General features: G+C 39.2%; 11 protein-coding genes across 20 annotated transcripts in view; 7 read left to right on the forward strand and 4 right to left on the reverse strand.

Annotated features, from left to right (window-relative positions):
* Window positions 1-2,804: 2,804 nt before the first annotated feature.
* Window positions 2,805-13,366, reverse strand: frs3 (fibroblast growth factor receptor substrate 3). 2 transcript variants are annotated; one of them, XM_004548534.3, is made up of 7 exons: window positions 13,011-13,366; window positions 11,634-11,759; window positions 11,470-11,558; window positions 11,132-11,318; window positions 9,909-10,070; window positions 8,397-8,518; window positions 2,805-8,314 (listed from the first exon to the last, which is right to left on the reverse strand). In XM_004548534.3, exons 3-7 carry the CDS (start codon window positions 11,533-11,535, stop codon window positions 7,010-7,012), a joined length of 1,842 nt encoding a protein of 613 aa, XP_004548591.1. In that variant the 5' UTR covers window positions 11,536-11,558; window positions 11,634-11,759; window positions 13,011-13,366; the 3' UTR covers window positions 2,805-7,009. The 2 variants fall into 2 exon arrangements, with proteins under 2 accessions (XP_004548591.1, XP_014268372.1); XM_014412886.3 differs by lacking the exon at window positions 13,011-13,366 and adding an exon at window positions 12,586-12,997.
* Window positions 13,367-25,730: 12,364 nt separating this feature from the next.
* Window positions 25,731-29,655, forward strand: tspo (translocator protein). 3 transcript variants are annotated; one of them, XM_004548537.6, is made up of 4 exons: window positions 25,731-25,860; window positions 27,519-27,694; window positions 27,788-27,926; window positions 28,066-29,655. In XM_004548537.6, the coding sequence occupies exons 2-4, from the start codon at window positions 27,522-27,524 to the stop codon at window positions 28,237-28,239; spliced, it is 486 nt and encodes a 161-aa protein (XP_004548594.1). In that variant the 5' UTR covers window positions 25,731-25,860; window positions 27,519-27,521; the 3' UTR covers window positions 28,240-29,655. The 3 variants fall into 3 exon arrangements, with proteins under 3 accessions (XP_004548594.1, XP_004548593.1, XP_004548592.1); XM_004548536.3 differs by having other exon boundaries at window positions 25,840-25,953; XM_004548535.6 differs by lacking the exon at window positions 25,731-25,860 and adding an exon at window positions 26,069-26,309.
* A 34-nt stretch (window positions 29,656-29,689) lies between these two features.
* Window positions 29,690-32,427, reverse strand: uqcc2 (ubiquinol-cytochrome c reductase complex assembly factor 2). The gene is made up of 4 exons (XM_004548539.6): window positions 32,283-32,427; window positions 30,605-30,679; window positions 29,963-30,029; window positions 29,690-29,855 (listed from the first exon to the last, which is right to left on the reverse strand). The coding sequence occupies exons 1-4, from the start codon at window positions 32,418-32,420 to the stop codon at window positions 29,746-29,748; spliced, it is 390 nt and encodes a 129-aa protein (XP_004548596.1). The 5' UTR covers window positions 32,421-32,427; the 3' UTR covers window positions 29,690-29,745.
* A 120-nt stretch (window positions 32,428-32,547) lies between these two features.
* tomm6 (translocase of outer mitochondrial membrane 6 homolog (yeast)) lies at window positions 32,548-33,929 on the forward strand. Its single transcript, XM_012918503.4, has 3 exons — window positions 32,548-32,682; window positions 33,606-33,734; window positions 33,874-33,929. The coding sequence occupies exons 1-2, from the start codon at window positions 32,585-32,587 to the stop codon at window positions 33,700-33,702; spliced, it is 195 nt and encodes a 64-aa protein (XP_012773957.1). The 5' UTR covers window positions 32,548-32,584; the 3' UTR covers window positions 33,703-33,734; window positions 33,874-33,929.
* A 155-nt stretch (window positions 33,930-34,084) lies between these two features.
* Window positions 34,085-35,019, forward strand: lg5h1orf74 (linkage group 5 C1orf74 homolog). Its single transcript, XM_076884071.1, has one exon. The coding sequence runs from the start codon at window positions 34,163-34,165 to the stop codon at window positions 34,946-34,948; it is 786 nt and encodes a 261-aa protein (XP_076740186.1). The 5' UTR covers window positions 34,085-34,162; the 3' UTR covers window positions 34,949-35,019.
* Window positions 35,020-37,307: 2,288 nt separating this feature from the next.
* Window positions 37,308-43,290, reverse strand: sirt4 (sirtuin 4). 4 transcript variants are annotated; one of them, XM_012918447.5, is made up of 5 exons: window positions 43,195-43,259; window positions 40,107-40,171; window positions 39,370-39,857; window positions 38,588-38,882; window positions 37,308-38,495 (listed from the first exon to the last, which is right to left on the reverse strand). In XM_012918447.5, the coding sequence occupies exons 3-5, from the start codon at window positions 39,855-39,857 to the stop codon at window positions 38,343-38,345; spliced, it is 936 nt and encodes a 311-aa protein (XP_012773901.1). In that variant the 5' UTR covers window positions 40,107-40,171; window positions 43,195-43,259; the 3' UTR covers window positions 37,308-38,342. The 4 variants fall into 4 exon arrangements, with proteins under 4 accessions (XP_012773901.1, XP_004548599.1, XP_004548597.1 ...); XM_004548542.3 differs by lacking the exon at window positions 40,107-40,171 and having other exon boundaries at window positions 43,195-43,290; XM_004548540.5 differs by lacking the exon at window positions 43,195-43,259 and having other exon boundaries at window positions 40,107-40,217.
* LOC143418696 (uncharacterized) lies at window positions 42,723-47,852 on the forward strand. The gene is made up of 3 exons (XM_076884413.1): window positions 42,723-42,882; window positions 46,570-46,785; window positions 47,031-47,852. The coding sequence occupies exons 1-3, from the start codon at window positions 42,723-42,725 to the stop codon at window positions 47,186-47,188; spliced, it is 534 nt and encodes a 177-aa protein (XP_076740528.1). The 3' UTR covers window positions 47,189-47,852.
* A 5,658-nt stretch (window positions 47,853-53,510) lies between these two features.
* LOC101480181 (uncharacterized) lies at window positions 53,511-64,878 on the forward strand. 3 transcript variants are annotated; one of them, XM_076884072.1, is made up of 5 exons: window positions 53,516-53,620; window positions 54,191-54,281; window positions 59,536-59,681; window positions 63,923-64,150; window positions 64,457-64,878. In XM_076884072.1, exons 3-5 carry the CDS (start codon window positions 59,582-59,584, stop codon window positions 64,624-64,626), a joined length of 498 nt encoding a protein of 165 aa, XP_076740187.1. In that variant the 5' UTR covers window positions 53,516-53,620; window positions 54,191-54,281; window positions 59,536-59,581; the 3' UTR covers window positions 64,627-64,878. The 3 variants fall into 3 exon arrangements, with proteins under 3 accessions (XP_012773925.2, XP_076740187.1, XP_014268363.2); XM_012918471.4 differs by lacking the exon at window positions 54,191-54,281 and having other exon boundaries at window positions 53,511-53,620; XM_014412877.4 differs by lacking the exons at window positions 53,516-53,620; window positions 54,191-54,281 and adding an exon at window positions 58,780-58,962.
* A 10,199-nt stretch (window positions 64,879-75,077) lies between these two features.
* On the forward strand, window positions 75,078-80,470 carry alas1 (aminolevulinate, delta-, synthase 1). Its single transcript, XM_004548545.5, has 11 exons — window positions 75,078-75,246; window positions 76,514-76,754; window positions 76,886-77,068; window positions 77,179-77,313; window positions 77,538-77,757; window positions 78,094-78,278; window positions 78,379-78,558; window positions 78,765-78,929; window positions 79,392-79,660; window positions 79,758-79,920; window positions 80,144-80,470. Exons 2-11 carry the CDS (start codon window positions 76,550-76,552, stop codon window positions 80,302-80,304), a joined length of 1,866 nt encoding a protein of 621 aa, XP_004548602.1. The 5' UTR covers window positions 75,078-75,246; window positions 76,514-76,549; the 3' UTR covers window positions 80,305-80,470.
* A 14,823-nt stretch (window positions 80,471-95,293) lies between these two features.
* The window catches only part of poc1a (POC1 centriolar protein A), a 51,161-nt gene continuing 39,455 nt past the window's right edge, over window positions 95,294-106,999 (forward strand). Inside the window, exons 1-6 of one of the 2 annotated variants that reach the window (XM_004548549.5) lie at window positions 95,294-95,648; window positions 100,265-100,349; window positions 100,458-100,629; window positions 100,842-101,021; window positions 102,156-102,263; window positions 103,452-103,567. In XM_004548549.5, the coding sequence (XP_004548606.1) occupies window positions 95,634-95,648; window positions 100,265-100,349; window positions 100,458-100,629; window positions 100,842-101,021; window positions 102,156-102,263; window positions 103,452-103,567 (676 nt within the window). In that variant the 5' untranslated portion in view covers window positions 95,294-95,633. Of the gene's footprint in view, window positions 95,649-97,892; window positions 97,973-100,264; window positions 100,350-100,457; window positions 100,630-100,841; window positions 101,022-102,155; window positions 102,264-103,451; window positions 103,568-106,999 lie in introns of those variants that run through there. The other variant, XM_076884073.1, reaches the window with a different exon arrangement.
* Window positions 97,117-97,797, reverse strand: b9d2 (B9 domain containing 2). The gene has a single exon (XM_004548547.4). It carries the CDS (start codon window positions 97,795-97,797, stop codon window positions 97,270-97,272), a length of 528 nt encoding a protein of 175 aa, XP_004548604.1. The 3' UTR covers window positions 97,117-97,269.

The following is a 106,999-nucleotide window of genomic DNA, read 5'->3' on the forward strand; positions in this document are numbered from 1 at the left end:
GATATGTCGACATGAAGAAAAAACAGACGCCATTTAGTGCACAGCGGAGTTTTTTTTGTTTGTTTGTTTTTTTCCATAGCTTCATTTTATTATTAGAATTACATTTACTTTTACATTTTGGACAAATCCACACTCTATATTTGATAAAATTCAGGGTAAAATTCACCAGATGTCAGGCTCACCTTATTTTTGGGATGAAGAGGAGTTTAGATAACATACAACGCGTCTCTGTGTGGAATGATTTAAGAATGAAAATGACCCAAAATGACTTTTTTGACATCTCAACAAATGAAGCTTTTTATAATCACCTCTAATGGCAGCATGATAAGACCATCACTGCATACTCATTAATAAGCCATGATTGGACACAGAAACGTACAACAAATATCTGAAGAAAGTTTTTCAAACTGAGACCAAAACATAAAGAAGTCCCCCCCCCCTCATTTTCATAAAAAATATTAAGCATGATTAAACCTTCAGCTGTGCATTCAAAACTCAAGGAGAGTCTACAACAGCAGTGAGTCACTCAGGCATCACTCTGATGAGTCAGAGTGCCTGCAGCTCCTTGCAGGTCCCAGATTTTGTCATGCTCAAGCATATTTGGCACTCATTCAATTCATAAATTCATATAATAGTCACAAAGTTAGCCCAAACTGTATGTAAATACACAAATCAGTCACAAAAAAAATGTACAGCTCAGACCCGTACATGTACATCACCCCCGGTGGCAATTACACCCGGACGAAAACAAACCAGATTTAAAATAAAAATACACAATAATAATAATAACAATAATGATATTACAGTTTTCTGATGCTTTTCTATATTTTTGACAAAGATCTTGTAGCATGAACGAGAAGTTGAGGTGTTACAATATGCCATTTTTATGAATATTCATGGAAAGCACTGATGAAGACGATGTGATGTATAACTGCTGGCCTTTCTGTTCCCACTGTATTCTTTAAACCCAACACATGATTCATATACAACCCCCCCCCCCCCAAAAAAAAAAAATTAAAAAAATTAAAAAACAAACAAACAACAAAAATGATGTTTTATTTCCTCATTCAGCTATACCTACAGAAGCTGCAGCTGATGGGAAATCAGTCACCTGATGGTTAGATGACAAAGACAATAATCTTTACTTATAATCGACGATGCATGCTGCACAACACACTAGTCATGATTCACACCTTTCCAGTCATACTGAGTTTGGCTTTTTCACTGCTCAGACTTTTACAAATCACTGTGCGTCTCAAGTTGGCTCAAATAAAAACTCTGAAATATTCAGATTCAATTTCAACAACTTAAAAGAATGGTCCCACATTTTTAGGAAAAATGCTTTATCTGCCTTCAAGAGTTGGATGAGAACACCACCAATCTCATGTCTTTACAGTAAATATAAAGCTGCCACTTGCAGACTGCTAGTTCAGCGTGAAGATTGTCAGCTACTTGAAGCAGCTGCCCTGTTTAAGTCCAAAGGTAGTGGAATCTGCCAAGCAACACCTCTGAGCCTCGGCAATTTCTATTTTAACTACAGTGCTTAACAAATAAAATAATCAAATTAAAATAAAATAAAAAAATTTAACAATGCTGTTAATAATGTGAATTCACATTTTAATACCCAAACTTGAGCTGGCAAACTGGATTTCTCCGAGAAGTCTCAGAAATTAATCAAGCGTATGTCTCTTTTCTTCAACTATAATGACACCTTCAGAAAAGATTAAAAATAGACATTTTATCCACGTGTTTCAAACTTAAACATTTTGTCAGACAGAAACGATTCATAATACTACCACAGTATGCTTCTTATGTACAGTCGTCATTCTAGATAGCTTAACTTCACTGACAGTACTCCTCTTTGCTCCTGAACGTCCATTTTTATATTCATTTGGCTTTAAAAACACAAAATCAGCTGAGCAGGACTTTGACAAGCAGAGCGCCTGCAAATAAAGATAGGATGCTTTTCAGTCTCTAAGTCAAGTTGAGCTAAGCTAGGTGGGAGCATGATAAACCTTATCATTTTAACACATATAAAGCTGCTGAACTGGCAAGTCATTCAGGATAAATAAGCATTTTTAAACCGTGTAAACTAAAATAAAATAAAAATGAATCAATTTATCACTTCATAACAACTCTAAAGTGGTGAGTTATGAATATTTTTATAACAGCATTTTAAAAGGTAGTTAGCCTACCAACACAAGTGGCTGCTAGCATTAGCTGTCTACTAGCCTTCCCCTATGCTTTTTCAAATAATTAAACAGTAAAATAGTATTTAAAAAAAACAAAAACAAAATGAAATTCTATTTTTTTTTTATTTTCTTTTAGTATTTTAGTGTTATGTTACTTAACACCAATGTGCTCTCCAAGTTACCCAAGATTGCCAGCGTTAGCTGATAAATTAGCAAGTCACCCTCTGTTCAAAATGTGCCAAATAAAAAAACCCATCATGGCAGCAGATGACATGCTAAAATTGAGGCTTCAAACCAGGGCTTCACAAACCTATGTCTACATCTTTCACATCACATAAGTGTCTGTGGCATCAATCTAACTCTTAGTAAGAAAGCAAATATTCATTTTTCCGAAAATGCCAAACTTCTCTTTTAACAAACTTCATTTAAGAAAAATAAAGAGGGGGAAAAAAAATACAGTGATTGACCATCAGGATTGACTACAAAGTACAACACAAAAGACTAAAAGGCTATTTTGCTTTCTGTCTCCAAACCTTCAAGAGGTGCTGACTTTCTTTTCTCCATCAGGATGCTACAATCAATGGCAGTAAAGATATTTCTTCAGCTTGAAAATGCAAGGCACAACAAGATTTTATTTTTTTATTTTTTAATGGATAAGGTATGCAATTACGCTTTCACAGTAAACACAAAGAATATATATTATTTTTATTTTGACTTTTATTTTAAAACAACCCCTTCAAATAAATGCTGTTTTGGGGAACCTAATGGGAGGACTCGTTGCCACTTGCCCTGCAGATTGCACAAGCAGAAACAACCACACCACACTGACAACCTCATAGACACCTGTGTGAATCATGCCTTAGGCATAAATACTAAAGTTTATGAAAAGTAAATGCTTGAGATAGCATCGGCACCAGGCCAATCACAGTGAGTAATGAGGTGGGTGCCGTTATCTTATGGCCCCCGAGTTCGTTTGACCTCAGCAGCGAGTATTTTGAAGCTGAATGATTTGAAAAACAATTACTTAAACGTCATTGATTATTAATCAATAAACAGTGGCAATCACGGTAATGGTGCAGAATTTTATAACACCTATAAAACCACACGTAACATTATTCTGAGAAAATGAATGATTGACTTACGGAGTCGTTTATGATACATCACCACAGCTTTGAAAAATGTAATGCAATAAACTCTGAAGTATTGGCAATGGTAACATAATATATGGCACTGTTCATGTTGAGCTAACTGACAGTCAAGAAAACATTTTTCTTTTTAAAGTTAAATTCACTCTACTGAGGCTGACAAATGAACATTGTATCTCAAATAATAAGATTCATAGACAAACATGATTAAATACATTAAGACCACACTTCTTTAGACTATACATTTCAATAATCTTCAAATATTGGTCCAATTTGGATTGGCAAAACAATGAATTACATATTATTGCAAAAAATGTAAACATCCCTCTGATGTATCACAACAATGTCCTCACAAATCTAGCAAAAACGGCAGCTACAAGTTGGTCTTTTTTTTTTTCCCCCTTTATAAATAGGAGAGTTAACGTGTTTTTTTTGTCAAAGAACAAAATCAAAAACAACAAGCAACTTTTATGTAAAGTTAGGAAGCTAAGTTACACTTATTTTACTACAATGAAAGCTGATTAACTGCTTTGTCAATCATTTGAGTTTCACAGTTTCAGGTTTAATGTTTGTAGTTTTAAATGGATTGTTAAAAAATGATAGATAACATTTGTTGTTGTAAAATCCTTTTGATCACTTAAAATAAAACATTAGTAGCAGATTTTTTTATATTGGTAGCCATCTTTTAGCTAATTATCTGAAGATTTTAAATAAGTAATTAGGGCAAAAATATTTTTATAAAAAAAAAAAAAAAAAACTTGCTGGTTACATATTATCAAATTTTAGAAAATCTGAACATTTACTACTTTATCTTGAAAGTAACAGTAGTACAACAATATTTGAGCAATAATTCAAAATTTTACATCTATAATGGTTCACACAAGTTTTTATTTCTGTTTTGTTTTTCTATTTGAGGAAAATATCTGAAGTGGGAATTGAAATATGATAATATATAGTTTAAGGGAACAGAAGAATTTAGGTTTTAGGTTTCAGCTTCACGTAAGCACATAAGAGTCCTTACAAATTTTTAAGATACTAATATCCAATACTGCAATATAAACATTTATTTTGTTTTCTCTCTTTCAGGCACATTAAACAAAAAGAATTACCCAGCATTTTTTTTTCTTGTTATTTATTTATGACTTTACACTCTGGCCAACTCTGTTTGGATCAGCTGGTTGTTTTGTTGCTGTTGAGTGCCCTCTGTTGGACAAACCATGCAACATCAACAGCATGGTTGAAGGGTGGTTTTTTTTGTCTCTTCTCTACCTTTTTAATTTTTATTTATTGAAAATTATAAACCCTAACACTAATATATCAGCAAACAGCTAATATCGTCCAATAACATCTGCACACCAATAAATTGGTTGGGCTCTGTTTATTCTTAACACATTTTAAAAGGTTGTTTCCACTCAGCTTGAATACTTCAATTCATGCACAGATGTTAAAAAATACATTTTTGTCTCATTTAATGGAAATGCTTAGAAAAATGCGTGAAAAAAAAAAAAAAAAAAAAAAAAAAAAAAAAAAAGACCAACTTCAGCTTAATGCCACAATACATCTGCATCTGAAGGCCCGCACATGTGTAAACATAGAACATCTGGCCTTCCTTTATAGGCTGAAAACATCACCCTGATGTGAACGCTCATTTAAAAAAAAAAAAAAAAAAAGCAGAACAAAGAAAGAGATCTGTGTGCTTCCATTAACTCTCCCCATACCAGACAGTTAGTTAATCAGAAAACAATCTCGATTACATGAAATATTGGTCAAATAAAACATTCAATTAAATGGTACGTGACATTTCTACAGCTCTGAGAAAACAAAACAAAACAAAAAATCTCAGGAGAACACAACAATGCTACTTCTATCAACGATATGATAAGGATCTGACATCACATTTTTTTTCATGTAGCTTACATGGGCTACTGTCAGTATGTACAAGTAGCAGCATAAAAACCACCCTAACAGTGATTATCAGACCACAAGATTACCATTCTTATATGCCCCTTCGAAATGGCTGTCGATGTGGATGAGGTGGAATGTGCAGATTTTATTATTTTAGCTTGTGTTATCCTTAAAAAGCAGGATTTTCTTTTTTCCTTTTTGTCTTCTGACTGTTCTCCTCTTATGCCTTTCTGTCCTATAGATTTCTACCAACCCAAATGGCACATTTGATTTTATTCATCGTACAGTTTGGAATTAAGTTTTGGCACTTAAAATATAAATACAGTCTTTCTTTTGTTTAAAATATAATTAAGCACAGTTATAACAGTAATACATCAGTGTCCAGTGGTAATCTGAGGTGAAACTTTGGTCTCCATATTACCAACTGGACTACAAAACGCTGGTCGTCACGTGGAAAACAAAACAAAACAAAAAAAGAGAGAGAGAGAGAATAAATTAAAGTGAAATAAATAAATAAATAAATAAATATCTGTTAATTGGTTGACAATTTCTCTCACAAAAATCTTCAGTGGATGATTTTGCGACAACCCTTTTCAAACAGAACATCCGTACCTGATAACTGACAACATTTTGTGTGAGGTTATAGCTTAATGCCACGATTTGAGGTTATCAGCATCTCTTTCAAGAACATTTAAATAAACTATCTACATTATTATCTCCGGGAAATATTTGAACCCCTGTTTTTGGTAAAAGGACACAACCTGTGGCTCCAGTGGCGCGGGAGTGGTGACAAAGAGCGTTTCAGCGGCCCAGGGTCAAAAGTGCAACGTGACAAGCGTGAACCTCCTGCAGGTTTGAGATGATAAGCAGGAGGTGTGATCAAAGTTGATATGCTACTTTTTCAATTGCTGCATGTTGACAGGAGGGAGCTAAAGCTCATTTAATGCATGTGTGCTACTTTCACCATCATTTAGTTTAGTATATTTCTTCAAATATCACATTCTCTTCGATTTGTTTAAGCCATCATTTTTTTTAAGCTAGGACTGAACTAAATAACTCCTTAAAAAAGGAAAAAAAAAAAAGATGAAATACAATTCCATAGGATTGTGTGCAAAATGCTCTATAGGCATACAGTAACAAATAATGGTCTCTTCTACTAGCCACAACATTAGATTTAAGTGCTTTTGATGAGGTATGAACATTGACCAGTATCTGGGAGGAACCATTACCATCCTTCATGCTAACAACATAATTTCGGAGATGAGGTTCATAACTCTGACACTCAAAGTGTTTGGCAAACTATATGATAGGAGCAACAACATTTATGAGTGTGGATGGTTTTAAAAGATTTGCACTAAAACATTATGGCAACGACTGCTTCTACGTATAACTCTCTGCTAAACTCTCGGCCAAACTAAGCCAAAAGTCAAATATACATATATTTTACATACACATATGTGACTTTATGGTTAGATATAATAATATTCAAATATCCAGCAATTATCTGCAACAAAAAAAATGCAGATTTCTCCAGAGAGCTTTACACCAAATATCTGACAACACAAAATAAAATGGCAAATTCTCCTCAGAGATTTCTCTTTTGCTTGTATATGCACAGTTAGGTTTCAGTAAGTTTCTAATTAGGTACCTGTACTGTACTGATCAGCCCGACAGTTGAATGGATGGATGACAGTGAAGGGTCCAGTGTGCTAAGATGAGGATAAGCCTTCATCTGTCTTCATTGCTCCTTCTCAGTTCGAACACCATTTACAGAGGCAGGTCTGTGCTGTTGTGGCGAGTCTTTCTGGAAGTCCCATCATCCCTGGGCAGAGCTTTCTGCAGGTTGGACATGGCAGCGGTCTTCTTTAGGTCAATGACTGCGTAGCATTCGCTGCGCCGGGGTGCCTGCGGACCACATTTTTTGGGTGGTAGGCGCTGGTGCTGTGGCTGGGTCTGGGCACCCCCGCTGCTGAGGGCTTGGCAGGGAGGCTCTCCTTCCAGGTCCACCTGGATGTAATTCAGCTGCCGCGAAGGAGGCATGTGGCTGTGCTCACAACCTCCAACCCCTGACCTCGATCGTCTGCGGAAATCAAAGCTAAATATTCGCCCCCCTCTGTCTGGGTGACACGGCCGTGGATGCGGGGGGCAGGCGTGTCGAAGCCGGGGAGGCTGAACCTGCTCTGTGTTGACATAGTTCTGCAGGGCGTCTCTGTGTATGCCCCGGCCGTCTTGATGGTAACCATTGGGTGTCCCGGGGCCTTCTGAGAATTCGTACTCATCAAAATCTTCCTCTTCTTCTTCATATTCCTCATCATCCTGGTCATCGTCTTCCTCTTCCTGCTCATCATCCCGCTGGAGAGCGCTGTACTCCCACACCGGCGGCAGAGAGGGTAAGTTCTCGTAGTTAAGCAGAGCTGTCCGACGATGAGCTCCACCCATGCCCCTCTCACAGGAGTACCCCTGCGGGGGTAGCGATGTCGGCCCGTGACCGTGTAAGAGGGAGTGAGAATGACTGTCCCCGGTGCTGCTACTGCTGCTTGAACCTACGGATTGCGACACGCTGCTGGGACTCAGACGCTGCTTACGGCCACTTCGCAGGCCGTTGATATTCTCGTACGTGAGCTCGCCACTCTGGCAGCCCTCCTGGTGCTCATGGCCCAGGTGCCGGTGCATGTGATGATGGAAATGGTGGTAGGAGTGAGAGTTGCACAGGTGCATAGAGGGCTCGTCTCCTTCCGTCTCTGAGCTTGCTGCGCCCTCTACTGGCTGAAGGTTGTGAGGATTGTGCCCGTGCCTCTCCCTCTCTCTCTCCAGCAGATGCCGTTGCGCTGGAGTGGGACCCAGCATGAATTTGACCTCCTGCGAGGACGTCTGTAGGAACACCTGAGGATCTTTATGCTCCTCGAGGGGACAGCACCGCAGGTTGGACTGCGGATTTCCTTGGCCCCCTACAGGCATGGCTCCCCGTGTTGTTTCAGGAAAAGTGCTAGGCCGTACCTCAGGTAGAGAGTGCACACAATGACGCATGGAAAGATCCCCCTCCATGCTCACAGTATTTACATAGGTGTGGGTCTGTAAGAGAAAATAAAGACTTTGTTACATTGGCGAAACAGCACAGCTAAAGTCCAGTTAAAAGCGCACTCAGAGGTCTCACCTGGTCTTCCAAACCCATGAGGCTATGTCCATGATCATCAGCAATCGATGGTTGAGAGGAATCTCCTCTGATTGGATAACCAGGGTATCCATTGGGAAAAGCCTGGATAGGAAATGCTGGAGCTGGTACAGGTAAAGAAAAATAAATAAATAAATCAAGTGAGGCTGTCACGTAAAGTATTAAATGTTAAAGTGTTATTTAAAATCCTTTTTGCAGTAAATCAGTGGATACATAAAAAAACAAACAAACAAAAAACAAAAAAAACCCACAACATTAAAAAGGGATTATATCAACAAGAATAACAAATCACCAAAGAAGAAGGAACTTCACCAAAGCAAACCTTTTAAGACCAGCAGCACTTTCACAATCAAAAATAAAATATGACAATGTTTTGATTTTTCATGTTTTGTTTTTTTTGTTTTATCCTCCAGCCAAAGAGGATAACAGTGATATCCATTTTTAGGACCATTTGAAGTGCTTGAAGGAATGCTTGAAGTGCATTTACAGAGGTTCAGTTAGCTGACATGGTAGTGTCTTTTCCTAATACAGTAATGTAAATGTAATAATGAAAGCAAGTCTTTCTGGCTGTGTTACGCTTCAAAGTGTGAAATGAGATGAGATGTCACTACGCATTTGTTGGTTAAACCTGAAGCAATTGATGTTGTCGCCACTTGGGGGCAGTAGAAACTATTTTACCTTCAAATAGTGAACCTGTTGCCAAACTGTTGTCTTCTTTAACACATGCAACCGTTAATGAGCAACATGACTGCTCAACACTGACTCTCTTCTGGCTCTGTTTTGGTGTTCACTGATTTTGAATGGAAATCTTGGGCTCTTTAACCTAAAGGCTCCTCAGTAAGCGTTCCACTTTGCTATTAGGCCCTGGACAGGCTACCTGCCTCTCACTAAAGTAGCAGAGACTGTAAACAAATATGACAAAACTGGGGCAAACTTCATAACCTGAAAGGCGTCTCATAAAACTCCTAATGGGGAAAAGAGGCTCATTTGTTTTTCCTCCAGAAACTGACAACTTTTCTTCAATTATGAGTTCAAGATTAAGCATTTCAAGAATGAAAAGGTCTAATATGTCATTTAGAAGAATGTGACATGGAAACCTCCATTTCTCACACACTGATTAGGCATTTAACTTATCAGGCAGCCGTTTCATCTCATTTTGATGCCAGGAACTGTTTAAACAGTGGCAACCAAAGACTCAAAGAAACCGTTTAATAGGTTAACTGGCAACAGCTCGGTAGCATGACTTGGTATAAAAAGAGTTTCCTAAAGAGGCTGAGTCATTCAGAAGTAAAGATGGTGATAGACTCATCACTCTGAGAAAGTGTGTGGGAAAATAGTTCATCAGCTTAAGAAAAACACTCCAAAATAAAGTTGCAAAGCCTTTTTTGTAGAAGTTCTGCTAAATTTAGCGACGGATTACTGCATCTAACATCTGCAATTAGTCTCAAAGTGCATCCTTTTGTTTGTGTGCGCGTTTGGCGTTGTGTGACTCACTGTTGGGTGTCTGTGGTGTGCGAGACATGTCCATCTCTGGTGTGTGACCGCTCCGACTCATCATCATCGACTCTTCCACCACGTTGATGCTGTTGCACTGCATCAGCTCCTGGAGCAGATTAAAGATCTCTTCTGCCCGAGAACACTTGAATGCAAAGATTCCTATTTTTAAAAAAAAAAAAAAAAAAAAAAAAAAAAAAAAACCCAGAGCACAATGACAACACGTTTAGGACGTACAAAGGTCTCTTCTTACTTGAAAGAGACATCGGCCATATTACAGAGGTGGTCGGTTCCTTTTTTCTCGATCACTGAGAGAGAAGTCTGGTTTGTTTTGGGACTTGAACAACTGCATTAAAGTCAGGTTCAGTGCCTCAGGTGGAAATGGCCACAGAGAGGTTCTGTATATGGATTTGTTTAACTTCCTCACTGAGAATGTTTGTTCACATATGAAGGTAGATCCAAAGAGAGCCAACATCTTCTGAGCATGTTTCATCATCTTTGAGAGGAGAATAAAAAAAATCCAGCAGGGACTTGAAGTGCTCGACCAGCAGTGAAGCCAAAGTCCGACCAAGTTAATTATTTTAGTTACATCAACTACAGTTAATATTTAGCACCGACTTACATGACACCACATGATTTGTGGTGCAATGCAAAAATACCAGTTTCACTTCTGGATTAATTTCGGTCACTTCATCTATCACTTGCTTCAAAAGACTGACATTTTTTTCCTGTCGGGTGGACATCGACGGATAGCCGTCGGTTAACAGTTTATGTCCCATTTGAGTTCCTGTGTCGCAGATCATCACAGCTCTTGTCCAGAGCTGAGGAGAAAAAGTCAAAACTCCCTGCTTTGTTTTTCACCTGAAGCTCCAGATTTTCTTCAAACTAATTCTTGAACACAGTAATCTGCTCTCCACAAATGTAAGCACGCAAGCTCACCTCTGACTGCCTTTAAAATAAGAGTTGTATTTAATTTCACAAACACCCCCCCCCACACACACACACACACACACCAAGTCATCCTTTGATGAGTGTTCAATGAATTGGAGCAGATTGCATGACTTACATTTGAATCCTTTCAAATTACCCAAAGTGGCCCACACCTAAAGATACTACAAGGACAACCTAGGTTAGTACAAAAAGACGTACAAAACAACAACAACTCCCACAGCGACTCTACAGGCGTGTAACCAAAGCAGAAAATCAGAGAAAATGTTACTCACCCTGCCCGGTCTGACAGCGGCGGCCGCTCTCAAAAGAAAACAGGTTGGAGTCATAGCCGTAGCGACGCAGGCAGAGATATGGCCACCGGATGGCGTCCCTCTTACGTGTGTGAAGAATGAGCTCAGTTTGGGTGAGCTCCATGATCCCAGAGCCCAGCTCGTTGCCCTCATCGTCTACATTTGTGACCTAGCAGAGGCGGAAACAGCATGACGTGAAGTGAAGGGGAAGGCACGTCAGTTTACTACAGTTTAAATGGACACAAATGGACAGTTGTTATGTAAGGAGGGAAAAAAAAAAAAAAAAAAAAACATATACAAGATTTTGGGGGATTCCTGACCTTAAATTTGGTGAGATGGTTGTCTCGGATGGGGTCTCTGTATAGACAGCTCCAACAGCTCCCCATAGCTTCAGCAGGCCAGCTGAAACCTGTCACGGATGAAGCAAACACTATCACACACAGCGCTCATATAAAAATAAATAAACAAACACTGAATGACTTACTCAGTCCAGGCCATCAGTGTAAAGGGATCCGCGTCTCAGTCCCAGGATCTTCTGCTGGGCATTGGCATCACAAGCCAGTTAGTCTGCTGGATTGACATCTTCCAAAGAGGATTAATGTTCTTCCCCCTGAAACCATGAGGGACGGAGGAGTAGAAGAGTTGGAAATCATTGCAGGAACCTTGTCTTCAACCATATGGAAAGCATGAGTTTGGTCATTGTGAACATCCCAGAGTTTTAAAACTCTGAACCTGTTGCATGTCATCTCCTCCTCCGCACGTTTCCCATCACCTTTCAATTACATGCTGACAAATTTAATTACAAAAAGCAATAAATTCAGAACTTCATGTAGCTATTTTATAATCTTTGAGGACCAAAAACTGTAATAAGACTATTTATTCTTAAGGTTATTTAAAAATAATAATAATAACATGACTGTTTAGAGATGACGGTGTAATGGCTGGATGTCAGTAGTGTTTCTAGATATATAATGGAGTAAATACCCTAATTAGTCAAATTATAGCCTAAGAATGCAACACAGTATCTTGCAGTTATATTTCTACTCATCATGCCAGCTTTCTAGAACCAAAGCATCCAATCAAATGCGGGAAATAGAGGAATTGAGGAAATAGACAGCTCCGGTAATGCCAATGTGGAAGTTTGGGATTTAAAGAAAAAAGGGGGGCGTTTAAAGGAAGTAAGTACACCAATGAATCGTTGCAATAATCCAAACAAACCCCGCAGAACACTTAAGAATACTACAGTCAGTCAAAAGAAAGTACAGGGAGTTCCTTGCACTGAAGTACATCCCAGATCACAAGCGAATAACGAGACCTCCTGCATGATCCCCGTGCACGCATCTGCATCAGCTTTGTAGTTCCAGCTCAGTTTGTGCTCCTCAGAGGGGCCAAAAACACATTTCACATCAACACCGCCGCATTATGTGCGCTCTAACCTGGGCCTCCGCATCTGACTGGAAACACCAGGCTGGTTTTGTCTCCACACCAAATCCACGGCTACCTTGGAAGGGGGGGGGGATGAGTGCAAGCGGGCTAAAGAGCTAATAGCTACATCACACACACTTATCACACGGCCACTGAATGAATGGGTCTCCCTCCCACGGAGCTATTTACAGCCGAAAAATCACAGCCTCGTTGCTCAATTAGCCAAGCCGACGCAGAGCCCAAAACAAGCCGCCAGCGAGGCTGCCGCCTGCCCCGCAAACGCGATCGTGCAGCCACGAAAACAGCACAGTGACACCAAAAGCACAACGACACAGTTCAATGACCATCTGTTCTCGTTGGTGTGAGGATACAATAGCGAGAGCGCACAGCAATCACCGGGTAAGTGGAGAGCGACAAGCGATGGTTTGCTACTCACATGTCTGGCACGGATTTTTTCTTTTCTTTTCTTTTTTTTTTTTTAAATATCAGTCCTAATGCGAGGTGAGCATTGAGACTGCGGTTAGTTATCGGCGGCTGCTGCTGCTGGTGGTGGTGTTGGTAGCGGGGATGTGGCACTTGCACCTCAGAGACGCGAATAAAAAAAGATGCAGTGAGAGCAGTGAAAATGTTATTTTTTCCTCCTATTACGCCCCCCTACTGCAGCACGGGCCTCTGCCTGTATGACATTTCCCAAGCAGCTGGGGTGAGAGTTCACAGCCAGACAACGAGGCTCAAAGCAGCGACAAGAAGGTAAGAAACGCTGGAGGACCACGGAGGGAAAGGTGTGCCTGCTTTGGCCGAAGGAGAGGAGGGGCAAGGGAAAAAAGAGGGGGGGGACCTTTTAAATGAGGGCCACGTAAGAAAAAAAACATAATTTAGTGTATCAAAGTTTTATTGTCATATGCAGAGTAAAGATATTTGTTTCCCTGTGCAATGACATTCTTCCTTTGCTGTGAAAAAATCCACTTAAAATGCATAAATAGGATAAATGATTATTTAAAAGCAATAGAAACAACTATAAAGAACTACAATGGGTACAATAGAAGAAATACAATAGAGATATAAGATGTTCAAAATATCTACAGATGAAATAGAAAGAATGTAAGCAGCAGAAGGCTGTGTATGTATACAGTTTACAAATATATGTGTACTTAAAATTGTTGAAAAGGAGAGTCACACCTGTTTCTTCAAGTTGTTTTATTTAAGCATTTACAATCACAAAGGATGAAGTGCTGAAGTCTGCTTTAATTAAAAAAAAAGACAGGACGTCTAAGCGAGATGACAAAAAGGTAAAGAAACTACAAAGCACCACAGAGCAGAAGAATTTAGCAGCCTGGATGAATGTGAGAAGAAAGCATGTTTTCAAGGCATGACTGTTTCAGCTGCATGTGGGGAAAACTTTAATTTCTTTATAATCATCCATCAGACTTTTAAGACAATATATGAGGGAAAGTTGAAATATAAAACAATTAGACTGTAGCCATCAAAAATCATCAATGTGCAACTGATTTTGAGAATAAAGTCATAATTACGAGATTTAACTCTAAATTATTTTGACAATAAAGTTGAAACATGGAGATTGAAGTTGTCAGTTCAAGTCAGCTCCCATGGCTGCGATACAAAATGTCTTGTGTAGATGAGTTAGTGAAACAACTCGATCAGCTGGCTTATTGTATCTTGTAATACAACATCCTCTTTACTGCACAAGGTTGTAACCATCGAAACCTTGAATCTGTCCATTGGCAGCTATACTATATGGCAGGGGTCTCAAACTCCAGTCCTCGGGGGCCGCTGTCCTGCAACTTTTCCATGTGTCCCTGTTGCAACACACCTAGTAGGTCATTAGCAAGACTATAGAACAGGGGTCCCCAATCCCAGTCCACGAGGGCCGCTGTCCCTGCAGGTTTTAGATCTCACCCTGGGTCAACACACCTGAATCACATGATTAGTTCATTACCAGGCCTCTGGAGAACTTCAAGACATGTTGAGAAGGTAATTTATCCATTTAAATCAGCTGTGATGGATCAAGGACACATCTAAAACCTGCAGGGACACCGGCCCACATGGACTGGGATTGGGGACCCCTGCTTTAAGTGGACAGAAACCAGATTTGGATATCTGTGGGTTTTTATTTCTTCTTCTATACCTAAAATGATGAGGGAGAATTTTCTATCCCTATTAGAAAACGTTGGGAAAGACTGTGACCATTGGACTTCACTACCATTGTCAGAGTTAATCTGATAAAGATGAATGTCCTCCCCAAATTCTTGTATCTTTTTCAACATGTCCCTTCTTCTTACTAAAGCATTCTTCAATAAGTTAGAAAAGATTCTGTCACATTTCATGTGGGGTGGGAAACAAGCTAGAGTTTGTAAATCTATTCAATGACGGTGGTCTTCGCCTGCCCAATTTTAGACACTACTATTGGGCAGCTAACATACAAAAACTCTTACATTGGGTTCACAATGACCTCCCCGTACCGGCCCGGGTACAAATGGAAACAGCATCTAGCTGTTACTTACTATCATCAATACTCAGCTCCAGTGTTGGGCAAGTTACTTTGAAAAAGTAATTAATTATAGTTACTAGTTACTTCTTCAAAAAAGTAACTGAGTTAGTAACTGAGTTACAATATTCTAAAAGTAATTAATTACTCGAAAACTAACTAATCTGTTATTTAAAAAAAAAAATAATTTAACCCTCCAGGGTATAATTGGCCATTTTTAACTACTTTTGATTTTCCCTCCACATTTTACCTTTAAAAACGATTTACTTTGCCTTGTTTGGTATCATTCTTTTCAACACAACCTCACGTGTCTGAATTTACAGTTACATTTTCATTTTGACATACTGTATTAACCCAATTGATCTAAAATCACACAAACAACATAAAATCAGAGTAGAAAAAGTTATATTTTTTACTGTAACAACCACAAACATGTTTAATGAATCATATTTCAGAACTTTAAATGCAAATATAACTTGTCAATTTTAAAATCCTATGCACAAGTTTTGCAAACAACAAAGTTATTTGCATCCATTTACCTTTTACCTTGATTTTTTTAAATAACCATTTCAAACTATTTACAGAACAATCAGCTGTTCTGCATTCAATAAGATGCCACACAAATTATTTGTGCCACTCCAAAACAATAATTTCTGTCCACTATAAAGGAGAACATCACAGCCTGATACCTGCAGGTCTGACAGCAGCAGGTGTATCACTCCTTTTTCCTACCTGGAGACAGCAGTCGCCTCATTGTTCTGACACACGACACAAAACTATCCACAACACTACACACTACAGTAACTACACAAAACAACACATTAATTACACAGCCCAAACACGCTAAACGTCACAAATCTCTCACATCTCAAAACTCGCTCTCTCTCTTTTTCTGCTTTCTCGCTCTCTCTCTCTGTCACTCCTAAAACTTCCCAGTTTTTTTTTTTTGTTTTTTGGCTCATAAGCAGAGAGTGCTTGCTAGCGCTGTCCTTAGACAGTAAACGTGACAAAACTATTGATGAAAAAATGCTGCGTATATATTGTTTATCATGACTCTGGTTTTACGTGGCCTATAAACACAATTTAAAAACTGGTATATATCACCTTGTTGCTTTGTCTTTAAGTGGTCATGTGATTGGCTTACCACGACTACTTTATTCTTCCTGAGTGAAACAGCAGCACTCATGCCATTGTTTTGCCCCCTTAGCTCCAGGTGTTGTGCTAGACTAGCTTTCCCAAACTTTTTTTGCTGGGCCCTCCTTTGTTTTACAAGAAAAATGTTCGCGTCCCCCCATCCCCTCCCGCGCGTGCGCGCGCGCACCACACGCACGCACGCACACATACTCCAACCACACACACCCTTATTTTGCTCCATTGCGGTTTATTTCACACCTCAAACATTTAGTAAACAATTAAGCAAATACAAGTAATCTGCAATAAATTACAGGTAGTAAGAAAATAAACTACTAATACGCAGCTGTTTCGTCCACACGTAAATGGTGTTTCGAATCACCGAAAACTGAGATTTTTTAAAACTCCTTTTTTGCGTTTTCCTGTGGACAAGGAATACAGAGTTCGTCACACAACGTCAAAGGTGAGTGCCTTTTTTCACGTCACGCTGTGCGCCACGTTATTCTTTCCATGAGATGAATTGCAGAATAGCAGATAGAGACGAAATGCTGTTAATCTGACTTTCTGCAGGTATTACACGCTTACATATACACATGGAGTTACTGTCCCTCCATTTACAAAGGCAAAGGCGTCACGGTGTGATTATTTTACCTGTATGCTTTGTGTTTCTGTGGCCGCCCTGTGCTAGCGTTTTGTTCCCCCCCCCCCTGCAATGGCTCTGCGCCCCCCCTAGGCGGGCCCCACACTTTGGGAAGGTATGTGCTAGACGGTGATTGTGATTACCGTCCGCGGGAGTGCGCGTAGCTGCTTAAAGCTGTCCGGTTGTTCAGTGATGACGCGACGAATCCTACTTCCGGGTCTAAAGTAGTCTGCGTTTAATATGGCTTTTGTGTTGTTAACATGTTTAATGTTATGTATTTTCTTCTATTTAATCTCAAAAAGCTCCTAAAACAGTCAGTAATCCCTGTTGACCTCCCTCGGCTTTTATTACCGCTAATCATTTATTTAAGCTTCGTTTTTAAAACCTTAGGATGTAACTACAGCCCAGCCATGCAGCAGTATATGAATGACTAACCTCATATTGTGGATGGATTATCTCAGTTGTTCTCCTGGCTGAAGTTTGGTCCTTTTACAGCATCCTGCCATGCGATTACATTTGTTCCTGACCACCGAGAACACTCACGTTAACTTTTATCGAGTGGAAAAAAAGTTAGCTTGTTTATATTATGCTAACATAGCTGTGTCGCTAGCGGTCACGTAGCACATCATTATATACCAGTTAGCCCAACTTCAGTAACCCTACAACCGTCACTGCTGTTTAGTTTTCTGTCTTCATTTATGCTGGAAGTGATAACAGAGCTGTACGTTTTAATTTGTTTCCAAAACCCCGCAGTCAGGACATGCTATATTGTATTTAGATAGAAGCTAGCGAGCTAACTCCCTGCTAACTTCTAACTTCGTTAAATGTCATAAATTCCGTTTTCATGGATGCCTGGATGTTAAACTCAATTGTTACACCTGGTAGAGCAGAACGCTGATCATTTTATTAAAGATGAAAGACTTTAGACAGTTTTTCAACTCTCAGTAATGCCATAGTGATCGTTTGATATATGGACCTGCAGCGGAGTTTAGGCCCAGACATGGCTAGTGACGTCAGACTGAACAACCGGGTAGTGTCCAGATTACTTACGTAGTCAGCTACTTCTGTGCAACTGATATAAGATGTGGTAAGCTGAACACAGCTTCAACCGTCTGTTTGTTGAACGGACCGCGTTTTCTTGTTAGTAACTGTAACGGCGTTGTAACGATAGGAATAGTAATTAGTTAGATTACTCGTTACTGAAAAAAGTAACGCTGTTATTCCCATCACTGCTCAGCTCACCACTCCCCATCTCTCCAACCCTTGTTTGGGAGAATCAAATAGCTAAGGAACGGCAACTATTGGCAACAGTTCAGAAAATACTTTGGGCTACTTGGGCCGTCTTTGCTAACACCTTTACTAAAGAATTGCAATCTTGTACCTTCAAACACTGACGCGGCCTTTAGAATTTGGAAAGATAAAGGACTTAGGACTGTTAAGGACTTGTACAGTCATGACACCTTTCTATCCTTTTCTGACCTATCATCTAAATACGACCTGCCTAATTCCAATTTTTTCGTTATCTTCAGGCTAGAGATTTTGTAAAAGAACAGTTCCCTGATTTTCCCAATCGGCCTCCAGAAAAAAATCTGGATATCATCCTGCAGACGAACCCTCATGAAAACAGACTTATATCAGCCTTGTATAAAATACATTTGTTTCCAAATCTATTTCTCCTACTAAGCTGAGATGGGAGGAAGAGTTACAGACAACCCTGCCAGAACAGCAGTGGGATTCTGCTTTAAAATTGATTCACTCGTCCTTAATTTGTGCCCATCATGCTTTGATTCAGTGCAAGGTGGTCTATAAAGTACATTATACAAACGCAAAATTATCTAAAATCTATGGAACCATTAGTGATGCCTGTAACAGATGTGGACTATCACCTGCAAACCATGTCCACATGTTTTGGTCTTGTTCTAAACTAAGTGCATTTTGGAGGGATATTTTCGACACACTTAGTCAAGCATATGGCCAGACTGTCCCTCCTAACCAACTCTCTGCAATTTTTGGCATTCCCCCCCAATTTAAACGTATTTAGCCCCATCAAACAGGCCTTAGCCTTTACCACTCTACTAGCTCGGAGGCTTATTCTGTTGAAGTGGAAGCTTCCCCACCCCCCAACTGATGACCATTGGGTGAAGGAAGTACTCTTTAACTAACTTAAAGTTAGAAAAACTTAGATTCTCACTAAAAGGTTCTATTAGGAAATTTAACAAAACCTGGAAATCATTTCTCGTATTGGTTGACACCACTACTTTACTTCCTGAGAGTGAAGTGAACTGAGAGAGGCAACATTATAAAGTTGTTTTTTTGTTTTTGTTATGCTTGTTACTCATTTTCTTTTGTGTGTGCGGTATGTGTGTACGGGTGTGTGACTGGATGATGTGGCTTAGATATTTTTATGTGCGGCGACTGGATCTTCGCGGTGTCTTGTCTAGTGTGGACCTGGAAGAGGGAGAATTCGGGATGGGGGGGGTTGGAGGGTGTGATGGACATACAATTGTTCTGAAATCAAAATTGACTTTGCTGTTGCTAACTTTGTATGTCATGGTTGAAATCAACAAAACAAAGTTGGAAAAAAAAATAAAGAAAGTGAGATAGATCTATTCTTTTTGAAAGACTGGATCGCTCCCAGGAGCTCAGTGAATTCCAGCATGATACTGTGATAAGATGCCACCTCTGCAACAAGTCCAGTCATGGAATTTCCTCACAACTGAATATTCCACACTGTTAGTAGTATTATAACAAAGTAGAAGTGATTGGGAACATCAAGCATGAAGTGGTAGGCCATCTAAAATTACAGAGTGGGGTCAGGGAATGCTGAGACACATAGTGCACAGAGGTCGCCAACTTTCCACAATCAGTCATCCAAACTTCATGTGGCCTTCCGATTAACTCAAGAACAGTGCGTAGAGAGCTTCATGGAATGGGTTTCCACAGATGAAAATCATCAAGTGCATTGCAAACTGCAGGATGTAGTGGTGTATCCCCAACAGTGTCACCAGCAAAGCACCCTTACACCATCACACCTCCTCTTCCATGCTTCACGCTGGCAACCATACGTGTAGAGACCATCCGTTCAAGCACAAAGACACGGTGGGTGGAAGCAAAGATCTCAAATTTGGACTCATCAGACCAAAGCACAGGTCTCCAAGAAGGCAAGAAATTCCACAAATAAACTCTGACAAGGCACACCTGTGAAGTGAAAACCATTTCAGGTGACAATAACATGAAGCTCATTGAGAGATGGCCAAGGGTTTGTAGCACGTTATTTATCAAATTTGTCTTTGCTACACATTTCCATATATCTTGCTTCATATATTTGATGTCTTCTGTATGTGTGTAGAAAGTTGGAAAAATAAAGAAAAACCATCAAATGAGAAGGTGTCCAAACTTTTGACTGTTAGTATGTACGTGTGTGTTTGTGTTTGGTTTTTTTTTCTTTCTCTCCTCCTCCATAAGAAAAAAAATTCTTAACCTATGCTGACGACTAAGCGGCTGTTTTAGTCTCTAAATTTGCTGTTATTTTAAGGAATAATTCAACAGCAACAAAAATGTTTTAAAAAATCTATTAGAATAGTTAAAACTTTCATGCAGCAGGTTGTAGTTGCTTATAAAACTGGTTGACCACTGCTCTCTGTTCAAAGATGACAAAATCAACTTATCAGCATCTCTGAAGTAGTTTTCTGAAGGTCTTCAAAGTTTTTGGGGGGTTTTGTCTGCTTTTTCACTCCTATGCAGTCCAGTCCTTTTACCTCACCACTTTAATAATAATGGTAACAATAATAATCATAACTTTGGTTTGTATAGCACTTTTTAAAAACACACAGTAACAAAGTGATTGACAGTTTGAATAAAACCACACATTAACAATAAATATAGACGTTACGTTTATGTATAGAATACAGAAAGTCAAACATTTATTCATGCATTAGGTCGAACTCAGGCCACAAGTAATTAGACAATGTTGCTTCTTTGTCTTATCTGTGCCAAATTACACAAGAACTTGGCTCTGTGACCTCAGTAAATTCTTTTCTGATGAATGTATTGGCTCAGTCACCAGTTTCAACTCATTTTGCATGAATGGGGAGTGCGAGTCAGAATTTCGGAGTATCCAGGACAGTCACAGACTAATGACTTTTCAGTCAAGCCATCTATATCATAAGCCATGGAAAAACAGATTTTCAGAAATAATTACTTTACATGTTTACACATCTACAACTTACAGCACACAATCTCACGTCTGCTTTGCTCACAGGAAACTACATGCCAATTTTTGAAATGTATTAATAATCAAACTCACTCAAATGCCAAAATAAAAATACCCAGGGGTGTACAACTCATGATTTCTGCTCATTAAGTTCCCTTTTCATAAAAATCAGATTTATGTGTATCTTCTTACCCAAAGAATGCGGTCTGAGTCATTTTAACAGTACAACTTTTTAAAGACAGTGTGCTAAACTGGGCTATAAATACCAGAGAATGAAGCTTTGAGCCACGAGCCAAACATGAAATAAATAATCATGCAGATGCATTTGTACACACTGTAAGTTTTAAGTTACTATTGCACACACTTTGTCTGTGAAAACACTGTTTATGCATGCAGTTAGTGTATGCACAGTTAACTTGTTGGGTTGTGTCTTGAAGATGGTGTGTGCAGTGATGCAGTACTCTTCTACTGTTTCTATAGTTGAAGCCCTGTTTAAGTCATTATTGGTATGATTATGATGTGTGCGGTTTTCATGTAAAGAAATTCAGGCATTCTTTTTAAATACAACCTCAATTTCAGAGAAGCTGGGATATCTGTATTTATAAATGACACACTAAGGAGTAATTATAATACGCTAATGATATGATAATTAGCTAATACCTTACCTTACTAATGCTTAATAGTGTGACATTATTATGAAGTGCTACCTAGTCCAATAAGGCCTTTAGAGGAGGTATTTAAGTTTAAAAAAAAATGAGTGGGCCAAGAATGGACCCCTGAAGGACTCCACCTGAGAGTGCAGTATGTCAGGATGATGTGTCTCCCAGCTTAATTGTAAAGTGTCTATTGATTAAATAAGATTTAAATGGATATGAGCTACAACATCAAAGCAGTACTGATGTCTAAAAGGACTAAAACTGAAAAAAGTCCGTAAAAGGTTTATTTGATTGGATGATTTAAGTCTTAAGAAACAAGACATGTTGGCAATTTAACGATTTATTTATTTAACAATCAGGGTAGCATGTGGAACAACCATACACAGACACAGACAGCCAGACCCCTTTCCTCATGCTGGTCAACAGCTCGGTCACACACTGCTGTGGGATGATATCCCATTCTTCCACCAGTATTTATTGCAAGTCAGCTTCTATTCTCTCCACTCCCAAATTCTGGCGATAGTCTCTCAGATTGTGGTAATATGGGTTTACCACTGGTTGCAGAATCTTATCTTGATATCTCTGTATCAAGATTGCCTCCAATAATTTTCCAGTAGAGGAGATCAAAAGCTGCTACCTTATCGGGGGAGCAACCAGCATAGTGTTTTTTGCATCTTCCTCACACTTTGACCATACAATCCAGCTGCCGTAGGCAGAATCTGGACTCATCACTGAACGTAATGTTCCTCTACTTGTTTAGGTTCTACTGCACATGTTGCAAGACCAATGCAAACAGGCCTGAGGATGAAGAGCAGTCATGACAGGCCTCCTGGCAGCCCTTTGAGAATGGCGATTGGCTGTGTGCAGTTCAGTCCAAATAATGCAGCAACTTGGTTTCTTCAACTTCAAGTTGCCCCATGGCACAGGCCCTATCCAGATCAGTCAAACGTGGCATGCTTGAAGCTACTTTACTTTATTGATTTATATAGCACTCTTCACAGGATAAAAACCACAAAGTGCTTCACAATAATATAAAACAGATAAACATAAAACAGTACAATTAAACACGCAGCACACATCTAATTAAAAGCTAGTCTAAATAAATTAGTCTTAAGATGATGTTTAAAAGAATAAATACAACCCAAGCAACGTAAGCAGATGCCAACTGAGTGATGTAGCACATATTCAGATCTGCTGCTCAACCCACAAATATAGTTATTTACAAATAAATAAACTCCTTACATCTGGAACCATTTAAGGGGAAATAAACAGGCTTTCCAAAAATATGGAATTTATTGCCAAGAACCATTGTTACAACTAAGAAATAATCAACTAAACAAATGTACTTTTTTTTTTAATTTGATGGCAGCAACGTGTCCCAAAAAAGTTGACAAAGGGGCAATAAGGGCCTGAAAAGTAAGTGGTTCTTTTTATTTTGGTTTATTTTACAAATAATTAGGTTAGTTGACAACAGTTTAGTAATATAAAACAGGCATCTTAGAGATTCAGAGCTTCTTAGTCAATTGCAAAAGGTTTAAATAGCTCATCACCACACAACATAATTTCCTCACAAGATTCAGAGAATCTGGAGAATTCTCTTTGTGCAAAATCAATATTGGATGGCTGTGATCTTCAGACAGCACTGCATTTAAACAAATCATGATTGTGTCATGGAAATCACTGCATTGGCTCAAGAACACTTTAAGAAATCACTGACTGAACACAGTTCACCGTGCTTCAACGTGCCATCCACAAACTGTATTTTAAAGCCATATGATGCAATGAAAAAGCCATGTGTGAGCATAATCCAGAAATGCTTCTGTCTTCTGTGAGGCAACATTTTATGTTTGTTTGTTTGTTTGTTTGTTTGTTTGTTTGTTTGTTTTAATAACTGAAGCATTAAAGTGGAGAACTGTTCTGTTGGGAGACAAATTGAAATGTGAAATGTTTTGACAAAAATGGGCAAAAATTGCCTCTGGACCATCCAGCCTGTTATCAACACTCAGTTCAAAAGCCTGCATCTCTTTTGGTTCCTATAGAATTAGCAGCTTGCACATCTGGAAAGGCAGCTTAAATGCTGAAGGGTATATAGAGTTTTGAGAGCAATATATGCTCCCATGCAGAGGACATTTTTTTAGCAAGGCTTCACAGTAGAAGAATCTGGGTGCTGTACTGGTCTGACTGCAGTCCAGACCTTTCACCAACTTTGGCACATCATGAAAGTAAAAGCTACAACAAAGAAGACCCAGGACTGCTGAGCAGCTAAAATCCTCTATCAGAAAAGAACAAGACAACATTCCTCTCCCAAAAGTCCAGCAGCTGGTTTCCTCTGTTCCCAGATGTTTACAGACTGTTGTCACCGCAGTGTAAACATGGCCCAGTCCCAAGTTTTTTCAGATGTGTTGCTACCATCAGATGCAAAATGACCATTTTGTCTTAGAATTGTACATGTTCTCAGTTTAAAAATGTTTTGTGTTTTCTATGTTCTATTGTGAATAAGATATGGATTTATGAAGTTTTCAAATCATTGCATTCTGTTTACATTTTACACAGCCTTCCAGCTTGTCTGAAACTGGGATAGTTAAAGAGAATGACTGAGTTTCTTTAAATGAAATAGCAAACATCACAATCATACTAATGATCACATAAATAGGACTTTCAATATAGGGACAGTTTTACACCTTCCACTATAAAGTAGAAGAGTACTCAATCACTGCACACTCCACCCTCAAGACTATTTGACACAAACCAACAAGTTAACTGTGCATATGTTGCAACTGTGTTTAACAGTGTTTTTGACTGACAAAGTATGTGCAGACGCAAGTGTGTCCGGGAAAAGTGAGGTAACAAGTGAAAATGTTTGAATGAGTCTCACAGGCCTGAATATGCACTTGAAGCCATTTATAATCCTAAACTTTTTTGATCTGCTGCTCACCACAAACAAGCATAAGTAGAAATGTTGGACTTTTAACTGTATCTACACAAGTTTCACAGCTTTTCATTATGTTTTCTACAGTCATTGCTTCAAACATAAAGAGGAAGTTCTCTGCACTCTCTCAGAAATCTGCTCATGCAACTGGATCTCAACACTGGCATCTGTTTCCTTACCTGACACACGCGGTTTGAAGACAGACAAGTAGTGTTGCAAGAACTGCACAGATAAAGAAATAACTGTATTTGGCTACTGAACAGTATTGTGATGTGAATAAGGGCGCTGGTAGAGGTATTCCCTCAACCCCACTCTTGTTATTTCTCATGCATACTCCACCAGTAAGTATTAGAAATATAAAGTCTGCTCTGTATTGCTGTGTGACAGGTGGACAAATTCAAGCTTAAATAGATAAAAAAATAAAAATAAATAGACTGACTGTAGTGTGCATGGTAACTTGAATCTATGAGTTAGGCCTGGCTCTAACCTGTGACAGCTGGAACAGGCTATGACTATCCTCCAAGCCTAAACTGTACAAAAAAAAGGTAAGAAAATTAATAGAAATAAGTTTGTATAGTTCATAAAGCAGGGATGTAAAACTCATTTTACACTGTGCCACATCCAGCTCACTTTGATCTTATATGGGCAGGATTGGTGAAATTCCTATTTCTGTCAGTGTAAAATAGTTTAACTACATAATTAATCTCTGCAACATTTTAACATAAAACAAAGAAGCACCATTTTAACGGTATTTTTCGTTTTTTCTACATTACAAAGAAATTATGCCATAGTAAATGAAACAAGTCTGTCATGTCAGCACGACTGGGCTTAAATTGTAAATAAAGTAAATGTGTAAAATTACAGAAATCTATAATTGATTACTTCAGTGCAATGTGAATTGCCATCGGGCAGAACACGAGGGAAAACAGTAAAATGTTTCAAATGTTTCCAAAGCCATTCAGTGGGCTGGATTGGATCCTGGCTGATTCTAGCCCCCGGGCCGTATGTTTGACACCCCTGCAAATAGATGACATTTTAAGTTGTCTAAACATTTTCACTTAATAACTAGAAATGTGAACTTATTTTCCCATTATGACTTACCCATAAGTCATAATTTTGGGGAAGTTTTTTCGGTGGCGGAAACAATTGTTAGCTTAAGCTGTTGGAACAGGAAAGGAAAGCACTGTAACGCCTGCCAGACGACACGGAGGGTAACTATCTTGACGTTTTTGTAATCTTTGCTGTCACATAACAAGCTTCGTGCGCTTCCTCTGCAAAAAGGACACGAGACAACAAACAAAGCAGTGAGCGAATACGTTTTTCGCGTTTTTTTTAACATTTGTGTCACCGAGGTCTTGTGCAACACATTTATTTAGCTAACAACCGGTTTTTTCGACCGTTAAGTAACTCCTGATGTTATCCTCGTGACCAATCGTTGGTAACCACGCTCCGACGTGACATTGTTTGGCTCAGTAGCGCAAGTAGCACTCGTTATCCAGGGAGTGTCAGGGGAGTGTTTCTGACTGCTCCGATAAAGTGGCCCTGCCCACTCAACAAACAATATCACAGCACAACAGTGTGCTTAAAGATTTGGCTGTAAGTTTGTAGGTTCAGTCCTCGATACGACATTCATACTGTACGCTGCTGTTAACTGAGTGAGGTAAGAAGTTAAGCTATGTCTGCTAGTGACCTGACATCAATATTAGCTTTAATGCAACTTTGCGCCGCCAAACCTTGACCTAGAGTCACTGAAGTGCGGCGTGACTTCAGAAAGTCAGCGCACGTAATGTTTGGGAGCATGAACACGTAAAAGAAAAATTAATTAGCGTTAACTTAGCATGTTTCACTGCTGCGCTAGAACAACAGCAAACGTGCTCAAATTTATTGTAAAAGTATAGTTTTTGTAACGTTGCTGTAAGAAAGAAAATGAAAGCGACATTAGACTCATGCGGGTATTGTTCTTTTCCTGCTTATTAAAATAAAAAGGGTTTGGGATTATGTTAAGGGAAAGGAATACGTTTACTTGTATATTTAAGCTTGAGTACATTTTTAATTCTTAAATGATGGTTAAAAATAGCAGTAAAGGTAACACAGACTATTAACCTTAACTGTATCAAGGTAAATCTTGTTTACATGTATCCCCCTGTTATTTCTGGCCAGCAAGTACTCTGTAACAGTGCACAAACTGTTTGAGCCATTTCCATGCATTGATAACTGATTAAAAACTGGAATGCTACTTAAAAAAACAAACAAACCCACAGCTTGTATTTCTGAGGCTAATGAGTGCAAAGAGGCCAATCAGTGTGAATATGGAGTATGTTTGGTTAACTCTCTGGGGTGTAATTAAGCTGAAATGGTTCAACCTTGTAATGTTAGCTGATAGTTGCTTTGGCTAAGGATTTAAAGTGGTCTTTACAGGAGTGATATTTTAATTTAACGTCGGTTGTGTAATGAGGTATTGAGCATGCCTTTAATGTGTTTTAGCCATTCTGGTTGGTTATGAAGTATAAGCTTTTATTTATGTGGTGTGAGTTTTTATTATTGTGCTGAACTGTAACAGGGCTGGCCATTTGGTCTGCACAAATTGAATGATGCCATGCTTCTGTTAGTTGTTAAATGTAATTTTTAACAGAGAAATTGACATATGCCCGATGCCTGCCTTGAAATGTAAAAAAATGGTTTAAAAAGAAGTCTAAAACTAAACTGATTGGGGATGTCCGCATAGCAAAATCCTCACGTTTTCTGTTACTGCGAATTCTGTTTAGTCAGTCATGGGACAGCAGACGCATTAGGCAGAAAAATTTGCTACTTATACCTATGAATATCCACCCTTAGTGGAAGTTAAACGGCTGTCTTTTTCTTATCTCAGAAAATGTGGCTGCAAATAGCTGGGTTCACTGCCCTGCCACACCTGGGAGGGCTCTACGGTGGTTACCTCACACGCAAAGAGGTAGATACCTGGTACCCAACCCTGAAGAAACCATCATGGCGCCCACCAAACAAAGCATTCCCCGTAGTGTGGACGTGTCTGTACACAGGCATGGGGTAAGCACATTGTGACTGATTTCTGCATTATCTGTGAAGCAGCCTCCTTATCTTAATGATCTCGTGTGAATTGTTTTTGTCGTTCACTTCCAGCTATGGTTCATACCTGGTGTGGAAGGAGCTTGGAGGTTTCACTGACGATGCACTAGTTCCACTCGGGCTTTATGGGACACAGCTAGCTCTGAATTGGGCCTGGACTCCCATTTTCTTTGGTGCACACAAGCTGAAATGGGTAAATTTAACTTAAAACTGTACTTTTTTTTTTTTTTTTTTTTTTTTTTTTGGACACCAATAATTAGGGGTGTGGTAAGTGTGGCAGCATAGTTGTATACATCGCTGTCACTGACATGCCCTCTTTCTGTTCTTTTTAGTCCCTCGTTGAGATTGTGCTTCTCACGGGGACTGTCGGAGCCACCATGATGTCCTGGTATCCCATCAGCCGCACCGCCACGATGCTCTTGGCACCCTATCTGGGCTGGCTGTGCCTTGCAACCAGCCTCAACTACTGCATATGGAGAGACAACCCAGAGGAAAAAGAAGAGTAGGGATCATGACTGTGTGTTTTGAGGAACATACTTACATTCTGAATCACGTACACAATGTTATTAAAAAAAAAAAATACTAATAAAAAAACCGGTCAGTCTCACTTTTGACTTTACCAGCTGCTTTATGATCTTGTTGGCTGGTCACAGACTTACTAATACTTGCGTATATGTTGCCCAAAATAAAAAGAAGAAAAATAAATAAAGACGACATTTCTAAATAGTGGTATCCTCTTTAACATCTGCAGTACTTTAGATCTGAGCAGGCATTATTTTATCTGCTTAGATACTGTATAACAGCCTGCTTCTAATACATTTACTTTGTTCCTTTAAAAAAAAAATCCCTTAAGAATTTTAGAAATGTCATTACTAATAGGAAAAACTGTAATATGAACAGAATATGTGATTACATTGAAATTAGTTAAGTCACCCCATCACGTGGAGTTTTGGTTGTTCAGTTTAAAACTGAAAGTTTTTGCCTTTTTTTTTTTTTTCTTAAATAAGAAAACTGTGTAAACTAGTCCATGAAACATTTTTGCTTTGCAAGTAAATAATTTGAATTAATGGTCAGGTGCATTTCTCAAACAGACACAAGCTTAACTGATTAAATCCTGCCTGGTAAGCCAACTCACGGCCGTGATGTAGACCAAAATGTTTTTCAACATTGTTTCTATAGACTTGTTTAAATGTAAAATTTCTTATATGTAAAAAATTCAAGTCTGACCAAATAGAAAAACTCCAGGAAATTGAGTTCTGTAATCTGTTAAGACTGTAAAATAACACTAGTGTTACAAACTGATGACTGTGGGTTATTTCCACCACACAGCCAGTGAAGGCTTATAAAAATATTTAGTTTGATTCAACAACATCCAACCAGCGAATATTCACAAAACTTGCAGCAGCTGACCTACAACAGCAGAAGACCACATTGCTTGCTGCTTCTGTCAACTAAGAACAGCAAACTGAGGCTACAGTTCACTAAAACTGAACAAGACTGGAAAAATGTTGCCTCTCTGATAGGCCTCAATTTCTGCTGCAATATTCAGATGATGGTCAGACTTTGGTGTGAATGGCATGAAAGCATGTCTCCATCCTGCCTTGTATCAACAGTTCAGGCTGGTCTCAGGAGGATGATGTATCTCATCGCAAATGAAAATCATCTCAAACTGGATTCTTGGATATGGAAGTGAGTTCACTGAACTCAAATGGCCTCCATAGTCACCAGATCTCAGTCTAATATGGCATCTTTGGGATGTGATGGAACAGGAGACTCAAAGATGTGCAGTCAACAAATTTGTGATGCTTTCATGTCAATATGGACCAAAATATATCCAAAAATATTTCTAAAGCTAAAATTTAAAAAAAAAAAAAAAAAATTATATATATATATATATATATATATATATATATATATATATATATATATATATATATATGAAAAATGAGTCCAAAATGGTAACAATAAGATTTATTTCTATACATATAGGAAAAGAAGATTGGGAGAAAAAGTTATTTTTCTGCAGGTTTCTCTGGGACGTCTTCTGGTGATTTCGAAGAGAATCTCTGCATTAGCGACTTCCACAGACCCTTTTTTTCCTCGTCCGTATTTTGCATAGTTCCTGTAAAATTTAAAAGTCGGGTCTAAGTTACAGCAAGTTCCCGGGGCCTCATAACAACATTATGTTTATTAAATAACCGAGAATTGACAGCACATGCGAGTCCATACCTGACAAAAGCAATCTACACTCTTCCACTGTGACTCCAGTGAAGCTCGTGTCTCTCACACGAGGAAACTGAAGAGAGAAAGAAAAAATTCTTGTAGCCTTCGACAAGTTTCACAGAAATTTCTTTCCAAATGAAAAAAGTCAAATATTATATACAAGTTCATTTATGTACTCAAATAATTTGGAGTGTGCACAGTATTTGAAGAAGTCAGCTTCCATTTTCTGCATTTCACATGCACAAGGAAAATATCCCCTTACAGCAATGTGACAAATTAATAGTCTTCCTACTAAAATCTTTTTTTATATTAAGTAAAACTTCCCTATTTACAGTTGAGTAATTCAGAGGAGCAAAACAGACATCTGCTGATCTCTGGATCTTTATGGTTCAAATTTAAAGCTTAACAATTTTTAACCATTAACCTCGTGTGTTTGTTTAGACCTTTGTACTAACTGTAAACACACTTTATCTCCACACAGGTAAAAAAAAAAAGTAACTAACTACACCTTTGCAATCTTAAAGAATGGAGAAGTCATTCGCTAGGTGACAGACCTCAGGTTAACGACAGCAGTGGAGGGCAATGTGTTTTTTGTATGATGATATAATGAAGTTGAAATGCACCTCACATATGCGCATGTGTACTTACCCGCTGTCTGTATATGTTGCCGTTAATCTGTGCCAGACTTTCGTACATCTGATCACATTTCTCAGGATCTGAGATCTAATGGGGAAACATTGAAGTGGTTAAGATTTGATTTTACTCACTTAACATGTTTTAACCCTTGTGTGGTGTTCGTATTTTTGTTACTCAGCCAGTGTTCATGGGTCTGGTGGACCCGCTAGAGTTTTGGCTTTCCAAATTAACACTATCAAACAATTTTATGTTAAATTACTCAACAGATGTTTACTTCATCCCAATTACAAGACATATGAACAGCAAACATGGTTAATTTTTTCCCTTTACCTTTGTTAGATCATATTTATGAATTAATGTGCTTCTCGTTTTTCTTTTATATAAAATGTTATAAATAAATCAGTTATAATCAAGTGGAGTGAGTGGAAAGACACCACATTTACACGTGAAAAAATAATTGTTTAATTTTTCTTTTGAAAAAAACTGAACACGGGTCTCACAGACCCGAACACCATACAAGGGTTAAATGGAAAAAAAATAATCTTCTCATTATTTTAATTATTAACTTTAAATTCCAAACAGGTCATTTTGGTTTCCGTGAAAAAGACACGAGGATGTGCGATGCACTGCCATGCTATGTGCACTTGTGCTCTACTATGCCATCATAAAAATAAATAATCACTATGCCACCGTATCTCTGGTGTCTGTGGGTTACATTTTTTAAATCTGATTCTTACTGGTCAGATAACACACAGTACAGAATCAATAGGCAAAATAATGCTTGTACTGTGTTTAAGAGATGGCAGGTGAAATTCAACTAGAGCCAGGGTAAAACGTCAGTGTAATGCCAATTTGTACCACAAGATGGGGCAGCGAGTCAGTGTAACCTTTATTTATAAACTAGTGTTTTATTGGCACCTCAGATTCTGCTGGCATCAAACACCTATGATTATCAAAAACCATCTTTTTCCATTCCTTTTCGTTACTACTTATCCAGTTCAGAGTTGGTAGTGGGCTGGAGCCTATCCCAGCTGTTTTGGCAAGATATTTTTTACATGTTATGGTTTACAGTGCTCAAATGGTTGGCTTCTCAGAAACTTCATGTTTTAGAAACAGATTAAAGGCTGTTTACTTGGTTGCAAACGCTGATAGTTATTTTATTTTCAAGATTTATTAAAAAAGCGCATCAAAGCTGGGTCGTTCCATCTCAAATCATTGTGGATCTTCTGTTCGACCATCACTCATTTACCCCAAATATTTTTACGGCTTGAAGTCTCGGCCATTTATGACTGCTGTGAAATTTTAGCTTTATACATCAAATACCTTTCAAGATATATTTGTGAAAGGTGTTCCACTGACCCCATTCCAGCAAGTTTATATATCTGTTGATATATGAAGCTAAAATTTCACAGCAATGATTATAAATGTCCAAATTGTAAATCAGAGGCGGATGAGTAGAAAATTTTCTAAACATTGGATGATTTCAGATAGACCCAGCTGCAAAAACCAGCGGTGGACTGATGGACATTAGTGCCTCAAACATCTCAATACTAGTCTTGAAGTTCGCAGAAATCTGCTTTGGATTAGGTTGTCAGCTGCTTGCTCTTCTAACTAAGCTGTCCTCTTAGCTTCTTTCGGTTGTTTACAGCAGACAGGAGTCCGTGTGTTGCTACCAGCTAAAATTCATTACCTGAGTATTTTCACCCTCTCGGAAGGCAGAGGCGACTCTCTGCCGCAGAAAGGTCCCCAAGTCGCGGCCTTTCTTGGTCTCGTCTCTGGGCCATTCCTCACACAGCTTCAGAAACCGACGGTACCTGGTCGCCGACATCTTTGGTCATGTAACAGCACGTCCTGAGTGGAGCGAGGAGGACGTATGTTTGGGTTTGAGCTTTATCGCACGCCGTAGTTGTGTAACATCTAAAAACCTTCCCCCTTGACTCTTCGCCCTCGTTGCCGTTGTCTTTTTCTACCCCCAGCACACACGTTAGCAACATGAGTGGGGCAAACGCTAAAAAGGGCTCTTCCTCCGGTGTGGTGGAGTGGATCAGCTCGGCCTGTCGGTTTGCAACAGATAGAAACGACTTCAGAAGGTAAGACAGAGCAGACAGCAGTGATAGTAAGAGGGTTTTTGGGGCGGTTAGCTGTGTTGCTAGCGTTAGCACTGGTGTGCCAGTGAAGGAATCTGTCCTTGTCCTCTCACTCACTAGGCTACACTGTAAGTACAGAAACAGACAATAAAATTACAATTATGATCATCAGTTTAATGGAGTTGTATGATAATATTACCAGCGTAATAGTTGTTTTTAGTTTGTTTATCAATGAACAGAAGAAATGGGCTAATCTCATCGATTAACCACTTTGTCAAACTTTAGGGAGAGTCTAGTCTCTACTCTAAAGGCCCTCAGAAAGCTTAATGTATACAGTATGACGGGTAGCTAGTTAATCAATGTTTAATGGCCAATATGTTCAGACAGTTGGCTCCCAGCAGCACATTGTAAGCTATGTAGGATTACCTGGACACCAGAATTCTCAACAACTGTGTACCAAATATGCCAAAATACTGGCTCCCCAAGGATTAAGGTAAATGTCACGCACCGGATATACTAGGTATGATGTTAAGCCTATAAGATATATTTATATATTCATATATTTATTTAAAAAAAATAGCCAGCCTCTGTAGCTGTGGGGTAGACCCAAGACATGCTGGAGAGGTTATATTGCTCAGCTGACCTGGGAAAGCCTTGGCATCTCACCCGGAGCAGGTGGCTGGGAAGGGAGCTCTGAGGGAAGGCTGAGCTTCTCTGCTTAGGCTGTTCTCTCCAGGACCTAGCTCTGGATAAAGAGAAGAATATAAATTAATAGATGGGTGAGGTTATAGATACCTGTTGTCTTATAAATTTATGTTTGATCAGTTTCCCCGCACAGCACAACCTGTAGCCACAGGTTGAACAGGGTATTGTTGCTGTTGATGGCATCACTGATTGTTTAAACCTTTTTTCTTTTCTTTTTTAAGGAATCTTCTGGTGAATTTGGGCTTGTTTGCAGCTGGTGTTTGGGTTGCAAGAAATCTCTCCGATTTTGACCTGATGTCTCCTCAGCCAGTGACATAGCGTGACCCAAATACATCACAACCAGGATGATGGTGAGGTCATCTTCTTTACTAGAGCTGGAGAGAGGTGTGATCTGTTTGCACACCTCTAATGAACAAAAGCAGAATTTATCACGGAATAACTGCTGTTTTTCTACAGATTATTCTGACTGACACGTTTCTTCTCCTTTAGGCATCTTGGACCAACAAAGAAGAAACAGTGGACACAAATAAACTCATGAAACAGTTTTTATGACGTGTTTTAGTTTGAAAGCTTTTGTCTTGTTTACTTGTGTTAGATCCATTGACCTTTTGACCATTTGTTAGTTTTTTTTAAACCTTTCTTGTAAGTGTAGATTACCTTTAAAAAAAACATTTAATTTTTGTGCTTGATTCCCAGCTAAGCAGTTACTTTAAATAGAAATATCTCTAGTCCTGCTGCTTGACTCCTCAGTCTCGTGTGACGTGATTTTTATGCAGTCATGTCTGTTTCAGAGCTCTTTGTTGCTGCTGCTCGTAAATATCTGTCTGCTGGTAGAAAGTCCCTCTCTGCTCCTCAGAGTCTGGACCTGGCTTCACAGGTGTCAGCTGTAGATTTGGGGTTGAAGCCTGCTGTTCTGTACGATATTAATGGTGCCTGTGCAGAGCAAGTGAAGCACTATCTGAGCTCTTTACAGTCTCTCCAGCTTGTGTCTAAATCGCTTCTCACGCTGGATTTAAATGGAAATGGTCTCATTGTTAATCCGGTCACAGTCAAGTCAAATCTAGAGCAGGTTCTTCATGACGGGAGCAGCGTCGCTGTGATTGATGTCTGCCACTCACAGGAAACTCCCACCGTCGCTGACCCACTGAGGGGAGACCTGAAGCGCATGATACAAGATTTACTACTTCTACTGGGAGGGGTGCAGCAGCTTGAAGGGCTTCTCAGTGGCGGAGAGAAATGTGAGGAGTGGAACCTGTGCACTGTGTTTGGGCTCTTACTGGGTTACCCCGTCACTTACTGGTTTGATCACACTAAGAGTTTCGACAACTGTCTGTCCATGACTCCCCTCACGGTGCTTACGGCTTCAGCAACATGGCAGCCGGATACTGCAGCTCACAGATGTTGTCTGTATTCCTTCAGTGTCCCGGCTGCTCTCCAAGAGGAGATAAAGTCTGACCTGGAAACCTGGAAGCTCCGTCTGCAGCAGAGATTTGAGCAGCAAAACCTCCTAAAAGATCTCACGATTAATCAATCTATAGTCACACTGCCCTCAGTTTGTCTGTGAACATGATGTAAGTTTGTCTTTAAAGCAAATGCTGTGGATTATTTATGACCGTAATAAACACTGTCAAAACAGCTGTTGGGTCATTGATGTGGGCGACAGGTTCCACAAGATGGATCAGAGTTAACACCTGGTTTTCAGAACACGTGCATTAATGTCGTTCTTCAGCGTGTGTGTTTGTGTCCTTGTATAGATAATGCTGTTTCAAGTGTTTAAATTCATGAGGAAAAATGTTCTCATCAGAACGTTTTAACTGATAAACTATATTGTCATTGACCTCACTCATGAAAATAGCGACTATAATGCAACATGACCTGACAATATATAACTCAGGTTAAGACTAGTGTGAGAGAAAGCTGTTTTGTTAGAGTGGGATGTCAAACTACAGTGGGGCAAAAAAGTATTTAGTCAGCCACCGATTGTGCAAGTTCCCCCACTTAAAATGATGACAGAGGTCAGTAATTTGCACCAGATGTACACTTCAACTGTGAGAGACAGAATGTGAAAAAAAAATCCATGAATTCACATGGTAGGATTTGTAAAGAATTTATTCGTAAATCAGGGTGGAAAATAAGTATTTGGTCACCTCAAACATGGAAAATCTCTGGCTCTCACAGACCTGTAACGTCTTTTGTAAGAAGCTTTTCTGTCCCCCACTCGTTACCTGTATGAATGGCACCTGTTTGAACTCATCATCTGTATAAAAGACACCTGTCCACAGCCTCAAACAGTCAAACTCCGCCATGGCCAAGACCAAAGAGCTTTCGAAGGACACCAGGAAAAGTATTGTAGACCTGCACCAGGCTGGGAAGAGTGAATCTACAATAGGCAAGCAGCTTGGTGTGAAAAAATCAACTGTGGGAGCAATCATCAGAAAATGGAAGACATACAAGACCACTGATAATCTCCCTCGATCTGAGGCTCCACGCAAGATCTCATCCCGTGGGGTCAAAATGATCATGAGAACGGTGAGCAAAGATCCCAGAACCACACGGGGGGACCTGGTGAATGACCTGCAGAGAGCTGGGACCAAAGTAACAAAGGTCACCATCAGTAACACACTACAACGGCAGGGAATCAAATCCCGCAGTGCCAGACGTGTTCCGCTGCTGAAGCCAGTGCATGTCCAGGCCCGTCTGAAGTTTGCCAGAGAGCACATGGATGATGCAGCAGAGGATTGGGAGAATGTCATGTGGTCAGATGAAACCAAAGTAGAACTTTTTGGTATAAACTCAACTCGTCGTGTTTGGAGGAAGAAGAATACTGAGTTGCATCCCAAGAACACCATACCTACTGTGAAGCATGGGGGTGGAAACATCATGCTATGGGGCTGTTTTTCTGCCAAGGGGACAGGACGACTGATCCGTGTTAAGGACAGAATGAATGGGGCCATGTATCGTGAGATTTTGAGCCAAAACCTCCTTCCATCAGTGAGAACTTTGAAGATGAAACGAGGCTGGGTCTTCCAACATGACAATGATCCAAAACACACCGCCCGGGCAACAAAGGAGTGGCTCCGTAAGAAGCATTTGAAAGTCCTGGAGTGGCCTAGCCAGTCTCCAGACCTCAACCCCATAGAAAATCTGTGGCGGGAGTTGAAAGTCCGTGTTGCTCGGCGACAGCCCCAAAACATCACTGCTCTCGAGAAGATCTGCATGGAGGAATGGGCCAAAATACCAGCTACTGTGTGTGCAAACCTGGTAAAGACCTATAGTAAACGTTTGACCTCTGTTATTGCCAACAAAGGTTATGTTACAAAGTATTGAGTTGTATTTTTGTTATTGACCAAATACTTATTTTCCACCCTGATTTACGAATAAATTCTTTACAAATCCTACCATGTGGATTCATGGATTTTTTTTTCACATTCTGTCTCTCACAGTTGAAGTGTACCTCTGGTGCAAATTACTGACCTCTGTCATCATTTTAAGTGAGTTAACTTGCACAATCGGTGGCTGACTAAATACTTTTTTGCCCCACTGTACATGCATCACCCTCTGAGCTTCAGCAGACCGCAACAGTGAAACTCCGCTTTCTGTCAAGTGTAAAGTTTAACTACACATTTAATCTCTGAGACATGTTAATATCAGAAAAAGCAGTGCGAGTTCTACAGCATATCTCGGTTTTTCCACAGATACAGAAATGCTGCTGTAGTTAATGGAAGAATCTGTCAGCACATCTCTTCAGGCTTAATTTGAGAGAGAAATGTTACAGAAAAAGCTCTAGTAGCCCATTACTCAGACTACCTTGTAATTAGAAAAGAGTGTTTTTTTAAATTCAGATGTTTTTTTTCTTACTATGCACACATAAAATAGACATTTCTGTAATTTCATTGTTATCTACGACTTAATTACTTTGGTGTAGTATGAATAGCCATGAGGGAGCTCTTTATTAGCATGAAAACTTATGAAAATACATTCAGTCCAAAATTTTACACCCTTTGTGTTTTCAAAAGTCATGCAGTGGGCCGGATCGGAATCTTTGTTATCTGATTCTGGCCCTCATGTTTGATACACCAAGGTTCGAAACTTCTTTAATGATGAATATTTCCGGCTTGCAAGTGTGATAATAAATTCCAAAACCTCTTATTTTCTGAATATTTTATTACAGAAAGTTTCCACTGCATAACTTTAAAACGACAGCATAATGCCACTTTAAAATCCAGCCTGAAAAAGTTTAATTCAACCTACTTTAAGCGGTTTAATTCACAAAAAATGGAAATGCTGCCAAATTGAATACGGCAGCATTTAAAATCAATCAAAATACTAACCATCTGAGTATTGCGTAATAAAAAAAAGGAAGAACAAATTGCACCTTTTAAAACAGATCTGGTGGCAGAACATGAAAATAAACATTTATATTGCATCTTCCCATCTACATCAGAGCAGCCACCCTGTGTCTTTTTGTCTTAGCAGAATAAGAGCGTTTGAATCCAAAGGTGTCGTCAGTATATAGTGATGGTGCTTTGTGTGTTTGATAAGACTTGAAAAGACATTGTACATGAATGCAGTCCATCTATAAAGTGAAAAGAGCTTGAGGAAGGAAACGGGGTACCTCTGTTTTCCTTCAAGCCTGCAAATTATTATTTCACTTCACACATTTGACCTGCACACCATTATTGTGCCAACCTAAAACCAGCAATCACACAACAAAGCACAGCCTTTCTGTTTTCCTGGTAGGTTGACATTTGATTGCAGAGACAGGATTTCAGCTCCCTGACACCAACCTGCTGTATGAAGATCAGCTGGATTCAAGTCTTACACATTTATAGCTCACAATTATTAACATTCATTCACCTGCATACAGCGTGTAACAACAAAGAGCAACTGTTTCCATAAATCTGAGGTAGTTTTAACCTAACCAGCAGAGCACTTCAAGCTATTTAGGCTGCGGTCAGTCAGAGCGGCTGAATGACTGACAGCACTTCCCCGCAGCGGCCGCTGACTTTCAGCTCTGCCAGGTGGTCTGCTCGGGTGGGCCCTATGTTCAGGATGGCGACCGGCATCTCCCTGTCCCTTGCTGCCAGTAAAAACCTGTATCCTGAGTACACCTGAGAAACATCAACGAGGAACAACGTATTCAGTTAAGGAACAGTGTTGCTGAAAGCTAACAAACTGGTTTACTAGTTAATCCAAGACCTACCTGTAAAGATGACCCCATGACGAGCACCGCGTCCGACTCTGCCAGCCTTTCGTGCACAAACTGCACAGTTGCTTTGTTCACGGAGTCTCCAAAAAACGTGACCTCAGGCTTCAGTATCCCACCACAGTCATCACAGGAGGGAACTCTGAAATGGAGGACCTGCTCATCCTCCAAGAAGACGTCTCCGTCTGGGGCCACAGTGCCTGCCTGAGCTTGCCACTCTGGGTTTAAAGATATAAATCGCCTCTGGAGCTCCTCCCGTGCTGAGATGGCACCACAGCCAAGGCACGTGACCCTGAGGACGCCCAGATTTCATCCTCAAAATGTCTTCTAGTCAGTTAACATGCAAACAGACAGAATTTCCTAATAACTCCTGGTGATGCAGAGGGTGTGTGTTTTAATTACTGTCACCAAACCAATGTCTTTACAGACTGATGGATGTCAGTGACTGTTTCTCAGCTGTTCTTGAGTTTCTTTGGATCGTGGCATGATATATTGACTCGATTAGTGGCAGTGAAGTCCATTTTTCAGGAAGGGGGTAAATGCTTTCACAGAACTGTAGAATATAGTGGTGATTGCACATGAAAACATCACTAAAGTAATCAACATTTTGCCAATGAAACCTGGAAACTTTTACCTACGTGGCATTCTCAGTGCATGGCTTTTACTCATAAATAAGTAGTGTTTATACAGTACATTGTATTGTATTGTTGTAAGACTGCCATAACTTCTTAATTGACGCATATTGTCTATGATGCATATGTGAGTTTATGCGTTCTCACCTGTGGGCACAGCCGTGGAGCTCTGTGAGTCTCTTCTGACCTGCCTTTGAGTGAAGAGCATCTACATTCTGCGTAACCAGCCAGTGCAGCTTGCCCCTCTCCTCCCACCGCTGCAGGGCCTTGTGTGCAGAGTTCGGCCAGTGGGAGGAAAACTGCGGCCATCCGACGAAGTTTCTGGCCCAGTAGCGCTGACGGGACTTTGCGCTGCGGACAAACTCTGCGTACTGCATGGGTCGTCTGTCAGTGCGGGCGTACAGCCCGACGCCCTCCGATCGGTAATCGGGGATGCCCGACTCCGTGGACAGACCCGCTCCGGTGATGACAAACAGGCGTCTGGCTCGGGTCACAAAGTCCTGCAGCAGCTCCAGTGAGTGGGCGTCGGTGGTGCTGCAGGCGGGGACAAAGTTCATCAGCCCTGCAGGGACTGAGGAGGCTCTCCTTACAGGTGCTGTGTGTGGAGCCAGGACTCGCCATGGCAGCCTCATCATCTGCAAGCAGACGTTAAATAAACACACTTTTTGACACGATGGTTTTTTGTTTGTTTGTTTGTTTGTTTTTCCACGACAAATAAAAGATAGCGAGAAAACTACCCGCTTACTATCTTATAATACACTTGTTATACTTTTATTATACAGTTTTTAAGTTTTAATTTCGAAAGAAACCTCGAATATGTAAGAAGCATTAACAACACTTTCTTTTTACACACGTTTAAACATTTAGCTTGACAGTTAGTTTACCTTATTAGGGACTTACAGCGGTAGTTACAGTCAGTGAAGTCAGCAGCAGCAGAAAGTGACAGCAGCTAAAACGAGTTGTTGAATAACACAGCAAATCACTTATGAGATAACATTGGCAGTAACAGGAAATACCTATTTGATGGTAGCACCAAACACAGCCGCCTTGTAGTCTGGGAGTTGTAGTCTTAGTTGTATCTTAAGCTCAAGACATTTTTATTTGATGACACAGTCACATTGAATCATTTTTAGTTTTTGTGACAATCTCAAATAAGTAAATAATAATAACAATAATCATTATTTTCCCTCCACTGTCCTGGACTGTTTCATTTATCTTGTGGTTTGGCCTAATTTACACTTTTGCCTAGTGGAGCACTGACTGTTGCTGATTCTAGGATGTTTTCGCTTTCATTTGCAGTATCATTTGTTTATCTGTTTGTTAGGTGAATTTTGCATAACTGTCATTCTGTCCTTTTTGTTTCTAGTCCTGCAGCGAGTGCATGGCTGGCCTCTGGCCACAGGTTTGGTGGATATACTGGGAGTTCTCTCAATATTTGCATTAACATAATTTGTTAGTATGTTCATTTAGTGCGGTATTTGTGGTAGCTTTCATAGTTTGTTTGCTAACAGAATACTCCTAGTGTCCCAGGAGAGGTTGGTTTGCTGCCAGCAGCTGAAGTTATGACTTCTTCCTTTTTTTCATAGTTTCAGTAAATCTTAATCAAGTTGTGGAGCCTGACCTACACTGACTCTTGTGGTCTCTTAACTGAAGCCTCTATATCCTTTTACTTAAACAGTAACATAAAGTCAGCTATGATGTCTACAAAACGGGAACAAAAGAGAGAAGTCTGTTAAACACACATCCTCACAAACTGACTAAAATCCATCCATTTATCCATTCTCTTCTTTGTGACTAATTCAGGGTAGCCGGGGGAGGCTGGAGCCTGTCCCAGATGACTAAAATCCCATTTAATATGCTGCTGCACCAACAAACTACTTGCAAGGCAACAAGATTTATTGCAAAGAAGCATTGTTACAACAAAGAAATAATCAAACAAACCCAAGCTATGTGTAGTAAAAAATGTACGGGACCTTAGGACCTGCTGCTCAACGTCAGCGAGACACATTGGACTGTCCGGCCTGGGTATTTTAGGTGTGCAAATTTTGTGAGTTCTTTCAAATTTCTTCTTCTCTACATATTTGAATTGTTTGCCTTTTTATCACTGCTAATGCCTTTTTCAGTTTGAGTGGTTTTTAATTTTCAATGTACTTATTTTGACCTACATCAGTTTTAGTTAAAATAATATATCTAAACAGAATAATATCAGTTTTATGTTTTTAAAAAACGTTTTACATTTGCTTTAAAAAAGTGCTTCAGAAATAAAGCAGATAAAGCAAAGTCAGTCCTGTTGGACTGTCACACACACTGTCCCAGGAGTCCAGATCATCTAAAATGTATTATTTTTATTATATGACTGAGCATCCCCAAATCACACAAAAGTGTGTGGGAGGAATAATCATGGAAACAAAAAGATTTCGCGCTCTCTCTCTGACTGTGATGATGAACAGCAAGCAAAGGAATACGTCTTCAGACAAGAAAATGATTAATGTAGGTATCTGCCTTACAATATAAAGCCTAAAGGCGACTGCTGTTGTGATTTTGCGCAAAATAAATTGAATTGATTTCCTGGTTTCTAGGTAGTTTCGTAAAAGCAAGTCACCATCACTGCTTACTTTGAAACACCGGAGACTTTTTTTTAATAAGCTGCTTTGTTTTGTTGAAACTCACTTGATCCTGTTCTTTGCATTCGTAAAAGTTAATTAACACAAAACACTAGCACCAAATTTATTAACGGTCGCCAGCGCAAAATCCTTTCTTCGCGTCAAAAAGCTACCTGGATTTATTAAAAAGGGTCAGAGTTGGTTATACAACTAAAAGACTTGAATACATGTATTGTAACAGCTGGACATTTAAATGAATCATACAAACGCGACTGCCTCCTGAAATTTATGAGAAAACGCAAAAACAAAAAATAAAAAACAAAAATCAAATAAAAAAGCTTCTGAATTTGTTTGTGGGATTTGTGATAGTTGGGAATTTCTTGGGAATGAGATTATGCTTTTTCTTTTCAGAGTGAGTGCGTAACTGTGAGTGAATGGCTCAAAATTGTGAGCACAGTGCTGAAAGTTTGGCTCTGTCCTGTATCTTCCCTGAGTCATCATCCTGCATGTGTTATGTGTCAAATGACTTACTTACTTACTCTGTATTATTATAATAATAAATTTGGCGTTAAATATTATCATGACAGGCATGTCCACTCAGCTCGTCTTATTTGGTTTTCTTGCATGGCAAATTCTAAAAGTGCTGATGAACTGAAACCGATTAACTTACTGTTAATATTTTAGTTCCTCACTTGAAAACGAAAATGCATGCCGCTCCTGCGTGGTCCCATAAGGTCTTTTCAAAGTAAAAGTCATCTAGAGCGTCACACATGCATCCGAGTCTCGTTTTTAATCACATAAATAAATAAAATACCTGGTTGACCTCGTAGCTGTGATACAAAGCTCGTATAATGACGTACTTATACAGTTATGATCACAAACAGTGAATGGAAAGGGATGAAAAATTCTGGCAGTGGGCTGCAACATGAACTGAGTGAGGTGTCGTCGTGTATAGACGATCTTCGCAGCAGTAGTTTCGCGTTTAGGGGTTCAGGTCAGACCCCTTCCTCTAAAACGCGTTGGCTCTATGAACAGATCCTGTCCATTTGTGTATCCGGTAAGTTTGATTATTTAAACATATAAACTGCCGTTGTTCTTGTCAGCATCAGCTATCTGACCGTCTGCGATGTTGGCTTCAAACCGAAAATAAAACAGACCCCTGAGTGCGATGTCAGTGAGGTTATTTTTTAAGCTACGGTTTTGTGTTTTTAGCCTTTAAGTGACACTGTAACATTAGTTTGTTTTAGCGTCCTTTTTCTCTACTAATAAAGTTCACGAGTACCCAGAGCCACAGCCGCTGAACAATGATTTTTTTAACTAATAATATTTTATCAGAAACATTTTCCTGTAACTAGAAGTAACGTCTTACCAATATAATGGCTGAAGTGTAATCCAATATTTCAAAGTATCCTGTAGTACAGGGGTGGGCAATTCCAGGCCCCGAGGGCCGGTGTCCTGCAGGTTTTAGATCTCACCTTGGGTCAACGCACCTGAATCACATGATTAGTTTGTTACCAGACCTCTGGAGAACTTCAGGACATGTTGAGGTGCTAATTTAGCCATTTAAATCAGCTGTGTTGGTTCAAGGACACATCTAAAACCTGCAGGGACACCGGCCCTCGGGGCCTGGAGTTGCCCACCCCTGCTGTAGTAGTTGAGAGAAACCTATGCCAAAAACAGCCAGACATGCAGGTGAAGAATCAAAACAAAAGTAAAGAAGTGCAGCAAAAGACAACATTCTGGACATTAATCAGATACATCATTGGAATGAAGACACACAGCACATAATTCTATAACCCATAATTGTGATTCTAATCAGATATTACAAGGTCCTGAATTTAATTCAACAATAAAGCGAACATTTTTTGTTTAATGTTTTTTTTTTTAAATAATTACTTCTTTGTTTCTTTCCCAGGTTGAAAGCTGTTTACATACATTTTAAGCTGCCATGGCTGTCATGAATGACATAAAAATCCCCCTATATGTAATCGGATTTATCTTGTCAGTCCTTTTCTGTATATGTAAATACATGTGCAAAAGCCCTGACAATGAAAATTGTAAGTACTCCACAGCTGCTACTTTCATTTGTTTGTGTGTGTGTGTGTGTGTGTGTGTGTGTGTGTGGGTGGAGTGGGTGGGTCGATGGGTGTGGGAGGAGTGGGAGGAGGGTGTGGCAGGGAGGGATCAGTTAAGACTTGATGATATACTTTGGTGCTCACTATTGTGGACATTTACACATCAATTTTTATATTTTCTAATTAGTTTTTTATTTTGTTTTGACTTTTTGTTTTTAATTCAGTTAAGCTTCTGCTATTCTGAGTGTATTTTCTTTTTTCAAAAAGCATGTTGATTAATGTCTCATAGTGTGCCTGTAGGTGTAACTAGACGGCAGAGTGCGAATGTACTGTTTATAAGATTGGGGAAACCTGCAGTCAGCTGAGACTGAAGAAGTCACTTGGATGAGTGATAAAACGTTTCTCCCAATGAAAACACTACGTCCAGATGAACAGAATCAACCTTTGGAGATTACACAACATTGAAAACTGTGAACACTAGACTACTAACAAACAGACAGGCAGACAGAACTGATTACATACTCTCTCTCTTTGGGGGAACAAAATTAAAACCTTGGATTACATAATTAATAATGCCAGTTACAATGAAATGTAACATTGCTGAGATGCTGTTTCAATTAGAAAAACACAATTTTCTGTGCATCTTCTCCTAGAGGTCAAAAAGACTACTAAGACAATGACATGATAATCATCAGTCACTGATACCAAGTTTGATATGTATGAATGTGTAAAAACAAGCATACATGTTAAAAAAAATTATACCCCCTAAAACATTTGCATCTGAGTTTTTACGTTTTGTTTTTTGTATCTTTGTTCCAGATGAATACTAACTTAACAACATATCCATATCTCCTGCACGTGGTAGTATTGTGATTTGATCACTACTTTGCACACCTGCTACTTAATGATCAACTGAATGTTAGATGAGTTTAGGTCAACCAGGTAGTTCATCTGGACAGGGAATATCTGGCAGATCAGGGATATCTTTGAGTTCTAACAACAGCATTCCAGTTGAGGTTCTCCTGACAAGTGCAGGCAGGTTAAGGGGAGTGCAGTTCTGGCAGCAGCTGAAGCAAAAACCCAGGTCATGCTCCACGGTCTTTGACCCAGTTTTTGAGTTTATTATGGTCTTGTGAATCATTCGTTTGGATAAGAGATTTTCTAGTTCTGTATTGGTTTAGTAGTAGTAGTTTTATATCAGTTAGTCTTGAGTTTTGTTTCTCTAGTGCATCTGAGTTTTTTATTTCTAGTTCATGGTTCTTTGTTTTGTTATGTTAGTTCCCATTAGTGTCTAGTCTGTTCCTGGTCTCATATCTATATTGTCATCAGTGACTCCTGTTCTAGTCTGTTTAGTCTCCATGTTTCGTTATCCTTTGTTTTCCCGATCATGTTCCCATGTCTATCTGGTCTCTCTGTCCTTCCATATTAATTCATCTGTGGTCCAGTCCAGTGTCAAGTTCACGTGTCTCAGTCTAGAGCTGAGTGTGTGCTGTTTGCTTTATTTTGATAGTCTCCTGCCTCGTGTGTATTGTTTTTTACTTCCCTTGTCTCCTTAGCGAGTGATTAGCGTCAGCTGCGTACCCACCTGGGGCCTGTCCCGTCACGATCCTCTGTGTGTATATTGTCTGAGTCTTCCTCTGTTCCTTATCATGTTCCCCCTCATTGTGTCCAAGTTTGTGATACATACTTCAGTAACATTTAAGAATCTTCTAAGAACTGATGGAATTAAACTTGTTTAAATACCTGTTGAAGTAACTTTTTTTTTGTTGCCCTCACTACTCGTTTTACATTCCTAGAAAAGGGACCAACCTCACAGGTGTAAACATACTGTGGGGTGTGTTTGCTCATCGTTTCTGCTGTTTCCTTTCTGAATTTTCCTGCAAATGACTTGTGAGTACAAAGAAAGTGCAGATCTGCCTCTGAGCAGCAGACATTTAGGATTGTGTTCTTGTTTCCTGACTGTGACCGGCTGCACTGTTAAGCTGTTGCTTTGCATTTTTCAAGACAACATGTGAGAATCAATTTCAGTCTACATTTATGTGTAAATGTTCTCCATCAGTGGATACGTCTATTCAAAAATCTTCTAAAATAAACCTCAGATAGTAGAGTGTGCAATAAATCTCAGATCCAGAGCTTAACTACATGTAATCAGTTTGTCTTTGTATTGTGTGAAATGTTAGGTTCATAAGTAACTAATAGGCCTCACACGTTACTGTTGTTGGTACCTTGAACCTGTTTGTTAACTAGACAATGCCACATAAATGTTCTTCACGGGAAGTGGTTTTGTTGACTACCACTCTGTTCACACCTTGTCTTCCCACAGTTCTTTTTCTTCCGTTCCATTTTCAACTGTACTCACACAGTGAAGTCTAAGTACAGTGGAAAAACAACGTAAACCTCTATATTTAACAGAGGAAATTACATCATATTTATTAAATTGAGAGAATGACAGTGTGTGAAAATCAGTTTAGAACTAAATAAAAAAGTAGTTTAACATTCATGACATGGTAAACAGTCTTCTATTATCACTGTTTGTACACGTGTTGGATATAAGTGAAACTAATTAAACACTTTTTCCCACACTTGAATAACTCAGCTGCTTCATGTAAAACAACCAAAGCTATAGATACCTCATGAATACAACATTTTTGTTGCTTCTTTGCTTACAGCTGTGATGGCTACCGCTGGCCACACCATAAATGTCAACAGCACTTCTCAGCAGTACACTCAGCAACCGACTGCAGCACCTGGGCCCTCTCAGTCCCACCAGAGAGCGTCCTACCAGCCAGCACCAGCTCAGCCTGATGACCCAGCTGAGCTCATGACCACATCACCCAGCCATGAACAGCCATTCCTAAGACCACCACCATCATACGAGGAAACAAGTTAGTTTGGATTTTGATCAACCCTGTATTTTACAAAAACTATGAAAACAATATATTTTTTAGACTAAACAGGTCAAAACAGGCCTTGAAAACCAAAACCGTGGCTCTCTGGAAATCCTCTGCTGTTAAGGTTCCAATTGCAGCTGTATAATATTTATTTTTACACTACAGAACTGCATTTGTTGGTAATATTAAGTTTTTTGGTATGATCGTGGTCTCATGCTAAGTTGTCTTTCTGTTTCCAGCTGGTCCTGCCTACCCTCTACAACTGATGCCTTCCAGTGAGACAGTGTTCATCCCACTGTACCTATCAGAGGGTACTGTGCATGAGCACAACGGTCTACAGGACAGCACAGACTTCCTAACCAGCACTGCATGCGACCCTGAATTTGTTATACGCTAGGCTTAATAGTCATAGCGCCCCAAGCAGACACAAACATGATGCAAAATATTTGGCTCAAATGGAAGTATGTACTTTGAATGAAGATGAGACACAGCAGTGTAACTTGATGTATTTTCAATTTTATTCTTTAAACCAGTTTTTAGTGGCTCAAGTTATTTAGAAAAATTGAAACATAAGGTCACTGTTTCTCACTAATTGTCTTTGGCCTTATTCCTCAAGATCTCTCCCTCTTGTCTTTACTCTCTATCGGGGAAAGTACTTGACAGTCAGATTCAGTTGTCAGCAGTTAGAAGGTGTTTCAGTGTTCATTAGAAATGCATCGATGGATGCACATGCAAGATAAATATGAACACGTTAAAGAAGCTGACGTTAAAGTCAGGCGGTTGTACAGAAAATCATTGTGAAGTTAATAACTTTTGTTATTATTTTATTATAGTCTCTTATTATATTTTTTTACATTGGATACGGTTTGAGTTATAGATTTTAGAAAAACAATCAGTTGTTAAACAGTGCGTCTCTAGTATCTGTGGATATCGTCTCATCGCTATCTATGAATTTACTGCAGACCTGCAAAGTGCTGTTAACCCTTTTTCTCTGTGTATTTGTGTGCATTGCCTTGTAAGTCATGCCCCATGTGAATGAATTCAAAGAGTGCAAACATTTATTACTGAGGGTTTTTTCTCCATTCATGTCAGGTCAGCTGATCACTCACACTTCCTGAACACATACAGTTCCACTTTTTTAATGCATGTTGTTTTCAGTGTGTAAAAGATGCGTTTACACTGTATTATTTTTGTTAGGACATCACACGCTCCCCCATTGAGTGAGCTGAATTCTGGATCTGTAATTTATGCTCTAGGTAATTATTGAAATGAACTGACTGCTCCTTTGTATATACATTTTCTCACGGATAGATCGATGTGCAGCGGCCCTTCGGTCTCCCTTTACAGGGAGTGCAGAATTATTAGGCAAATGAGTATTTTGTCCACATCATCCTCTTCATGCATATTGTCTTACTCCAAGCTGTATAGGCTCGAAAGCCTACTACCAATTAAGCATATTAGGTGATGTGCATCTCTGTAATGAGAAGGGGTGTGGTCTAATGACATCAACACCCTATATCAGGTGTGCATAATTATTAGGCAACTTCCTTTCCTTTGGCAAAATGGGTCAAAAGAAGGACTTGACAGGCACAGAAAAGTCAAAAATAGTGAGATATCTTGCAGAGGGATGCAGCAGTCTCAAAATTGCAAAGCTCCTGAAGCGTGATCATCGAACAATCAAGCGTTTCATTCAAAATAGTCAACAGGGTCGCAAGAAGCGTGTGGAAAAACCAAGACGCCAAATAACTGCCCATGCACTGAGAAAAGTCAAGCGTGCAGCTGCCAAGATGCCACTTGCCACCAGTTTGGCCATATTTCAGAGCTGCAACATCACTGGAGTGGCCAAAAGCACAAGGTGTGCAATACTCAGAGACATGGCCAAGGTAAGAAAGGCTGAAAGACGACCACCACTGAACAAGAAACACAAGCTGAAACGTCAAGACTGGGCCAAGAAATATCTCAAGACTGGTTTTACTAAGGTTTTATGGACTGATGAAATGAGAGTGAGTCTTGATGGGCCAGATGGATGGGCCCGTGGCTGGATTGGTAAAGGGCAGAGAGCTCCAGTCCGACTCAGACGCCAGCAAGGTGGAGGTGGAGTACTGGTTTGGGCTGGTATCATCAAAGATGAGCTTGTGGGGCCTTTTCGGGTTGAGGATGGAGTCAAGCTCAACTCCCAGTCCTACTGCCAGTTCCTGGAAGACACCTTCTTCAAGCAGTGGTACAGGAAGAAGTCTGCATCCTTCAAGAAAAACATGATTTTCATGCAGGACAATGCTCCATCACACACGTCCAAGTACTCCACAGCGTGGCTGGCAAGAAAGGGTATAAAAGAAGAAAAACTAATGACATGGCCACCTTGTTCACCTGATCTGAACCCCATTGAGAACCTGTGGTCCATCATCAAATGTGAGAGTTACAAGGAGGGAAAACAGTACACCTCTCTGAACAGTGTCTGGGAGGCTGTGGTTGCTGCTGCACGCAATGTTGATGGTGAACAGATCAAAACACTGACAGAATCCATGGATGGCAGGCTTTTGAGTGTCCTTGCAAAGAAAGGTGGCTATATTGGTCGCTGATTTGTTTTTGTTTTGTTTTTGAATGTCAGAAATGTATATTTGTGAATGTGGAGATGTTATATTGGTTTCACTGGTAAAAATAAATTATTGAAATGGGTATATATTTGTTTTTGTTAAGTTGCCTAATAATTATGCACAGTAATAGTCACCTGCACACACAGATATCCCCCTAAAATAGCTAAAACTAAAAACAAACTGAAAACTACTTCCAAAAACATTCAGCTTTGATATTAATGAGTTTTTTGGGTTCATTGAGAACATGGTTGTTGTTCAATAATAAAATTATTCCTCAAAAATACAACTTGCCTAATAATTCTGCACTCCCTGTACTGTACATCCTGTACCTTAGCCTGTGTAGTGATATTGACAACAAAAATAATTAAAAATACACTTACCCATCGGGGCGCCGGAAACTGGTAGATTGCAGGTATGCCAGTTTGCCAGTCCAGCTCTGGCTGGTAAACCAAACCAGATTAATTAATCTGGCCTAAATATTGTTATGAGAGTTGTGAAAACTCATTTTGTCGTTATTGATTTTCTGGCACGGAATACCTTTGAAGTAGCAAATAAATTACGATCGATTAAACTTACTATCAATATGTTTTTTTCCTCTTATGAAATAAAAGTGTCGGAGTTTCGAGCCTGTGCGGTTTCGCCAAACTTGCAGTCGAGAATTTTCAAAGTAAAAGCCATCTAAAGCGTCAAAAATTAATTGTTAACATGCCAATTTTTACTGTCTTGATTTTAATTCGACAATAAATAAACAAACAGACTTCTGTGACCTCACTGTTATGGCCATGTTCATAAGAAAAGATGTGCTTATAGATCATGATTGTAAATTGTCTGTGAATGGAAGAAGGCTGTCAGTGGGCTGGAATATGCATTCAGTGTGGAGGCCACGTGTGTGGAAGATCTACAGCAAGTAGTTTCGCGTTAAGGGGTTCAGATCAGACCCCTTCCTCTAAGACGTGTTGGCTCTGGGTGTGCTCCCGTCCCATCGTGTATCCGGTGAGTTTAAATATTTAACTCTGTGTAGGTGTTCTTATCAGCATCACATATCGGACTGCGTGTTTCGGCATGCAGTCTGTGATTTTGGCTTCAAACCGAAAATAAAATTTAATTAAAAAAAAAAAAAAAAAAACCCTGACGGCTATAGGACGATATCAATAAGGTTACTTAAAAAAACAAAAACCTTCCATTAACTCTCTAACATTAGTTTGTTTCAGTCACCCTTTACGTACAGTTAAACAGCACCCAGAACCACAGCCTCTGAAACGAAACTCGAGCTTAATTAACAACTCCATAAAGCCAACGTGCTTCTGCTCTGATCTGATCTGAATTAAACAACTGCTTATTATTTTATCTGAAATAATCTGAAATTTCGAGGGTGGAAAAATGCGCCTTGTAGGAGTCAAAATCGAAAGTGAGAAAAACTATGCTACAGTCAGCGAGGCAGGTGAAGATCAGAACAAAAGGAGTAGGCTACAGCAAAGGACTTCAACAATTGGGACATTAAGCAGATGCTGTCAGAACTGCCTAAAGGATTACGCACACCCCTATATAAACTGTTACTTGATTTAAATATGACTGCTGAATTTTTGTGTATTCTCTTACTGGTTTTTAATCATACTCTGGTCGCTATGCTTTGCCTCAATTTGATTTGGTGAACAATAAATCCCAACATTTTCTTCAGTTTTGTTTTTGCATTAGATAATTATTTCTTTGTTGTCTATTCAGACTGAACACTGTTCCTACACATCCATTTCCTGCTACCACTGCTGTCATGAGTGAAATGTACTACGTCTTTCTCGTTGGTATCTTGTCATTCTTTATCAGCTTCTGCAGCTACTTGTGCAAGATTGCTGCCAATGAAGAAGAGTGTAAGTACTCCATCACCACTAACAGGTGATACTTATAGCTGCACTCCTTCATTTCATATACAACGGCCAAAGCTGTAACATTTCTTATCTCTTGTTACTTGTATGCTTACAGCTGAGGTGGCTACCGCTACTCATACCTCTCATTCCCACCAGAGAGCCTCCTACCAGCCAACACCAGCAGAGCTCATGACCACATCACCAAACCATGAACAACCATTCCCACAAAAACCACCACCATCGTATGAGGAAACAAGTTAGTGTGTCCAAAATATATTAGTATGGATAAGTGAAATATTGATGTCAGCTTTTCTACAGGCATCCAGACTCTGTTGACTCATGCAGAGCAGAGAAACTTGGGTGCAACGCAGTGTAATCAGTGTCCTGCCGAACACCAGAGACACAGAAATGATGAAAAAGAAACATGACACAAATTAGAGCAAAATTCAACATGTTTTTGAATTTGACTGAATCTAAATTAGGACAACTTTTCTTTCAATTAAAGATAATAACTTTTAAAATGAATGCATAATCTGATATTGAAGCTAATTTGTTACTTTAAGAGTGGTGCATTCTCAAATAGATCTGCAAATTATTGAACAAAGATTAAGAGTTGCACAAAAGCACACTGACCTACAGTGACAACACATTATATTAAGTTTGCAGATTAAGACACAATATTGTAGTTTCTTTCTCTTCAGAATATTTGTCATCTAATGCTAAGGTTCAAATTGCTGCTGTATAATATTTTACTTATTCTTGCTGTTAAATTTATTTTTAGTGTGACTGTGGTCTCACGCTAAGTTCTCTTTCTTTTTCCAGTTAGTACATGCCACCTGATGCCTTCCAGCCAGACTGTGTTCATCCCCAGCGATCCACTGTACCCTTCAGAGGGTATTGTGCATGAGTACAACGGTCTACTGGATAGCACCGACTTCCTAACGAGCTCTGCATGCGACCCTGAGTTTGTTCTACCCTAGACTTAATAGTCACAGTGCCACAACCAGACACATAAATGATTCAACATATTTGGCACAAATGGCAGAATTGGAATGAAGATGAGAAACTGCAGAGTAACTTGGTTCATGTATTTTAGTGGCTAAAGGTAGAAATGCTGGGACAGTAAAGCTGCATCAGTGAGAACAATAACACTTGTTTTTGTTTGTTAAGGTAAAGTATCTCAGTTGGTTTTACAGGAACTTCTTTTCAATCTCTTTCTAGTAGCAGAGCACTTTATTTTCAGTTGTTTAAGTGAGAAAAAAAGAACTTACTGCAGTTTGGGCATGATTGTGAAGTTTAATAACTTCTTTTATTATTTTGTTATATTCTTTTATTATGAAAATTATTTTTTTCATTGAAGAAAAGTTTATTTGTTTTCTTGTGGTGTCACCTATAGTTCCTAGAAAAACCTTTTCCCCTCTGTATTTGTGTGGATTACCTTCTAAGTCTGTTGGAAACAAAGAGTGAAACATTCATCACTGAGGGTTTATTCTGGATTCATTTTCCTTAAAACCTCAAGTTGTTTTTCGCCTACCAGCACATATAAAAACAGTTTGACAAAATAAGCCTCCTCTCGTTTATCTTAAATTGGGTGCTGATTACACTGTATTATTGCTGTTAGGACACCACTCGCTCCCTTATTGGATGTGTTCAATTCTGTAATTTACCCCCTGTTGTGTGTTGTGTGATAATTATTGAAATCAACTGACTGCGTCTTTCACTTACACCCCCCCCCAAATAAATAAATAAATAAATAATTCTCCCCCAAATATTTTCCGCTCACGTTTAGCATTTTTGAGAATTTACCCTGAGGCTCTTTGGTTAACCCAGAGGGCTTTGCACTAATAAATCGGCTGTGACAACTCATTTTGTGTTTGTCTTGACTTTCTTTCGTGGAATATCCTTAAAGTGAAAATTTAATCGACCTGTTAAGCTTACTATGATTTCTTTCTTTCTTTCTTTCTTTCCTCACTTGAAATAAAAGTGGCCCGGTTCCGCAAACCGCGCTGAAGAGTATTTTCAAAATAAAAGCCGATTAGTAATCGATTAGCAGCCTACCAATTCTTACTGTCTTGTTTTCAGTAATAATAATAATAATCTTTATTATTACTAATATTATTATATTAAAGATGAAAATGAAATAAATACCGACGTCCGGTCCCCAGTGACCTCATTGTTGTTCATAAAGACCGTGTATAAAAACGTACTTATAGATCATGAATATAAATAGTCTGTGAATGAAAAAAGTGGGTTGGGACATGAACTGAGCAAGGTGGCACATTTAGAAGATCTTTGCAGCAGTAGTTCCTGACCAGACTTCCCTAAAACTGTCATTGCTGGCTTTGTGTGTGATCCTGTCCCCTTGTGTATCCGGTAAGTTTGATCATTTAAATTTGTAAACACTTGTTGTTCTTGTCAGCATCAGCTCATCTGTCTCATGCAGTCTGTGATGTTGGCTTCAAACCGAAAATAAAAGCAGTCCGTTATTGGTGCGATGCCAGTGAGGTTATTTTTTTTTAACGTTACCGTTTGTGTTTTAAACCTTTCACTAACACTATAACATTGGGGGGGGGGGGTTTCCACCTTATTTTTCTGTACGTGCAGTTCAGCAGCGCTCAGAACCACAGCCTCTGAAACGGAACTCAAGTTTAATCAACAACCTCTTACAACCAACGCTGAGCAGTGAATCGTCATAACTAATAACTAATTCTTTTATATGATATTTCCATCTCCTGTCCTTTAAATGTATGTTTTTTTTGTTTTTGTTTTTTTTAAACGAGGAGCACTTTGTCAAGTCGAACAAGAAAAAAAATAGCAACTTTGTTTATTTTTCTATTTTATCCTGCAATCTATAATAAATCACCCTTAAGACAGTCGTGTAAGGTAAATCATTTCTCTTTTAAATGGTTCCCTTTTCCCCTTTTTCTCTATGTGCAATTACAGCAGAGGAACAGAGAGGTGTGTGTGTGCATGCGTGTTGTAAACTCCGATTGGTGTTGAGAAACAGGACGTGAAACCTGAAGTCCACCTAAAGGTTGAGCCACAGTTGTTGTTTTTGTTGTTGGTGGTGGGGGTTTGTTGTTTGTTCGATTGTTTCCCACATTATCGCTAACTTTCCTAAACTATGTGTCTCTACATGCCTGCTGGAGGATTGACAGTGTTAGCAGAGCTGCTCTGGGCAGCGTTATGGCACGATAATCTTAAGGGAGAATAAAAAGTCGACACACATATCTCATTCCTGACGGAGGACTCTACCACTACACTTCTCCAGTGCATTCACAGAGTCGTTGCATGGTAAGACCTGGATGGGAAGTGGGCGGAGCCTTTTACCGTCATTTTATTACGGCGCAAAGTACAAACACCTGTGGACACACAATCCAACACCCCCACTTGTACACAGGTTGGGGAAAAACAATCCTCCGGAAAAAACATCTTACATTCCAAACACAAATACAGAGAATTTTTCTAACTTAGACTTTGAAACTGGTTTCGTCATCATATCTGCTACCATTGACTCAGTTGGACAGTAATCAATGAGCACTTTCCTTTCATGTACAGCTGACCTTATAAAATGATATTTCACATCAATGTGTTTACATCTTTGTCTGTTCACTGGATTTTTTGACAAAGCGATTGTTCCCTGATTGTCCTCCAATATCATAGGTATTTCATACTCAAACTCATCAAGATCTTGAATCAAATAAGTCAAATACATACATTCCTGAACTGTTGCTGCTAATGCCATGTATTCGGCTTCACAAGTTGATAGTGCTGTAGTTGACTGCTTTTTGGTTTTCCATGATATCAAAGGACCATTTTCATTTAGGCTTACACAATAACCTGTCATACTGCGTCTATCAGAAACATCGGATGCCCAATCTGCATCACTGTATGCTTGTAGACCTAGTTTTCCACTTGAACATTTCCTAAAGCACAGTTCTTTATCTCGACTACCTTTTAGATACCTCAGAACATGTTTCACTGCTGTCCAATCATCAACAGTTGGCGCATTGAAATGTTGTGACAGTTTGCTGACAACATAGCTTAAATCAGGTCGCGTACAATAGCTCAGATAAATAAGACATCCTACCGCTTCACGATATCTCCTCACATCTGGTAATGTCTCGAATTTATCAGAATGAGTCCATTTCTGTTCACAGGGTGTTAACCTTGGCTTACAGTTTTGCATGTTAAATCTCTTTAAAATGTTCTCAATATATATTTTCTGTGACATTTTGACACATTCTTTTTCTTGAAGAAAATCTATTCCTAGAAAATGGTTAAGTTTCCCCAGATCTTTCATTTGGAATTTAGAAGAGAGCATTTCTTTCACGCCTGAAAGCACATTTTCATTGTTAGCTGCAATGAGTAAATCATCCACTCACACTATGATGATTACTTTTTCACTTTCAGTTTCTTTTGAATACACAATGATCAGCAATATTTTGTCTAAATCCACAACTGCTTAAATAGTCATGTAAGGTTTGGTTCCAGTTACGACCCGATTGCTTCAGCCCATAAAGTGATTTCTTTAGTCTGTACACCAGTTTATTAGTCTCACTTGATTCTGTCTCAAAACCTTCTGGTTGTTGTATATATATTTCTTCATTTATTGGTGCGTGTAGATAGGCGGTTTTTACATCCATCTGGTGAACCAACATATCATCCTGAACCACTTTCTGCATCAAAACTCTCACACTCGATAAGTTAGCAGTCGGTGAAAAAGTCTCCTCATAATCAACTCCTTTTGTTTGACTAAAACCTTTAGCCACAAATCGAGCTTTATATCTGTCTGATCCGTCTGAGTTCTTTTTAACGGCATAAACCCATTTACCCCCCACTGCTTTCTTACCCTCTGGTAAAGTGGTTAAAGTAAATGTGTCATTCTCCTTAAGGGATTGGATTTCTTCATTCATCGCTCTTTCCCATTCTTTTGACTCACTTGACACAATAGCTTCGCTAAATGATGTGGGTATTTCACACAACAATCTGTAGCAATAATCAACACTGGTTTGCATCTGTTCATTTTCACACTCTTTCACATCCGTGATATAATCACTCAAATAATCAGGTCTCTTTCTGATTCTGGATGGATAACGTGTAGCTCCAGCATCTACTTTATCATCAGTTTTAACCTCGGACTCAGTTTGACTGCGTTCACTACCATCTGGAATATCCTCATCCTTCGTCTGTTTGGGTTCACCATCTTTTCTGGATTCATAAACCTCATCTTCATACATCTGATCACTCTGTGTTTGTTGATCCATTGTCGCGGGATTTAGTATTTTTATCAATCTGTGCTTTTCAACTTTCCCGGTTTTTGGGAAATAGATCAAATATGCTGGACTATTTTTGTCATATCCCAAGAAAACACCTTTGTCGCATCTTGGATCCAGCTTTCCCCTATTTTGTTTATAAGCATAGCACAATGATCCGAATTTTTTCATTCTAGAAAGATCAGGTCTTTTTCCAGTTAACATCTTATACGCTGTCTGACCTGTGCGTTTGTTAAAACATCGGTTCCGAATCACTCCCGCGGTTTGTACTGCATATGGCCATAAAGACTTTGGCAATTCGCTCTCAACTAACATGCATCTCGCCATGTCAAAAAGTGTACGCCAGTTCCTCTCTGCTGTTCCGTTTTGATGAGGCGAATATGGCGCCGAAGTTTCCTGCCTAATGCCGTGTCTACTTAATAAATCTCTGAACTGTCTGCTTGTAAATTCAGTTCCATTATCAGAACGAATGCACTTGATTTTCCCATATGACGCCACCTCTGCAATAAATCTTTCAGTTGCTTGAGTTGTATCACTTTTGTGTTTCAGATTATATACAAATGTTGCACCTGAATAATCATCAACAAACGACAAAACATACTTAAACCCTTCTTTCGAGTTCGGCGTAATCGGACCAGCTAAATCCGTATGTACCAACTCTAATGCTGCCCTGGCCTTTTCATCTGGTTCTCGGTTCCTAGTTTGAGTAAACTTCCCTTGTATACAGGCTTCACATTGCATGTCTTTGTTGATTTTACCCTTAATTTCCATTCCATCAACGACATTTTGCAGATTTTGAACATCCTCATAATTACAGTGTCCTAGAATTTCATGCCAGGTTTGCATATCAAAACATCCATTACATTTCTCTTCAAACTCTTGCACAGTGTTTATAAAGAACAGTCTCTCGTGTTCATATATAGGGAATTTTGTTCCATCAACATGTTTAAGAAAACTGTCCCCGTGTTTGAAAACCACAGTGGCTCCGTTACTAGTAGCTGCTTTTACTGACAAAATGTCCTGTGGAAACGATGGAATGTAGAGTGCTTGTTTCAATGTTACCTTGTGACTGCGTCCTTTACTGTCAATCATACTTATCTCAGCATCTCCTCGCCGCTTTGCAGCTCCTCTGCTCCGCCTTCCGTCAGCCAACTCTACACAATGAGCCTCGGGTCGAAATGTGTCATCAAAAGTCTTAAAACTCTCGATCTTCGTAAAGATATGTGACGTCGCTCCCGTATCCACCAGTAGCTGGTTATTCAGCATCTCTTGGCCGCCGTCCGGGACCCTCTGGGGTTCGGAGCCCGTCCTGAACGCGTAGTCCTTCTCCACAACCCCTCTCGCTTCATCCCGTCTTAGCTTCCTTCTACAGGTCGCATCTTTGTGTGTACTACTCCGGCAAAAACTGCACCATACTCTGGATCGGCACGTTCTTGCAGTGTGTCCCTTTAGTCCACATTTAAAACACACAATCTCATTATTCTTTGATCTTCGGTCATCTGCTCGCCATGAAGTAGAATCCTGGTCTAATTGCACTTTTGTCCTCATTACGTTGTCATCAGTTACAGCCGCACGCATTCTCTCGGTTTCTTCATAACTTCTGAGTTTTACTTTAAACTCTGAGAATGTGATTTTTGCTTCGCTCTGTGTAACGTGCACAATCAGGGGTTTAAACCTCTCTGGTAGACCTTTCATTATCATTGCGATCAGAAGTCCATCAGTTAATGACTCACCCGCATTTTTTAACGCTGTGATAATTGCTTCTGCTCGGATAATATAGTCCGTCACACTTTCATTCTTTTCATTTGTGAGAGAAGTAAGTTCGGTGTACAGACTTATGATCCTTGGCTTGCCCACTCCTGCATCATGACCTCTCAAAATTTTTAGGGCTTTCCGTCCGTCATCAACTGCATCTCTCATAACTAACGATAAACTTTTGTCATCCAGAAATTGTATCAACTCTGCATATGCTTCTGCATTTTTGTCATCATCTTCACCATCGGCTTCTTCATCACCCTCAGCCTTTAAGATGACATCTTTCAAACCTTGTAGTCTGAGATGACCAAGGAACTTCGTTTCCCATATCTCATATTTCCTTTCATCTCCATCAAACTGCAAACGGGAATATCGACTGCCCGACTCTGCCGTGCATCTGCTCATGATGCACAAAAACGCTTACTCACTCAATCGTGCCAAACTTTTAACACCTGCCGGTAACCTGCGGCTTTCCAGGAAACGCTGCCCTTCCTTTGGCAGTTACAGGATCTCTAGGATCTCTTTCCTGCTGCTCTGGGCCCATAACCTGTTAGCAGAGCTGCTCTGGGCAGCGTTATGGCACGATAATCTTAAGGGAGAATAAAAAGTCGACACACATATCTCATTCCTGACGGAGGACTCTACCACTACACTTCTCCAGTGCATTCACAGAGTCGTTGCATGGTAAGACCTGGATGCCTTTTACCGTCATTTTATTACGGCGCAAAGTACAAACACCTGTGGACACACAATCCAACAGACAGGGTTCCTCCTGGCCTTGATATGACTTAAAATACATTGAATTTAGTTTTTTGTTTGCATGTAGCAACCTCTATCTAGTGCAGGTTGTGCTATTTCAACTATTGTCATTTCATTGTGCTTGGAAGTACTGAAAATTGCACACTGTTATTCTCCAGGCTACTAAAGAGGGCCTCCATAAAAGTCAGGGGGGGAAAGTGCCTTTCCCAGTAATATTTAAAGGTATCTTGTAGGAGTCAAAATGAAAAGTGAGAACAAACTATGCGACAGTCAGCCAGGCAAGAATCAAAACAAAAGTATAAGGAGTACAAGACTTCAACTTTCAGGATATTAAGCAGCTCTTGTCAGAAGATCATACAGGACTGGACTGAGGAAGGAGCACACACTGACACCACCCCTATACAAACTGTTAGCTGGTTAAAATATGACTCTTTTCAATGTAACAATTTCTTCTTCTGTTTAATGTTTTGCACAATAATTTCTTTGTTCTCTTTTCAGGTTGAACTCCCATCATACACTTCCACTTCTCCCTGTTATTGCTGTCATGAATGACTTTAACTTACTCTATGTTATACTCGGCATTGTCTTCTGGTGCTGTGTCTTCACCTGCAGCTGTCTGTGCAGGAGCGCTGCCAATCCAAACTGTAAGTACTCCATGGCCAACAGCTGATACTTTCTTTTGTGTGGACGTGTATGTGTGGTAGGGAATTTGTTAAGCATTGATTACGCTCTGCTGTGGATGTTAACATGGATGGCTGGAGATGCATTGAGCATTGTGATGTAAAGTCTCTGCGAACAGGTCTGCGCTGTCATAAAAACAAAGGTAGGCATGCCAGTGTACGCATGAACCATCGCACCCAATTGCATCAGAGAGCAACTTGGGGTCTTTCCAAACCCCCCCCCCCAACCATCCATAAGGTTGAGTCCCTCAAATTTTCCTTTAGGAAATCTGCTCATATAATTCAGGACCAGACTAAGTCGAGAACTATTTCAAACCACGTCAGTTATGATCTGAAACATGTAAGGAGTCACTCAATTTTATGTTAAAGAACAGTATTTAAGCACAACAAGTGACAAGTAGTAAAGAAACCAGTACTAGTTGTATAAAAATGGCAGCCCAGTTCCTTTGAATGGAGGAATGTTCTCAGTTAGTGAATAGCACCATGTCAGAAAAAACGAGTCAAACACTGAAAAATAAAAGAGATACTGGATTTTACATCCTGTCTGCATGATAAAATATACACAAAACTGAAATATCAGTCACACTCAAACAGATGAAGTATGTCTGCAAACTCTGAGAACAAGCTCACCCTGACCCACATCACTCCTAATAGTTATCGACAGCTTGTACGCAGGTGAAGATGTTGAGCAACGTGCTGTTGCACATTTGTAGGTCACCTGCATGAGAACAGGGTTGAAACGCTACCCTTGAAGTCTGTTGGCTCACCCACCACATGACTTTCATTACTGCAGAGGTTTGCTCTGACAAGAAACACAAGAACTGAGACACAGAGCACAAACTGATCTAACGTGTCAAAATCACAGCATCATACAGAGGGTAATAACATACATACAGAGGATTTGCTAACTTTGCTGAGCTGTGAAGTTCCTCATTTGACATTAAGGTTCTTTTTGACTAAACCTTTGCTTTTTCAGTGACCTCTTATGGTGCTTCAAAACAGCTGTGTGGGTGCAGCAGTCGTTTGTTGTGCGTGTCTATTTTTTTCCCTTCTTCTGTTAAATGTCATCAAAATACCACAACCAATAATTCAGTTCATCATACACTTATTCTATACCTATGGGAAATATGGAAACTGCCGTTTATATCTGTTCATCCTGTATTCACCACACTCAGTAATTACTGAAAGTCATCCTGAAAAATTCACTATTTTCTTTCAAATTCTGAAAAATTCTGAATAAAATTCAGATGTGAACTAACAGATGAAATTTAAAAAAAAAAAAAAGAAATGGAAATTTGTGATTTGTGGCTGTTTTTTTTTTTTAAGGAAGTAAATTGCCAGAGACTGTGTGGGGAAATTGGAACCAATGTTGACTTCAGTATTTCCACTGAAAGCAACAAAACGATAGAACATTTTCACTTTGGTTTATTAAAACACCCACTGAGCTAGCATTGATGCTGCATTCACTATAAACCCTCCATAGTGAGCTTTATTTATTTTTCCCAGAATATAAATAGAAATGACAGGTGTGAACATACTGTGTGCTATGCTTAGTTGTGGTTTCTGCTGTTTCTTTTTTAATGCTCCTGCAAATGAATTGTGGTCAGTGCAAAGGATGAACAGCTCTGCCTCTGAGCAGCAGACGTTCCAGTTTGTCTTGAGCATCTTGTTTCTTCTGCCCCGCTGTTAAACCTTTGCTGTTCATTCTTTAAGATAACACATAAGAGTTGATCTTAGTCGATATTTATGTGTAGATGTCCATCAGCAAACAAGGCTATTTAAAAATCTTCACAGCTTTAGAACATAACAAAATGTGATGAATTCTTCTTTGTTATGAGCTTTTCGAAATGTTTGCCTCATACATTAATATATTTGTAACCTTGAAACTCTTAACTTTCTTAACTAGGCAATATCAGATAAATGTTATTTACAGGAAGTGGTTGTGATGACTGATGTTGTGTTGAAAACAACCTCTTTTCCCACCAGTTTTGTTTTCTTGGTTCATGCTTTCATTTTCACTGTACTTAAACACAGATGAATTCATATTTTGAGTATGATAATAAAGAATCCCCAGTGTTTCTCTGATTCTCTACACACTTAACCCTTACATGATGTTCTTATTGTATGTCTTCATAATATGAATTCCCTCCTAATAAGAGTATACAATACATTTTGAACTGTAGATCAATTCATAAGGTCTAAATAGCCTATTTGATGTGAATATATAAATGATAAATCCTTAATTTATGTTTCAGAGAGCTTATTTAGATTGTGAAAATTCAAATGGGTTTGTTTTGTCTGTAAGCGTCAGGAACTGATATTCCATGTTAACTAACATATTCTTCTTTCTATTAATCAAACAATCGGCTTTAAATTTAAATATGCAATCCTATACCAGTCTACATACTTCAAAACTACATAATCATAAAGACAAAAACACGTTTGGTTGTGCAGGATCTCAGTCATCCTGGTCACAGTAGTCCAAGGGGCTTGGAAAGAAAGTTTTCCAAACTGTTTTGTGAAGATGTTTCCGCTCTCATCCAAGAGGATTCTTCAGTTCTAAAACCAAAAGGTGGAGCAGGTAACTCTGGTGGGGGTGCCCCTCAGGACGGTTGTTGACCCACTATTAATCATGTGCATCATCACATGAGCAAAGGTGTAAAAAAGGTTTCCGTCGTTATCACCAGAGGTTTCGGGTGAAAGCAGTATGAGACCTTGCCTCATCCTGTCATGTGGTTTACTGAGGTCACCTGATGCAAGATGTCAGGGTTGAAGCGCGTTGAAGGGATGTCAAAACTGCATTGCGAGTGGCAGAGTTTGGTTTTGTAAGCCACCCACTCTGTTCAAAGATGGTCGCTCACAGTGGACGTAGATGGCCTCTTTCACTCATCTTTCAAACCATCTGTCTTCTCTGTGCAGCATGTCAACACTGGCATCCTCAAAAGAGTGACCTTTGACCTTTAGATGCAGAGTCTTGTACTGTTGAGGTGTCTCTTTGATTTTGTGCCATGCATTTATGCAGTGGCTGTTTGGTTTCTCCACTCCTCGCTGCACTGCACAGCATACACTATGTTGTTTAGCTTGTGTTTTGGAGTCTTGCCCTTGGGATCAATCTGTTTTTTTCTGAGGGTGAGGCTTGATTTGAAGTGCACTGGGATGTCATGCTTGCAGTTTCTCTGATAAACCTGCTACATAAGGAATGACAGTGTTGTTCCGTATGTAATGTGATTATTTCTGTTGTTATAACCACATGTTTTAAGAACTTTCTGTACCCATGTGTTTCTTTTCTTTCCCTTCTGGCTCAGAGGGAATCTTTTCTGCCCGGTGTTGCAGGGTCCTGATTACCCTGAGTTTGTGTTTCAGAAGGTGGTGCGAATCAAAAAAGAAGGTTCTGAGTTGGTTTAGAACATATAACAAAGTAAATACTGCCGGGTCATTAAACATCTATCCATAAGTTATCTCTTTCACTTCCAAGTTTTTTAGGAAGTCCAAAAAGATTCCCAGGCCTTTTTAAAGTTATTTACTCCAGTGGGAGAAGTGGTATCATTTGTCTCATTAAGTGCATAACACTTGATCTGTGAGTGCTTTTTCCTAAACAATGCTGTTGTCTTTCTGACATTAAACAACTGGAGTTTCTTTATGTTTGTTGATTTTTCATATATTTGTGTACAAAAAGAAAGAATAGCGGAATTTCTTTTGAGATAATTTTGACCCATTACAGCAGCCTTTTCCCCAAATTTTTCAATCTTTGACGCTGCCAAACATAGTAAAGCTAGCATGTATTTGCTGTGTATGTCTGATATTATTATATTATGAGGATTTAACCTGACATGAGTTGCATATGTTTACATTAATCATTTATAATTTATTAATTTGAGGTCTGTATTCATAGTCAGAACAAAAGCTGAGATTTCTGTTTCCTTGACCTTTGTTCCATGCATTTAACTCCTAATGTGTACAAGAAGAACTGGATATAAACAGATTTTAAAAACATAAACAGGATATAAAATTAGTAGAATTTTAAACAGTCTTTCATCATCTTTATTTCTGTGAGTGTTGAAGAATGTTTATGGAAGCAATTTTTCCCCCTCACACCTGAATAATTCAGATCATAGCTGTATTATTCAATACACATAAAACAACCCAAGCTATAAATAACTTAGAAGTACCACATTTCTCATGTATTGTTATTTGTTTGCTTACAGCTGAGGTGGCTGCTGCTACCCACACCTTGGTCACTGCCACACCTCTGCAGTATCCACAGCAGTACCCTCAGTACCCAGTACCCCCTCAGTCCTATCAGAGAGTGCCCTACCAGCCAGTACCAGGGCACCCTGGTTACCCAGCTATGCCTGGCAATCAAGCTGTGCTCATGACCATACCACTCAGCTATGAACAGCCATTTACGCCACCACCATCGTATCAGGATGCAAGTGAGTGTGGATTTGAACACTATCGATCGATCGATCGATCGAAAATATATTTTTTAATGATTTATTATTATTCTAAGCAATCAGTTTGTTGAATGCTGCAAGGCTTACACAGAGTTCTTGCAGAAATGCACTGCACACCAACCTTGAGTAAATGGTGTCAAAGGTCTGCAGAGTTATTTTGCATTTTCTGCTCTTCTGAGTAACTGTAATCAGACACTAGAGTGGACATTGCTGCTAGATAATGTTGATTCTTACATTACAGATCTTATGGCATTTTCAATCTCATGCCAACTTCTCTTTTTCCAGTTGGTCCCACCTATCCTCTGCAACCAATCAACCAATCTTCCAGCCAGCCAGAGTGCCCTTCAAAGCCTCCAGCCCAGCCACAGTCCAATGCTCTAACTGACAGCTCAGACTTCCTCGCCAGCTCGGCAAACAACCAGGAATTTGTTCTGCCATATAGGCTGGATACTTAGTGTATCAATCAGACAGAAAAATTTTACCACCTGTTGTTAATTCATTATTTAATTCAATTTGACAAACTAAGCCTTGTACACAGGGAAAGTTGTTGTTTGTTATGTTTTTTGTGTTCACATGGACAGAAGACTTCCCTGCTAAGGCGTTTATTTTTTTCCCCATCTTATAGCCTCATTTCCAAAATGGTTGGAAACGCTGTACAAAATGTAAACAATTACTGAATGCAGTGATGTGCAAATAACATAAAGATCACATTTAAAACAATACAAAGACTTTGAGACTTTTTTCAAGAGAAATATCAAAGTGCTAACAAAAAAATAATTTGTAGTGATTACACAGGACACAGTCTCTGTATCATTGAAGCTTGATTTTTTTTAACCTAAATTTAATTTTTAGTCATAGAAGTGCTTCACTAAACACGTGACGTGGCTATAGAGCCAGCTACAAATAAAGACAGGTCATTTTCAAACTCCCAAAATATATTGAGGTTGAACATGCAGTTTGGGGGTCCTCTAGTGGCTGTGGCAGCTCTATTCATCTGCATAGTCCCCATATAAAGACAAGAATGATCCTGGAGTTTTGTGTATTTATATGGTCTCCACAGTCACCAGATCTCCACCCAACAGAAGACCTTTGGGATGAATTTGTAGCAACTGTGTGACGCCATTGTGTTAATATGGGCCAAAGTCTCAGAGGAATGCAGCACCTTGCCAAGTCTGTTCAAAAATGGGCGGTGAGTGTGTGATCACCAGTTTCTGTTTGTGTTTCTGTGATGTTACTGAACACAGATTTAACAGATGTTGTACTGTAGCCTAACAGTCTTGGGGATATTCTACAGTACCTAAGTGATACATGAAAACATTTTAGAGAAAGTGCATGGTGTGCTGTCTGGTAAATGGCCTGTATTTGTATAGCGCTTTACTAGTCCCTAAGGACCCCAAAGCGCTTTACACAACCAGTCATCCACACACTGGTGATGGTAAGCTACGTCGTAGCCACAGCCATCCTGGGGCGCACTAACAGAGGTGAGGCTGCCGGACACTGGCGGCACGGGCCCTCTGACCACCACCAGTAGGTAACGGGTGAAGTGTCTTGCCCAAGGATACAACGACCGAGACTGTCCAAGCCAGGGCTCGAACCGGCAACCTTCCGATTACAAGGCGAACTCCCAACTCTTGAGCCACGATCGCCCCGGATGGTGTTTCATCTGAAATTGTAAAAGCAAAATCTATGCAAAATAAAGGCATTCTTATAAATGACTACCTACAAACGCTTTTTCTCAGTAAGAAGCGTGACCGAGCTATTTTGTGCTAATGATTTTTCAAGTCATTTTCTTTTTTTCCCCTCTTTTTACACAAAATTAGAAATGAAACAGCACATAAACAAAAGTCCACTTGTATACATTTTAATAAGTTCAAACAACATCAAAGATAAAAGAGTTCGTGTTGTGAGAATGTCAAAAATAAGGTTCAATGGCAGCATTTATTTTTTTTAAAAAGGCACCCCAAACCATTTTGGATCATTTGAGTCAACAGCATTCACGATGACAGTTATTTACAGTTAGAAAGCAGAAACGTATATTTGGAGGCAATGTAAATTACACACATGCTTTCGCAGGTAATGTGCCTGGAAGGCACAATGGTTTCTTCTATTTAATGTGTGCAACATACTTGTATTATTATAAAAAACAATATTGTTGATGTTAATTAAGTTGATTTTGATTTTTTTTAAACTATGAGTGGTTGACTTTCCAGCATAAATCCTCCAGTGATAAAACTCACACACTTTCATTTTGTTCCCATGAACTTACACAGTACAGTAAAAAACTCATTTTAATTCTTTTACTTAGAAACTATTAAAATGCACCATAACATTCCTACAAATACACAAACCAAGTTAGTCTAGATCTTGATTCGAAGTACATACTTCCAATTCAGCCGAGTTCACAAACGCTGATTGAGGCACTTATATGTGCACTATCCAGCCTAGGGTGGTGGTGCAGTCTGAGGTTGGAAGGCTGTGCTAGCAGGTGGTGCATCAGGCTGCTGCTGGTCCAGAGGTTTCAGAGGGTATGTCGGCTGTGCATGGGTGAATTCAACCTGGCCGTAAGGCATCAGCTGTGAACTGTAGGCAGAACCAACTGGAAACAGAAAGTGAACTAAGCATGAGAACAAACATACTGAAAATGATTTGACACACCTGCACAAACAACAACTGCAATTCTGCAACACAACAATAAATATGACGCAGCAGCATTTCCACCCTATTATCTTATTACAAATATTTTGAAAAAAAATAAAATATACAAAATGTATTTGTGATATCTGCAAATAAAATGTTTTTTTGTTTCTAGAGAGTGGCATGTGTAATAAGTTATCTTATCCTAAAACCCCTGTTTCCTAAAGAAATCTACAACCCTAAAATATCTTTTTATTTTGGACATTTATGCTAAGACATTTATGAGATCTTTGAATTCAAAATCTGATTGTTTTTCTTTTTTCTTCATTTTTGGTGTTTGTCAGGGTGTTTCCATTAGTATTTACACAGATGCAAAGTTTTCTCACTTGCTTCCAGGTGGTCCCAGTGGGAATGGCTGTCCATGATAGGGCGATGTGGACATGGCTCTGAGCTGGGTAATCATACTGAGCTGCAAAGCAAGGGCTGAAGAGTTGCTGACTGGTAGGGCACTCCCTGGGAGGGTCCAGGTAATGCAATCGGCTGCTAGGGGTACTGCTGAGGAGTGGTGGTGACCACTGTAGTGTGGGTATTGTCGGCTACCACAAGTACAAGAAAACAGAAAATGTAGAAACATGTCACCTGTTGTCCAAAAAGCTTTCAATGTGGATTATTATTTATAAGTAATTTTCTCAGGAAGAAAGACTGAATACCAATGAAAGAAAATACAGCAGCAAATGGTGCGATTTTGACTGATTGCATCAGTTGAGTCATTTATCATCATCTCCTTGAGGTTTGCATCAAAGAAACTAACAATGACATGATTTGTTCATGAGATACACAGAGATTCATACTTTTTGAAGAAAATCATCCATTAACCATCATTATAATCAGAGTGTAAACCCATCTCTGTGAAAGTACAGTGCAAATTATCAACCCAACCACACTAGATTTGAAATAACAGTAACAATCGTCTGGGAAGACAGACAGTACTCAACAGGATCAGTTTATTGCTGGCTGTGGTCTTGAGATTTGAGAGAAGAAGAAAAAAAAAATACATAAGCACACTGTTGTGGTTTAATAGAAAAACTGATAACAACCAAAAACACCCACACAGCTGTTTCGAAGCACCTTGAAGCACTGAAAGCAGACCCAGATGTCAAGTAACGACATGGCCCTTAAAGTGAAACGAACAAAGCAGCATCAGCGTGCGTATCCCACAGGCTGATGGCACGCTCAGTCGTCAACCTGTGGGTTACGCTCTCACAAAAAGAAAATTACTGAAAATCAAAATGTTGTTTAATAAGCCAAACCAGGAAAAATGTCAAATGAGCTTGACAACTCACTGTATATTGTAGTTTGAAACATTAGAACAGGTTGTGTTCGGTGTCTCAATTCCTTTATTACAAAATCATTGGTAAAACATTGCTGTTGCTTCATGTTGGCAGTCATTGCTGAAATGTTTCAAACAATGCAACTTGTCACCATAAAATTAGAAGTTTCTCCCAATGCTGTGATAAGGTTTATGAGTAGTAATGAATGTATGAAATAATGAATGTAGCAGAGATGAGTTTAGATGCTGTTATGGATCTGTAGCTCAGGGTATCTACTAACTGGAAGGTTGGGGGATCAATCCATGGATGCTGCATGGCAAAGTATCCTTAGCAAAGATACTCAACTCCACTTGCTTATTTTTATATGAACCAGCAGCAGTTCAAGTTGATTCAGGAGGTAAACAAAACAGTGTGCTGAAATGTCTCCTGATAAATGAACATGAAACTTTCTATCAGTGAATGATGATTATAATGCTGTTGTCTTAGTTGTCTTTTTAATCTCTGATAGACGATGGACAGAATATTAAGTTTTGTTAATTAAAGCAATTCTTAAAAAGTCAAATGTTGTCATGTAAGCACTTTTTTTTTAGGTTTTATCTGATCTTTTAGCCACTAAATATTAATAAAATGAGGAGCCGCGCCAATAAATCGATATCTGAAAATCAATAAATCTCAGAAAAAAGTCAAATTTGAGACCCTGAAACATTTTAAACAACAAGGCAGTCAAACTTGCACAAAATAACAGCCCGCAACTCTATATTTAAGGCCTTGATTATCCTTCCCATGTCTGCAAGGCCCTTTGGATCTGACGTACACAATCTGATGTAAATTCCATCATAGGACAGTGAGCATGAGGGTCCATGTGGACATCCGTGTGCCTGCCAGTTTTCTATGACTGCACAGACTTGTCTGCAGAGACTTTAAACTCAACTAACACTTGGGTGACCATTCAGTCTGAGTCCACATAAGAGTCCAATACTCAGGATTTAAAGGATCACTCTAAAATAAGGAAGTATCAGTTGTTAGTGGTGGAGTACTTACGCCGTGGCTGTCGGAACCTCTTGTACAGGCAGCAGGAGGGAAAGACAGCAGCTGATGAGGTTGAAGATTAACGTAAAGGGAAAGAAAGCGAACACTACAGCAATGGCAGTGGGTAAAGTGAGTGTGTGAACATTGTTCAAACTTAAAAGGAATCAAAGAAGCGATTATGCAAAATCTTACACAGAAAAAAAAACAGTTTTGAGTCATTTGTTCACCAGTTTCTGCACTTTTAAGATCTTTCCAGAATTATAATAATAATAATAATAATAATGGATTGGATTTATATAGCACTTTTCAAGGCACCCAAAGCGCTTTACAATACCACTATTCATTCACTCTCACATTCACACACTGGAGGCAGCTACAAACAATCCAAACAACCAAAGTGCGATAAAAACATATTGAAAACACTGAAGTTACAAAGGATCCAGTTACAAATGTGACGAATATGAACAATTAATTCAAACAGAGGATACATGCATATTCAACAGAGTCATATTTTAACCAAGTAACAACTTGTATAGGGCAGTACGTGCGCTCCCTCTGACCATCAGTCCAGTCTTGACTGATCACACACACACACACACACTTTATATTTTTTTCCTCACTGAGTGTGGTTTTTGTTGTTTTGTGTTGTTATGTTATGTTAGTTTAAATGTTCAAAAATAATAAAACTTTGATTGTTTAAAAATAGTTATATTCATTATATTTATACAAAATTAAACTTCCAAATGATGATTATTATAACCTTTAAAGATTTGTATTTCTTTATGCCTGCTGCTTTACATCGTATATAATGGGTTTGCCTGTACTTAATCACCTGGCAACTTGAGTTACCATAGCTTATTGTCACGGTTCGGGGCAGCGGCCGTGTGAAGAGTGGAAGGAGGACTCAAACGCAGCACTATTTCAGACGTGAAGGGTGATTTATTGACAATACTGAACATAAAGTGGAGATGGCAAACAGAACTAAGGACGAACTAAACTGGGAGAAACTACACAAAGGAGTGGCAAACCTGAACATGAAGGGAGAACAGCAGGGAGAGCACGCAGGGAAATTCACCGGGTATGAACACAGACGACGCGACGAGGAGCAGAGGAAAACACACACTATAAGTACACAAAGAGACACTGGGAAATCACACACAGGTGGGGGAAACAGCTGGACCTGATTAACCTGACGAGACAGGGGAACACTAACACCAGGGACCAACAGAGGGAGCACAAACCCAGAACCCAGTGTCTAAAATCCCAAACACAAACCATCCCAAAACAGCCCAAGAATAATAATGAAAGTAATAACAATAAAGAACATAAACACAAAGTCACTGAGTCATGGCCGCAGGACCATGACACTTATAGCATTAGAAAATACCCAGACATTGACACTGGTTAACATTCAGTGTGTCCGTGTGAGTATTATGTTTAAATGACTGCATTAAACAAACTATTTATTATAAGATTTAAAGCACAAAACTGCAACTTAAAACAATAATAATAACACGGTAGCGGCCTGTTTAGTATTGGTATGAAGATGACATCACACACTGATTGTCTGTGATTTATCTAATGCAATGTACAGATTAAAATAATCAAACTTACTGGATACACGAGGGGACAGGATCACATAGAGAGTGAACACAACAATATGGGACACCACCGGTGGCATGGTTACTCCCGCATTCCCCAAACCAGTAAAGGAACTGGGAATCTACTGCGATACTCTTAGAGGAAAGGTTTGATTTGATGTTCGGTCTGATCGTTAACTCGGTTCATGTTCCAGCCCACTGGCAGACTTTCTTCATTCACAAGTTATCATACATCATTCACCCGTAACTGAAGTGCAAAGGTGATCAAATGTCACACTGCGGCTCTTATATTGTTTTCAGCTTTCCTTTCTTTTTAAAGCGCAACATTTTGGGAAGAGAACATTTAAATGAATCATGCATAAACTAAAAGTTTGTGGCGCGCATTTGAATGCAAAAAAAGTATGTCTTATGTTGACTGCGAGATTTGTGATAGAGTGATTTGTTAAAATCGCACTCCTGGGTGGACTGCTTATTAAATATGTTTACGGTGGCTCAGGATTCAGAGTGGGTTGTCTACTACTCCAAAGGTTGGAGTTTTTACATCTATAAGATGAAACGTCCCTAAACAAGACATGAACCCCAAGTACGAATCCATCCGTCCGGGTTTGCGTGTGAGCCTAAAATGTGTCTGTGGATACAGTTTGAAGTTTTAAGAGTGCTAGGTCAGAGTAAGAAAACATAAGCTTCAGTTCATTTACAATTAAATGAATAAGTCCAATTAAACTAAGAGAATTAAACTAACTAACCTTAAAAACTGGTAGAGTAGGTAGAAGATTAGTTACCTGAGTTAGCTAATGTAGCAAACCAGGGGACGTCGTGCGGACGTGATATTGGGCTGGATTTTGAAATTATTTTAGCTGGGATGTTTGTCCGCTTGCGCTGAATTGTCAGCTAAATTAGCATTAATATAATATGTTTATTGGTGATGTGTTCATTAAACCTGTCCAGGGATTGCAGATAGAAATCAGCTATCAGCTAAATCAGGTACAATTTTCTTTTAGAAGGTTAATGTTTGTTGTACATGATCCCTGACGAATAAAGAGGAAAATAAAATTAAATGAAAAGTATTTTTGATAGCTATCATGTGGATGATGAATGGATGGATGAATGTCATTACATCTGGCACTGACTCGCTGCTGATAGCGAAAACATTCTTAACCTGTTAGTTGAGCTCTAATCACGCTGAGAGTTGTCAGGTCCACATGCAGCATGCATGCAGTTTACATTACCTGCATTCAGGTGAACTGTAGTGGAGTCCAGTCCACTATTGCCACCTATAGTGCCATAGCTTACAACCAGATTAAAACTCGGTCTATGACGGCGTTTTAATACCCATTTAATACTCATCTGCAACTTTCAATAATTTTCTGTTTCTACTTCTTATATATTTCTGGCTTACATCAGTCAGAAAACACGTAGGTATAATTATGACCACAGAGTTTTATAAATCACTCATCCTATTATTCTTATTATGATTTTCAAATCAAAGTTATTTCATAACAAAGAATACATGTTTCAGGTTGTAATATTGTGCTTGTGTTAACAACATCACATAACTTTCCAGTGTTTTTGCTTTGAAAATAAATGTGAATCTTAAATGTTAAACATTGGGGGCATGGCATTTTTATGTTGCATTAGTGAACCTGCAGTCAGCTGGGACAATCATCCAGTGTTTGTAAAGAACACCTGAGGAAAAAATGGATGACTGAGATTTCATGTTTACTGCCTGGCTCAGAGCGCAGACTGCTCAGTGTCATTGTACATGTTGGTACAAATAAAAGCTTTGAACTGTACTGATTTGCATGGATGGATGGCATTCATTTTATCGGTCATTCCCAGGGAAGGCGAGTTTAAGTAACTGTTTTGGTACATTTAAATAAGACAGTTTGACATAAGTACAGGTATGAGGGTAAAACTTTAGGAAACACTGCTAAAGTCAAAATAGATCAGCAGAGGGCAGCAAAACATCGCAACCATAAATCTGAAGTGAAGATGAAAAACCTCACAGATCCAGAGGGCAGAGACAAGTGTAAATTCTTTAGAGTAAGAAATTTGAAATTGTTTTTGCTATTATTGTTGTTCTGAGTAAAGCGTTTTTTTTCTCCACATACACTTGTAGTCTGTCTGTGAAGGTTCTCAGTCATCCAGGTCATCGTAGTCAAAGGAGCTTGCAAAGAAAAGCGTCTGGACTTCTTTAAGTTACTTGAAGACGTTTCACCTCTCATCCGAGAAGCTTCTTCAGTTCTAAGGTCAAATGGTGGAGAGTCCCAGATATAAACCTAGTGGGAGTAACCCCCCACAGAGGGACAAAAGGACCCCCTGATGATCCTCTAGTCGCCTGAGCCAAGGTGTGAAACTGGGTGTGGGGGAGTCCAGACGCTTTTCTTTGCAAGCTCCTTTGACTACACTTGTAGTCAGCACCAGTACAGCCACAATAGGTGATTATAAACAATGGGAATTACAGTTCCTATAAAAAATAAAGCTCATTTAAGTCTTAAAGTCTTTTTGATCACTATTTCTTTGCCAGTACTTGATGCTGAAATACTATGTGAAACTGAGATTCTGAGTTTTTCACTTACAGTGTATGAGAAAGAATGGCTCAGATATATAAAATTTGTGGTAGATTTCATAAAGATGGTGACTTCCAATGGGGTTAAAGCTTTTCTAAATCTTACTTTTGTGCAAAATCAGTCAACTTTTTAAGTATTTTTAATACATTTTGACCCATAATTATGTGCAGGCAGTCTTTATGCCTTAATTACAATTACAATTAAAGTAAATTTAAGTAATTCTTCAAAATCACTGCCCAACTAAGGTCCAACTGAATACATTTAAATATAACTCTCATGCTTCTAGTAGGGCTTTGCAGGTAATATGAAGAGGAACCCTACGGCTCCCTCTTCCCCCAGCACACCAACCTGATCTCATGGCATTTCATTAAAGATTCAAAAAAATGTATTGACTCATGCTCATGGACACAAATTTTCATTTACGTTTGTACTAACTGAAAGCCCCATAAATACTTTCAGTTCAGGCCACTGCAACAAAATAAGGAGACACATGACAAAGAGCTGACAACTCGCAAAGCACATGATAAATGTCACAAAAGAATCATAATGTACCTTCAGGGCCTTCATCATACAACTTTTAAAACATCATCCACCAACTCATGTGAGTGTCTCTTATATCATCTGAGATTAATTTGTGTGTAGCCCACATTAATCAGCCACAGATTTTTGCTGTAGCTTTGGGTGTGGCATTGCAAAAATCAAAAGATAAACAAAAAAAGTAAAGCAACAAAAGAAGCAGAATGATAATTGAATTAAATCCCTCCAAACTCCAGATTAAGTGATAGGCTGTTACTACAAGAGAAGCAAACATAAAACATTTTCAGCCATAGTTTCAGGCATAACATAAGCTGTGGCATAGACCCAAATATCCTTTAGAAAAGCAAAGTGGAGAAATACTCCCACGTTTCAGTTACAACAGCTCTTTTCCATGAGCTGCTTTCTTTCTGAAGCTCTTTGTGGTTGTGGGTCTTTTATGAGCATGAGAACAAAGGAATCCTTTTACTCTGCAAGGTCCCTTAGCCCCGTCCGACACCTTTGGGCCCCTGAGCCTCGTTGGGTATGTTATTTTTCCCTTTTACAAAAAAAGCATAACACAAAAATAATAGCAAGGAAATCAATTAAATCATAACGGAACAAAACAATGAGGTGAAAGAGTTACGGGGTCATGAGAGACATTAAAAATCACAGATATCAATATCTTTTTCTTATGGGAAGAATAGAATAAATTGGGCCACATAAAGTTCCATTTCCTTCATGAAAAAAAGGAAGCGTGGCTTCTCTTTTGAGAGCTTACATTTATGGATGTGGCATCTGACAAGGAGTAAAAGCCAACAGATGAGGTACTGCTCTCGTATTTCTTACAACCAAATAAGATGACAAATACAAATATATAGAAATATAAATTAAAATAAAAATTTCTGAGACCATCTTGTTAGAGGTAAAACCAGAATGCTTTTACCAAAATGCTTTTCCATGACACCTGCGTAAAAGTACAAAACCAAAATAAATGGCATCTAAATCGCTTTTATAGTTTTATTGGAAGTTTGGTGATTAAATCTATGGATTCATGTAAAGGAAACCACCACCTTGTTTGTAAGGACCAAATCCTTTCCACTCAGTGTCCTTAACAAAACCTTGCTGGGTCCGCTGCCAGATAGGCGAGAGTGTTTGATGACGCAGAACGTCAGAATTAAGATCTCGCGATACTTCGTCTGGGCATTGCTTTATAAGAACTGGCTCGCCCTTGTCCCCTCCGTTCGTCCTCAGTGCAGGATAACGAAGCATCGATTTTCTCTGCTTCCGTTAACTACAAGCCGTGTTTTCTTTTATTTCTCTGAGCAGCACCTAAGATCGCTTATTGTCACTATAACACGACGAGGGTTACACCGGAAGCTGTGAAGTTTTAAGAGGTAGGTGTTCTTATTTGACCTAATCGCGATCGTCACCCCTATTTCTAGTAGCCTCTTAGCTAACGTTAGCCGTCCTGCTAAGATCAGTCAACCGGCAAGGATCACGATGGGCCCGGCTAACGATAGGAAAGCCTGGCTTACACTTTTTATGTCTCAGAACGATCTCATCGCGAAATTTATTACCATCGGAGATACATAAGGTATGATTGTTGCGCAACTTTTGCGCAAAAAATGGTGAGTCAAAACAGGGAAATACCCGTTAAACCAGTGAATTTATTTAAAGTGTTGAGGGTTTAATAAATAAATAAATTTTTATTGTAACACCGGTTGAGTAGAGATGGGTAGACCTTATGAATAAACATAAATCATGTCCATAATTATCCTAAAGTAGCGTTGTTTAGGTAGAGCGCTACTGTTTTTAGTGTAGCCCGGAGACGCCCATGAGTTCAGTCAAAGTAAGGACTGTAGGACAACTCGGGTATAAGCAGGGGTATTTAATCAGACAGAAGACAGAAGTTTCATTATTAATAACAATAACAATAATAATAATAATAATCTTCATCTTTCGGCAGTAGTACTTTGAGTAGCTTTAAGTAAGTTTTAGAAGTGCTCGACAAATAATGTGGGAAACATTTTTAAAGGCATATAAATAAACACAGAAACAAAGACTAGCTTTTCTTTTCTTTGTTTGGAACATCGGCATTACTTTTATGTTATGTACATACTGATCTCTATCTGGTGGGTATATAAGGGAAAGAGCAGCTTCAATGCACCACATTAGTCACTGTTAGATTTCTCTGGAACTTCATAGGGAGCAAAGTTCAGGTGTGGGTGTCCTACCTGGGAACTGGTTTCTGTTGGGGAAAGGTTACGACCCAGCTATGAGCAAACACTGCAGGCTTCTTAAAGTAACACTTGACTATTGTGAGTGTAGCCAAACGTGTGGGCTCGTACGAGTCTTTCAGCTTTCACCTATTATATCAGTGGCTCAGTGAACTCATCTCACCTGCCTTTGAAAGTCTCAGGTAATCAGATCTCATTCTCATTTGTTTTTGTTTTTCAAAATCTAGATTTAGCTGAACCATGTAGGAGTGTTTGACCATAAACGGCATTTTCTCACTTTCTTGACCTATGTTGTTAAACAGGTTTTTGCAACAGACAGGCTTTTTCTTCTGAAAAGCCTTCTTTCCTTTCTTTTATGGGACAAAGACATTATCTACACTGTCTGCAGGACATGTTTCACATAAGTTTTCTCTTTCTCCTTTAGAACTCAAGACAATCATCGTCATCACCGCTGCTGATTATGGATGTAATAGTGCGCCGCTGTCCTTTCTTGGCTCGCATGCCCCAGGCCTTTCTCCAGCAGTCCAAAAAGACGCTGGTGACGTATGCCCAGCGATGTCCCATCATGATGGAGCTGGCTGCAAAACCTATGGCCCCTTCAATGGCACGTGCCCTCTGTTCCTCCTCATCCTCCTACCAGAAGCCTGAGAACACTGTGTCTGCCGGTGAGGGTGATAAAGATGGTGGTCATACTGGCTATTCTAATCAACACTACAGCTGTGTTATATTTAGTCAGATAAATCATGTAATTATAGAATTATTGATAAATGTGAAATTTACTTTTTTCCCTTTGCAGCCCCCAAAAAGGAGGTGGAGTCCAAGCTGCCAGCTGGCCACCCTATGCCACCTCCGGGACAGATGAAGGCCTCCAAATGCCCTTTCCTGGCTGCTGAGATGAGCCAGAAGAACAGTGGCGTAGTCCGTCAGATTGGCATAGAGTTCCAAGAGGATGTACAGGAAGTCCGCACTGTGAAGAAAGGTGAGGTTTTTTTTTTTGTTGTTGTTGTTTTTTTCTTTTTCTTTGAGAACTAAATCAGTTTTGCATAGTTTCGTACAATATTTAATAGCAGTTTGTTTTTGTCCTGACAGAAGTGCCTGCTGACCAACTAAAGCAGCCAAACCTGGCCAGCACTACTGAAGGAGAAACCACATTAATGAAAACCCTCCTGAAACAGCGACCTAAGAAAGTCAGCCACCTGCTTCAAGACAACTTACCAGCAAGAAGTAGGTTTTATTTTGATAGTTTAACCACACTGTCCTACAAGCCTGTGATTAACCTAGCTACTGTCTACCTTACTATGACAATCTTCTTTTTTATTTGCGAGTATGTTTTGGTGTTTTTGCACACGGGTGTAGTCTTTCCTCACATTAAAGTTACTCCATCAGTTGCAGTACTGTAGCAACACTAAGCCACATTAAGCAACTTTTACCTTCCTTGTCTCTTCCAGCGGCCCGCTTCCAGTACGATGCGTTTTTTGAGAAGAAGATCGAAGAGAAGAAGAACGATCACACGTACCGCGTGTTTAAGACCGTGAATCGTCGGGCCACCGAGTTCCCGATGGCTGACGACTTCACAAGCTCTTTACAAGAAAAGCGTGACGTGTCGGTTTGGTGCAGCAACGACTACCTGGGCATGAGTCGACACCCTCGAGTCGTGCAGTCCATCATGTGAGTAACTGAGTAGTTAATCCAGTTTCATGGGTCAAGGTGTGTTGACGTGTACGGCCCGTCTACCTTCCCTGATTGCTTTTTACCTTTTGTCCCTCTGTGAGAGCTAAGTTCGGAGAGAAACCAGCTCAGAGCATAATTACATGATGCAACCTGGAACCCTTTGGTGATACTGGCCATTATTTGTGTGGGTGTTGAGTTGGACATGGATCACACCTAAACCTCATGTGTCACAATGATGGTGTTGTTTTTCCTTCTCCTCCCCCCGCCCCAGCTTGTTTGAGCTTGCATACAAGTCTGCAGCATTTTAATGAGCAACTGTTTGTCTCTTTCCAGGGATACTTTACAAAAACATGGTTCGGGGGCAGGAGGTACCAGGAATATCTCTGGGACCAGTAAATTCCATGTGGAGCTAGAACAAGAGCTGGCTGACCTTCACAAGAAGGATGCGGCGCTGCTGTTCACCTCCTGCTTTGTTGCCAATGACTCCACCCTCTTCACCCTTGCGAAGATGCTGCCTGGTATGCAGAAGGAAAAACTTGGTGTATTTAACAGTAATTCGAACCTCCTGTAAGCGTGTTTGGTCTCATTGACGGTTTCCTCTCCTCTGAACACTTTTAGGTTGTGAAATCTACTCTGACGCAGGTAACCACGCCTCAATGATTCAAGGTATCAGGAACAGCGGCGCTAAGAAATTCATTTTCCGCCACAATGATGTGGCCCATCTTCGAGAGCTCCTGGAGAAAGGAGATCCCACAAAACCAAAGATCGTGGCTTTTGAGACCGTCCATTCCATGGATGGTCAGTTTCTAATTACTGCTTCACTGCTGTTGGATAAATGTTAATATTTCTATTTTTTTTTTTAACTTTCTCTTACTGCGTGTGTCCTGGAAAATATTACTGTTCTTGCAAAATCAATAATTCATTCAAACTAAGTCATGAAGTGCTCTTTAAGAAGCAAAAAACAAGTCTGACCAGGTTTGTGTGCCTTTCTTTCTGTAACACAGGTGCCGTGTGTCCGCTGGAGGAAATGTGCGACGTGGCCCACGAGTTTGGCGCCATCACCTTCGTGGACGAGGTTCACGCTGTGGGCCTCTACGGCTCCAGAGGGGGGGGCATCGGCGACAGGGATGGCGTCATGGACAAGATGGATATCATCTCGGGAACTCTAGGTAAGTGCGCAATCTCTACTAAAAAAAAAAAAAAAAAATGTAGAGCTTGCTGCTGCTGTACTGTTTCATTTCTTTTTTTCGAACCAAATAACTGCCACTGGTTAGTGGAACTCGTCTAGCTTGATTGTTTGAATTAGACTGAGGATCAGGCCTCAGCCGTGTCATCCAATATACCAGAGGGCTGAAAAGAATCTGGAGCAGCTCTGTTGTTGCTAGGAGACTACAGGCTCTTGTTGTGCTCCTATGGAATTACTCAGATTGCGTGTCACTGTCAGACTGAGGGGACAATTATTTCCAACTCAAGAGCACTACAGCTCCTGCACAGCTGACATTTCAGGCGGTTCTAGTTTGAGATTACAATGGCTGTAAATTTTTTTTTATTTATTTATTTATTTTAAGACCACTGGCTCCGTAATGTTGAACGAGAGGAGTTGTAATAATCAGCGTTATGTTCTTTTCTAGGGAAGGCCTTTGGCTGTGTGGGTGGCTACATTGCGAGTACCACCGCCCTGGTGGACACAGTGCGTTCCTACGCCGCTGGTTTTATCTTCACCACCTCTCTGCCCCCGATGCTTCTAGCCGGAGCCAGGGAATCGATCCAGATCCTTAAAGGGGAAGAGGGGCGCTCGCTGAGACTTAAACACCAGCGCAACGTCAAGCTCCTCCGGCAGATGCTGATGGACTCTGGGTTGCCTGTTGTGCACTGCCCCAGCCACATCATCCCTGTCCGGGTAATCTACGATTGAATTGATTGTGTGGAACTTGAAAAGCAGATGAAGTCACAACGGCTCGATTCTCATGGCGCGTGTGTCTCTTTGGTATAATTAGGTTTCGAATGCTGAGAAAAACACGGAGGTGTGTGACATCATGATGCGTCGCCATAACATCTATGTGCAGGCCATCAACTATCCCACCGTTGCCAGGGGAGATGAGCTGCTGCGCATTGCCCCAACCCCTCACCACACCCCCGAGATGATGAAATACTTTGTTGGTAAGCTGACAAAGTAACACGTTTCACTTGAAATACTTGATAGTGTATAAGAAGGCTACAACAAGTTAAACAGTATTTATGTCTTAATTTGATCGAACTGAACTGTGTAGCTGTTTATGCAAAAGTTACATTACATGAGTAACTTCATCCAACCTGTAACAAACTGTACTTTTCTATCATTGAAGTAAAACTGACCTCTCTTTATCGGTTTTCCCCCTTTCAGAGAGGCTGGAGCAAACATGGAAGGAGGTGGGCCTGGAGCTGAAGCCCCACTCATCAGCAGAGTGCACCTTCTGCCAGCAGCCACTACACTTCGAGGTGATGAGCGAGCGAGAGAAGTCTTACTTCAATGGGCTCAGCCACCTCATCTCAGCCTGCGCATAACACTAATCACCCACTGCAGTCTGAAGACAGCGCGTCCACGCTTAAGCCCCATTCCTCTGTCACTATCGTAGAATGTATTAATTATCTTTAATAATTTGTCCTGCACATATTTAAAATTATCTATGTTCAGATGGTCTATATACTGCAAATAAAATATGGGAAAGAATCTCTGTGTGTGTTTGGTTTTTGAAAGTGTTTATAAAGATGTGAGGAGTGGCAAGAAATGAGTGGGATGCACTCAGTTTTCTTTTTACTGCCCTAGGATTCAAGGCCACTGTTAAGTTAATTTCTTCATTGGGCTGTTGTATAAACTGATTAAATGTGGCTCCGATGACACTGTGCTATCATGCTCAGTCACATGGGTTTTTTACTGATGGGTAAAATGATAACTGAATAAAGCTACAAAAATGGGTCACATTAACTGGACATGCTTGGCAGATGCCAGGTTTTTGATTTTTATTTTTTTTAAACTGTTGCTGATAATTTGATCCAATTATGTCTAGTCCACTGGCCTGCTTGTGCTTGTGAGGAAAGTGGAACACTGAAAAATGTCTTGTTGCAGTTTTGTTTTTTTGTTTTTCTTTACTTTTTTTTTTTAAAAACACTTTAGTTAAAGTATACAAAATTAGATAGACATAAAATTTACATACACTTACGTATACAAAATCATGATCATATACCATACATTAAGAAAAAAAAAAAGGAAAACAAAGGAGGAAAGTCAAGCATCTGAGTCAACTAAAAACTTAAATTTACAATTTCAATACATCCCAAGGGAAAACTTTTGCAAGTTTCAGATCGATTGTTCTCCTTCTCCATAGATCTGTAATGATATGTTTACTCACCACATCACTACTTATCTTTTGTTCTATCACTCCTTTGGCACGGGTTTTCCAAATATGGGTGTTTATTACACACATTATCAACCAAAAGAGTCTCCTTTTGTCTTCACCCATTTTTTCTTTAAACAAACCATATTTAACTGCTTTAATATTAACATCAACGTCATAACCAATTTCTGTCATCTTCTGCCTTATCTCAGTTGTCCTATAATTTGTTTTCCTATAAAACGTTTTGCTTTACCATAGCACACAATCCTGTCATGACACTTTGTAACGAGCAAGACATTTGGTACTTCATTAGTTTTATCAGGTACTGCAGTATAATAATGCACTGATTTTGTTGTTGGTTATGTGTACGCTGCTTTAGGCGTGTTGGTTTGAATGTGTGAGCCTCCTTATGAGCAATCAGATATATTATAAATGAAGTCCTGTTTTTATAATCGCTCTTAGAAATATCTATTTAGTGACTTAAGACCACAATAAAATAATTTCTCTTTCTCTATCTGGTGAAATCTTACTGTGTGTAGAGAACCTACTAACCTACTTTCCCATGGATTCACATGGAGATGACATAGATAACGCTGTAAGACCTAGATTCACAGAATAAAGGAGGTCACAATGACAATGATACACTCAAAATTGGCACACATACCCATTTTCTTTGGGTCCACATAAGCCTCGGACTATGCATCAAAACAGGCAATGTGACCGACACAGGCACAAACAGGAAAACGTATTTATTGTCATATTTTTCTAACAGATTCTGATAAAAATCAGGATATGAAGGTTTAATCTCAGTCTTGAAAAGGTCAATTATAATAGCTTTTCTAACATAGCTGTCTCATCAAAACCAGAGATACACTGAAAATGGAAGTGGGAACCACTACTTTTAGTTGTTACAAGAAATTGTAGCCGTCACTGCTTTACACAAATGGCTCACTTCCACTTTTGAGCTGACTTTTTGTTACAATTCGGACAAGAGCTGATGGAAAGTTACAAAAACCAAAACCTGTATGTACTGAGCAAGAAGTCTTCCAGACCTCGGGGAGGTGCAGTGCTATACCTATCAAAAAAGATTTATGTGAAAGTGTTCGAACTCTTCTTCACATCTGTGAACCTACAGTGGCGCAAAAAAAAAAAAAAAAATGGCACAAAATCAAAAGGCCATTAGCTGAGGCAGTAAGAGCTAACTGGTTTTAGATGAAAAATATGTCAAATATATCAAAATATTAAGAAAATCATAGACTACAAAGTACTGTATATATATCTAATAATGTGTGGACCTCCTAGGTTCAGTCTTTTTCTACTTGTACTGTAATAAACTTTAATGTTTAAATCATTACTTGCTAACTGAGGCCGGTAGGCCCATTGCATAATCTAACCTTAGGTTAAGACTGGTGGGTTGTCCACCTGTCCTGAGAAGATTGTGACATTGTGTTTGCACAGACCTGAATACTCCAGACCAGCGCACTACCAAAAGACTTGCTTACGATAGCTAATAATAAGTTATCAAGTTCACCTGAGGCTGCTTACCTATGGAAGCAGTAAGGGTGGCTTAATTTTTCACACGACTGCATTTCTCTACCATAGGAGGAAATACTGGTTCACTAAGTGATCATTTGTTGAATAATAAGTGTAACATATTTTAACAATACAAGGCTAAATCATGATAAGGTTCAGGAACACGGGAATATTGTTCATCATACTCTTACTGAACTTCCCGGAGGAACCCACCTGAGGGTTTTTTTTATAACACAGCATGTACTGAGTGTTTGACCCTTTAGCTATTTTTTTGTTCCATCAACCATGTAACACCATGTAACTCAGACATACAAACACACGCACTCACACCCACTTGCCCATAAAACACACGCACATAAACTGTAGATGTGTCTTCAGTCATTTCTGTATGTTCTCCTTTTTATTACAGTGCATGAACCGATATCGATTTTCCACTGCTGTGCATTTCTTCTACACTCAACAGCATCTCTAAAAAACAGTGTGTAGAAACAAAATCTTCCCCCTTCATGGGATTGTTTAGCATTTCTTTTGATCCATGATTAGTGCAGAGGTCTTCTTAGTCACAGTTTCATGGGTTTTTTTTTCTTTCTTTCAGTTTGTTTAACTGACGTGTACACGTATAAGTCACTGTTTATATTTTGGATCCAGTGCCTCGTTTAAAGGACAAACATTTCGTTTTTTTGTCTGAAGGTTTACTGCAATTCAAAACTGAGCTATATTTCCATGGCCTCTGACTCATGCATGGCTGCCAGACTCTCAGACAGCAGACAAAAGCAGGAGCAGTGAAACCCAGGGCAGGCTAACACTGGGAGTTAAGAAAGGGTCACAGACTTCTCACATTCACTGATTCATTCCATCTGCTCGTAACTCCACTTTGGAAACCCCAGAATGAGAAACCAGACAGATACTTAGAAACAAATTTCTTTTGTGTTAACTTGAGATTTTAAGCTAAATACATTCAGTGAACATATACCGAGACTGAATTCGACTGAAGTTTATTTGTGCTGAAAACAGAAACTGTTTAAACTGAATAAAATGTTTGCTAGTTTTTGTAGGTGTGGTAGCTTTTTAGCGACTTCCTGTGTACAATTCTAGTTACTTGCACTGAACCAGTGGAGGGATTAATTTAAAAAAAAACCTCACAGTATGGCAAAGGACCAGGATACACCATGTTTCAACATCGAGGATTAATTGTGGTATGAAACCACATGCTCTTTTCCAATAAGATCTCATTTTACAAACCATTAGCCAGTAGGCCAGTCACAGTCAGACGTCTCCTCTCTTGTTATACCTGCTTTATTGTTGTTGTTTTGGAAATGGTGTGATGCTTATTTCAAGCAGGACTAAAATAACCTTTTTTTTTCTCTCACACACATATCTAATATAATATATATTCTTTGTTATATAATATACTAATAAATCGATTTGTATTTATTAGGTAGCTTTATCTTCTTCTGCTGCTATATTTTGGTAAGTTGAAATTGTTGAAATTATTTAGAAAGTTTAAAGTTTAAGTCTTGTGGGTTTGTGTTTTTTAAAATCACAGCCGATACCATTCGTATAATTGTGCCGATGCCCAAATGTGGCCACTGAGGGTTAAGGGAAACAAAATAGCTATCAAGTAGGCTTTAAAGCGTATAATGCTCTGGCTGTTGAAGAGACAAAATTGAATTAAAAGGCAGTTTGCTATCATTTCTCAGAAGAGCAAAAGTGGTTAGCTCCATGATGACCTCAACAACTGAATGAACGCCAGCGTCTCTCTCTGCTACAGAAAGCACTGAGAGCTGAAGGACAATGACTGTGTTTTAGACAAACAAGCAAAATCATGCAGTTTCTCAATAAACTATCCACCTCCATGTCCTTGTGTGGCTGTCTGCTACAGTATGAAGTTGATTAGAATAATTACAATGGGATTCAATTTCAAAGCTTTGAACGATGCTCTGGTTTTTGGGCAGTGACTCTTATTGCAGGTGGATTTTGAAAACAATGCGTCCTTTATTATGACTGCAGTGTCTGTCATCTGTCAAGATTAGTCTTTCTTGAAATGTAACATGAGCACATTTTTCCTGGATTCACTGAATAAGAATAGATAAAAGCTGCTTTATTGGAAGCATATCAGACGTCATGCTGCTCAAAGAGGCCGATTGTCACTGTAAAAGCAAAAAAAAAAAAAAAAATAGTGCTCTAATGTTTAATAAAAATGATATGCTGTTCAAGCAAAGCTCATGTTTTGGCTGGTTTTCACTCTGCTTTATCTGCCTTAATGTTCCCATCGGGGTAAAGATAACTGTACATCCTTGGGCCTCCTGGAATGTTACCATGTGACCACCTCACTGTTTCATCTACAAGGGCATGAGTGCACGTGTCCGTATGGACTTAATGCTATTATATGCATGTAAAAAGATCCTTTGAAGATTCAGATAAAGGGAGATGTGCTATGTTACAGATGTTAATGCATTCGCTGTGCTCTAAAGTGTTGAAGGCTGTTTGGCCATGCTGTACGTAAACCCGAGAATTGACAGTTTATACTTTGACTTTCTTTTTTGACTGATTGAGTTCCCATAAAAAAAATTTTGTGGTGGAATCCTGCATTATATAACTCACAGATGTCATTTAAACTTTACTGGGACTCCATTTATATTGATTACAATAATTGATGTCCAGTTTGACTACAGGTTTGAGCCATAGACTCAGCACTAAAAACTAAAACATTAGAAATTACATTTTGAGAAGCATTACTGACCTGAGCTGACTACATTTATTAAAAACTTTATTAATATTTTATAATAATCACTAAGTCACACTTATGAATGACCTCCTTATGATTTGCTTCAACTCCTTTCATGCATTTGACCAATGAAACGAAATCGGAGGCATCTTCCAACAAAAATTTAAATTCTTTGCAGGTTTATTTTGATGTTTAAAGCTTGTTTCGTGCTTATTGATGCAACCCTTAATGACACGTTTTGTCTCTGTTTATATAGAGAGAGACGTGTTTTGACACAGTTTTTCCAAGGGTAGCTGCATAAGAAGAGATCGCCCCGGCTAACTTCTGAGGCACACCCAGTTATTTTGTGCCATAAGCAGTTTTTAAAAGGACCTCCAAGTATGCTTTCAAGGGGTGAAGAGTTGAGAGGAATGTTTAGAGAAAGAAATGACGTCAGACAAGTAACTTAACTGTTGTGGGGTTTCCACAGTGAAGTTGATTATACTGTTGCTGACTCATTTAGTTCACATGGGTGGGCAACTTTGAGTCACAAAAAGTTACAATACCCATGGATGGTTTTGCTACACAGCAGATGAAAATCCATGGAAACCTTATTTATACATTCTGTGGAAATTCATACTGGTATGTAAAGTGTCAAACGGTAACAGTGACCTCACTGTAAATAAGTAGCAAAGGGATGGTTTCACACAGACGGTCCCTCGTGAAGACTGATCTAGAATGGACAGAGTTCATGCTCAACAGCTGGATATTCCTCTTTGCCTTTTTACGTTTACTGTCCTTGGTCAGAAGCACCTCCACAGGCAGATTAGAGGCCATCTTAGACAAAACAGCGATAACACATCAAAACATGTAACTCAGATATGCAAACACACGCACTCACACCCACTTGCCCATAAAAACACACACACATAAGTGTTGCAACCTTCACCTGTGTCAGACTTAGCCTTTGGCTGCACAGGAACAAGGATGTATAAAGGTTATATATCATCAGTCACTGTGACTCTACATTACAGGCTTCGCTGGTAACCCTGTAGCCTTTTCTCCAGAGCTTTTTTTCTCAGACATCCTCGTTTTGCATTCCCACACTAATTTATGGGGAGTAAAAAAGTGCAGTAGTGTAAATATCGAAACAAGTTGCAACCTTAATTATGAAAAAAGAAAAAATACAATGAAAAATGTGTGTTTGACAAACATGAGGCACACAGTTTACTCAATAAATCAAGAGCAGCTGGCCTTCTTAGATGGGGAGGGTTTCTGTCCATGTTTAAATCCGCTGCACACACGCTTCACAAAGGATTGTGTGTTTGATTGCATGTTTGCATGGACAGAGAAAGAGCATTGTTATATTCAGAGTATAGAGTGTATGCTTGTGCGTGACACCGGGGGCTGATGAACGGATAACAGCCACAGCAGGAGATTCTTGGCTGAAGTCAGTCGTTCCATTTCCTCCCTGTAGGCCAAGCAACACATCATTCTTCAGCATTAAAGGTCTGCTGATAAGAAGCTCCAATTACACAAATCTGTCATGTAGCTAAATCCCTCATAACCTTGGAAAACAGCATGTGTTTACTAACCTGTGCGCATTTGTTTGATTTTAAGATCAAAAAAAGGTATTTTCAGCAGACTGTCAAAGTGTCCTGACCGCTAAACTCTATGTGGTTTAACTGTGTTGTGAGTTGTCTGATAACACTGTGGATGAAAAGGCGGCAACTTCCTGGCTTGACTTTGTTCCACACCCTGTCTGTGCTTCTCCATGCCACCAACTAGCTGCTATACTATGCTGGTAAAATTTTTAAAAAGACCCTGAGCCTCAACCCATGTTTTTATTTTTTTAATTTGTGCCACTGTGAATCATTTCCTGAATGATCTATTAGGGTGTTGCATCTGTGTGGACAGTAATCCTCATTACTGTCGCTCATTTGGCACTGTCCGGTTTAACAAGCATGAAACAACAAGGAAGTCATTTGGGAAAATAATCAAGTGAATTTCCTGAATTCTTTTAGGCCATCACAAAGGCGAGGCTATTCTTCCTGCTAAACTTCTCAGAAGACACTTTGTTATTCAAAAGAATTACTTATTATTGAAGCTCTCCTAAAACGCATTGTGATTGTTTGAGTTTAAAGTCCTCTGCAAGTAGAATCTGCACAAAAGAGGAAAAACTTTAGTACTTGCAAAATGAAATATAGCTTTAACACAGAGATAAAAATGACAACATGAGCTATCAAATCGTTCACTTTCTACATTCACAATCTTTTTTTTTTTTTACCGTGAACCTTTGAACCTGCTCACTTAGGATGATATTGAATCTAATTGTAATCTAATTGTATGGATGCCACATACAGCTGCTATCTGTCTGTACAATGCTGAGGCGAGATAGCACTATTAAATCAAGGGTTCTCCTGTCAGATTTCTTTTATACACAGTTTTTGATCGTTTTAAAATAAAAAAATAAAATAGAATAGAATAAATAGAATAAATAAAATGTATACAAACCAGTATGTTTTACACAGTAGTCTTTTTCAAATAAATCGACAAATGTCTAAGGCTGCATCGTACCACATGTGTGAATAAAAAGTGTGGACATTTCCTTATTAATTTAAACAAACATAACAGAGACAGCAAGGAAATGTGTCTTTGGTTGATTGTTTCTTTGTTGTAATGACACTTCCTGGCAATAAATCTTATACTAGCTATCACCAGCTTGGTAACACACACTGCTGTGGGATGGGTTCCCATTTGTCAACCAGCATTTGTAATAAGTCAGCCAGTGTGGTTGTATTGGTCACGGAAGACTGTACTTCCTGAGAATTCTCAGGAGGAATAACATCACACAGAGACTGCTGGTGTCCTTCTACAGAGCCACCATTGAGAGTGTTCTAACTTACTGCATATGCATCTGGTACACTAGCTGCACAGGGGCTCAGAGGAAAGCACTCCAAGGGATCATTAACACCACCCAAAAGATCACTGGCTGCCCTCTCCCCACACTGGAAGTTCTACACAACGCCCACTGTTTTAAAAAGGCCCAAAACATCATAAAAGACACCTCACATCCTGGCCACTCCCTGTTCGAACTGTTGCCCTCAGGCAGACGGTACAGGGCAATCAGAGCAAGGACTAATAGACTCAAACACAGCTGTTATCCAACTGCAATAACACATCTGAATACTACAAAAAAAATGTCCATCACGCCACTCTTGTGTTAATCTATGCACGGTCTGAAGCATGTGTGTGTGAATGTATGTGAATGTTTTACTGTTATATCTTATTAGTATTTTAAGTATTCTATCTATTTTATTTATTGAATTTTATTGTTTTATTTATATTTTGATATTGCTAGGGATGATGCAATGATCGGGGACCATTCTTAATTTCGTTGTTCTCATGACAATGACAATAAAGTTTCTGATTCTGATTCTGAAGATTCTCAGAGCTGATATACTAAACTTGCTGCTCTGAAGTCAAATACAAAAACATGGAAACACCGTTTAGATCACTGCACTAGAGGTTTGCTGCTGACAGCACTCATGGCACAGGTGTAACTGCACAGCATATAATAAGACAGAGAGTGCTCGAATGTCCTCTGCTCTGAATAAACCCTGAACACTGTTGGCAGCAACTCCAAAGCATGGTAAATGGTAAATGGCCTGTATTTATATAGCGCTTTACTAGTCCCTAAGGACCCCAAAGCGCTTTACATATCCAGTCATCCACCCATTCACACACACATTCACACACTGGCGATAGCAAGCTACATTGTAGCCACAGCCACCCTGGGGCGCACTGACAGAGGCGAGGCTGCCGGACACTGGCGCCACCGGGCCCTCTGACCACCACCAGTAGGCAACGGGTGAAGTGTCTTGCCCAAGGACACAACGACCGAGACTGTCCAAGCCGGGGCTCGAACCGGCAACCTTCCGATTACAAGGCGAACTCCCAACTCTTGAGCCACAATCGCCCTAAGCATGGCATAATGACACAACCAGCTTCATTGCCTTTAGGGCAATCAATTCTCTCAGTGCAAGCAAAGGTAACAAGCAATCTGCAGCCTTATCTATAAAGTACACAGCGCTCAAACTAAAAAAGTCTGTTTTAAATTATCATTTTTAAAGAGAAATTTTGACCCTCCAACCACCGTTAAATACTTACAGTCTTTATCTCATCTACTTTATGTCTAGAGAGAATGTTTTTTTTTTTAAATTGCAGTTTCTGTTTTGCATTTCACTGGCGAGTGAAACCATGTTGTGACAGACACCAGCACAATGGTGCAGACCAGTGTAGCAATCGTAAAAAGTTGAGTGGATTTACCAGTCTTCACATTTCCTCATTCACGAGGTTTATCGTTGTTTCAGGTTGGTGGCTATAAATAAACCAGCCAACTAGTCTTACATTGTTGTGTTTGCCCAAAAGCTAATAAACAAAGAAGCAAAATTTTCTCTTCTCAGATGTTAAGCTTTCATGAAAAGGCGGCAACTTCCTAGCTTGACTTTGTTCCACACCCTGTCTGTGCTTCTCCATGCCACCAACTAGCTGCTATACTATGCAGGTAAAATTTTTAAAAAGACCCTGAGCCTCAACCCATGTTTTTATTTTTTTAATTTGTGCCACTGTGAATCATTTCCTGAATGATCTATTAGGGTGTTGCATCTGTGTGGACAGTAATCCTCATTACTGTCGCTCATTTGGCACTGTCCGGTTTAACCCTCTCAGGCTCAAATTAAACTTTTTGTTGCTAATGCACAACCAAGTCCTTCAGTGGTACTTCTGAGTATAAAAAACCTCATAAAATATGTATGTGGGGTAATCAGGTTGTTAGTTTTTAACTGTTGCAAATCGGCAACACCTGCCTTGAGAGGGTTAACAAGCATAAAACAACAAGGAAGTCATTTGGGAAAATAATCGAGTGAATTTCCTGAATTATTTTAAGCCATCACAAAGGCGAGGCTATTCTTCCTGCTAAACTTCTCAGAAGACACTTTGTTATTCAAAAGAATTACTTATTATTGAAGCTCTCCTAAAACGCATTGTGATTGTTTGAGTTCAAAGTCCTCTGCAAGTAGAATCTGCACAAAAGAGGAAAAACTTTAGTACTTGCAAAATGAAATATAGCTTTAACACAGAGATAAAAATGACAACATGAGCTATCAAATCGTTCACTTTCTACATTCACAATCTTTTTTTTTTTTTTACTGTGAACCTTTGAACCTGCTCACTTAGGATGATATTGAATCTAATTGTAATCTAATTGTATGGATGCCACATACAGCTGCTATCTGTCTGTACAATGCTGAGGCGAGATAGCACTATTAAATCAAGGGTTCTCCTGTCAGATTTCTTTTATACACAGTTTTTGATCGTTTTAAAATTAAAAAAATAAAATAAAATAGAATAGAATAAATAAAATGTATACAAACCAGTATGTTTTACACAGTAGTCTTTTTCAAATAAATCGACAAATGTCTAAGGCTGCATCGTACCACATGTGTGAATAAAAATTGTGGACATTTCCTTATTAATTTAAACAAACATAACAGAGACAGCAAGGAAATGTGTCTTTGGTTGATTGTTTCTTTGTTGTAACGACACTTCCTGGCAATAAATCTTATACTACTGGAAACTCTGTTTATCTCCCTTTAAATGGTGCCAGAAAACTGCATTTGTGGGTCGAGCAGCAGACTTGAGCATCTGGGTTGTGGCCATGAAAAACTTGCCAAATCTTGCCAAACAGCATATTCTCCTACTGATTCCTGTTTGGTGTCGTTTATTGGATTGGATGATTGAAGTCTGAAGAAATAGAACATATTGGCAATTTAACACTTTATTCATTTAACAAACAGGGGCCTCAACATCATGTTAAGGCCAATAGTATAAGACCACCGGTCATGCTGGTCATCAGCTTGGTAACACACACTGCTGTGGGATGGGTTCCCATTTGTCAACCAGCATTTGTAATAAGTCAGCCAGTGTGGTTGTATTGGTCACGGAAGATTCTCAGAGCTGATATACTAAACTTGCTGCTCTGAAGTCAAATACAAAAACATGGAAACACCGTTTAGATCACTGCACTAGAGGTTTGCTGCTGACAGCACTCATGGCACAGGTGTAACTGCACAGCATATAATAAGACAGAGAGTGCTCGAATGTCCTCCGCTCTGAATAAACCCTGAACACTGTTGGCAGCAACTCCAAAGCATGGCATAATGACACAACCAGCTTCATTGCCTTTAGGGCAATCAATTCTCTCAGTGCAAGCAAAGGTAACAAGCAATCTGCAGCCTTATCTATAAAGTACACAGCGCTCGAACTAAAAAAGTCTGTTTTAAATGATCATTTTTAAAGAGAAATTTTGACCCTCCAACCACCGTTAAATACTTACAGTCTTTATCTCATCTACTTTATGTCTAGAGAGAATGTGTTTTTTTTTAATTGCAGTTTCTGTTTTGCATTTCACTGGCGAGTGAAACCATGTTGTGACAGACACCAGCACAATGGTGCAGACCAGTGTAGCAATCGTAAAAAGTTGAGTGGATTTACCAGTCTTCACATTTCCTCATTCACGAGGTTTATCGTTGTTTCAGGTTGGTGGCTATAAATAAACCAGCCAACTAGTCTTACATTGTTGTGTTTGCCCAAAAGCTAATAAACAAAGAAGCAAAATTTTCTCTTCTCGGATGTTAAGCTTTCAGGCTTAATGCATGCCTTTCAACACCTAATGACAAATTATGTTGAGGAATGCTTGGCTGCTGCAAGCAATGCATTGTTTGAAAATACCATATGTGTTTTATAAGAGCTGTCAGACATGATAGATCTGGGGCTTTCTTCCAAAAGAAGCCAGTTTCCATAACCTACGAGGTTCATAGTGCATTTTAGGACACTTTTGACCACATGCTTCACCTAATATGCTGTCACCTATCGACAAGATAAACAGTTGTGAGACATATTGTTGACATATCTGTTACTGGTAGAAAAATGAACACCATCACATCTCAGTTTCCAGGGAATATGATATGATAATGTCATGTTTTTGATGAATAGAATACCAAGGAAAGAGGAACTTCAGTTAAGGAAATAATACATCCGTCTATGCTGTCATATTGTAATTTTAGTCTCAGTGGTTTTGATGACTTTAACTGCCTTTACGATATTTAAAATACTAATTATTTCAAAATGTTAATACATTCGTTAACATTCATTAATATACAAATTATTGACTTTGTCAACAGGACTGCTACATACTGAGAGCTCACATTAGTCGAGTTAAGGATATATGGGTTTTATATTTGCAGGGTACATAAGCCCATGCCCCAACTTAAAGTTTAACAGCTAATCGAATCAAAATATTTCATGCACTGAAAAATCAACCCATAGTTTAAAAAAAAAAAATTAAATAAATAAATCTTTAGAAATAAAATATCTGAATAGCTATGTAATTGCCAGCCTATCCAGATGAACTCTGGCGCAAAGGTGAACTTGTCATTTTGAAGTCTAAGGCCACGTGTCTCTCAGTTGTGTAACACATAACACACGGTGTGCAAATGTAAAGCGCTGGACCTGTTGAAACTTTGCCTGTGTTAAGCCAGCTGTTGCCCCATGCTACGGTCCCCACAGCTTCCTCTCTCACTGCGCATCAAAAGGCTCTGTGTTTGACAAAAAGGCCCATTCGAAACAGGAGTCAAGAACCCCATGAGATAAAACACACACCATGAAAAACATCCTCCCGCTGCACTGAAAAGGAAACTGTTTCTGTAGACAAAGCTCTGATTATTCGTTGCAGCTACATCCTACTACCCGTAAACAGTGCACACATACACTGATAAGATGCTCAGTTTTCAGATAGACGTATGAATATTTACTGCCCTGTAAACGTGCTGCATGATTCTCTGTATCACGCAGGAGCAAGTAAACTGTGCTGAGTTTAAGTGTCTAGCTGCAGTGAGAAGAATTTCAGATTGTTTTTCTGTTTCTCTTCCTCCTTCCTTCTCATCAAAGTCATCACCTACTGGAATCTTTAGGATTTTACAAGGTGATGTAATCAGTGCTGTTCCCATATGATACATAAGCTATTAACTGATTTATAAGCTATTAACAGCGATGAATTACATTGCATGAGAATGCTTTAGCTCGAGAAGGCATTGTTAAAGTGTAGTGTAGTATTACTGTAAGTACTTATCTACAGACAGTAAACCTGTGGGTGTGTCTTTGTTTAGTTTACTGTAACTAAATATATGAGGGCAGCGGCAAAGACAAACTGTTCTTTGTTGATTGAATTAAATGAATTAAAGCCTTAAAACTGATAGGAACCAGTGCTGGCTTCTACTGTAGTCTGCTGTAGTCATTTTACTTTAATTTTAGTGTTCAGTGTAACCTCCTTCTGTGTTCCATCAGGAAGGATATCTCTGTGTAAAACTCTGCCAAATTAAATAAGCAGAGAAGATGAAAGCATTTTTAAAAAATAATTTCAATGCTCACTGTCTTAAATATACATATATGTAAACATATATAGTCATAACTTGTAAAGATTTTTATATTTTTGCTGACATTACCCCAAAATAATTTGTTTAAAATCTTTTTTCCCCGCTTCCTGGACTTTCTTGTACTTCTACCACCATCTTTGCTTTTCGCTGCTTCACATCTCTCGTAGTTTCTCATTTTTTGAGTGCTGCGCCCCTCTCTCTTACAGTAACCCTGCTGCAGCTTCATGAGATGCCTTACATTTGAACTATTTTAGCAAGTTCTGGAAAGAAGTGTGGATAGATAAATCATTTTATTACAATTTTTAAACAAGTGTCTCTAGAGTGTGCAGCAGATTGCACTGCCTTGCCGTGAGTTTGCTTTAAAGAATAGGGAAAAAAGAAACATGACCTCATACTCTAAAAGTAATGCGACAATAACATAATTATAGCTCGTAATGCTGAATGAATATGTGGTGATATTTGTTATTGCATTACTGGTATTTGTGGTATAAATGACTGGCTACAAGGTGACCAACCTTATGGTTGAAAAAGACCATGGGTGGGGATTTAGTTGAAGAATGAGTTTATGTACACATTGAATAGGTGAGCAGAGAAGAATAAGTCTTAAATAAATTATCCTTCAGTTTTAGTTTATGTGTTGGATTTTTACTCCATCACTCGATTCTAAATATTTGCATCCTGTGCTTACTGTTATTTGAATGTTTAACTTTCTGTATTACTTCTGCTAAAATGACATCATGATCTGACCTGTTCTCAGGAATGTATCTCTAATCTTTGTTATGGTAACAAGTTTGCTGTACGTCAGTAGCTGTGATTCACAGAGCAGGTTTACTCACTGTTATTAGCTCATTTTGACCATCAAATGTTAGGTGACACAGGCCTTGAGTGGCTTACCACGTCTCATTGGCTATTCCCACAGACTCCAGGTCCCTGGTCACATTTAAATTCATTAGTTATATCCATAGTCATTATTTCTGTTAAATACTTCCGAGATTATCTTTTTCTACATTTTCTACCTGACCCAAACACAAATACTGTGTTTGGGTCAGGTAGAGCGGCTCATGTTTAGACTGATCAGTCCCAAAGTAAAATGCAGTTATTTTTCATCAGCCTTCACATATCATATTCTTGAGTGAAAATGGATCATATTTTAACCCTGGAGAACCCATGGGGTCAAATATGACCCCATGGGTTCTCCAGGGTTAAGACTTTATATGCACAAGCAGGCGACAGCAAAACCCACGTTAGGCCTTGGTTACAGGCCTTCATGTACTTAGCTGCATAAAGCTGATTTACAACTCTGTCTAGTGTACCTCTGCTGACACCTGGTGGCAATTATGAGTTACTACAAACGGCCTGATATTGAATTTACCGCGTAACGTATCCTAATGGAACAGCATCACATGAATAATTTTGTAAAACCTGTGTGGACTTTATTTGACTATATTTCATATCGTTTAAATACTTTGACGTTAATAGTAAAATGACAGTTTCGACAGAAACTTTGCTAAAGGGATGACTGCCCCTTTAAGAGCGGCGACCAGCTGCTCAGCGCCCAATCGCGGCGCGTAAACTGAACTTTGTTGTTGTCAGCAACTAAGAGCTAACTGTTAGCTAGCGTTAGCCGGACACCGAGCTAAAGAGGCGATATCTTGCACCCCATTCGTCCTAATAACGGAGGAAAGCACGGTAACATTTAGCTTGGATAGCTACGAACGTAAACAAGTCGCTTCCATCAGGATTTCGCCTCCGATATCAACAAAAATGACATCTGCGCTGGTGAGTTTAACTTGCTGCTTGAGCCACTGAGATGAAGTTCGTTTCTTATTTGTGGTTTCCACAATGTGGCTTATTGGTTAAGAGTTAAAGGTCGATATATCTGTAGATTTATTACAATACATCATATATTTTTTTTATTTGATATGGACCCCTTTCTTTTTGCTGCTTGTTTTAGCTTTATTTAGAGCGAGAGCAGATTATAAATCAGGGTAATTTTACTCTTAGTCTGGATTAAATGTCTGTGAAGTCGTAGCAAAGTGACTCATTACTCAGTCTGCTGAGTGTCCAATGTAATATATACATTTATACTAATGTAACAACCGCCCTGTGCAGTCATGACAGCCACATATGTTATGTAAATGATACATTTGTGAAAGTTTAATGGTATCGTTTCACTCATTTGTCATGATCTAAATTGCCTTTGCAGATTAAATGCATCATTTTGCCGACAAAGTGACTAACAAGCAATTAATATGCCAACAATCTGATATTCTGTGTACGGTAATTACAGTATATTGAAGTTATAAGAAAAAGAAACGATAGAGTAATTTATGCCACCATACACTCACCGTCCACTTTATTAGGTGCACCTCGCAAGTGCTGGGTTGAGCAGCCTTTTTGCCTTGAGACCTGCCTTAATTCTTTATGTGAAGCTGCGGTTTTGGTCCATATTGACATGATCGCTTCAGGCAGTTGCTGCAGACTTTTCGGCTGCACATCCATGATGAGAATCTCGTGCTCCACCACATCCCAAAGGTGCTCTTTTCGATTAAGATCTGAGTATGCCTATGTGCTTCAAGGCTCAACAAGTTGTGCATTCAGAGATGCTTGTAACCAGTGACAAACAAAGAAGAAAACAAGCTTATTTTAAGTTTGCATAAACTAAACCTCATTTTCAAGAAAGGTTGGTCAAAACCTCTCTTTGATGAACTCCAAGAGTAACTCATAAGACACTATGACAATATATATTCTGTGCAATACAGTCATGCACCATACACCACAGTATCTGGTAACTGAAGGGAAAAAATATACTCTTTAAAAGTCTTTCCCGTTCTTTCCTTGTGAGGTTGTTATTGTTAATATGAAGTAAGATAACTCACTTTATAATTTTCTTAAAAAGTAGTGAAGTGTGCCAGACTAGCAGGGAACTCCTACATCTTTTGATAAACAATATTTGCTGCCAGTGAATGGATCACACGTGGAACCAAAATGATAGATTTCAGTATCAGTATTTGCCCCCACTCCTAATTTGTAGCAGGTTATTAATGACATTTAACTTAATTCAAGTAATGATCCTGTTAGTCGTACAACTTAAAATCCCAAATAAAAAGTAAATGTGGGTTTACATAATATAATATAAAGATGCATTTAAGAAAACAGCATTAAATGAGGCATGATTACAGGGAATATCGCTAATAAGAGTCAGTTTTCTATTAAAAAATACAAATCAGCAAGAAACCAACTTCAGTAAGAGAATATTTTCTTTATTTACACATAGATGTTTGTAAAAAAAAAAAGTGCAGTTTAGAAAAAAAAATAGTACAGAATTCTACTAAAAGCAAGTGACTCAAATATGATCTATAACTGTTTCTACTTTCTGTCTTTCTGCCATTTCAAAATCTCAACACTCGACACCATATTTGTCAAAGTGTCTCGTGATGATGCCCAGCTCCAGCTCCACAGTCCCCATGGCTTCGGTGTGCAGTCTGTATCTGTCCGCCCCGCTGTAGATCAGGTCAGGGCTGAGGAGCTGGGGACCTCCGCCGACGAACATTTGCGCCAGCCGTTCTTGCCAGGAGCCCACGGGCCTCCAGGTCGCACAGCTTATTCGGTGATGTCCCGGACTAGAAGGGACGTGGCAGAAACCATAACCATAGAGTTGGCACCGTCCGAAAGAATCTTGATGCCACACCTCTAGGTGAATCTTCGGCCAGCCTTGCAGCCCTTTGGTCGCGTAGTGCAGATCGATCGGGTGGCTCCAGTACGCTATGTCTCCGATTTGGGGGCTATCCACCTGGGTCTGACCCTCCTTCAGCCCGGATAAAAGCCGCCATGCTTCTCCCGTATGAATTCCCCATTTGCAAAACAAAGTCTTTTCCGGGAAACCACTTGCACCAATGATCTGCCCTATAATGTGCAGCTCTGCCATGCCACACTGGTTCACTTTGACAAGAAAATGTGGCACGGAAAGTCCTGTTTTGTCTCTCCGATGTTAACGGCTAGCTTAGCGGCTAGCTAAACTAACGGCTAAACGTCTCCTTGGTAACCGCCTACCGTGATTTTCGACAAATCCCCTGAGTTAGACCTCGCAGGCACCACTTCCGGTACGAATGCCGTCCAACATTATGAAAACCCTAAGCTTCACCTTTATAAAATTGTTTGTCATTAGTGAATAATTAATTTTCACCAATTATAATATTGCCAGAATTATTCCTGAGCTATAATAAACGTGTGTGGTGAAAATGCGGTTGTGTCACGAATTTGGAACTACACCCTTACAGGTTTAACTCAGAGTTAAATTTGTCCTAATTGACCGAGTTGTTTCTGTCTTTCATGCATTGTTTACAAAAGTCCGTTCGTCGAAGACATAAAACACCTCTTCATATTAATACTTTTTAATTAACTCGTGACGAAGAATTGACTTTATTGCTCAATTTCTCTGAAGTTTAATCGGCGTTTGGAGTCTGTGAACAATTACACTGTGAAACAGCGCCAGTACGCGGCTGTACTGCGCTCAGACTCCACAGTTCACTACTACACTGAAAAAACAGTCTTATACTCCGTGGAGGACCTTTTACAGTATATAAAAGGTTTATGTATACAGTATTTTATTTTATATTTTAAATGAGAAATACAAATGATATTTTATGAAAAACCCAAGGTTGGGAGTAGTGTGAAATGTGACTGCACATTTGTAAAAAGAGGTATTGAACTTTGGAATAGTTGTTTAGGCATAATTAGTTTTAACTTTAGCCTAAACATATTCGACACATTGTCATATAAATGAACCAGATATGAAGAAATTAAATAAATTTAAACTTGCTACTTTTAGATCACATTGTACTCCTAGGAACATTTTATTTCATTTATTTGAAAACTTTCTTGAGTGGTAATTTGCCTTTACCACTTACAGAATATAGTTTTAGTTGCATTTCTGTACAAAATTGTTACATATAATTTTTGTTTTTATCTAGCTGATATACAAGTTAGTGTATTTCTCGCAAGGATCTTGCTGGCATTAGTGAAACGTTCTTTGAAATGGATTGAACATTGTTAGACTGAGATAGTGATTAAACTATGATATAGATATAACTCCCACTAGGTTTATATCTTGGACTCTCCACCATTTGACCTTAGAACTGAAGAAGCTTCTCGGATGAGAGGTGAAACGTCTTCAAGCAACTGAAAGAAGTCCAGACGCTTTTCTTTGCAAGCTCCTTTGACTACGATGACCTGGATGACTGAGAACCTTCACAGACATTAAACTATGAGAATGTAATCAAACTGTTTATCAAAGGGAAACTGTGATTTTTAAGACACTCAAGCCTAACACTGGCTGGTATAATGTTAGGTTGTAACCAGCTGTTCTTGTTTGGCTGGCTTGTTATTAACTGCCTTGAAATGCTAATGATAATAATAAGTAACTACAATGATATCTGGAATAAATAAGCATGTTTATGCACATTTTCACGTATTAGAGCGGTGACTTCCGTTCAGAAGATGAGGGTTGAGGTGAGGAGGGCTAGCATGACGTTTCAATGACCTCAATGACCCCAAAACGCATCAATTCGGTCACTTAATATGCTGAGCCTCAGAATGTGGTGTAACATCGGTTTGCATGCTTTTGTGTACATATTTGTCGACAGCTGTTTCTTGTAAAATCTTGTTGAAAACTTTCCCAGAATAGCAGAGGCAGCCATGGTAACATATTATTGGCCATGGGTTTTGCAATGAGATGTATCACACACAGTGGGTGCCTTTCACAGTAAACATTTTGACTAGCAGCACAAGTGTTACTACTAACATAAACACAGACTTGTTTCCATTCACGTGTCATACTAAGTCGTGACCGTGAACCTGTTCTAGGAGCCTAAAACCAAAACAGTGTATTTTTATTAATCTTTCTTTCTTTCTTTCTTTCTTTTTTTGTTTGGTGTGACATGTCTGAAAAATCAAAAGCTGAAAGAGCATTAATTGAGTGAACCCATACTTTACTTTGGTGTCATAGAAGTGCCTTGTGTATTCTAAACCTTACGTGTGTAGTTGGGATGCTGTTAGCGATTTTATGGAGAGTTAGAAACTTACTCTGTGTTATTTTCCCACAGACTTAAGAGAGTAAAAAAAGAATAACTGCGCAAAATCAGAGGACCTCATTATTTTAGCTACAAATCATAACTATGGGGTTCTTTGCTCATGTTTCCAGGCCAGTTTTAGTCACATCATACACCCACATAGTCGTGATGAGGAAGAAATAGCACTTCTTCAGTGATAAGCTCTTAGTAAATAGTACCAAATTTTCTGTTTCCCAGATGTCTAACTTATTGCTTATTATTGTAGCTTTTGTAGTCATGAGGACATTTTAACATTTTGACATGACTCTCTGTTTGCTCCCATAGTCTGATCCAACCCTAGAAAGACATTTCAAGGGTCACAGGGACACCGTAACAAGTGTGGACTTCAGCTGCAACATGAAACAAATTGGTAATGATCTGTTTGCCTTCAGATGTAACTGTTTGCTGTTGCCTTTGTCTTTTCCTTTTTGGAAATACATGATGTTCTCACTCACACCTGTGCTTCATCCTCTCCTAGCCACAGGCTCCATGGATTCCTGTGTGATGATCTGGAACATGAAACCTCAGATGCGAGCGTATCGTTTTGATGGACACAAAGACGCCGTCCTTTCCGTCCACTTTTCCCCATCAGGCCATCTGGTGGCCTCTGCCTCCAGAGACAAGACTGTACGTCTTTGGGTGCCAAGCATGTAGGTGTTAAAGTAAAATCTTTCTGTCTTTTCTGTTCTTTATTCCACCACAGATTTACTACAGAGGACAATGATGGTGACTCATAAAGAGCAGCAACTACTGAATATTGTTTGTCTCCTTCTGCCAGCATGGAGGAAGACACACATTGCTGAACACCTTCTGGGTTTTGCTTGTTTGTTTTAAACTTAAGTAATGTCTTGTGTCCATACAGGAAGGCTGAGTCAACAGTATTCAGGGCTCACACTGCCACTGTGCGCAGTGTTAACTTTTCTGGTGACGGACAGACTCTGGTCACGGCCTCTGATGACAAGACAATTAAAGTGTGGACAACACACAGGCAAAAGTTCCTCTTCTCTCTCAACCAGCACATCAACTGGGTCCGCTGTGCCAAGTATGAGACACACATTTAACACGATACAATGCATCATATTAGGACATTTTGATAGATTTACACTTCAGGCATCACATTATGACCTTTGACAGATAAAGAGAATTACACTGATCATTTCCAAAATGCATCTTTTTTGGGCTGTTCCTGGTCAGTATCTAACAATAATAATCCAAAAAAAAGGAAGTTTCATCTTCCCCAGATCCCAATCCAATCCAATATCTGGTGGATGTACTGGACAATAAGTTCCATAAATGGCCTAACCTTGCATCTTACAAGAATTAAAGGTTCTGTTGCTAACATATTGGTGCCAGATACCATAGCACACCTTCAAAGGTGTGATGGAGTCCATGGCTCAATAGGCCTGGCCTGTTTTGGCAGCAAAAGGGGGGACCAACTCATTATTAAATCTATTTCCAATTATCTTTTGACCTGCCACCTTCATTGAATCGTTTGTCTGACTGCTTGAAAGAGGTCACAGAGTGGCTGTCTGCCAATTCTCTCATTTTAAATGAGAAGAAAACTGAGATTATGGTGTTTGATAGTCACCGACCTCCTCAGTCTCTATACTCCCGGCTGTTCTTTACGATCATCTGGTCAGTTACCTCTGGCCCAGCCCAGGCACCGTCTGAAGACTAGGGGTGATCGTGCCTTTGCCTCTGTAGCACCAAACCTCTGGAATAGTCTTCCTGCTACTGTTCATCCCTCTGACTCCATTCAATCTTTTAAAGCACACTTGAAAACGTACCTATTCGACCTGGCTTTTCCAACTCACTAATTCTCACTGCTCGTTAATTGCTCGCTACTCATTTCTCTGGATAATCATGATTTCTCTCTATCTCTACTTACTTGCTTTTGTTTGTTCTCTATTTTAGCTTGTTTTAATGACTTACAGTTCAGTGTAATCATTTACTGTTTATTCCTTACTGTGAAGCACTTTGATGTACCCCCTGGTTTTAAATGTGCTATATAAAAAAAATCGTATTGTATTGTATTGTATTAGGCAGGTGGTCATAATTTTATTCCTGATGCCTGGTGTATAGCTGACCTATTCCATTACACCATGCATTTTTGAACATATTTTATACAGATTGAGCATTAATCATTTACATTTATTTTTTTATATTATTATTGCAGGTTTTCTCCAGACGATCGCTTGATTGTGTCATCCAGTGATGATAAGACCATAAAGCTGTGGGACAAAAACAGCAGAGAGTGCATTCATTCTTTCTATGAACATGCAGGGTGAGCACTTGCGAGCACCTGAATGATGAATAGGAGGAGCTAGGAGTATTTATTTATTTTTGTCAGTTTTCTGCTGGTGTTCTGGTAAGGTCAGAAAAAATCCTTACAAGTGTACTGATGCAACGGCAGTAAATGCTGGAAAAAATCTGACAGAATCAATCCCCTAACCATTTGTTATCCTGTTCAAATGTTTATGACGAAGGCACTGAACACCTGTTCAGTCATTACACATGTGCCCTATTCCCTTGTACATTGTGCAGTCTGTTATACTGAAACACTTTAATGAGACATTGGCTGTGTGAGTCTTTGATACATTTAATATCCTGTTTTACATCTTTCTTCTTACTTCTTTTTAACTTTATTGTGTTTTATTTAGAGTCTGACATACTGAGCTCCTTTCTTTTCTGTAGTTTTAGCTTATTGTGTTGAGATGATAATAAGATGAGCTACACTTTATCCCATATCGTTTCTTACAGCAGCTGAAACACTAGAGATAATAATACCATTAATGTAAAATGCCTCTCTTCCAAGTAAAAAGCATTGTTATAGAGGATGATGGCATGAGGTATAAAAGACTTCCTGTATCCTTGTGGCAGCAGAGTCTGTTAGAGAATAAACTTTATGCCTGCCTGTAGGAAGTGATGCAGAGGGTGATCAGGATTAGCATCAACATCCTGTCCCACGATAGACTCAGGTCAACCACCATCTATCGTTTTTTTTCCCGACCTCTCAACAAAATCATCTGCTAGTGCTCCTCAGAGAATCCAATCATCAGAGTATTTCTATAGGTGTCATGACCCACAGTTGTACTGAAAGTCTAAGCAGTTTAAGGTGAACAGGAATGGAGACATCCCAATCACAGCTTAATTTATTTTGGTGCTGTATGCCACTGCATAAGATAAAAAAATGAAATTGGGGGAAAAAGGGTCCAGAGAAAGCTGTATAAATTTTTTTAAGTTCCCAACATTTAGAATAAGAAATTTCACAAAAGCCTTCATGTGTCTTAAAGTGTTTTAAAATAGTTAACTTTCTCACTATAAACCTTAAATCATTAACCCTTTCCACCAATGACTAAAGCTTTTGTGTTGTTTGAATTGACCTTCTGGGTTATTCCAGGATTTCAAATCTTTTAAATCACTGTTTCTCCTTTACTTTGCCTTACTTTGTTTTTTTTTCTCTTCTCAAAAGTTATGCAAACTATGTGGACTTTCATCCCAGTGGAACATGTATTGCTGCAGCTAGTACTGACAACTCTGTCAAGGTGTGGGACATCAGATCACATAAGATGCTACAGCACTACCAAGGTAAAGACACATCGATAATATTTAAAACCGTAATCGTTCTTTCTGGTCTTTTTAAGGAGTGAAACCAGAGTTTACACTCAAGTGTGACATTTTTTAGCTTCATAGCAACACAGTTATTTTCATTAATTAGTCACAACCACATCAATTCTAAAGACATACTTAAATATTTAAAGAATCACTGAATGCTTTATCACTCTCAGTTTAGTCACTCCTGATGCCTTATATAGAGCTTTATTCTGAAACACCAGTTCATCATATGCTGAGTCAGTCCCATAGAAACAACAAAAGCCACAGTTTTTGTTTGTTTTAATGTATGGTACTTTTGGCCAAAGTTTAGACATCTGCTCTCAGAAATTGCAGTACAGCCAAAGTACCTTTGAATCATTATGTTAAAGAGAAATTACTGAAATCGCACACAGGGAAATTTATATTAATGGCAAGGAATGTTATTGATCTTTTGCATATTCATTAAACTTAATGTTGATGACTTTTTATCAGTCTTGCATTCAGGCTGGTTGCTCTAATTGCCTCCCTTAAATGGATTTCATTTGTTAGGTCTAATAATGGATAATTACATATGTCTGAGGAGATTTGGTATGAAGATAGAAGCTTCTCCTCCTCCTCTTTCATTTTTTTTCTGGCCCTACTTTCCATACTGGAGTTATTTTGTCATTTTGCTAACTTAAAGTGTAAAAATGGGAGTGGCTAGTGTTAGACACACATGGGACTGAATAATGTTTTTAGACATCAAATGATTAATGAATAGTTTTTGGTCCTGATTAGAAAACCTTTAATGAAAAATTGTTTAGGGGTTTGTATGAATAAGCCAAAATCAATAGCAGTAACATAGCAAGTGGCAGTGGCACATTGGTATATTTATGTTAACCATCTGTGCACATTATTTGGTAATTTATTGAACTGGTTTGTTTCCATGAGGCAGAGCCATACTATACAAACACCCACTGCTCTGTGCTCTTTCATAGCTATTCAGCATCTTTTCCCAGCTTGTGGTATCAGGATGCCTGCAAGTGTGTTGTAGCCTCTGTAAGCCAGGAGAGGGACCTATTGCTTGCTAATTTGTCAGCTGCTGATTCATGTATGGCGGGATTGTTTAAGTCTAGGGAGGTCACGATTAGTTCTTTGTTCTTAAGGCAACTTGATGTATTAGTGTGTGGTAATAAAAAGCTGGTGTTAAGCCGTTCTCAGTTAAGCAGGATTTGCAGCAGTGTGATGTGCAGCAGCACTACACTTCAATGGCAGCTAATTTAGTCCTTTGAGGTAAAAGTGCCTTTAAGCAAGAATTTCTCATTTTCACAGCTCAAAGCTGTGCTTGTGTTGCTTTAAAACATCTGAATCGGGGAGGGGGGGCGCTCCTGTAGCTCATCTGTTGAGCGCAAGCTGAGTCCCTACTGCAATTGTCATCCTCTCTTTCTCTCTCCCTCTGACTGTTGCTGTATAATAAAGGCAAAAATGCCAAAAATAAATCTAAAAATAAATATATTATTTCATTAACTGAGCATGTGACTTCCTGTAAAGCTATAGCTAGAAAAAACGAATCAATAAACGTATAAAATATGAAGGATTAAGTATGAGCAGGCATGTAATCTCATTGTATTTTGTATCTGGCAGTTGTGATGTATCTTAATCTGTTCAGTCATTTATTTATTTCTTATTTGGACAGCAGCTGGTCACTAAAGGGTGTCACCTGTTCTTCTTTATAATGTATATATAATTGAAATCTCATAAATGCATCAGAGTCCAAGTAAACTAGTAAATATTGCTCATTTATATTATTTGAAGAGAATAAATAAACAATTAAGTTGTCATAATCATAAAAGCAATTTTTAAGCATAAATGCCAAATATTTAATGGCTCTGTATTCAAGGTTGTTGAAGTAATATTGAATAATTTAACGTTTTCATTTGCTGGTGTGTTGACATTTGGTGAGATCACCTTGCCTTCTCAGTGACCAGTCTACTTCCTGGAATAGTCCTGTATAGTGTTAGCTACTCAGCCCCAAAGATTTGATCTGACAAGAACCAGTCATCCATCCACCCGCCACCAACATGCCCATTAGAGCAGAGAAGGCCAGATGAATAGGAACGATGGTGCGCGCTTGGGGTTATATTATTATTATTATTTTTTTTGCTGAACATCAGTCAGCACTGACCCTCTTTATCAGTACTGCACTGAAGACCGCCTGCACGCAAGCCTTGTCTTTCTCTTCTTCTTTTTCTTGCTGTCTGTGATTCTGACACATTCATCATGACAGATGTAAAGTAGCAAAAACACCGACCTAACAGTCAAATTTGCTCACTTTTGAAGTAGAATTATAGTAGAATATATATATATTATTATTATTATTAGGGGTGCAACGATACACAAAATTCACGGTTCGGTTCGATACTTTGGTGTCACGGTTCGATATTTTTTCGATACAAAAAAATGTTCATGCCTTTTTAATTTGTCATTTATTAAAATTATAAATATATATTTTAACTCAAAAGTACAGTTTTTAAATTTAATGTTGCTGAAACAAAAGTAATTAAAAAAATAAATATATCTCAGGGCTCTCAATATTTCAAAATCCCTGGTAGCCCTTCGGGCAGGGACTCTTCAGTTTTTGGTAGCCCAAAATAAATGTAAGTAGCCCGAATAAAAAAAGAGAGCAATTTTTTGATTGATGTTTTGTTTCCTGTTTTGTTTCCTTTACAATATTATACATTAAAGTATAATATTGTAAAGGAAACAAAACATTAATCAAAACATTGTTGAAAAACAAATTACAACATTGTATAAAAATTACAATCATCAACTCAAATACTTGGTTCTAATTGAACAGAAATTCCTATGAACTTGTAAGAACTGTGTAGGACATGAATCAGTCTGTGTCAGATCCTGAATTTGAAATTTCCGCTGAAGTCACGGGTGAGAGGCAAGTGGAACCAAGATCTAGGCCATTTGCTTTTTGAAGTTTGCAAAGACGGCTAAATTTTGCCAGTGGTAGTTCACTCTTTGCAACATAGTACGCTGTTCTAAACAGATTTTTCAGGTTTATTTTTAGTATGTTATTTGCAATTGGTGTTTGTTCTGGGAAAGATATTGCAGACTGAGCAATAATGCGTTTCTTGCATTTCTCATGGGTTCTAATGGGGGCCTTTCTTAAAATGACTGGTCCCAGTAACAAAGGCACTTGTCGACTCAGAAATCGAGAGAAAACCAACAACACACCCGGCAGAACATTATGTTATTTACACGGGTGCACATAAGTGGTCCGCATGTGCGCATTCGCTGTCAAAATAAAAGACGCGCACCAGATAAGAAGTTGCAACGCGCGTTTGCGTCCATATAAAAAGCACTGTTTTTGTCCGCTAGAGTGGGATTTTCACGGCACATTCCGCACCACATCTCTGTGCGTTCATCATTTGTTTG

The sequence above is a fragment of the Maylandia zebra genome, linkage group LG5 (genome assembly GCF_041146795.1).
Source record: "Maylandia zebra isolate NMK-2024a linkage group LG5, Mzebra_GT3a, whole genome shotgun sequence".
NCBI lineage: Eukaryota > Metazoa > Chordata > Actinopteri > Cichliformes > Cichlidae > Maylandia > Maylandia zebra.

Coding starts and splice junctions, on each gene's coding strand:
- tomm6 (XM_012918503.4), top strand. CDS start 32,585: ATGAGTGGGGCAAACGCTAAAAAGGGCTCTTCCTCCGGTGTGGTGGAG. Junction 32,683..33,605: donor GATAGAAACGACTTCAGAAG/GTAAGACAGAGC, acceptor TTCTTTTTTAAG/GAATCTTCTGGTGAATTTGG.
- uqcc2 (XM_004548539.6), bottom strand. CDS start 32,420: ATGTCGGCGACCAGGTACCGTCGGTTTCTGAAGCTGTGTGAGGAATGG. Junction 30,030..30,604: donor GCAACATATACAGACAGCGG/GTAAGTACACAT, acceptor TTCTCTCTTCAG/TTTCCTCGTGTGAGAGACAC. Junction 29,856..29,962: donor GTGTAGATTGCTTTTGTCAG/GTATGGACTCGC, acceptor TAAATTTTACAG/GAACTATGCAAAATACGGAC.
- tspo (XM_004548537.6), top strand. CDS start 27,522: ATGTGGCTGCAAATAGCTGGGTTCACTGCCCTGCCACACCTGGGAGGG. Junction 27,695..27,787: donor TGTCTGTACACAGGCATGGG/GTAAGCACATTG, acceptor GTTCACTTCCAG/CTATGGTTCATACCTGGTGT. Junction 27,927..28,065: donor GTGCACACAAGCTGAAATGG/GTAAATTTAACT, acceptor TGTTCTTTTTAG/TCCCTCGTTGAGATTGTGCT.
- LOC143418696 (XM_076884413.1), top strand. CDS start 42,723: ATGAAAAATTCTGGCAGTGGGCTGCAACATGAACTGAGTGAGGTGTCG. Junction 42,883..46,569: donor CCTGTCCATTTGTGTATCCG/GTAAGTTTGATT, acceptor CTTTGCTTACAG/CTGTGATGGCTACCGCTGGC. Junction 46,786..47,030: donor ACCATCATACGAGGAAACAA/GTTAGTTTGGAT, acceptor TTCTGTTTCCAG/CTGGTCCTGCCTACCCTCTA.
- b9d2 (XM_004548547.4), bottom strand. CDS start 97,797: ATGGCAGAGCTGCACATTATAGGGCAGATCATTGGTGCAAGTGGTTTC.
- LOC101480181 (XM_012918471.4), top strand. CDS start 59,582: ATGAATGACTTTAACTTACTCTATGTTATACTCGGCATTGTCTTCTGG. Junction 59,682..63,922: donor GAGCGCTGCCAATCCAAACT/GTAAGTACTCCA, acceptor GTTTGCTTACAG/CTGAGGTGGCTGCTGCTACC. Junction 64,151..64,456: donor ACCATCGTATCAGGATGCAA/GTGAGTGTGGAT, acceptor CTCTTTTTCCAG/TTGGTCCCACCTATCCTCTG.
- sirt4 (XM_004548542.3), bottom strand. CDS start 39,857: ATGATGAGGCTGCCATGGCGAGTCCTGGCTCCACACACAGCACCTGTA. Junction 38,883..39,369: donor CTCCACGGCTGTGCCCACAG/GTGAGAACGCAT, acceptor GGGCGTCCTCAG/GGTCACGTGCCTTGGCTGTG. Junction 38,496..38,587: donor TCATGGGGTCATCTTTACAG/GTAGGTCTTGGA, acceptor GATGTTTCTCAG/GTGTACTCAGGATACAGGTT.
- lg5h1orf74 (XM_076884071.1), top strand. CDS start 34,163: ATGTCTGTTTCAGAGCTCTTTGTTGCTGCTGCTCGTAAATATCTGTCT.
- alas1 (XM_004548545.5), top strand. CDS start 76,550: ATGGATGTAATAGTGCGCCGCTGTCCTTTCTTGGCTCGCATGCCCCAG. Junction 78,279..78,378: donor CCTTGCGAAGATGCTGCCTG/GTATGCAGAAGG, acceptor GAACACTTTTAG/GTTGTGAAATCTACTCTGAC. Junction 79,661..79,757: donor GCCACATCATCCCTGTCCGG/GTAATCTACGAT, acceptor TGGTATAATTAG/GTTTCGAATGCTGAGAAAAA.
- frs3 (XM_004548534.3), bottom strand. CDS start 11,535: ATGGGGAGCTGTTGGAGCTGTCTATACAGAGACCCCATCCGAGACAAC. Junction 10,071..11,131: donor CCGCTGTCAGACCGGGCAGG/GTGAGTAACATT, acceptor TTTTAAAAATAG/GAATCTTTGCATTCAAGTGT. Junction 8,315..8,396: donor TCATGGGTTTGGAAGACCAG/GTGAGACCTCTG, acceptor TTTCTCTTACAG/ACCCACACCTATGTAAATAC.